The sequence below is a fragment of the Pseudophryne corroboree genome, chromosome 4 (genome assembly GCF_028390025.1).
Source record: "Pseudophryne corroboree isolate aPseCor3 chromosome 4, aPseCor3.hap2, whole genome shotgun sequence".
Lineage (NCBI taxonomy): Eukaryota > Metazoa > Chordata > Amphibia > Anura > Myobatrachidae > Pseudophryne > Pseudophryne corroboree.
In genome coordinates this window covers 572,227,085-572,347,226 of record NC_086447.1, presented here as the reverse complement: position 1 = coordinate 572,347,226, position 120,142 = coordinate 572,227,085, and the positions used below count along the sequence as shown (strand labels likewise).

At 48.3% G+C, this 120,142-nt stretch overlaps 1 protein-coding gene across 1 annotated transcript; it reads left to right on the top strand.

Moving 5' to 3' along the window:
- Positions 1-19,346: 19,346 nt before the first annotated feature.
- DYNLT1 (dynein light chain Tctex-type 1) lies at positions 19,347-89,047 on the top strand. Its single transcript, XM_063919733.1, has 5 exons — positions 19,347-19,509; positions 63,340-63,381; positions 63,519-63,642; positions 81,606-81,683; positions 88,701-89,047. The coding sequence occupies exons 1-5, from the start codon at positions 19,483-19,485 to the stop codon at positions 88,769-88,771; spliced, it is 342 nt and encodes a 113-aa protein (XP_063775803.1). The 5' UTR covers positions 19,347-19,482; the 3' UTR covers positions 88,772-89,047.
- Positions 89,048-120,142: the final 31,095 nt, after the last annotated feature.

The window sequence follows — 120,142 nt, the reverse complement described above, 5'->3', positions numbered from 1 at the left end:
CTCTAGCAGCCACCATACAGAATACTCAGGTGGGCACGGCCCAACCAGTAAGATCAGTAGTAAGGCCCCCTAGCGGAGGGATAAGTGAGGTCGTGTCCACAGGTAAGTACGGTACCATACATTATGCAGAGACAATAGCACCTCAAATTGTGGAGTCAACTCAGAATGACGTAATTTAATTAAATCCTGTCAGGGTGATCGCAGTCCGCAATGGGAAGACTGACGCTCAGGGAGTAACTCCCATCAGGAACATTGCTATGCATTGTCCCTGGTCCCGGACAGAATTGAGGGCAATCATGTCAGAATTTCCCGATCCCAGAAAGGATCTAGTCGCATGCCAGAGGTTCATTAAAGAATTAGGTAACGCCACCGAACCCACAAACAAAGATTGGCAAACAGTGCTACGAGTATGTTTACCTTTCAATATTGACCCCGCAAAATTCATTACTGATTGTAAATTAGACGTAGAAGTACCTCTCACTGATGAATACACTCAGGAGAATGTACGACAGATCAATCTGCAATTAGGAGTATATTTCCCTACTGTTGTCAAATGGAATAAAATCTTTTCCATAAGACAAAAAGAAGGTGAAATGGCATCTGAATATTTCCACCGAGCACTGCAGGAAATGGCTACATACACTGGGATCGAGGACATTAAGGACAATGTACATCACAGGGAGGTAGCTGTGTCAGTATTAATGGACGGGTTAAAAGAGACATTAAGAACAAGGGTACAAACCACTCTACCTAACTGGTGAGGTATCTCGGTGGCTGCATTAAGAAAGTCCGCTATCGAGCATGATCGGAACGTCATTAAGCACAGGGAGTCACAGGGGGATAAGCTGATGACAGTAAGTATAAATGCTCTTACAACAAAACCGCATCAGCCAAAACCCCAGACCCCTGATGGTAAGTCACGTGTAGTAGTATGCTATAACTGTCAGAAGGAAGGACATTTTGCACGGAATTGTAGGTATAAAGACACACATAAGGTATACCGACCCCCTAGACCAGGATATGAACCACACTATAATACACATAATTGGGATCAGGGATCGCATAGGAGAAGTTATGAGCCACATGCAGGGGAAACAAGGAGGTATCCACCTAGGAGGGACTGGCAGACCTCCGAAAATTCTCAGTTACCCCCATCACATATTGTAGCTGCCAGTGCGCTGCGGGAGGGTCACAATATACAATAGGGGTTGGGCCACACCTGTAGTCTGCAGCCAGTGAAGTTGATTGCTCGCCTTGGTAGTGAACCTGAGGTCACAGTTGATGTAGCTGGTAGATCATTACCTTTTCTTGTAGATACAGGGGCGGCCAGGTCAGTGTTAAATTCAACGGTAGGTATGAAAACCACGGGTAAAACAATTTCGGCAATGGGAGTAACAGGAGTAGTGCAACACTACCCTTTGAGTAGACCTGCGGAGATTACGATAGGGCCTTTGCAGACCAAGCATTCCTTTTTGCTAGCTGCATCAGCTCCGACTAATCTACTTGGGAGAGATTTATTGTGTAAAATGAGGTGTGTCATATATTGTACTTCTGAGGGTGTCTTCTTGGATATACCCGAGAATCACGTTCAGGAAGTGCAGGATATGTTAGACACCCCACAAAAGCTAATGTCACACTCTGCTGTTATAGACAGGTGTCCATCAAAGGTAGAGGAAATGATCTCACGAATACCGGGATCCCTCTGGACCAAAGATGGACAAGACACTGGATTGATAGCGAATGTAGCTCCCGTAGTAGTGCAAATAAAAGATGGTAGGATAGCTCCAAAAATCCCTCAGTATCCTCTGAAGCCAGAGGTGGAATTAGGAGTATACCTAGTCATAGAGCGCTTGCTACAACAGGGCATCCTAGTCAGGACGTCCAGTACTGCCAATAGTCCCATCTTCCCTGTGAAAAAGAGTGGGGGGAGGGGTTACAGGCTAGTACAGGATCTAAGGGGGATAAACAAGATAGTTGAGAGCCAATTCCCTGTAGTGCCAAATCCAGCTGTCATCCTCATGCAAATTCCCCCTACTGCAAAATTTTTCACTGTCATTGACCTCTGTTCTGCTTTCTTTTCTGTCCCTCTGCACCCTGACAGCCAATACCTGTTTGCATTCACATACAGGGGAGTACAGTACACCTGGACTCGCCTACCCCAAGGTTTAATTGACAGCCCAAGTATTTTCTCCCAGGCTTTGCATGACTGTTTACAATCCTTTCAACCTGAGAGCGGATCAGTATTAATACAGTATGTAGATGACTTACTGCTGTGTTCTGATTCACTCGAATCGTCCTTGAAAGACACGAAACAGCTTCTGTTTCACCTTTCTAATACGGGACACAAGGTTTCAAAGGATAAGTTGCAGTTGTGCCAGACCAGGGTAAAATATTTGGGACATTGCTTGACGCAAGGACTTAGACACCTCACCGCTGATAGAATACAGGCGATTCGCGACATGACTCTGCCACAAACCCAGCAACAGATCCGCACTTTTCTTGGAATGTGTGGGTACTGCCAAAACTGGATCCCAGGGTTCTCCATACTGGCTTTACCTTTGCAAGAAATGGTCTCTTCGAACAAACCAGATCGGATCTCGCACACAGATGAGTCCGAACTGGCATTTGAGAGACTCAAACAGTGCCTATCACAGGCACCTGCATTAGGCATGCCAGATTATGGGAAACCCTTTGAATTGTACGGTACAGAAAGTGCTGGGTGTGCGGCAGGTGTCGTAACCCAGAGACATGGTGATGCTAGCAGGCCGGTAGCTTACTACAGTGCACAGTTGGACACCGTACCGCGGTCTCTCCCCACATGCTTGCGAAGTGTTGCAGCGATAGCTTTGCTAGTAAGTAAAAGCGAAGACGTAGTGTTAGGACACAACCTGACAATCCATACACCTCATGCAGTGTCAGCCTTACTGAACTCCGCCCAAACCAGACATGTCTCATCGGCACGGTTTACAAAGTGGGAATTAGCTCTAATGGCCCCTATAAACATCACCATAAAGAGATGCAGCGCACTAAATCCTGCAACTTTTCTGCCGGGTGTGCCTGGACAGGCACAAAGGGTGGAGGATGAGAATGATGGTGAAGGAGGATTTAGTGCAGACACTGACACGCATGATTGTATGGAATACCTGAACCAGACTTTCACTGCAAGACCCGACATTAGTGACAACCCACTGGAAGGCGTAGATTTTACTTTTTACACTGACGGTAGTTGCCACAGACAGACGGACTCGGGAGACCTGTGTACTGGATACGCAGTCGTAGATGACAGAGGTATCATAGAAGCCGAACCCCTGGGCCCACCGCACTCAGCACAAGTTGCTGAGCTGGTCGCCCTAACCAGAGCATGTGAATTGGCCAAGGGTAAGTCAGCCAATATATACACAGATTCTAGGTATGCCTTTGGAGTAGTGCATGATTTCGGGGCCCTATGGCGCCTCAGAAATTTCATGACGGCAGCTGGCACACCTGTAGCGCATGCATCCCACATAAAAAGGCTTCTAACAGCGATACAAGAACCAGACAGAGTGGCTGTTATCAAGTGCAAAGCACACACTTACAACCAAGATCCAATCTTACTTGGTAACAGCCGGGCAGACGAAGCTGCTAAATCAGCAGCCAGCACCCCCATACAAACAGATATCACATCACTGATGACATTCAACACACAAAAATTAATTGAAATGCAAAATTTGTGTTCTCCACAGGAAAAGGCGGTCTGGAGGTCAAAGGGGTATGGCCAGGAGTCCTCAGGACTCTGGACAGGTGGACAGGGTAAGCCAGTGGCCCCCAGAGCATATCTTCCAAGCTTAGCTGAGGCGGCACACGGTCTGACTCATCTGGGTAAAGAGGGTATGTGTAAACTGGTGAGAGCCTACTGGTGTGCGCCAGTATTCTCTTCTCATGCGGGTAAGAGAGCAATGACATGTCTTACTTGCTTGAGGAAGAATATTGGAAAGTCAATACCAACAGAACCCTCCCATATCCCTCCGACAGACGGCCCTTTTCAGGTAATACAAAATGATTTCATACAGTTACCACCCTGTAGGAATTTAAAATATGTGTTAGTCTGTATTGATGTATTTTCCAATTGGGTAGAAGCGTTCCCTGCTGCCACAAATACTGCTACGAAAATACTGCAAAGAAAATTGTGCAGGAATTTGTGTGTAGATATGGTATCCCAAGGATAATTGAAAGCGATAGTGGTACCCATTTTACAGGTGAAGTCTTTCAGGTTATGTGCAAACTGATGGGAATTAATAGCAAGCTGCATACTCCGTACCGCCCACAGGCGAGTGCGAAGGTGGAGAGAGTAAACAGCACTATTAAGAACAAGCTGAGCAAAGTGATGGCTGAGACTGGATTGTTGTGGCCAGAAGCTTTGCCACTAGTCTTGTACAGCATCAGAACCACTCCCAGGTCCCCACTTAACCTATCACCCATTGGCTCCCAACAAAAAAAATTAACCCTAGCGTGAATGTGTGTACATGTGATAGTGAGTATAGATTGTAAGCTCTACTGGGGCAGGGACTGATGTGAATGAGCAAATATTCTCTGTAAAGCGCTGCGGAATATGTGTGCGCTATATAAATAACTGGTAATAATAATAATTTGAAATGCAATAACGAAGTGACTGTAAAATATTTGGTTAAGATGAGCCAGCAGCTGTGGAATCAAAACAGAAATCTAAAGCTGGTGATTCCTGACCTGCCAAACAGTAATTGTCATGACATAGAACCTGGGGATTATGTAATGATTCGAAATTTTCTACGCTCAGGTTGCCTCATTGACAGGTGGGAAGGACCGTACCAAGTCTTACTAACCAGCACAACAGCATTAAAGGTTGCCGAAAGAGAGACTTGGGTCCACTCGTCCCACTGTAAGAAGGTCGCTGACCCAGAGAGAACCCGTGATAAAGAGCAGAGTGTAGAGAACATCGTATCACTGGAGTGTCTGTTCCGGGAAGGCTGAGAGGCAGTACTGTTGAGACGGCACCTGAGCGCGGAGAACAACAAGACCAGAGGCGCTTGTCGCACCAGTTTTTCTTTTTTATTATTTTCTCCATCTCCCACTACCCTCCTTCTCTCCTTCCTTTCCTCCCCCTTCTTGTTCCCTTTCTCTCCCCTTAACAAGATGGACTTACCCCAAGAGACTGTGTTCTGGGTTTTCCTGTTAATCCTGTTGTTGACCAGAACAGTCTGTTTCGGTGAGAGTCCCAGAGAGGTCGAGAAGGGATCTGGAATGGGTTCTGATGGCGAGGACGGATTTGCAGAATTCCAAGAGCATCACATCACTCGAGCAAAGGCGAGTATCAGAAAACGATCTGGTAGTCAGGGAGCTCGGAGGCACTGTGAAGGGTTATTGGCTGAGGAAAATTGCATTTGTAGGAATTGTGAGAACATAGTTGAGGATGGGTGCATCCAGAGATGTCAGTCCAGCCTTAATATCAACATGGACCGTCATCCATTGAGTGATTACCACTCACTAGTGGGTAAGGTCTTAAACCAGACAGAATGCAGGGTGTGCTCACAAGTACCTCAAGGTCAGAGCAAGTCAGGATTAGTACCGTACCCTTTAGCAATAGATGAGGTACTCGAATTATGGGGTGGGAGACCGGTGGACAAGAAATTCAATATTTCTAGGCCCCCTAGTTTGAAGCTCCACCAGTATCATGTAGATAGATCCTTATTATGCTTCAATATTTCCAATTTCCGAAAACCAGGAAATTGGGAGGTGACATGGAATAATCAAACCATGGCCTTTTCGCACAGAGCTGATAGGATACCCATAGACTCTGAACTTGTACGCCAAATAGCCAACAGTGGAAGGTATTTCCGGTATAGGTATACTCGAGGAAGCAAGACCATGAGGGTTGGAGAAGTATCACCAGGGTACTGTGCTCATATCATCCAGCCTGATACTTGTACTGAGCAGATGGGAGAACTAGGGATTGGGTTTTTCACTTGGAAAGTTTGTAATATGGTAATGTCATATTCTGTCCCATATGTTCTCCCCCGATGATGCCTATTTCATATGTGGGAGGAAGGCGTATAAGTGGCTTGCCCCGAACTCAGAGGAATTGTGTTATGTTGGTAGAGTGTTGCCAGAGGTCATGACCATAACCCATGATAAGATGAAAGATGTTCACCGCAGTGCTCAGGCTCCTTATACTCATACTCACTATGAACACATTGTCAAGAGACACCTCATAGAGAGGACAGAGCACGTAGCCTCTGATTTGATCCTCGAATCCACCGGGATTCAATTCCTTCTCGCACTAGACATCACCCGTACTGCCAGAGGAATTATAAATTATAGGTATATCCATGCGCTAGCGAACTTGATAGATAATATCACTGAGATGTATGACGACACCTTCAGGTATACGGGTAGGGAGTTGCAAGCTTACAAGACAGAACTGATCCAGCACAGGATGTCCTCAATTATATCACAGCCGTGAAGGGTGGGTACTGTGTCACTTTGACAACTCAATATGGTGTGAAGTGCTGCACGTATATTACAAACAGCACTGACGACCCCACAGAGATTATCGATCAAAAGATGGATGATATATTGCAGTTGAAGTGGGAGTTCCGGAGGAGGCACAATCTTACCCTGACCGCTGTGGGTAATGAGCTGACCGGCTGGGTCTCATGGTTGAACCCACGAAATTGGTTCTCAGGATTAGGAGAGTGGGCTCAAAATGTTATTATGAGTGTGGGAAAGTTTCTCCTTTGTATCCTGGGAGTCGTCATAATTATTGGCTTGATATTTAGGTGTGTTCGAATTCTAACGCGGCGCAAGCACGGCACAAATTTGATGAGTTTAAGGAGCGGGGGCATTGTTACAGCAGCAGATTTAATTTACGACCCATCCATAGAGACAGTGTTATGATAAGGATTGCAAATGAATTCCATGGCCTGTTTCTTTCACCCGTTTTTCCTTTGTCTCCCCCTCTGCCCAGATACACCGATCCGGAAAAGACATCGACTACACCCAAGAATGATTACGAAAATGTTATATGAATGTATTTTAGATATGTGTCTTATCTTCATCTCTACAACCTTCAGTTAATGACACACATAGTCCACAGGTGATATTCACATATACTAGCACTCACATATGTTCCCCCTCCATGTATCATCAACTAAATGTGCACCCCATTTGTTGGAACAAGAAGCCGAAAAGAGCTCGGTAGTGTTTGTTGGCCCACTTACAGACCCTTAATACGGGATAAGAAGGATTTAATGTATACTTTGCAATACCTCGAAGCTTATCTAGAACATATACGGCACGATGATACATGCCCCTCAGACATGGATCCATACATACATGCTTTTTACTATCCCACTAGGTCATACATTTCCCGCCTACAACTCTCCTCCTACCATCCAATCATCTGTAGATATTGTATTGATATTTTTCTGTTTAGTGTTTAGATAGTGGCAGTTATTGTTGACTGCCAAAGGGTGGACTGTCAAAGTCGAAAAATATTACAGAACACACAGCACGTATAAAATACACACACATGCCCACTGCACGTGCACTTGTTCCGCCGTGCGTGCACATATCCGCAATTGTCCTGCGTGTGGTGTGGGTATTTACGGCGGAGTTTGTGAACGCATGGAGGGCTATCAAAACATTACATATTTAATCCAAATAGTGCACATTGTACACACAGTCCCCCTGCACCACATCAGCAAGTATCAACAGTTTAAATGATTCCAGAACAGAGGGATTCACCTTTGCAGGATAGGAGGGGACAGACTAAGGTTATAAGGTGGTGTCTGGTATCCAGCTGTAGGGTATTTTAAGGCTAACATTCCGGTGTTGGTTTGCGGAAGATCGCATGTTCCTGTGGATAGTTATGTGCAGAAGCAGAATATAGATATAAACTGTATTTACTGTATATTATGTATGCGGCGGGAATCCAGAGGAGACCACCCACAAGAGCAGTTGAGAAAGACATCGCCCACCTTTTCAAATCAACCTATGACCTCTCCTGTACTGTAAAGATGCATCCCTGTGTCCAATGGACAAAGGGATTACAGTATCCATTGTGTTGCTTTTGGAAGTATTGTATAAAAAGCCTGTTGCTGCCTGGCCGGTCAGAAGACTCTCAACGCTATCTACCTGATTAGCGGAGGACTGGACCAGGAAGCGCATGCGAATATTCTCACGTATGTACATTGACTGTAGCCATTTACTCTGTTGTATTGTAGTGTATAAATTGTATTGTTAACCCCCTTTCAGATATATTACTCTGTGGTGTCGGAACCCAGTGATTAACTACAAATCGGTGTTGTGTCCTCTTTTCGTTGCTAGGGTTTAAAGTGTATTACATTGCCTAACTGTATAAGGTTTTAAAGTGTATTAATTGAGTGTGTACATGCTGCATGTACTTTGTACCCCCAGCGCGGCGTTTGTACGCAGAGTCCGTACACGGTACGGGACTCATTATGCAAATAGCGTAAAAGGTATATAGAGTGAATATTAAGTTTAGCGGCCGTAGCGGCTCCATGGTAAAAGTGTGTTTAAAGGTATAGCTTTATGGTTTAAGATAATATCGACATTATCAAGGCACTGAGGTGCTTGGAGGCGCTGAAGTGCTTGGAGGCGCTGAAGTGCTTGGAGGCACTGAGGCGCTTGGAGGCGCTGAAGTGCTTGGAGGCACTGAGGTGCTTGGAGGCGCTGAAGTGCTTGGAGGCGCTGAGGCGCTTGGAGGCACTGAGGTGCTGAAGTGCTTGGAGGCACTGAGGTGCTTGGAGGCGCTGAGGTGCTTTGAGGCACTGAGGTGCTTGGAGGCGCTGAAGTGCTTGGAAGCACTGAGGTGCTTGGAGGCGCTTGGAGGCACTGAGGTGGTTGGAGGCGCTGAGGTGCTTGGAGGCACTGAGGTGCTTGGAGGTGCTGAAGTGCTTGGAGGCACTGAGGTGCTTGGAGGCGCTGAAGTGCTTGGAGGCACTGAGGTGCTTGGAGGCGCTGAGGTGCTTGGAGGCGCTGAAGTCCATCTGGGAAGGCTGGAAACCACAGGAATATGGGAGCTCTGGAGATCACAACTTCTGTAGCAGAATAGATGATACTCAGGCGCCGGAGCTCTGCCCGGCGTCTGAATTTGAACTTCCCGCCAGCGTCTGATTAGGGAGCGCTTGATGACGTCACCCGCACCCGCGACGTCCACGCTATGAGCGCTGGACGGAGCGCCGGGAGCCGGAGACTGCCAGCGAGGACAGCCGCCCGGAGATCCAGCGCCCCCGGAGATGCAAGTACGGCGGCCGCGGCGGCTGCATGACAGTACCCCCTCCTCTAGGAGTGGCCTCTGGACACTTTTCTGGTTTCGTAGGATGTCTAGAATGGAAAATCTGGATTAGTCGAGGAGCTGAGACCTCAGAAGCTTTTATCCAACTTCTCTCCTCAGGACCATAACCTTTCCATTCCACCAGATATTGCAGATTCTTGTGATGGTAACGAGAGTCCAGAATAGTTTTGATCTCGAAGTCTGTTCCGGTTTCAGTTTCTACTGAGGTGGGGCTAGAAGACTTTGAATGAAAATGATTAAGGACGAGCGGACGAAGAAGAGAAACATGGAAGGCATTTGGTATACGTAGGTGAGAAGGTAAACCCAACTTACAGACCACAGGATTCAGGACTTGTAGCACAGGATAAGGACCGATGAATCTTGGAGCAAACTTCATAGTGGGCACCTTTAACCGGATATTGCGTGTGGAAAGCCATACCCTATCACCAACCTTGTATTGAGGAGCGGCTCGCCGTTTCTTATCCGCGAAGAACTTGTATCGGACAGAAACCTTTTTAAGGCTAGCATGAATCTTACTCCAAATTTGTCTGAAGTGTAGTAGAGTGGAAGTCACAGCTGGTACCTCTTCTGTCGGAAGAATTGGTAATTCCGAAACTCGTGGGTGGAACCCATAGTTGATGAAGAACGGAGACTCGCCAGTGGAAGAATGAAATGAATGGTTATGGGCAAACTCCGCCCAAGGCAACAACTCCACCCAGTTGTCCTGTGAAGGGGAGAGATAAAGGCGGAGAAAAGTCTCTAGATCTTGGTTGACTCGTTCCGTTTGTCCATTCGTTTGGGGATGATAGGCAGACGAAAATGTAAGTGTAATTTGTAAGGCTGAGCAGAGGGCTCTCCAAAACCTTGCGGTGAACTGACTATTTCTTGAGGTAAACCATGCAACCGAAAGTGTTCCCGGATGAACAATAAAGCCAATTTGGGAGCTGTCGGCAGACCTGTCAATGGAACGAAGTGCACCATCTTTGAAAAGCGGTCAACAATCACCCAGATGGTATTGTAACCCTTGGAACAGGGCAATTCGGTAATGAAGTCCATGGAAATATGAGTCCAGGGTTTCATAGGAATGGACAGAGGGCGAAGCAACCCGGCAGGAGGTAGACAAGGAGATTTATGCTGCGTACACTGTGGACAAGAATTAACGTAATCCTGTACATCCTTCCTCATGGTGTCCCACCAGTAAGATCTTTGCAGAAACTTGAGCATCTTCTGGACGCCGGGATGACCAGAGAACTTGGAGATATGAGCCCACTGCAGTATTTTCGGCCGGAATTTAGTTGGTACAGACATTCTCCCAGGGGGAGTTCCCGGAGTATAGGAAGCAGCGGAAACAGAAATTGGATTTAGAATTAAATTCCGTTCAGAAGAATCCTCTTCATTTGTGGGAGTTTGTGAACGAGAGAGTGCATCAGCTTTAGTATTAAAAGTCCCGGCCCGGTACTTGATAACAAAAGAAAATCGAGTGAAGAAAAGCGCCCATCTAGCTTGACGAGGATTCAAACACTGTGCGGTTTTAATGTACAACAAATTTTTGTGATCGGTGTAAATAGTAATCACATGTTTGGCCCCTTCTAAAAGATACCTCTACTCCTCCAAAGTGGATTTTATTGCTAAGAGCTCTTGATCACCAATAGTATAATTCCGTTCGGCCGGGGAGAACTTTCGAGAGTGGAAGCCACACGGATGCAATTTCTTATCCGAGGAGTACTGGGAGAGAACGGCTCCGACTCCGACCGAGGATGCATCAACTTCCAGGAAAAAAGGTTCTTAGAAATTTGGTTGTTGAAGTACCGGGGCTGACATAAAAGCTGATTTCAAGTAGGTGAAAGCTTCCATGGCTTCGGGAGACCACAAACCCGGGTTGGAGCCCTTTCTGGTCAAGGCGGTAATGGGTGCAACTATAGTAGAGAAACCCCTAATGAATTTCCTGTAATAATTCGCAAAGCCCAGGAATCTTTGTATTGCTTTCAAAGAGAGAGGCTGAGTCCAGTCACGAATGGCAAAAAGTTTCTCCGGGTCCATGCGAAGCTCCGTCCCCGAGATGATATGACCGAGGAACGGAATTGATGTTACTTCGAAGGTACATTTGGAGATCTTAGCATAGAGATGATTCTTTCGTAAACGGTGGAGCACCTCTTTGACCTGTGTCCTGTGTTCAGCAAGATCTTTGGAAAAAATCAGTATGTCGTCTAAATATACCACAACACTTCAATGTAACATGTCTCGGAAGATTTCGTTGACGAATCCCTGGAAGACGGCAGGGGCATTACTAAGGCCAAACGGCATCACCAGATATTCATAATGCCCATCCCTGGTATTGAAGGCGATCTTCCATTCATCTCTCGGATGCGTATAAGATTATAGGCCCCCCTCAAATCGAGCTTAGAGAAAACGCGGACGCCACGAACCCTATCAAATAACTCTGTGATTAGTGGCAAGGGGTATTTATACTTGATGGAGATATCGTTTAAGCCGCGGTAGTCGATACATGGTCTCAACCCCCCCGTCCTTCTTCTTCACGAAAAAGAATCCCACTCCAGCCGGGGAGATAGAGGGGCGAATTAATCCCTTGAGCAGATTGGATTTAATATAGTCCGACATAGCTTGAGTCTCACGAAGTGACAGGATATGTGCGGCCACGGGGCGGCATCTTCCCTGGGATAAGGTCAATGGGGCAGTCCCAAGGCCTATGGGGTGGTAACTGGTCAGCCGCCTGTTCCGAAAACACATCCTTGAACCCTTGATACGCCTCCGGAATATGCTCTTCATCCGACTTAGAAGAGACACGGAGCGGACAGACGGGAGTGAGACAGTTAGCGTGACAAAAAGAACTCCAAGACAGAATTTGAGAAGACTTCCAATCAATGTGGGGATTATGAATTTTGAGCCAAGGCATTCCAAGGACCAGATCATGATGCATTTCCGGAATCACCAAGAATTACAGACATTCTTGATGTAGAGCTCCGACCTGCAGCTTAACTGGCTCCGTGCGCCACGTTATGAGACCCTTGGATATTCTAGTACCATCGATAGCCGTCAACGAAATAGGCCGCTCGATAGGCCGTACCTTTAAATCCATGCTTTGGACACAGGAAGAAGAAACGAAGTTCCCCGCAGCTCCGGAATCCAACAGGGCCTCACAAGACTTGGAGACGGACTTGGTGATTAAAGACACAGGAAGCAAAGAATCCAAAGTCGGAGAAGATTTAGTCGTGACCCCCAACTTGACTCCTCCGGAACAAGCTAGGCCTGCCCGTTTCCCGGACGGGATTTGCAGAATTTGATAAAGTGATCTGCGGCCCCGCAGTACAGACAGTGCTTGCCCTCACGACGACGCTGTTGTTCTTCCGGAGACAATCGGGACCAGTTAATCTGCATGGGTTTGTCCGGACTTGGTACCACTGCTTGCCTAGAGGGAGGAAACCGGAACCTGGAACGCTCCGATCGACTACGTTCACTTCCACGTTCCTGCATCCGGAGATCCACCTTGACGCAGAGAGAAGTCAGTTCCTCTAACGAATCCGGGAGTTCCCTAGTGACCAACTCGTCCTTCAGGCGATCAGAGAGACCGTTCCAGAAAGCAGCTCTCAGGGCATCATTATTCCAGTGAAGTTCAGAAGCAATGGTCTGAAAATGAACCACGTACTGGCCCACGGATCGGGAGCCCTGACGGATGCATAGCAAGTCAGAAGAGGCCGTGGTCATCCTGCCGGGCTCATCGAAAATTCTTCGGAAAGACGTGATGAATTCAGTGTAATTGGAAACCACTGAATCAGATCGTTCCCATAGTGGAGACACCCAATCCAATGCAGATCCCTCAAGCAAAGAAATAATATATGCCACCTTGGACCGGTCTGTGGGAAAATTCTGTGCGAGTAGCTCAAAATGAACTTCGCATTGGTTTAAGAAACCTTGACAATTTTTTTGGATTCCCATTATAACGGGAAGGAGTAGGGAGTTGAAGACGCGGACTGATACCAGCCGATGGTTGAACATTGCTGGGAGCGGCAACTGGTGCGGCTACGGGAACTGGGGCCGGAATTACAGAAGCTAAGGATGCTTGAATCTGATCCAAACGACCGGACAACTCCTGGAGATACTGCATCACTTGGCCCTGTGCTGCTTCCTGACTTTGCACGCGGGAAGCCAAATTCTGGATGGCACTTGAGTCCGTGTTCCGATCCCCCAGGTCCATGTGGCCTGAGTATACTATCACTGACCTGGTTTGGGAGTGTTGTGGACTCAGGGTTTCTTCCGGTGACCGGGAAGAGGAACCGCAACTGGGCCGCAGCAGAGATGGCGAATGTAAGTTTTCCTCATGCAGGATTAGGTCGGCAGACAGGAGGCACGTGTGGACGCTGGAGGTCTCCTGAAAGACAGAACTTGAAAAGGCGCTGATGAATCAGTGAAGAGTACCGGATGCTGGAGGCACAAACTGCGCTAAAGTGCACTGGGTGCTTGGAGGCACTGAGGTGCTTGTAGGCGCTGAAGTGCTTGGAGGCGCTGAAGTGCTTGGAGGCACTGAGGTGCTTGGAGGCGCTGAAGTGCTTGGAGGCACTGAGGTGCTTGGAGGCGCTGAAGTGCTTGGAGGCGCTGAGGTGCTTGGAGGCGCTGAAGTGCTTGGAGCCGCTGAGGTGCTTGGAGGCGCTGAAGTGCTTGGAGGCACTGAGGTGCTTGGAGGCGCTTGGAGGCGCTGAAGTGCTTGGAGGCGCTGAAGAGCTTGGAGGCGCTGAGGCGCTTGGAGGCACTGAGGTGCTTGGAGGCGCTGAGGTGCTTGGAGGCGCTGAGGCGCTTGGAGGCCCTGAGGTGCTTGGAGGCGCTGAAGTGCTTGGAGGCGCTGAGGTGCTTGGAGGCTCTGAGGTGCTTAAAGGCGCTGAAGTGCTTGGAGGCACTGAGGTGCTTGGAGGCGCTGAAGTGCTTGGAGGCACTGAGGTGCTTGGAGGCGCTGAGGTGCTTGGAGGCACTGAAGTCTGTCTGGGAAGGCTGGAAACCACAGGAATACGGGAGCTCTGGAGATCACAACTTCTGTAGCAGAATAGATGATACTCAGACACCTGAGCTCTGCCCGGCGTCTGAATTTGAACTTCCCGCCAGCGTCTGATTGGGGAGCGCTTGATGACGTCACCCGCACCCGCGACGTCCACACTATGAGCGCTGGACGGAGCGCCGGGAGCCGGAGACCGCCAGCGAGGACAGCCGCCCGGAGATCCAGCGCCCCCGGAGAGGCAAGTACGGCGGCCGCGGCGGCTGCATGACAGCCCCAAAGTGAGCTTTATTTTTGTAATGATAACTGCACTATTAGTACAGTTACCCTAATATCTTTGTAAGCTGTTTGTTTGTACCTGGGTGATTTCCTACAATGCTCAGTGGCTGTGATGTAGCTCCTAACTGCTATGTTACAGGCTGTGTTTGAAAAATGGCAGTTATGAACTGATTGGTTGGTACAATTGGGATGTATTCAATAAGAGTCAGATCCATTCCGACATGCATTTGTTGGAATGGATCTGTAGAGATGTGCCCGGTGGGCACATCAGAGGTGCTGTCCCTGGCTGTGGACAGCGCTGGGGCAGCTTGTCTGTCCCCAGCGCTGGGTGTGCGGCGGCGGGTGTCTGGTGCAGGGATCGGATGTTTTCCTGCACCAGGCTGTCGGCGGCGGCGGGTAGCGGCGCGGCGGCGGCGCTTTAAACTTGGCGCCGTTCTGGCCGCCAATCAGAAGCGCCGCCTGCGGCTTTTCGAATCCAGCGCCGTCTGCGAGCCAATCGCGGCTCGCGGGGCGCCGGCCAATCAGAAGTGGAAGCGGCGAGCCAATCGGCGCTCGCCGCGTCACAGGCCCCGCCCCCGGCGTCTGACGTCAGATGCCGGGCGGGAGCCGAAGGAGAAGACCGCGCGCAGGAGCGCGGAGCAAGGAGAAGATCCCGGCGGCGCGAGGAAGGAGAGGACGTCGCGGTGGAAGGTCCTGAGGCCGCGGAAGAGGCGAGGAGACGACCGGCTGCGGGAAGATGTCCAGCGGCGGCTGGACGCGTTGAGGCGACGGCGGCGCCGCTGGTCAGGACGGGCCAGCGGCCGAAGATTGAAGAAGAGAGCGCCGGAGAGGTCACCAGGGGTGGGAAGTAAGAGAGCTGACGAAGCTCCCCCCTGGTGCCTCTCCCAGCGGGTCAGGTAGGCCCTTCTCAGGTGCCCCTGTACCCGCTCCTCCCTAGACCACCGGGTGTTCGGGCATTAGGCCCGTGGGCAGAGTCAGGCCCTCCCGGCCTGTGGGCAATCAGTCGGGCCCTCCCGGCCCGTGGGCACAATCAGGCCCTTCCGGCCTGCGGGCACGTTTAGTCGGGCCCTCCAGGTCCGTGGCCACGCGCAGTCGGGGTTGCCCCCGGCCCATGGCCCTGCTAAAGGTTTGGGGGGTCACCATCAGGTTGGTGGTTTGGGCGTTAGGCCCAAGCCACCCAAATGGCGCGGTAGGCGGGCATTAGGCCCAAGCAGCAATCCAGGCAATAGTACAGAAATGGGTTCTCTGCGCACTGAGGTGTTAATCTGAGGCGGGGTCTGCTGCTGGTAATGAGGGGTGTCCCACCCCCCCTTAAATGGTAAGTATACAGATGTGGATAAATCCACAGGGAACCAGCGCTCAAACCCTATTTGTAGTGGTGAATGATACGGTTATAAAGTGAAACTAAAATCAATAATGAAAAAGCAGGTAATATACTTAAGGTTGTTTATTCTAAGATGCTGAGATACTTTCTTTCCCAACAGGTATAAATTCGGTTTAAAAGTCAATCAGTGATTGGGGCACGCTGCTGGTTTGAGCTTAAATTCTGAAGTGCAAGGTTCAATTGAAAGAACAAATGCTGTAATCTTTGTAAAGTCGAAAAAAAGAAAAAGAAAAATGCCACAAAAAAATATTAATGATAATATGTACTAAAGTCTAAACGGTTTACAAGTCTATACAGACAGCGGCGTCCCGCTAATCTGTGCTCTGAAGTGAAGGATTCTCTTGTGAAGTGATGAACAGTTGACAGCGGTAGTGTATGCTTTGGTTAGAGTGGAGAATAAGGACCCTGGACTGGCGCTATTCCTCCTGCAGCACGTCCCACAGTAGAGCGCCCGAATCAGGCCCGCTCTGTGGGGCCGCTGACCTGGGGTGTGCGCCTGTCACAGAGGCGAAGTGGACCCGGCCGGAGCTCTCCGAGCGGCTGGCCGCGCCTCTCCTCCTCCTACAGGGACTTACCTTCTCCCTTCCCCTCCGCCTTCCACTCTCAGCTGTCTCGGGCTTCTTCCGTCGCCTGGCAACCGGTTGCTTCCGGAACTCCGGATCACGTGACCGGATGGTTTGCGGAAAGGATTAGCAGTGCTGTCCTTCTTTGTAGTGAATATTCGTCATCAGTCCAATGTAGTATAGATGGGTAGCTCCAACGCGTTTCGACCTGTTAGGGTCTTCCTCTGGGAGGAAGCTCCTAACAGGTCGAAACGCGTTGGAGCTACCCATCTATACTACATTGGACTGATGACGAATATTCACTACAAAGAAGGACAGTACTGCTAATCCTTTCCGCAAACCATCCGGTCACGTGATCCGGAGTTCCGGAAGCAACCGGTTGCCAGGCGACGGAAGAAGCCAGAGACAGCGGAGAGTGGAAGGCGGAGGGGAAGGGAGAAGGTAAGTCCCTGTAGGAGGAGGAGAGGCGCGGCCAGCCGCTCGGAGAGCTCCGGCCGGGTCCACTTCGCCTCTGTGACAGGCGCACACCCCAGGTCAGCGGCCCCACAGAGCGGGCCTGATTCGGGCGCTCTACTGTGGGACGTGCTGCAGGAGGAATAGCGCCAGTCCAGGGTCCTTATTCTCCACTCTAACCAAAGCATACACTACCGCTGTCAACTGTTCATCACTTCACAAGAGAATCCTTCACTTCAGAGCACAGATTAGCGGGACGCCGCTGTCTGTATAGATTTGTAAACCGTTTGGACTTTAGTACATATTATCATTAATATTTTTTTGTGGCATTTTTCTTTTTCTTTTTTTCGACTTTACAAAGATTACAGCATTTGTTCTTTCAATTGAACCTTGCACTTCAGAATTTAAGCTCAAACCAGGAGCGTGCCCCAATCACTGATTGACTTTTAAACCGAATTTATACCTGTTGGGAAAGAAAGTATCTCACCATCTTAGAATAAACAACCTTAAGTATATTACCTGCTTTTTCATTATTGATTTTAGTTTCACTTTATAACCGTATCATTCACCACTACAAATAGGGTTTGAGCGCTGGTTCCCTGTGGATTTATCCACATCTGTATACAATCCAGGCAATAGGCCTGTGGGGGCATTAGAGGGCATTAGGCCCTAGTCCAGTTGGCGGCCACTAGGAACATAAGGTGACCCTGGACACTAGGCCCAGGTCACCCAACAGGCAACAAGTTAGGCGGGCGCTAGGCCCGTGGGTGAAGTCAGGCCTCCGGCCTGTGCGCAGTCAGGGGGCGCTAGGCCCAGTGAGTAAGTGCCCCCCCAAGGTGAATAAAGGTGGCACTGGGCACTAGGCCCAGGCCACCCTGAAGTGTTCAGGTGGGCAGGCTGTGTGGCGCCCACCCCCTTCCAGCGGTAGGTAGGGATTTAAAGGGACAGCACCGTGGGATCTTGTAATCCGATATTGTGATGTATGTTGTTACCGTGTAGGGCAAAGTGTCTGTTTGTTTTAAGTTTGTGCATAGTTGTGTTGCTCCACCCACACGAGCTAGTTTGAGGGCTCTGTTTATGTAGCTAGTGTAGCGGACGCACACTAGGGTAGTTTTTGGCCCTGCACGGCTGTTTTCTCTTTACCTCCTTACAGGGACCTGTAAGTGGAGAAGATCGGAGTGCAAGACTTGTAACGGTGAGTAGCATCTGTGTACGTTTGTCCCTTGTCTGTCCCCGAGCGCCGGAATAGGGATTGCTCACGGACGTGAGAATCCCCTTCATCACACTACGCACGAGAGTGCGAGTGTGTGAAACCTGGGTGGCTGAGGCTTTGTGCCAGTGATGACCTTTCACCCAACCGGTGAAGGTCGCCGTCACCCCTGGGGTATCCCCTTTTCCGGTGGAAGAAGGGTTGATACCCCCCTTAAGGTAAACTATTTTCTCCTCAGCTCGGTCGTCGGTCAGCTCCGAGAGGGAATCGCCGTGTCCGGACCCGACTGAAGATTGCCAGGTCCGTTGAAGGTTCCGGTACCTGAAGGTGAGAGAGAGCGGCGCCTGGTGAGTACCGAAGCTACACCTGCACGGCAGCAGGCACCACCACACGCACCGCCGCACCTCTTACAGATCCGACATGCCCTATTCAATGAGAGGCCAAATCCCACTGCTGTCAGCAGCTCCCCATGTGTGATTTCACAGGGAGCCCTGGAAGGAGCCACTGGAGGGAGCCGTGCCCGCCGGTAAACACTCTCTCTGCCTGCCTCGCATTATTCCTCGTCTCCTCACCTCAGTCCGACTTTGTTAAAAGTCGGATTGCGGTTGTCAGAAACGGGGCCAAATCCTGTTGGATTTGGACCCGTTGCCGACAGAAGCATGCGGATCAGCGCGCTGATTCACGTGTTTTCCGACAAGTCAGGAATTCCTGACTTTTCGGAAAAAATCAGCCCCTATTGAATAGGTCGGAACCCCTTCTGACCTAAATCAGTCGGAAAATGCCGTCTTTCCGACAAGACGGCAGCTTCCGACTCTTATCGAATATACCCCATTATCTCACTCTCCAAGGATTAGTACATCTGCCCCTATAAGAGGAGATGATCCATCTATACAAGGCCACCTTTAGATTTAGTGACAGGAGTAAAGCATCATGGGATTGCTAACAGCTCTATTATAATGAGGAGGAAGGCGAATAATGTACATTCTGGAAATAATATCAGCTGTTCGGCTCTTTCCTGGGAACTCGCTCTGCTAAACGCCACACTCACACACAGTCAACAGCCCTCAGCTCGCCGGGGATAGAGAGGCGCTTTGTGCTTCTGGCCGCCACGCCTACTATGCCGCAGCGAAGGCCTGCCACAGGGAGGTCACATGACAGGGGAAGGGAGCTTTGGGCGTGGCCGACTCGCGCGTCTGTGGCAACCGGCGGTAGGCGGGGCGGACAGGACTCGAGTTGCCGGTGGGATACCGGGGAGGAGGCTGTGCGGACGCTGCGGGAGAGATGGATGAGTTTCAGACGGCGGAGGAGGTGAGACGGGTCCAGGGGCGATGCAGCCAATATCGGGGCGCCGACAGCTCCCACATGTCTCTGCTCGTTCCGGCCTATGGTTAGGTCATAGTGCGGGGCCGAGACTCGGGACAGATCCCTCTGCTGCTGGTTCCCGCACTGTAACCGCCCTGGCTGGGGGGGCTCCCATGTGTACATGTGGCAGCAGCGTCTCCTCCCAGCCTTCACTGTTACTGCTCCCGGGGGTGCTGCTGCTGAGCCCAGGCTCTGTGCTGTATACAGTATATGGGCAGGAGAGCATGTCACATACCGTGTGTAAGATCTGGGGTAGTGTGTCTGTGCACAGCCCTCCACACACGTTGTATGTACTCTCTACTCAGGGAAAACACCAGCTCACTAAAATGAATGTTGGAGTTTAGTCCGCGTCACATCTTCTATCCATTGTAGAAATGTGTTTGTTCCCCAACTCAGTGCAGTTTTGGTTATTTCAAAATATTTCAGGCACCATCTAACGTGCAAATGATTCAGTGACCCCTCTAGGGAAATTGTCAGTAGTTCTCATTTACCTTTTGTTAAACTGAACAATTCTGACTGCAAGGCTTCTTTCTCCACAAAGGAAGACCTAGAAAATGATTAAATCTTGCAAAATCTTTGTGGCCTGTGTTCTAAATACATGAAATACTGTTTACTGCACTATACACCTGTCCTGACATGTAGTCAAGGCAACCAAAGTCCACACAACTTTGTCCAGCCTCAGCAGAGAGTGGCACTGCACACGTGGAAACAGACTTTTCTTTGGGACTAGTTCTCTTTAATAAAACTCGTTAAGCTTTGGAATAAAACATTTGTTTACATTCTGCTAAGATTTGTGCAGGAGTTTGGGTAAATATTAAGTTATGCAGATAAAATGTGTCAGACATTTTGTGTCAGACATTTTGTGGCTTATGTAATATTCTGCGAGCTGCAAGCTCTGCGGGAATTTCGGCGAGTGCTGCTCGCAAGCTATTACATAAGCCCTTTTCTCTAACGTCCTAAGTGGATGCTGGGGACTCCGTAAGGACCATGGGGAATAGCGGCTCCGCAGGAGACTGGGCACAAAAGTAAAGCTTTAGAACTACCTGGTGTGCACTGGCTCCTCCCCCTATGACCCTCCTCCAAGCCTCAGTTAGATTTTTGTGCCCGAACGAGAAGGGTGCACACTAGGTGGCTCTCCTGAGCTGCTTAGTGAAAAGTTTAGTTTTAGGTTTTTTTATTTTCAGTGAGACCTGCTGGCAACAGGCTCACTGCATCGAGGGACTAAGGGGAGAAGAAGCGAACTCACCTGCGTGCAGAGTGGATTGGGCTTCTTAGGCTACTGGACATAAGCTCAAGAGGGACGATCACAGGCCCAGCCATGGATGGGTCCCAGAGCCGCGCCGCCGGCCCCCTTACAGAGCCAGAAGACAGAAGAGGTCCGGAAAATCGGCGGCAGAAGACGTCCTGTCTTCAACAAGGTAGCGCACAGCACTGCAGCTGTGCGCCATTGCTCTCAGCACACTTCACACTCCGGTCACTGAGGGTGCAGGGCGCTGGGGGAGGGCGCCCTGAGACGCAATAAAAACACCTTGGATGGCAAAAAATGCATCACATATAGCTCCTGGGCTATATGGATGAATTTAACCCCTGCCAGAATACATAGAAAAACGGGAGATAAGGCCGCCGATAAGGGGGCGGAGCCTATCTCCTCAGCACACTGGCGCCATTTTCCCTCACAGCTCCGTTGGAGGGAAGCTCCCTGGCTCTCCCCTGCAGTCACTACACTACAGAAAGGGTTAAAAAAGAGAAGGGAGGCACTAATTACGCGCAGTATTAAAGATACAGCAGCTATAAGGGGAAAAAACACTTATATAAGGTTATCCCTGTATATATATAGCGCTCTGGTGTGTGCTGGCAAACTCCCTCTGTCTCCCCAAAGGGCTAGTGGGGTCCTGTCCTCTAACAGAGCATTCCCTGTGTGTGTGCTGTATGTCGGTACGTTTGTGTCGACATGTATGAGGAGAAAAATGATGTGGAGACGGAGCAGATTGCCTGTAATAGTGATGTCACCCCCTAGGGGGTCGACACCTGAGTGGATGAACTGTTGGAAGGAATTACGTAACAGTGTCAGCTCTGTATAAAAGACAGTGGTTGACATGAGACAGCCGGCTACTCAGCTTGTGCCTGTCCAGACGTCTCATAGGCCGTCAGGGGCTCTAAAGCGCCCGTTACCTCAGATGGCAGATATAGACGCCGACACGGATACTGACTCCAGTGTCGACGGTGAAGAGACAAATGTGACTTCCAGTAGGGCCACACGTTACATGATTGAGGCAATGAAAAATGTTTTACACATTTCTGATAATACGAGTACCACCAAAAAGGGGTATTATGTTCGGTGAGGAAAAACTACCTGTAGTTTTCCTGAATCTGAGAAATTAAATGAGGTGTGTGATGATGCGTGGGTTTCCCCCGATAACAACTGATAATTTCTAAAATGTTATTGGCATTATATCCTTTCCCGCCAGAGGTTAGGGTGCGTTGGGAAACACCCCCTAGGGTGGATAAAGCGCTCACACGCTTGTAAGAACAAGGGCTCTACCCTCTCCTGAGATGGCCGCCCTTAAGGATCCTGCTGATAGAAAGCAGGAGGGCATCCTAAAAGGTATTTACACACATACTGGTGTTATACTGCGACCAGCAATCGCCTCAGCCTGGATGTGCAGTGCTGGGTTGGCGTGGTCGGATTCCCTGACTGAAAATATTGATACCCTAGATAGGGACAGTATATTATTGCCTATAGAGCATTTAAAAGATGCATTTCTATATATGCGTGATGCACAGCAGAATATTTGCCGACTGGCATCAAGTCTAAGTGCGTTGTCCATTTCTACCAGTAGAGGGTTATGGACACGACAGTGGTGAGGTGATGCGGATTCCAAACGGCATTTGGAAGTATTGCCTTATTAAGGGGATGAGTTATTTGGGGTCGGTCTTTCAGACCTGGTGGCCACGGCAACAGCTGGGAAATCCACGTTTGTACCCCAGGTCGCCTCTCAACAAGAGAAGATGCCGTATTATCAGGCGCAGTCTTTTCGTGGGCAAGCGGGCAAAAGGTTCCTCATTTCTGCCCCGTGACAGAGGGAGAGGAAAAAGGCTGCAGAAATCAGCCAGTTCCCAGGAACAGAAACCCTCTCCCGCCTCTGCCAAGCCCTCAGTATGACGCTGGGGCTTTACAAGCAGAATCAGGCACGGTGGGGGCCCGTCTCTATGAATTTCAGCGCGCAGTGGGCTCACTCGCAAGTAGACCCCTGGATCCTTCAGGTGATATCTCAGGGGTACAAATTGGAATTCGAGACGTCTCCCCCTCGCCGTTTCCTAAAGTCGGCTTTACCGATGTCTCCTTCTGACAGGGAGACAGTTTTGGAAGCCATTCACAAGCTGTATTCCCAGCAGGTGATAATCAAGGTACCCCTCCTGCAACAGGGAAAGGGGTATTATTCCACACTGTTGTGGTACCGAAGCCGGACGGCTCGGTGAGACCGATTCTAAATCTAAAATCTCTGAACACTTACATACAGAGGTTCAAATTCAAGATTGAGTCACTCAGAGCAGTGATTGCGAACCTGGAAGAAGAGGACTACATGATGTCTCGGTACATCAAGGATGCTTACCTTCATGTCCCAATTTACCCTTCTCACCAAGGGTACCTCAGGTTTATGGTACAGAACTGTCACTATCAGTTTCAGACGCTGCCGTATGGATGGTCCACGGCACCCCGGGTCTTTACCAAGGTAATGGCCGAAATGATGATACTCCTTCGAAGGAAGGGAATTTTAGTTATCCCTTACTTGGACGATTCCCTGATAAGGGTAAGATCAAGGGAACAGTTGGAGGTCGGTGCAGCACTATCTCAGGTAGTGTTGCGGCAGCACGATTGGATTCTCAATATTCCAAAATCGCAGCTGATTCCGACGACTCGTCTTCTGTTCTTAGGGATGATCCTGGACACAGTTCAGAAAAGGAGAAAGTCAGGGAGTTATCCGAGCTAGTCGGGAACCTCCTATAACCGAGCCAAGTCTCAGTACATCAATGAGATGGTTCCTATGAAGCAATCCCATGCGGCAGATTCCACGCAAGAACTTTCCAGTGGGACCTGCTGGACAAATGGTCTGGGTCGCATCTTCAGATGCATCAGCGGATAACCCTGTCACCAAAGACAAGGGTGTCTCTCCTGTGGTGGTTGCAGAGTGCTCATCTTCTAGAGGGCCGCACATTCAGGACTGGGTCCTGGTGACCACGGATGCCAGCCTGCGAGGCTGGGGAGCAGTCACACAGGGGAGGAATTTCCAGAGCTTATGGTCAAGCCTGGAGACATCACTTCACATAAATATTTTGGAGCTAAGGGCCATTTACAATGCTCTAAGCTCAGCAAGACCTCTGCTTCAAGGTCACCCGGAGTTGATCCATTCGGACAACATCACGGCAGTCACCCACGTAAACAGACAGGGTGACACAAGAAGCAGAAGGGCAATGGCAGAAGCTGCAAGGATTCTTCGCTGGGCGGAAAATCATGTGATAGCACTGTCAGCAGTATTCATTCCGGGAGTGGACAACTGGGAAGCAGACTTCCTCAGCAGACACGACCTCCACCCGGGAGAGTGGGGACTTCACCCAGAAGTCTTCCACATGTTTATAAAACTCGACAAGTATTGCGCCAGGTCAAGGGACCCTCAGGCAATAGCTGTAGACGCTCTGGTAACACAGTTGGTGTACCAGTCAGTGTATGTGTTCCCTCCTCTGCCTCTCATAACCAAGGTACTGAGAATTATAAGATGGAGAGGAGTAAGCACTATATTCGTGGCTCTGGATTGGCCAAGAAGGACTTGGTAACCGGAACTTCAAGAGATGCTCACGGAGGATCCGTGGCCTCTACCTCTAAGAAGGGACCTGCTCCAGCAAGGACCCTGTCTGTTCCAAGACTTACCGCGACTGCGTTTAACGGCAGGGCGGTTGAACGCCGGATCCTGAAGGAAAAAGGCATTCCGGATGAAGTCATCCCTATCCTGATCAAAGCCAGGAAAGATATAACCGCAAAACATTATCACCGCATTTGGCGAAAATATGTTGCGTGGTGCGAGGCCAGTAAGGCCCCGACGGAGGAATTTTCAACTAGGTCGATTCCTACATTTCCTGCAAACAGAAGTGTCTATGGGCCTGAAATGGGGGTCCATTAAGGTTCAAATTTCGGCCCTGTCAATTTTCTTCCAAAAAGAACTAGCTTCAGTCCCTGAAGTTCAGACGTTTGTGAAAGGGGTACTGTATATACAGCCTCCTTTTGTGCCTCCAGTGGCACCTTGGGATCTAAATGTAGTTTTTGGGTTCCAAAAGTCACATTGGTTTGAACCACTTAAATATGTGGAGATAAAAAATCTCACATGGAAAGTGGTCATGCTGTTGGCCCTGGCCTGGGCCAGGTGCTGGTCAGAATTGGCGGCTTTATCCTGTAAAAGCCCTCATCTGATTTTCCATTCGGACAGGGCGGAATTGAGGACTTGTCCTCAGTTTCTCCCTAAGGTGGTTTTCAGCGTTTCACCTGAATCAACCTATTGTGGTGCCTGCGGCTACTCGGGACTTGGAGGACTCCAAGTTGCTAGACGTTGTCAGAGCCCTGGAAATATTGGTTTCCAGGACGGCTGGAGTCAGAAAATCTGACTCGTTGTTTATTCTGTATGCACCCAACAAGCTGGGTGCTCCTGCTTCTAAGCAGACTATTGCTCGTTGGATTTGTAGTACAATTCAGCTTGCACATTCTGTGGCAGGCCTGCCACAGCCAAAATCTGTAAAAGCCCATTCCACAAGGAAGGTGGGCTCATCTTGGGCGGCTGCCCGAGGGGTCTCGGCTTTACAACTTTGCCGAGCAGCTACTTGGTCAGGAGCAAATACGTTTGTAAAATTCTACAAATTTGATACCCTGGCTGAGGAGGACCGGGAGTTCTCTCATTTGGTGCTGCAGAGTCATCCGCACTCTCCCGCCCGTTTGGGAGCTTTGGTATAATCCCCATGGTCCTTACGGAGTCCCCAGCATCCACTTAGGACGTTAGAGAAAATAAAAATTTACTTACCGATAATTCTATTTCTCGTAGTCCGTAGTGGATGCTGGGCGCCCATCCCAATTGCGGATTGTCTGCAATACTGGTACATAGTTATTGTTACCAAAAAATCGGGTTATTGCTGTAGTGAGCCATCTTTTCTAGAGGCTCCTCTGCTATCATGCTGTTAACTGGGTTTAGATCACAAGTTATATGGTGTGGCTGGTATGAGTCTTACCCGGGATTCAAAATCCTTCCTTATTGTGTACGCTCGTCCGGGCACAGTATCCTAACTGAGGCTTGGAGGAGGGTCATAGGGGGAGGAGCCAGTGCACACCAGGTAGTTCTAAAGCTTTACTTTTGTGCCCAGTCTCCTGCGGAGCCGCTATTCCCCATGGTCCTTACGGAGTCCCCAGCATCCACTACGGACTACGAGAAATAGAATTATCGGTAAGTAAATTCTTATTTTATTTGACAAGCTGAAATCGTCAGATATTGTGGCCATACACGGAGATATTTCACCAGGCCTGGCCAACCTGCGTCTCTCCAGCTGTTATGAAACTACACAACCCAGCACACCCTGCCACAGTTTTAGCATTCCCTAATAGCAAAACTGTGGCAGGGCATGCTGGGACTTGTAGTTTCACAACAGCTGGAGAGCCACAGGTTGGCCAGGCCTATATTTCACAGTGTATGGTCATGATATCTGTGTTACAGAAGAAGAAACCTTTTCCTATTCTTCCCCTGTGAAGAAACAGGAAATATCAGGCGGGCATACACTGTTGATGCAGCCGACATTCTAGAACATCAGTCTTCAACCTGTGGCCCTCCAGTTGCTGTAAAACTACACATCCCAGCATGCTCTGCCACAGTTTTGCTATTAAGGTATGCTAAAACTGAGGCAGGGCATGCTGGGATGTGTATTTCCACAGCAGCTGGAGGGGCCGCAGGTTGAAGACCCATGTCCTAGAATCTTTCAGACATGCAGGATGATTTCGGCATTTCCAACAGACTGATAGTGGTCGGTCGCAGCAATAAACTGTACAGTTATCTGGGCAATTTATAGTGTTAAAACGGATGGCATAACAGAGGTATGGGACTCTATTCAGTTAAAGAAAATATATACAGGAACTTCGTAGTCCAATTTGTTGTGGACTTTATTTACAAAAACAATTAAATTCCTACATACATAAATCAATGCCGGCCAGCATCACATTAAAATATTACACATAAAATTTTATAAAATACACTGCTATATACTATTGATCATAAAATAGGAAGAACGTATATTGTACTAAACAGCCTTCTATTATAAACAAACATAGACCTTCCTAAAAAGACTTAATTAGTTCTTCACAAGCCGTTTGAGATTACCACCAATCAATATGGTTTAATACGTATCACTCTCCTCCGCTTTTTGTATATAGCAGCATGCAGTAGAATGACAAGCGTTGTAATATTTCCAAACAAGTCAGGTCATGCAATCTCTTGTTAGTAATTTTGCATATCAAGCATAGGTTAGTCTCTCAATTGCTCTCATTAGTACTTAAATATAGCATGCATTTAAATGAAGTACTTTTACAACAGGTGAGCTCTCTCCTTGGATTAGTATCAACCACATGCAAAGATAATTGAATGCACTTTCCATAGGCTCCTACTCTTTAGCCCAGCAATTCAAGCATGTTTGAAGCTTTAGATGTAACAGCTCAGTTCACTTAATTTGTGGTATACTGTGCCTGTGAGATGTTTTAAGGCATTCCCTCTCCCAGCTTGCTTGGCCTTATCTGGAGTTTCCGGGTATTCTCAGGAGTGCGTTCTCCTCTCTGCCCCACACACAGGAGCTTTTCCACTTGCGGCTGGCCGTCTGTTTAGTGCTTTAAGCTGAGTCTCAAACGTGGAGATCGTAGCAATGACAAACGCGTTTCTCCGCCTTTAGGAGTAAGCGGCGGCTTCCTCTATTCAATTAGCTGCAGTTAATTACTGCGGGCCCATTGATCTGCCTGGGCTATTCTGTTATAGGCCCTACACACTGGCCGACAATCTTCAAAGATATTAACGATCTCGTTCATTATTGAACGAGATACCGTTCATATCTTTGAGTGTGGAGTCACCAGCGATGAACGATGCGCGGGCCCGTGCTCGTTCATCGCTGGTGCTCCATCAGCTGTGCATGCAGGCCAATATGGACGATCTCGTCCATATTTGCCTGCACTTGTATGGAGCCGGGTGACGGGGGGAGTGAAGAAACTTTACTGCCCCCCCCTGCCGCCGGGTCGCCTGTCTGCCGTATCGGCGGTCGGGCTGCTCGGCGGCGGATCTCCGTGTCTGTAGGGCCCATTAGACTCGAGCTTGCGATCAGCTAGCAGGCTGCATTAAACATGGATTTCTGTTCGAAGCTGAGTGAGCCTAATCTGCATTAAGTGCCCTTTTCTCACATTCAGTGAACACATTAACCCATAGCTCCAGGTACTTATCCCGGATTCTATGGGGTAATTTACTGTGCAAAGGAAAGGGGCTGTAATTGAATAGCCTCTGGTGTAAAAAAAGCCCAAGGCTACCACCCATTTCCCCACATAGTAAATTACCCCTGCTAATTGAATCCGGCCCATAGAATGGCTACATAGAGGCTCATCTTTTCCTGTAGTAAATATAATACCCCTTTTACACTGCCAGCTTTGAACACGGTTATTTCACCAATGTTGCTGTGCGGTCTAAAAGCGCCCAGCTGGAATATTCCTGGTCGAGCGACACAGTATTCCAACTCGGGTAGCAAGCAGGGTTGAACACGTGTTCAACCCGGCTCGCTGTTCTGTGTAAACGGGAGACTGGGTTGATGCGATCCGTTTCCCGTTCACTCTGTGTAGACGGGCGGCGCTTAGAGATCACATGATCTCCAAGTACCACCCCCTCTGCGTCACCGCTGACGTCCGTGGCGGCAAGGGTCCTGAGGTGGTATAAAAGGGGTATAACATGTTACATGTTTAGGCAAGTTAAAAATAGAACAATAATAATACAACAAAAAGAAGAAAAACTAGCGCTTCAAACAAGAGTGCAGCAAGAAATACAGGGGTGGTCACCGACACCCCGAAAGGATTTAAAAAAGTCAGATACTTGCAGTCATGTGCACCCCTGGGATCATGTATATTTCTCTAACGTCCTAAGTGGATGCTGGGGACTCCGTAAGGACCATGGGGAATAGCGGCTCCGCAGGAGACTGGGCACATCTAAAGAAAGCTTTAGGACTATCTGGTGTGCACTGGCTCCTCCCCCTATGACCCTCCTCCAAGCCTCAGTTAGATCTCTGTGCCCGAACGAGAAGGGTGCACACTAGGGGCTCTCCTGAGCTTCTTAGTGAAAGTTTTAGTTTAGGTTTTGTAATTTCAGTGAGACCTGCTGGCAACAGGCTCACTGCATCGAGGGACTAAGGGAAGAAGAAGCGAACTCACCTGCGTGCAGAGTGGATTGGGCTTCTTAGGCTACTGGACATTAGCTCCAGAGGGACGATCACAGGCCCAGCTTGGATGGGTCCCAGAGCCGCGCCGCCGGCCCCCTTACAGAGCCAGAAGGCAGAAGAGGTCCGGAAAATCGGCGGCAGAAGACGTCCTGTCTTCAACAAGGTAGCGCACAGCACTGCAGCTGTGCGCCATTGCTCTCAGCTCACTTCACACTCCGGTCACTGAAGGTGCAGGGCGCTGGGGGGGGGGCGCCCTGAGACGCAATAATAAACACCTTGGATGGCAAAAAATGCATCACATATAGCTCCTGGGCTATATGGATGCATTTAACCCCTGCCAAAATACATAAAAAAACGGGTGATAGGCTCCGCCCCCTTATCGGCGGCCTTATCTCCTCAGCACACTGGCACCATTTTCCCTCAGCTCCGTTGGAGGGAAGCTCCCTGGCTCTCCCCTGCAGTCACTACACTACAGAAAGGGTTAAAAAAGAGAGGGGGGCACAAATTAGGCGCAGTATTAACTATACAGCAGCTATAAGGGGAAAAACACTTATATAAGGTTATCCCTGTATATATATAGCGCTCTGGTGTGTGCTGGCAAACTCTCCCTCTGTCTCCCCAAAGGGCTAGTGGGGTCCTGTCCTCTATCAGAGCATTCCCTGTGTGTGTGCTGTATGTCGGTACTTTTGTGTCGACATGTATGAGGAGAAAAATGATGTGGAGACGGAGCAGATTGCCTGTAATAGTGATGTCACCCCCTGATGAACTGTTGGAAGAATTACGTGACAGTGTCAGCTCTGTATAAAAGACAGTGGTTGACATGAGACAGCCGGCTACTCAGCTTGTACCTGTCCAGACGTCTCATAGGCCGTCAGGGGCTCTAAAGCGCCCGTTACCTCAGATGGCAGATATAGACGCCGACACGGATACTGACTCCAGTGTCGACGGTGAAGAGACAAATGTGACTTCCAGTAGGGCCACACGTTACATGATTGAGGCAATGAAAAATGTTTTACACATTTCTGATAATACGAGTACCACCAAAAAGGGGTATTATGTTCGGTGAGGAAAAACTACCTGTAGTTTTCCTGAATCTGAGAAATTAAATGAGGTGTGTGATGATGCGTGGGTTTCCCCCGATAACAACTGATAATTTCTAAAATGTTATTGGCATTATATCCTTTCCCGCCAGAGGTTAGGGTGCGTTGGGAAACACCCCCTAGGGTGGATAAAGCGCTCACACGCTTGTAAGAACAAGGGCTCTACCCTCTCCTGAGATGGCCGCCCTTAAGGATCCTGCTGATAGAAAGCAGGAGGGTATCCTAAAAGGTATTTACACACATACTGGTGTTATACTGCGACCAGCAATCGCCTCAGCCTGGATGTGCAGTGCTGGGTTGGCGTGGTCGGATTCCCTGACTGAAAATATTGATACCCTAGATAGGGACAGTATATTTTTGCCTATAGAGCATTTGAAAGATGCATTTCTATATATGCGTGATGCACAGCGGAATATTTGCCGACTGGCATCAAGTCTAAGTGCGTTGTCCATTTCTACCAGTAGAGGGTTATGGACACGTCAGTGGTCAGGTGATGCGTATTCCAAACGGCATTTGGAAGTATTGCCTTATTAAGGGGAGGAGTTATTTGGGGTCGGTCTTTCAGACCTGGTGGCCACGGCAACAGCTGAGGAATCCACGTTTGTACCCCAGGTCGCCTCTCAACATGAGAAGACGCCGTATTATCAGGCGCAGTCTTTTCGTGGATAAGCGGGCAAAAGGTTCCTCATTTCTGCCCCGTGACAGAGGGAGAGGAAAAAGGCTGCAGAAATCAGCCTGTTCCCAGGAACAGAAACCCTCTCCCGCCTCTGCCAAGCCCTCAGTATACGCTGGGGCTTTACAAGCAGAATCAGGCACGGTGGGGGGCCCGTCTCAATGAATTTCAACGCGCAGTGGGCTCACTCGCAAGTAGACCCCTGGATCCTTCAGGTGATATCTCAGGGGTACAAATTAGAATTCGAGACGTCTCCCCCTCGCCGTTTCCTAAAGTCGGCTTTACCGATGTCTCCTTCTGACAGGGAGACAGTTTTGGAAGCCATTCACAAGCTGTATTCCCAGCAGGTGATAATCAAGATACCCCTCCTGCAACAGGGAACGGGGTATTATTCCACACTGTTGTGGTACCGAAGCCGGACGGCTCGGTGAGACCGATTCTAAATCTAAAATCTTTGAACACTTACATACAGAGGTTCAAATTCAAGATTGAGTCACTCAGAGCAGTGATTGCGAACCTGGAAGAAGGGGACTACATGATGTCTCGGGACATCAAGGATGCTTACCTTCATGTCAAAATTTACCCTTCTCACCAAGGGTACCTCAGGTTTATGGTACAGAACTGTCACTATCAGTTCAGACGCTGCCGTATGGATGGTCCACGGCACCCCGGGTCTTTACCAAGGTAATGGCCGAAATGATGATATTCCTTCAAAGGAAGGGAATTTTAGTTATCCCTTACTTGGACGATTCCCTGATAAGGGTAAGATCCAGGGAACAGTTGGAGGTCGGTGTAGCACTATCTCAGGTAGTGTTGCTGCAGCACGGTTGGATTCTCAATATTCCAAAATTGCAGCTGGTTCCGACGACTTGTCTTCTGTTCCTAGGGATGATCCTGGACACAGTCCAGAAAAAGGTGTTTCTCCCGGAGGAGAAAGCCAGGGAGTTATCCGAGCTAGTCAGGAACCTCCTAAAACCGAGCCAAGTCTCAGTGCATCAATGCACAAGGGTTCTGGGTAAAATGGTGGCTTCCTACGAAGCAATCCCATTCGGCAGATTCCACGCAAGAACTTTCCAGTGGGACCTGCTGGACAAATGGTCCGGGTCGCATCTTCAGATGCATCAGCGGATAACCCTGTCACCAAGGACAAGGGTGTCCCTCCTGTGGTGGTTGCAGAGTGCTCATCTTCTAGAGGGCCGCAGATTCGGCATTCAGGACTGGGTCCTGGTAACCACGGATGCCAGCCTGCGAGGCTGGGGAGCAGTCACACAGGGAAGGAATATCCAGGACTTATGGTCAAGCCTGGAGACATCACTTCACATAAATATCCTGAAGCTAAGGGACATTTACAATGCTCTAAGCTTAGCAAGACCTCTGCTTCAAGGTCAGCCGGTGTTGATCCAGTCGGACAACATCACGGCAGTCACCCACGTAAACAGACAGGGTGGCACAAGAAGCAGGAGGGCAATGGCAGAAGCTGCAAGGATTCTTCGCTGGGCGGAAAATCATGTGATAGCACTGTCAGCAGTATTCATTCCGGGAGTGGACAACTGGGAAGCAGACTTCCTCAGCACGACCTCCACCCGGGAGAGTGGGGACTTCACCCAGAAGTCTTCCACATGATTATAAACCGTTGGGAAAAACTCGACAGGTATTGCGCCAGGTCCAGGGACCCTCAGGCAATAGCTGTAGACGCTCTGGTAACACCGTGGGTGTACCAGTCAGGGTATGTGTTCCCTCCTCTGCCTCTCATACCCAAGGTACTGAGATTGATAAGATGGAGAGGAGTAAGCACTATATTCGTGGCTCCGGATTGGCCAAGAAGGATTTGGTAACCGGAACTTCAAGAGATGCTCACGGAGGATCCGTGGCCTCTACCTCTAAGAAGGGACCTGCTCCAGCAAGGACCCTGTCTGTTCCAAGACTTACCGCGGCTGCGTTTGACGGCATGGCGGTTGAACGCCGGATCCTGAAGGAAAAAAGGCATTCCGGATGAAGTCATCCCTATCCTGATCAAAGCCAGGAAGGATGTAACCGCAAAAACATTATCACCGCAATTGGCGAAAATATGTTGCGTGGTGCGAGGCCAGTAAGGCCCGACGGTGGAAATTCAACTGGGTCGATTCCTACATTTCCTGCAAACAGGAGTGTCTATGGGCCTGAAATTGGGGTCCATTAAGGTTCAAATTTCGGCCCTGTCAATTTTCTTCCAAAAAGAACTAGCTTCAGTCCCTGAAGTTCAGACGTTTGTAAAAGGGGTACTGCATATACAGCCTCCTTTTGTGCCTCCAGTGGCACTTTGGGATCTCAATGTAGTTTTGGGTTCCAAAAGTCACATTGGTTTGAACCACTTAAATCTGTGGAGTTAAAATATCTCACATGGAAAGTGGTCATGCTGTTTGCCCTGGCCTGGGCCAGGCGCGTGTCAGAATTGGCGGCTTTATCCTGAAAAAGCCCTTATCTGATGTTCCATTCGGACAGGGTGGAATTGAGGACTCGTCCTCAGTTTCTCCCTAAGGTGGTTTCAGCGTTTCACCTGAACCAACCTATTTGTGGTGCCTGCGGCTACTAGGGACTTGGAGGACTCGAAGTTGCTAGACGTTGTCAGGGCCCTGAAAATATATGTTTCCAGGAGGGCTGGAGTCAGGAAATCTGACTCGCTGTTTATCCTGTATGCACCCAACAAGCTGGGTGCTCCTGCTTCTAAGCAGACTATTGCTCGTTGGATTTGTAGTACAATTCAGCTTGCACATTCTGTGGCAGGCCTGCCACAGCCAAAAATCTGTAAATGCCCACTCCACAAGGAAGGTGGGCTCATCTTGGGCGGCTGCCCGAGGGGTCTCGGCTTTACAACTTTGCCGAGCAGCTACTTGGTCAGGAGCAAATGCGTTTGTAAAATTATACAAAATTGATATCCTGGCTGAGGAGGACCTGGAGTTCTCTCATTTGGTGCTGCAGAGTCATCCGCACTCTCCCGCCCGTTTGGGAGCTTTGGTATAATCCCCATGGTCCTTACGGAGTCCCCAGCATCCACTCAGGACGTTAGAGAAAATAAGAATTTACTTACCGATAATTCTATTTCTCATAGTCCGTAGTGGATGCTGGGCGCCCATCCCAAGTGCGGATTGTCTGCAATACTTGTACATAGTTATTGTCACAAAAATCGGGTTATTATTGTTGTGAGCCATCTTTCAGAGGCTCCTCTGTTATCATGCTGTTAACTGGGTTCAGATCACAGGTTATACGGTGTGATTGGTGTGGCTGGTATGAGTCTTACCCGGGATTCAAAATCCTTCCTTATTGTGTACGCTCGTCCGGGCACAGTATCCTAACTGAGGCTTGGAGGAGGGTCATAGGGGGAGGAGCCAGTGCACACCAGATAGTCCTAAAGCTTTCTTTAGATGTGCCCAGTCTCCTGCGGAGCCGCTATTCCCCATGGTCCTTACGGAGTCCCCAGCATCCACTACGGACTATGAGAAATAGAATTATCGGTAAGTAAATTCTTATTTTAATTTCAGTAATAACTTCTCAAAGAGATGGTCTCAAATGCGCAAAAGGATAGTCAATGTCTTCTCCCCAAGGATTTCTTCATTGACAAATGTATCCCTGTGGTGGTGTGACCTTTTCACATGCTTTCTGTTCCACACTCATCCAGTTCATAAAAAAAAGAGAGAAAAAGGGGGTACAGTATCTAGTGAAATACCACTTGGTTCTTTAATAATAAAACTTTTTAAAAATTTACAGAAAATGCACAGTGATTCTTTAAATATAAAATCCACCAATAATAAAACTAGCATGCGTACTCGATAATGTGGGGTGTCAAGAGTGCCCACTCAAAAAAGCGTAGTGATGGTATTCAGTACCCTCCCGGGTTTAGGACGCTGAATCAGCGCTAGGATTGGCACCTCCTTAATCTCCTCAAACAAAGGCTGGTAGGTCTGTCTGGGGCACCAAAGCATTTTAGATCACTTGGAGCCTTTACACCTTGAAAGGCTCTAAGTGAGCTGAAACGCGTTGGTGACCAGACAGCCCTACCAGAACCAAGCGGTATTCCACGATATACCCCCTTTTTCTCTCTCTTTCTTTTTTTTTTTTTTTTTTTTAATGAATTGGATGAGTGTGGACCAGAAAGCATGTGAAAAGGTCACACCACCACAGGGATAAGAACATTTGTCAACAAAGAAATCCTTGGGGAGAAGACATTGACTATCCTTTTGCGCATTTGAGACCATCTCTTTGAGAAGTTATTACTGAAATTAAATATACATGGTCCCAAGAGTGCGCATGACTGCAAGTATCTGACTTTTTTAAATTCATATGAATACTGTTTCACAATAGTGGATGAGGGACGCAGACATCAGTCCATAATTGACCGTCTAAGTAACCTTACAGTGGCGCAGCATGGCCATTGGTACTAAGACACCAAAGCCATTTTCTCTAACGTCCTAGTGGATGCTGGGGACTCCGTAAGGACCATGGGGAATAGACTGGATCCGCAGGAGACATGGGCACTTTAAGAAAGAATTTAGATTCTGGTGTGCTCTGGCTCCTCCCTCTATGTCCCTCCTCCAGACATCAGTTTGAATCTGTGCCCGGACGAGCTGGGTGCTGTTCAGTGAGCTCTCCTGAGCTTGCTGTAAGAAAGTATTTTGTTAGGTTTTTTATTTTCAGGGAGCTCTGCTGGCAACAGACTCCCTGCATCGTGGGACTGAGGGGAGAGAAGCAGCCCTACTCTCTGAAGATAGGTCCTGCTTCTTAGGCTACTGGACACCATTAGCTCCAGAGGGATCGTACACAGGATCTCACCCTCGTCGTCCGATCCCAGAGCCGCGCCGCCGTCCCCCTCGCAGAGCCGGAAGACAGAAGCCGGGTGAGCATAAGAAGCAAGAAGACTTCGAAATCGGCGGCAGAAGACTCCAGTCTTCACTGAGGTAGCGCACAGCACTGCAGCTGTGCGCCATTGCTCCCACACACACCTCACATACTCCGGTCACTGTAAGGGTGCATGGCGCAGGGGGCGCCCTGGGCAGCAATTGGGACCTCTTTGGCAAAAGTTTAGCATATATACAGTTGGGCACTGTATATATGTATGAGCCCCCGCCAAGTAAATGTATATTTAAGCGGGACAGAAGCCCGCTGTCGAGGAGGAGGGGCTTCTTCCTCAGCACTCACCAGCGCCATGTTTTTTCTCCACAGCACCGCTGAGAGGAAGCTCCCCAGCCTCTCCCCTGTAGATACACGGCAGAAGAGGGTAAAAAGAGAGGGGGGGCACATAATTAGGCGCAAAAATCAATATAAACAGCAGCTACTGGGTTAACATTAAGTTGCTGTGTTATTCCTGGGTTAATAGCGCTGGGGTGTGTGCTGGCATACTCTCTCTCTCTGTCTCTCCAAAGGGCCTTATGGGGGAATTGTCTTCAGATGAGCATTCCCTGAGTGTGTGGTGTGTCGGTAAGTGTGTGTCGACATGTCTGAGGTTTAAGGCTCCCCTAAGGAGGAGATGGAGCAAATGTGTGTGTGTGTGTGAGGGGTGTCTCCGTCGACAACGCCGACACCTGTTTGGATATGTGTAATTAAGTGCTAAGGTGAATTTATTGCACAAAAGATTAGAGAACAGACAGGGAATCTACCCATGTCTGTCCCTATGTCGCAGAGACCTTCAGAGTCTCTCAATGCTCACTATCCAAAATAATAGACACTGATATCGACACAGGGTCTGACTCCAGTGTCGACTACGATAATGCAAAGTTACAGCCAAAAGGGCAGGAAAGTATTCAATATATGATTATTGTAATAAAGATGATTTGCATATCACTGATGACTCATCTGTCCCTGACACAAGGGTACACATGTTTAAGGGGAAGAAAGCTGAGGTAAATTTCCCTCCTCTCATGATGAAAAAGAGCGGGAATCTCCAGACAAGAGACTGCAGCTTCCCACAAAGAATTCTCAGGGAGTATCCTTTCCCTACTAGGGCCAGGATACGATGGGAATCTTCCCCTAGGGTGTCACGTTTGCCCAAAAGGTAGCCCTGACTTAACAGCTATCCTCAGGGATCCTGCAGATAGCGTGCACATTCTGGTACACTACTCAGACCGGCGATTGTGTCGGCATGGGTTTATAGCGCTGTAGCAGCGTGGACAGGTACCTTATCATCAGAGATTGAGACCCTAGTATGTATGTGTGTGTGTGTGTGTGTATATATATATATATATATATATATATATATATATATATATATATATATATATATATATATATATATATATATATATATATATATATAATAGAGATATATATATATTAAACATGCCCAAAGAGACATTAGTCTACTGGGTTCTAGAGTCAACGCTATGTCAATTTCTGCTTGACGTGTCCTGTAGAATATGCAATGGACGGGTGATGCCGACTTAAGAGGCATATGGAAGGCTGAGGATTGTGTGGAGAAGGGATCTCGGACCTGGTCTCCACAGCTATAGCTGGTAATTCTGATCTTTTGCCTTATATTCCTGCACAGCCTAGGAAAGCACAACATTATCAAATGCAGCCTTTCGAACACAAAGAAACAAAGTCCGAGGTTCGTCCTTTCTTGCCAGAGGCAGGGGCAGAGGAAAGAAGCTGCACAACACAGCTAGTTCCCAGGAACAGAAGTCCTCCCCGGCCTCTACAAAATCCACTGCATGTCGCTAGGGCTCCACAGGCGGAGCTAGGCCCGGCGGGGGCACGTCTTCGTAATTTCAGCCACAAGTGGGTTCACTCCCTGTTGGATCCCTGGGCAATAGATATTGTGTCTCAGGGATACAAGCTGGACTTTGAGGAGATGCCCCCTCACCGACGGCCCTGCCGGCTTCCCCCCACGAGAGGGAAATAGTGTTAACTGCAATTCACAAATTGTATCTTCAACATGTGGTGGTCAAGGTTCCCCTCCTTCAACAAGGAGGGGGTTATTATTCGACCATGTTGTAGTCCCGAAACCGGACGGTTCGGTCAGACCCATATTGAATTTAAAATCCCTGAACATATACCTGAAAAGGTTCAAGTTCAAGATGGAATCGCTAAGAGCGGTCATCGCAAGCCTGAAAGGGGGAGATTTTATGGTGTCTCTGGACATAAAGGATGCATACCTTCATGTCCCCATTTATCCACCTCATCAGGCGTACCTCAGATTTGCGGTACAGGATTGTCATTACCAATTTCAGATGTTGCCGTTTGGTCTCTCCACGGCCCCGAGAATATTCACCAAGGTAATAGCGGAAATGATGGTGCTCCTGCGGAAGCAAGGTGTCACAATTATCCCGTACTTGGACGATCTCCTCATAAAAGCGAGATCAAGAGAGCAGTTGCTGAACAGCGTATCACTTTCTCTGGAAGTGTTACGGCAACACGGCTGGATTCTAAATATTCCAAAGTCGCAGTTGGTTCCTACGGCTCATCTGCCTTTCTAGGGCATGATCCTAGACACAGACCAGAAAAGGGTTTATCTCCCGATAGAGAGAGCTCAGGAGCTCATGACACTGGTCAGGAATCTATTAAACCCAAAACAGGTGTCAGTGCATCACTGCACTCGAGTCCTGGGAAGGATGGTGGCATCATACGAGGCCATTCCCTTCGGCAGGTTCCATGCGAGGACCTTCCAATGGGACTTACTGGACTAGTGGTCCGGATCACATCTTCAGATGCATCGGTTAATCACCCTGTCCCCCAGGGCCAGGGTGTCTGCAGAGTTCTCACCTTCTAGAGGGACGCAGATTCGGAATTCAGGACTGGGTCCTGGTGACCACGGACGCTAGCCTCCGAGGGTGGGGAGCAGTCACACAGGGAAGAAATTTCCAAGGCCTGTGGTCAAGTCAAGAGACTTGCCTTCACATCAACATCCTGGATCTAAGGGCCGTATACAATGCCCTACGTCAAGCGGAGCACTTGCTTCGCGACCAACCGGTTCTGATTCAGTCAGACAACATCACCGCAGTGGCTCAGGTGAACCGCCAAGGCGGCACAAGGAGCAGAGTGGCAAGGGCAGAAGCCACCAGAATTCTTCGCTGGGCGGAGATTCATGTAAGCTCTGTCAGCAGTGTTCATCCCGGAAGTGGACAACTGGGAAGCAGATTTCCTCAGCAGACACGACCTCCACCCGGGAGAGTGGGGACTTCATCAGGAAGTCTTCACACAGATCACATATCGGTGGGAACTGCCACAGGTGGACATGATGGCATCCCGCCTCAACAAAAACTACAGAGGTATTGCGCCAGGTCAAGAGACTCTCAAGCAATAGCGGTAGACGCCCTGGTGACACCGTGGGTGTTCCAGTCGGTCTATGTATTTCCTCCTCTTCCTCATATTCCCAAGGTGCTGAGGATAATAAGTAAAGGAGGAGTGAGAACAATCCTCATTGTTCCAGATTGGCCACGAAGGACCTGGTATCCAGATCTGCAAGAAATGCTCACAGAGGACCCGTGGCCTCTTCCTCTAAGACAGGACCTGTTGCAACAGGGGCCCTGTCTGTTCCAAGTCTTACCGCGGCTGCGTTTGACGGCATGGCGGTTGAACGCCGGATCCTAGCAGAAAAGGGCATTCCGGACGAGGTCATTCCTACGCTGATAAAGGCTAGGAAGGAAGTGACAGCTAAACTTTATCACCGTATATGGCGAAAATATGTTTCTTGGTGTGAGGCCAGGAATGCTCCTACAGAGGAATTCCAGCTGGGCCGTTTCCTTCACTTCCTACAGTCAGGAGTGAATTTGGGCCTAAAATTGGGCTCCATTAAGGTCCAGATTTCGGCCCTATCCATTTTCTTGCAAAAAGAGTTGGCTTATCTACCAGAAGTTCAGACGTTTGTAAAGGGAGTGCTGCATATTCAGCCTCCTTTTGTGCCTCCAGTGGCACCTTGGGATCTTAACGTGGTGTTAAGTTTCCTGAAATCACACTGGTTTGAACCACTTAAAACGGTGGAGTTAAAATATCTCACGTGGAAGGTGGTCGTGCTATTAGCCTTGGCTTCGGCTAGGCGTGTGTCAGAATTAGCGGCTTTGTCACATAAAAGTCCCTATCTGGTTTTCCATATGGATAGAGCAGAATTGCGGACCCATCCACAATTTCTGCCAAAAGTGGTTTCATCTTTTCATATGAACCAACCTATTGTGGTGCCTGTGGCTACTCGTGACTTGGAGGATTCCGAGTTACTGGATGTGATCAGGGCTTTGAAGGTTTATGTAGCCAGAACGGCTAGAGTCAGGAAAACGGAGTCGCTGTTTATCCTGTATGCATCCAACAAGTTGGGTGCTTTTGCTTCAAAGCAAACTATTGCTCGCTGGATCTGTAACACTATTCAGCAGGCTCATTCTGCGGCTGGATTGCCGCTACCTAAATCGGTTAAAGCCCATTCCACTAGGAAGGTGGGCTCTTTTTGGGCGGCTGCCCGAGGGGTCTCGGCATTACAACTATGCCGAGCTGCTACTTGGTCAGGTTCAAACACTTTTGCAAAGTTCTACAAGTTTGATACCCTGGCTGATGAGGACCTATTGTTTGCTCAATCGGTGCTGCAGAGTCATCCGCACTCTCCCGCCTGTTTGGGAGCTTTGGTATAATCCCCATGGTCCTTACGGAGTCCCCAGCATCCACTAGGACGTTGGAGAAAATAAGATTTTACTTACCGGTAAATCTATTTCTCGTAGTCCGTAGTGGATGCTGGGCGCCCGTCCCAAGTGCGGACTTCTTCTGCAATACTTGTATATAGTTATTGCTGCAATAAGGGCTATGTTATTGTTGCATCAGGGTTGAACTGATGCTCTGTTGTTGTTCATACTGTTGACTGGGTAAGTTTATCACAAGTTATACGGTGTGATTGGTGTGGCTGGTATGAGTCTTGCCATGGATTTCCAAAATCCTTTCCTTGTACGGTCAGCTCTTCCGGGCACAGTTTCTCTAACTGAGGTCTGGAGGAGGGACATAGAGGGAGGAGCCAGAGCACACCAGAATCTAAATTCTTTCTTAAAGTGCCCATGTCTCCTGCGGAGCCCGTCTATTCCCCATGGTCCTTACGGAGTCCCCAGCATCCACTACGGACTACGAGAAATAGATTTACCGGTAAGTAAAATCTTATTTTAATTGGGTACGGGATCACAGTTGCAGTCTGACACACGCTTCAGAAATAATTGTGACACACCTACGTTTAATTCGCCACTCCCCTCCTTGCTTCCCGTGAATGCTCCCTGTCTGTCACTCACTTTGTAAATAAATCCCCTGTTGAATGACCATTCCGGTAAAAAAGAAAAAGGAAAAAAAAGACTCCACGGCTTACAATATCGACATTATGTCAATCTGTGAATCGGGCCCATACAATCTACATACACAATTTGTGAAAATCCCAATTTGATTGGCTGCAGGTTGTCCTCTCCTTTAAAACAGTGTACACATAGTACCCCTATGTAACCAATTATATTTTAGCTATTATCTTAGAAGGTGCTAGAGAAATGTTAAGTAGAATCTGTTTGGTTGGTATAGTCAACATCTCCACTTGCACTTTAGTAAATATACCACTTAGACTAGAGAAAAAGTGATTGTAAATAGGCTTTCTGATCTTACAAATCACTGTTAGGGACATACACATTGAATGATCCGCCACCGAGCTGCCAGATGGCGGAAGGGGGGGGGAGTGAAGTTTCTGCACTCCACCCCCGTCACCCAGGTCCATGGAATTGCAGGGAAATATGGACGAGATCGTCCGTATTGGCCTGCATGCACAGGCAACGGGGCACCAGCGATGAACGAGCGCGGAGCCGCACATCGTTCATCGCTGGTGCCTCCACACTCAAAGATATGAACGTTATCTCATTCATTAATGAATGAGATCATTCATATCTTTGAGTATTATCGCTCAGTGTGTAGGGCCTATTAGTTAAACTGATCACTTGCTTTTGGCTGATTGGCTTGCGAATCACTGTTAAACACTTTAAGGTGCCTTTGTATTAATAATTGTTGCAGTGCAGCGATTTATGGGATACGGTCATTAGGTCGACATGAGTTTTTCACATTTTTCTTCATTTTATTTTATTTTTTTACTTTTTCATACTTTACGATCCACGTGGACTACGATTGGAAATACTAACCTGCCCATGCGAGGGGACACGGTGCACTGATTGAGGTTCCCCGTCACTTTATGAAGAAAACGACACAAAAAAAACAACAACCCATGTCGACCTTTTTCCACGTCGACCTAGTGACCATGTCGTCTAATAGTGGTCAACCTAATGACCCATACCCGCGATGATTAACAATGCAGAAAATTTCCCTGCTATGTACCAAGTAAAACCCACAGGAATAGTGGTAGCAAGAACGCTGTCCCAGTGAGTCACTTCCCTGATATTTTGCAGGAGGTATCCAAGTTTGTGAAGACAATGGGTGTCATTCCGAGTTGTTCGCTCGCTAGCTACTTTTTACAGCGCTGCAATCAGATGGTCGCCGCGTATAGGGGAGTGTATTTTCGCTTTGCAAGTGTGTGAACACCTGTGCAGCCGAGCTCTGCAAAAACATTTTCTCTATCGTCCTAGTGGATGCTGGGGTTCCTGAAAGGACCATGGGGAATAGCGGCTCCGCAGGAGACAGGGCACAAAAAGTAAAGCTTTTTCAGATCAGGTGGTGTGCACTGGCTCCTCCCCCTATGACCCTCCTCCAGACTCCAGTTAGATTTTTGTGCCCGGCCGAGAAGGGTGCAATCTAGGTGGCTCTCCTAAAGAGCTGCTTAGAAAAAGTTTAGCTAGGTTTTTTATTTTACAGTGATTCCTGCTGGCAACAGGATCACTGCAGCGAGGGACTGAGGGGAGAAGGAGTCAACTCACCTGCGTGCAGGATGGATTGGCTTCTTGGCTACTGGACATCAAGCTCCAGAGGGACGATCACAGGTACAGCCTGGATGGTCACCGGAGCCGCGCCGCCGGCCCCCTTGCAGATGCTGAAGTCAGAAGAGGTCCAGAATCGGCGGCTGAAGACTCCTGCAGTCTTCTAAAGGTAGCGCACAGCACTGCAGCTGTGCGCCATTTTCCTCTCAGCACACTTCACACGGCAGTCACTGAGGGTGCAGGGCGCTGGGAGGGGGGCGCCCTGGGAGGCAAATGAATACCTATAAAGGCTAAAAATACCTCACATATAGCCCCTAGAGGCTATATGGAGATATTTAACCCCTGCCTGATTTTTCTAAATAGCGGGAGACGAGCCCGCCAGAAAAGGGGCGGGGCCTATCTCCTCAGCACACGGCGCCATTTCCTCTCACAGCTCCGCTGGTCAGGACGGCTCCCAAGTCTCTCCCCTGCACTGCACTACAGAAACAGGGTAAAACAGAGAGGGGGGGGCAAATTTATGGCGATATTTTGATATAACAAAGCAGCTATAAGGGAGCACTTATTATAAGGCTATCCCTGATATATATATAGCGCTTTTGGTGTGTGCTGGCAAACTCTCCCTCTGTCTCCCCAAAGGGCTAGTGGGTCCTGTCTTCGTTAGGAGCATTCCCTGTGTGTCTGCTGTGTGTCGGTACGTGTGTGTCGACATGTATGAGGACGATATTGGTGTGGAGGCGGAGCAATTGCCAAATATGAGGATGTCACCCCCTAGGGAGTCGACACCAGAATGGATGCCTTTATTTATGGAACTACGGGATAGTGTCAACACGCTAAAGCAGTCGTTTGACGACATGAGGCGGCCGGACAATCAATTAGTGCCTGTCCAGGCGACTCAAACACCGTCAGGGGCTGTGAAACGCCCTTTGCCTCAGTCGGTCGACACAGACCCAGACGCAGGCACTGACTCCAGTGGTGACGGTGACGATTCAACCGTATTTTCCAGTAGGGCCACACGTTATATGATTTTGGCAATGAAGGAGGCGTTACATTTAGCTGATACTACAGGTACCACTAAACAGGGTATTATGTGGGGTATGAAAAAACTACCTATAGTTTTTCCTGAATCAGAAGAATTAAATGACGTGTGTAATGAAGCGTGGGTTGCCCCTGATAAAAAGCTGATAATTTCAAAGAAATTATTGGCATTATACCCTTTCCCGCCAGAGGTTAGGGAGCGCTGGGAAACACCTCCTAGGGTGGACAAGGCGCTAACACGCTTATCTAAACAAGTGGCGTTACCCTCTCCTGAGACGGCCGCACTTAAAGATCCATCAGATAGGAGGATGGAAAATATCCAAAAAAGTATATACACACATGCAGGTGTTATACTACGACCAGCTGTAGCGACTGCCTGGATGGGCAGTGCTGGGGTAGTTTGGTCAGAGTCCCTGATTGAAAATATTGATACCCTGGACAGGGACAATATTTTACTGTCGTTAGAACAAATAAAGGATGCATTTCTTTATATGCGTGATGCACAGAGGGATATCTGCACACTGGCATCACGGGTAAGTGCTATGTCCATTTCGGCCAGAAGAGCTTTATGGACGCGACAGTGGACAGGCGATGCGGATTCAAAACGGCATATGGAAGTTTTACCGTATAAAGGGGAGGAGTTATTTGGAGTCGGTCTATCAGATTTGGTGGCCACGGCTACAGCCGGGAAATCCACCTTTCTACCTCAAGTCACTCCCCAACAAAAAAAGGCACCGACTTTTCAACCGCAGCCCTTTCGTTCCTTTAAAAATAAGAGAGCAAAGGGCTATTCATATCTGCCACGAGGCAGAGGTCGAGGGAAGAGACAGCAACACGCAGCTCCTTCCCAGGAACAGAAGCCCTCCCCGGCTTCTACAAAAGCCTCAGCATGACGCTGGGGCTTCTCAAGCGGACTCGGGGACGGTGGGCGGTCGTCTCAAAAATTACAGCGCGCAGTGGGCTCACTCGCAGGTAGATCCCTGGATCCTGCAGATAATATCTCAAGGGTACAGGTTGGAATTAGAGACAGATCCACCTCGCCGTTTCCTGAAGTCTGCTTTACCAACGTCCCCCTCCGAAAGGGAGACGGTTTTGGAAGCCATTCACAAGCTGTACTCTCAGCAGGTGATAGTCAAGGTACCTCTTCTACAACAAGGGAAGGGGTATTATTCCACTCTTTTTGTGGTACCGAAGCCGGATGGCTCGGTAAGGCCTATTCTAAATCTGAAGTCCTTGAACCTGTACATAAAGAAGTTAAAGTTCAAGATGGAGTCACTCAGAGCAGTGATAGCGAACCTGGAAGAGGGGGACTTTATGGTATCCTTGGACATCAAGGATGCGTATCTCCACGTTCCAATTTACCCCTCACACCAGGGGTACCTCAGGTTCGTTGTACAAAACTGTCACTATCAGTTTCAGACGCTGCCGTTCGGATTGTCCACGGCACCTCGGATCTTTACAAAGGTAATGGCCGAGATGATGATTCTTCTTCGAAGAAAAGGCATATTAATTATCCCATACTTGGACGATCTCCTAATAAGGGCGAGGTCCAGAGAACAGCTAGAGATGGGATTAGCACTGTCTCAAGAAGTGCTAAAACAGCACGGGTGGATTCTGAATATTCCAAAATCCCAGTTAATGCCGACAACTCGTCTGCTGTTCCTAGGGATGATTCTGGACACGGTTCAGAAAAAGGTTTTTCTCCCGGAGGAAAAAGCCAAGGAGCTATCCGAGCTTGTCAGGAACCTCCTAAAACCAGGAAAGGTGTCTGTACATCAATGCACAAGAGTCCTGGGAAAAATGGTGGCTTCTTACGTAGCAATTCCATTCGGCAGATTCCACGCAAGAATTTTCCAAAGAGATCTGTTGGACAAATGGTCAGGGTCGCATCTTCAGATGCACCTACGGATAACCCTGTCTCCAAGGACAAGGGTGTCTCTTCTGTGGTGGTTGCAGAGTCCTCATCTATTGGAGGGCCGCAGATTCGGCATACAGGATTGGATCCTGGTGACCACGGACGCCAGCCTGAGAGGCGGGGGAGCAGTCACACAAGGAAGAAACTTCCAGGGAGTATGGACGAGCCTGGAAACGTCTCTTCACATAAACATTCTGGAACTAAGAGCAATATACAATGCTCTAAGCCAGGCAGAACCTCTGCTTCAGGGAAAACCGGTGTTGATCCAGTCGGACAACATCACGGCAGTCGCCCATGTGAACAGACAGGGCGGCACAAGAAGCAGGAGTGCAATGGCAGAAGCTGCAAGGATTCTTCGCTGGGCAGAGAATCATGTGATAGCACTGTCAGCAGTGTTCATCCCGGGAGTGGACAACTGGGAAGCAGACTTCCTCAGCAGACACGATCTTCACCCGGGAGAGTGGGGACTTCATCCAGAAGTCTTCCACATGCTGGTAACCCGTTGGGAAAGACCAATGGTGGACATGATGGCGTCTCGCCTCAACAAAAAACTGGACAGGTATTGCGCCAGGTCAAGAGATCCGCAGGCAATAGCTGTGGACGCGCTGGTAACGCCTTGGGTGTACCAGTCGGTGTATGTGTTTCCTCCTCTGCCTCTCATACCAAAAGTATTGAGAATTATACGGCAAAGAGGCGTAAGAACGATACTAGTGGTTCCGGATTGGCCAAGAAGGACTTGGTACCCGGAACTTCAAGAGATGATCACGGAAGATCCGTGGCCTCTACCTCTAAGGAGGGACTTGCTTCAGCAGGGTCCCTGTCTGTTTCAAGACTTACCGCGGCTGCGTTTGACGGCATGGCGGTTGAACGCCGGATCCTAAAGGAAAAAGGCATGCCGGAAGAAGTCATTCCTACTTTGATTAAAGCAAGGAAGGAAGTAACCGTGCAACATTATCACCGAATTTGGCGAAAATATGTTGCGTGGTGCGAAGATCGGAGTGGCTCCGACGGAGGAATTTCAACTGGGTCGATTCCTACATTTCCTGCAATCAGGATTGTCTATGGGTCTCAAATTGGGATCTATTAAGGTTCAAATTTCGGCCCTGTCGATTTTCTTTCAAAAAGAATTGGCTTCAGTCCCTGAAGTCCAGACCTTTGTTAAGGGAGTGCTGCATATACAGCCTCCTGTGGTGCCTCCAGTGGCACCGTGGGATCTCAATGTGGTTTTGGACTTTCTAAAATCTCATTGGTTTGAACCACTAAATAAGGTGGATTTGAAATATCTCACTTGGAAAGTGACCATGCTTCTAGCCCTGGCTTCTGCCAGGAGAGTATCAGAATTGGCAGCTTTATCTTACAAAAGCCCATATCTGATTTTCCATTCGGACAGGGCAGAACTGCGGACTCGTCCGCATTTTCTCCCTAAGGTGGTGTCAGCATTTCATCTGAACCAGCCTATTGTAGTGCCTGCGGCTACAAGTGACTTGGAGGACTCCAAGTTACTGGACGTTGTCAGAGCATTAAAAATATATATTGCAAGGACAGCTGGAGTCAGAAAATCTGACTCGTTGTTTATATTGTATGCACCCAACAAGATGGGTGCTCCTGCGTCTAAGCAGACGATTGCTCGTTGGATCTGTAGCACAATCCAACTTGCACATTCTGTGGCAGGCCTGCCACAGCCTAAATCTGTAAAGGCCCACTCCACAAGGAAGGTGGGCTCATCTTGGGCGGCTGCCCGAGGGGTCTCGGCATTACAACTTTGCCGAGCAGCTACGTGGTCAGGGGAGAACACGTTTGTAAAATTTTACAAATTTGATACTCTGGCTAAGGAGGACCTGGAGTTCTCTCATTCGGTGCTGCAGAGTCATCCGCACTCTCCCGCCCGTTTGGGAGCTTTGGTATAATCCCCATGGTCCTTTCAGGAACCCCAGCATCCACTAGGACGATAGAGAAAATAAGATTTTACTTACCGATAAATCTATTTCTCGGAGTCCGTAGTGGATGCTGGGCGCCCATCCCAAGTGCGGATTATCTGCATAAATTATACATAGTTATTGTTAACTAATTCGGGTTATTGTTGAAGGAAGCCATCTTTCAGAGGCTCCGCTGTTATCATACTGTTAACTGGGTTTAGATCACAGGTTGTACGGTGTGATTGGTGTGGCTGGTATGAGTCTTACCCGGGATTCAAAATCCTCCCTTATTGTGTACGCTCGTCCGGGCACAGTACCTAACTGGAGTCTGGAGGAGGGTCATAGGGGGAGGAGCCAGTGCACACCACCTGATCTGAAAAAGCTTTACTTTTTGTGCCCTGTCTCCTGCGGAGCCGCTATTCCCCATGGTCCTTTCAGGAACCCCAGCATCCACTACGGACTCCGAGAAATAGATTTATCGGTAAGTAAAATCTTATTTTGTGCAGTTTCTGAGTAGCTCTGAACTTACTCAGCCCTTGCGATCACTTCAGCCTGACAGGTCCCGGGAATTGACGTCAGACACCCGCCCTGCAAACGCTTGGACACGGCTGCGTTTTTCCAAACACTCCCAGAAAACGGTCAGATGACACCCACAAACGCCTTCTTCTTGTCAATCTCCTTGCGATCGGCTGTGCGAATGGATTCTTCATTAAATCCATTGCTTATCAATGATCCGCTTTGTACCCGTACGACGCGCCTGCACATTGCGGTGCATGCGCAGTAGTGTCCCAATCCCTGCGCTGCGAAAAACAGCGTGCAAACAGGTCGGAATGGCCCCCAATGTTAGTTTCCAGTAAATGAGCACCAGGTGGAGCGTGTGGGAGGGGGATCATGCGACTGTACGCGTAAAGCAGCTTGCAGGTATATTGGGGGGGAGGGGGGTCGTCCACAAAAAAAAAGATAATGCAGATGCACACTCTGTAGTATTAAGCACTGCTAATCAGATTAGTTGTTATAAACTGCAATTAACATAGACCAAAATTTAGGTACTTTGCATACTGTAAGTGCTGACCAGGGGGTCTCGTGTCCTGGACTTAAATCTTATGGTGCCCACAAACTGTGCGATTATCGCATACGATTTGATCTTTTTAGTTTAAATCGCATTGTGTCTAGTTCAAATTGCACAGTGTTTATTTTCCCTTGTGATGCACGCTCCCGCGTAGTCAATATCGCAAGGCAGAATAGTATGTGCATGCAGGTATTTTTGTACTACATCGCAACCAGTCCACTATTTTAATTTATATTGTAGTGTAGTCAAAATCGGGTGTAGTTCAAATCGCACCGCGTGTACACTCCAAATCGCATATCACTTAGTCCAAATAGTGTAGCACACATTGTATAGGCTCAAAACGCAGCTAGCACAAATCTCACCCTGTGTGGGCACCATTAGTCTTAGAGACCCACCAGATGAGGTTACCTGGCTGCAGTTGATGGGCACTTATATTTGTGGCCATAAATTATGCTAAGCGCCTCAATTTTCCTCTGCTAAATTGCAGTTTAGTGTAATTATTCTGATTAGCAGTGCTTAGTACTATAGAGTCTGCATCTGCATTTTCTATGTTTTTTTTCCATCTGAAGATGGTGCAAACTAATGTGGCCATAATGTGGTACATATGGATCAGATATTAGTCCCCATTGATAATAATCAGAACTGCCATCTGCAGTGGTAACTAGCCCGCAGGAGATTTAGCAGAAATCTCCTGCATTATGCCCCCTACACACTTGGCGATCCGCCGCCGAGCTGCCCGACCGCGGATACGACCGACGGGTGACTCGGTGGCGGGGAGGGGGGGGGGGGGGGGGTTGGTGGGGGTAGTGAAGTTTCTTCACTTATCCCCCATTAATGAACGAGAACGTTCATATCGTTCAGTGTTATCGCCTAATGTGTAGGGCCCATAAGGCTAGCAGTACATAGCAGAAATGCATAAAATAATGCAGAAAATTATTATTTTTATATTCCGGTTTATTCATCCTGCTATCACAACCTTTAGAGCATATATAATTACAGTATGTATTACATCCTCTGCTGTTAATTCTGATAAACTGATACTAATACAAACCTGCACACGCAGTGTATAGTCTTTGTTTACAGTTGCTAAGGTGCAGATTTAACTGTTTTGCTAAGTAGTAGAATACTACATTCAATAAAAGAATAAGCACATTAAGGGGGAAATTGAATTGTGGCCATTAATTTTTCGCAAAAAATGGCTTTCCACGATTTTTATCCTAGAGCATCAGTCACTGTATCACACTGTGGCTAATTAAATTCAAGATAACAAATTAGGGTAATAACATACTGATTTAGATTCCTTTGAAATGAATGGTATTATCAATTAACTTTTTTTGATCTCACAGTGATGTTTCTGCTGTCATCTGGATATTCAGTCTGAACAACTAGATTTATGGCTGGTTTTTAACACGTAGTTTTTTCACTAGCAGCCAGTAGATGACACCCAACGAAGCTATTCAATTGTTGCTCCGTTTGACCGAGATCAGCAGTCGGTGCCTGCATTTCAGCTCCACCCCCTGGCGGTGTCAAACTGAATTGAGCAAAAAGTGACCCGTTTAAGCGCTCGGGGTTGGTTATCCCGTAACAATTTAAATTATTTATGGTCCATGTAATAGCCAAGACCAGTGCTTGTGGCTTCCAATGATAATATATGTGGACAAACAAAAGCAAATCCTGTCCCTCACCACATAACTGAACCTAAGGATAACCTATACCACAATTTACTTAATTTTCATATTATTTCTGAATTTTGCAATAAGAAACCCTTGGCCTAGGGGAGCTGTGAAAAAAATTCTGATGCTCTAGGGCAGGGGTGGCCAGACTTTTGGGACCTGAGATCTGCTTTTTGTCCACTTACTTACCGGTGATCTACCGGCGTCAAATAACACCAATAGTAACGCTCACATTTAAAAATAGCATTAATAATGATGCCATCAAATAACAGCACCAATAATAATGCATACATTTAAAAATAGCACTAAGAATGACATCAAATAACCCCCTCTTTACAAATCCCCCCTTTTGCAGATACCCTCCTTCCACTCCCCTGCATAATAGCCCCCTGTACAGTAATCCTCTCTGTATAAATCCTCCACCCTTTGAAGATCCGCCCTTGTGTACAAAAAACCCTTTGTGAAGATACCATGCTCTGTGCAGACCCCCCGCCCCTTTGCAGCTCGTCCCTCCCCTTGTGAAGAACCCCCCCCCCCCCCCTTTGCAGAACTTACCTGACAAGTTGTCACGCTGCCTAGCTTCAGTCCTCCCTCTCCCCGCAGTCACGGCTCCCGCTTTCATGCTGCATGGCCTGCCACTGGCTGCTTCTCCTGTTGTCGCCACCGACAGCTGGATCAAACTGGATCCAACTAATTCCCAGGCTCCTCACATCGTGGGTGACATCATTACGTCACCCGCACACTGCATCCGTGGGAGTGTGAAGAGAAGCAGCAGCGGCAGGCTCCTTACAGTTATTTTCTCTAACGTCCTAGTGGATGCTGGGGACTCCGAAAGGACCCTGGGGAATAGCGGCTCCGCAGGAGACTGGGCACATCTAAAGAAAGCTTTAGGACTAACTGGTGTGCACTGGCTCCTCCCCCTATGACCCTCCTCCAAGCCTCAGTTAGATTTCTGTGCCCGACGAGAAGGGTGCACACTAGGGGCTCTCCTGAGCTTCTTAGTGAAAGTTTTAGTTTAGGTTTGTTATTTTCAGTGAGACCTGCTGGCAACAGGCTCACTGCATCGAGGGACTAAGGGGAGAAGAAGCGAACTCACCTGCGTGCAGAGTGGATTGGGCTTCTTGGCTACTGGACATTAGCTCCAGAGGGACGATCACAGGCCCAGCCATGGATGGGTCCCGGAGCCGCGCCGCCGGCCCCCTTACAGATGCTGAAGCAAGAAGAGGTCCATAAATCGGCGGCAGAAGACTTTCCTGTCTTCATAAGGTAGCGCACAGCACTGCAGCTGTGCGCCATTGCTCTCAGCACACTTCACACTCCGGTCACTGAGGGTGCAGGGCGCTGGGGGGGGCGCCCTGAGACGCAATAAAACATACCTTACATGGCAAAAAATACATCACATATAGCTCCTGGGCTATATGGATGCATTTAACCCCTGCCAGAATATACAAAAAACCGGGAGATAAGGCCGCCGTAAAGGGGGCGGAGCCTATCTCCTCAGCACACTGGCGCCATTTTCCCTCACAGCTCAGTTGGAGGGAAGCTCCCTGCTCTTCCCTGCAGTCACTACACTACAGAAAAAAGAGAGGGGGGCACTAATTAGGCGCAGTATTAAAACATACAGCAGCTATAAGGGGAAAAACACTTATATAAGGTTATCCCTGTATATATATAGCGCTCTGGTGTGTGCTGGCATACTCTCCCTCTGTCTCCCCAAAGGGCTAGTGGGGTCCTGTCCTCTATCAGAGCATTCCCTGTGTGTGTGCTGTGTGTCGGTACGTTTGTGTCGACATGTATGAGGAGAAAAATGATGTGGAGACGGAGCAGAGTGTCTGTAACAGTGATGTCACCCCCTAGGGGGTCGACACCTGAGTGGATGTACTGTTGAAAATTACGTGACAGTGTCAGCTCTATATAAAAAAACAGTGGTTGACATGAGACAGCCGGCTACTCAGCTTGTGCCTGTCCAGACGTCTCATAGGCCGTCAGGGGCTCTAAAGCGGCCGTTACCTCAGATGGCAGATACAGACGCCGACACGGATACTGACTCCTGTGTCGACGGTGAAGAGACAACCGTGATTTCCAGTAGGGCCACACGTTACATAATTGAGACAATGGAAAATGTTTTTATACATTTCCGATAATACGAGTACCACCAAAAAGGGGTATTATGTTCGGTGAGGGAAAAACTACCTGTAGTTTTCCTGAATCTGAGAAATAAAATGAGGTGTGTGATGATGCGTGGGTTTCCCCCCGATAACAAATTTCTTAAAAAGTATTGGCTGCATACCCTTTCCCGCCAGAGGTTAGGGTGCGTTGGGAAACACCCCCTAGGGGGGATAAGGCGCTCACACGCTTGTAAGAACAAGGGCTCTACCCTCTCATGAGATGGCCGCCCTTAAGGATCCTGCTGATAGAAAGCAGGAGGGTATCCAAAAAGGTATTTACACACATACTGGTGTTATACTGCGACCAGCTATCGCCTCAGCCTGGAGGTGCAGTGCTGGGTTGGCATGGTCTGATTCCCTGACTGGAAATATTGATATCCTAGATAAGGATAGTATATTATTGCCTATAGAGCATTTAAAAGATGCATTTCTATATATGCATGATGCACAGCGGAATAATTGCCGACTGGCATCAAGTATAAGTGCGTTGTCCAAGTCTACCAGTAAAATGGTCAGGTGATGCGGTTTCCAAACGGCATTTGGAAGTATTGCCTTTGAAAGGGGACATTTGGGGTCGGTCTTTTAGACCTGGTGGCCACGGCAACAGCTGGGAAATCCACGTTTGTACCCCAGGTCGCCTCTCAAAATAAGACGCCGTATTATCAGGCGCAGTCCTTTTTTGGCAAGCGGACAAAAGGTTCCTCTTTTCTGCTCGTGACAGAGGGAGAGGAAAAAGGCTGTAGAGATCAGCCAGTTCCCAGGCACGGTGGGGGCCCGTTCTCAATGAATTTCAGTGCGCAGTGGGCTCACTCGCAAGTAGACCCCTGGATCCTTCAGGTAATATCTCAGGGGTACATATTGGAATTCGAGACGTCTCCCCCTCGCCGTTTCCAAAAGTCGGCTTTACCGACGTCTCCTTCTGACAGGGAGGCAGTTTTGGAAGCCATTCACAAGCTGTATTCCCAGCAGGTGATAATCGAGGTACCCCTCCTGCAACAGGGAACGGGGTATTATTCCACACTATTGTGGTACAGAAGCCAGACGGCTCGGTGAGACCGATTCTAAATCTAAAATCTTTGAACACTTACATACAGAGGTTCAAATTCAAGATTGAGTCACTCAGAGCAGTGATTGCGAACCTGGAAGAAGGGGACTACATGATGTCTCGGGACATCAAGGATGCTTACCTTCATGTCAAAATTTACCCTTCTCACCAAGGGTACCTCAGGTTATGGTACAGAACTGTCACTATCAGTTCAGACGCTGCCGTAGGGATGGTCCACGGCACCCCGGGTCTTTACCAAGGTAATGGACGAAATGATATCCCTTCGAAGGAAGGGAATTTTAGTTATCCCTTACTTGGACGATTCCCTGATACTGGTAAGATCCAGGGAACAGTTGGAGGTCGGTGTAGCACTATCTCAGGTAGTGTTGCGGCAGCACGATTGGATTCTCAATATTCCAAAATCGCAGCTGGTTCCGACGACTTGTCTTCTGTTTCCTAGGGATGATCCTGGACACAGTCCAGAAAAAAGGTGTTTCTCCCGGAAGAGAAAGCCAGGGAGTTATCCGAGCTAAGGACAAGGGTATCCATCCTGTAGTGGTTGCAGAGTGCTCATCTTCTAGAGGGCCGCAGATTCGGCATTCAGGACTGGGTCCTGGTGACCACGGATGCCAGCCTGCGAGGCTGGGGAGCAGTCACACAGGGAAGGAATATCCAGGGCTTAGGGTCAAGCCTGGATGCATCACTTCACATAAATATCCTGAAGCTAAGGGCCATTTACAATGCTCTAAGCTTAGCGAGACCTCTGCTTCAAGGTCAGCCGGTGTTGATCCAGTCGGACAACATCATGGCAGTCACCCACGTAAACAGACAGGGTGGCACAAGAAGCAGGAGGGCAATGGCAGAAGCTGCAAGGATTCTTCGCTGGGCGGAAAATCATGTGATAGCACTGTCAACAGTATTCATTCCGGGAGTGGACAACTGGGAAGCAGACTTCCTCAGCACGACCTCCACCCGGGAGAGTGGGGACTTCACCCAGAAGTCGTCCACATGATTAAAAAACTCGACAGGTATTGCGCCAGGTCAAGAGACCCTCAGGCAATAGTTGTAGACGCTCTGGTAACACAGTGGGTGTACCAGTCAGTGTATGTGTTCCCTCCTCTGCCTCTCATACCCAAGGTACTGAGATTGATAAGATGGAGAGGAGAAAGCACTATATTCGTGGCTCCGGATTGGCCAAGAAGGACTTGGTAACCGGAACTTCAAGAGAGGCTCACGGAGGATCCGTGGCCTCTACCTCTAAGAAGGGACCTGCTCCAGCAAGGACCCTGTCTGTTCCAAGACTTACCGCGGCTGCGTTTGACGGCATGGCGGTTGAACACCGGATCCTGAAGGAAAAAAGGCCTTCCGGATGAAGTCATCCCTATCCTGATCAAAGCCAGGAAGGATGTAACCGCAAAAACATTATCACCGCAATTGGCGAAAATATGTTGCGTAGTGCGAGGCCAGTAAGGCCCGACGGAGGAAATTCAACTGGGTCGATTCCTACATTTCCTGCAAACAGGAGAGTCTATGGGCCTGAAATTGGGGTCCATTAAGGTTCAGATTTCGGCCCTGTCAATTTTCTTCCAAAAAAGAACTAGCTTCAGTCCCTGAAGTTTAGACGTTTGTAAAAGGGGTACTGCATATACAGCCTCCTTTTGTGCCTCCAGTGGCAATTTGGGATCTCAATGTAGTTTGGGTTCCAAAAGTCACATTGGTTTGAACCACTTAAATCTGTGGAGTTAAAATATCTCACATGGAAAGTGGTCATGCTGTTGGCCCTGGCCTGGGCCAGGCGCGTGTCAGAATTGGCGGCTTTATCCTGTAAAAGCCCTTATCTGATTTTCCATTCGGACAGGGGGAATTGAGTACTCGTCCTCAGTTTCTCCCTAAGGTGGTTCCAGCGTTTTCACCTGAACCAACCTATTGTGGTGCCTGCGGCTACTAGGGACTTGGAGGAATCCAAGTTGCTGGATGTTGTCAGGGCCCTGAAAATATGTTTCCAGGACGGCTGGAGTCAGAAAATCTGACTCGCTGTTTATCCTGTATGCACCCAACAAGCTGGGTGCTCCTGCTTCTAAGCAGACGATTGCTCGTTGGATTTGTAGTACAATTCAGCTTGCACATTCTGTGGCAGGCCTGCCACAGCCAAAATCTGTAAAAGCCCATTCCACACGGAAAGTGGGCTCATCTTGGGCGGCTGCCCGAGGGGTCTCGGCTTTACAACTTTGCCGAGCAGCTACTTGGTCAGGGGCAAACACGTTTGCTAAATTCTACAAATTTGATACCCTGGCTGAGGAGGACCTGGAGTTCTCTCATTCGGTGCTGCAGAGTCATCCGCACTCTCCCGCCCGTTTGGGAGCTTTGGTATAATCCCCATGGTCCTTTCGGAGTCCCCAGCATCCACTAGGACGTTAGAGAAAATAAGAATTTACTTACCGATAATTCTATTTCTCATAGTCCGTAGTGGATGCTGGGCGCCCATCCCAAGTGCGGATTGTCTGCATTACTTGTACATAGTTATTGTTACAAAAATCGGGTTATTGTTGTTGTGAGCCATCTTTTCAGAGGCTCCTTCTGTTATCATGCTGTTAACTGGGTTCAGATCACAAGTTGTACGGTGTGATTGGTGTGGCTGGTATGAGTCTTACCCGGGATTCAAAATCCTTCCTTATTGTGTACGCTCGTCCGAGCACAGTATCCTAACTGAGGCTTGGAGGAGGGTCATAGGGGGAGGAGCCAGTGCACACCAGTTAGTCCTAAAGCTTTCTTTAGATGTGCCCAGTCTCCTGCGGAGCCGCTATTCCCCATGGTCCTTTCGGAGTCCCCAGCATCCACTACGGACTATGAGAAATAGAATTATCGGTAAGTAAATTCTTATTTTCTGTTAAGTCTATCGTGATCTACCCGCGAGCTACCGGTAGGTCGCGATCTACCTTTTGGCCACCTCTGCTCTAGGGCATCGGGATTCAAAAAAGTTTGGGAACCACTGACATAGGGGAAATTCATTTTGGTGGCGTGTGCTGCCAAGCATTGCTGCTATGCTCTGTTGCACACACATATGTACTTACATGGCATTTGCGACATTGTTGGTTTATTTGCACACCTCTGTAATGCGCGAGGAAAAATAGGGATGTTGCTGGCCCCGAGGTACCAAAAGGTTGTGTTATTAAATTGCTCCATATTGTGGCTATTTTACCACACATTAAGTACTGTAATTCACTCATTAGAATGTACAAGACTTTCTGTACTGCCTGCGATTGTATACAGACCTCTTCCGTGTGTATGACCCGCCTGAAATAATTATATTCCCTATTAAATTTGCCATGAAATCAGCATAGTTTTGTTATATACTTTATGCAGCATCTGTGATCAAATAAACTTGGTAACTTACTTGTTTACTGAAAATACTCATAGCACCATTTATGGGCTCAGTGTAAATTACTGCTGGCTACTGCGGGGCGAGCGATAGAAAGCCCCTTGCAGGCTCGCTGCCCTCGCTACGCTGCTGGCGCGGTGGCTCGCTACAGGTTATTTTGTCCCTCTATGGGTGTCGTGGACATTGTACCGATTGGCGAGATTCCGGTGTCTGCATTGTGATCGCCGGGATCCCAAGCAGCAGTATCTTAACTACTTCCCACATTTATGACCTTCAAAAAATGTCAGTTCAACAAAAAAAATGACAATTCCTAGAACAGCAAATAAAAAGTGTTCCTGCATACAGCAAAAGTATATTTCAGTCCTGTTCTGATATGACGTAGGAAGTAATCTTTTTGGCGTCATTGCAAGGATTTACAGGTGTAGTGCAGATAATCCTTAATATGGTTCCAAATTCACTCAATTATCCACCTACCCCTCTCCTGCTGAATTAGCTGATTTGATTGCATTTCATAGACTATTAAATTTCTCTATCGTCCTAGTGGATGCTGGGGTTCCTGAAAGGACCATGGGGAATAGCGGCTCCGCAGGAGACAGGGCACAAAAAGTAAAGCTTTTTCAGATCAGGTGGTGTGCACTGGCTCCTCCCCCTATGACCCTCCTCCAGACTCCAGTTAGATTTTTGTGCCCGGCCGAGAAGGGTGCAATCTAGGTGGCTCTCCTAAAGAGCTGCTTAGAAAAAGTTTAGCTAGGTTTTTTATTTTACAGTGATTCCTGCTGGCAACAGGATCACTGCAGCGAGGGACTGAGGGGAGAAGGAGTCAACTCACCTGCGTGCAGGATGGATTGGCTTCTTGGCTACTGGACATCAAGCTCCAGAGGGACGATCACAGGTACAGCCTGGATGGTCACCGGAGCCGCGCCGCCGGCCCCCTTGCAGATGCTGAAGTCAGAAGAGGTCCAGAATCGGCGGCTGAAGACTCCTGCAGTCTTCTAAAGGTAGCGCACTGCACTGCAGCTGTGCGCCATTTTCCTCTCAGCACACTTCACACGGCAGTCACTGAGGGTGCAGGGCGCTGGGAGGGGGGCGCCCTGGGAGGCAAATGAATACCTATAAAGGCTAAAAATACCTCACATATAGCCCCTAGAGGCTATATGGAGATATTTAACCCCTGCCTGATTTTTCTAAATAGCGGGAGACGAGCCCGCCAGAAAAGGGGCGGGGCCTATCTCCTCAGCACACGGCGCCATTTCCTCTCACAGCTCCGCTGGTCAGGACGGCTCCCAAGTCTCTCCCCTGCACTGCACTACAGAAACAGGGTAAAACAGAGAGGGGGGGGGCAAATTTATGGCGATATTTTGATATAACAAAGCAGCTATAAGGGAGCACTTATTATAAGGCTATCCCTGATATATATATAGCGCTTTTGGTGTGTGCTGGCAAACTCTCCCTCTGTCTCCCCAAAGGGCTAGTGGGTCCTGTCTTCGTTAGGAGCATTCCCTGTGTGTCTGCTGTGTGTCGGTACGTGTGTGTCGACATGTATGAGGACGATATGGGTGTGGAGGCGGAGCAATTGCCAAATATGAGGATGTCACCCCCTAGGGAGTCGACACCAGAATGGATGCCTTTATTTATGGAACTACGGGATAGTGTCAACACGCTAAAGCAGTCGTTTGACGACATGAGGCGGCCGGACAATCAATTAGTGCCTGTCCAGGCGACTCAAACACCGTCAGGGGCTGTGAAACGCCCTTTGCCTCAGTCGGTCGACACAGACCCAGACGCAGGCACTGACTCCAGTGGTGACGGTGACGATTCAACCGTATTTTCCAGTAGGGCCACACGTTATATGATTTTGGCAATGAAGGAGGCGTTACATTTAGCTGATACTACAGGTACCACTAAACAGGGTATTATGTGGGGTATGAAAAAACTACCTATAGTTTTTCCTGAATCAGAAGAATTAAATGACGTGTGTAATGAAGCGTGGGTTGCCCCTGATAAAAAGCTGATAATTTCAAAGAAATTATTGGCATTATACCCTTTCCCGCCAGAGGTTAGGGAGCGCTGGGAAACACCTCCTAGGGTGGACAAGGCGCTAACACGCTTATCTAAACAAGTGGCGTTACCCTCTCCTGAGACGGCCGCACTTAAAGATCCATCAGATAGGAGGATGGAAAATATCCAAAAAAGTATATACACACATGCAGGTGTTATACTACGACCAGCTGTAGCGACTGCCTGGATGGGCAGTGCTGGGGTAGTTTGGTCAGAGTCCCTGATGGAAAATATTGATACCCTGGACAGGGACAATATTTTACTGTCGTTAGAACAAATAAAGGATGCATTTCTTTATATGCGTGATGCACAGAGGGATATCTGCACACTGGCATCACGGGTAAGTGCTATGTCCATTTCGGCCAGAAGAGCTTTATGGACGCGACAGTGGACAGGCGATGCGGATTCAAAACGGCATATGGAAGTTTTGCCGTATAAAGGGGAGGAGTTATTTGGAGTCGGTCTATCAGATTTGGTGGCCACGGCTACAGCCGGGAAATCCACCTTTCTACCTCAAGTCACTCCCCAACAGAAAAAGGCACCGACTTTTCAACCGCAGCCCTTTCGTTCCTTTAAAAATAAGAGAGCAAAGGGCTATTCATATCTGCCACGAGGCAGAGGTCGAGGGAAGAGACAGCAACACGCAGCTCCTTCCCAGGAACAGAAGCCCTCCCCGGCTTCTACAAAAGCCTCAGCATGACGCTGGGGCTTCTCAAGCGGACTCGGGGACGGTGGGCGGTCGTCTCAAAAATTACAGCGCGCAGTGGGCTCACTCGCAGGTAGATCCCTGGATCCTGCAGATAATATCTCAAGGGTACAGGTTGGAATTAGAGACAGATCCACCTCGCCGTTTCCTGAAGTCTGCTTTACCAACGTCCCCCTCCGAAAGGGAGACGGTTTTGGAAGCCATTCACAAGCTGTACTCTCAGCAGGTGATAGTCAAGGTACCTCTTCTACAACAAGGGAAGGGGTATTATTCCACTCTTTTTGTGGTACCGAAGCCGGATGGCTCGGTAAGGCCTATTCTAAATCTGAAGTCCTTGAACCTGTACATAAAGAAGTTCAAGTTCAAGATGGAGTCACTCAGAGCAGTGATAGCGAACCTGGAAGAGGGGGACTTTATGGTATCCTTGGACATCAAGGATGCGTATCTCCACGTTCCAATTTACCCCTCACACCAGGGGTACCTCAGGTTCGTTGTACAAAACTGTCACTATCAGTTTCAGACGCTGCCGTTCGGATTGTCCACGGCACCTCGGATCTTTACAAAGGTAATGGCCGAGATGATGATTCTTCTTCGAAGAAAAGGCATATTAATTATCCCATACTTGGACGATCTCCTAATAAGGGCGAGGTCCAGAGAACAGCTAGAGATGGGATTAGCACTGTCTCAAGAAGTGCTAAAACAGCACGGGTGGATTCTGAATATTCCAAAATCCCAGTTAATGCCGACAACTCGTCTGCTGTTCCTAGGGATGATTCTGGACACGGTTCAGAAAAAGGTTTTTCTCCCGGAGGAAAAAGCCAAGGAGTTATCCGAGCTTGTCAGGAACCTCCTAAAACCAGGAAAGGTGTCTGTACATCAATGCACAAGAGTCCTGGGAAAAATGGTGGCTTCTTACGAAGCAATTCCATTCGGCAGATTCCACGCAAGAATTTTCCAAAGGGATCTGTTGGACAAATGGTCAGGGTCGCATCTTCAGATGCACCTACGGATAACCCTGTCTCCAAGGACAAGGGTGTCTCTTCTGTGGTGGTTGCAGAGTCCTCATCTATTGGAGGGCCGCAGATTCGGCATACAGGATTGGATCCTGGTGACCACGGACGCCAGCCTGAGAGGCTGGGGAGCAGTCACACAAGGAAGAAACTTCCAGGGAGTATGGACGAGCCTGGAAACGTCTCTTCACATAAACATTCTGGAACTAAGAGCAATATACAATGCTCTAAGCCAGGCAGAACCTCTGCTTCAGGGAAAACCGGTGTTGATCCAGTCGGACAACATCACGGCAGTCGCCCATGTGAACAGACAGGGCGGCACAAGAAGCAGGAGTGCAATGGCAGAAGCTGCAAGGATTCTTCGCTGGGCAGAGAATCATGTGATAGCACTGTCAGCAGTGTTCATCCCGGGAGTGGACAACTGGGAAGCAGACTTCCTCAGCAGACACGATCTTCACCCGGGAGAGTGGGGACTTCATCCAGAAGTCTTCCACATGCTGGTAACCCGTTGGGAAAGACCAATGGTGGACATGATGGCGTCTCGCCTCAACAAAAAACTGGACAGGTATTGCGCCAGGTCAAGAGATCCGCAGGCAATAGCTGTGGACGCGCTGGTAACGCCTTGGGTGTACCAGTCGGTGTATGTGTTTCCTCCTCTGCCTCTCATACCAAAAGTATTGAGAATTATACGGCAAAGAGGCGTAAGAACGATACTAGTGGTTCCGGATTGGCCAAGAAGGACTTGGTACCCGGAACTTCAAGAGATGATCACGGAAGATCCGTGGCCTCTACCTCTAAGGAGGGACTTGCTTCAGCAGGGTCCCTGTCTGTTTCAAGACTTACCGCGGCTGCGTTTGACGGCATGGCGGTTGAACGCCGGATCCTAAAGGAAAAAGGCATGCCGGAAGAAGTCATTCCTACTTTGATTAAAGCAAGGAAGGAAGTAACCGTGCAACATTATCACCGAATTTGGCGAAAATATGTTGCGTGGTGCGAAGATCGGAGTGCTCCGACGGAGGAATTTCAACTGGGTCGATTCCTACATTTCCTGCAATCAGGATTGTCTATGGGTCTCAAATTGGGATCTATTAAGGTTCAAATTTCGGCCCTGTCGATTTTCTTTCAAAAAGAATTGGCTTCAGTCCCTGAAGTCCAGACCTTTGTTAAGGGAGTGCTGCATATACAGCCTCCTGTGGTGCCTCCAGTGGCACCGTGGGATCTCAATGTGGTTTTGGACTTTCTAAAATCTCATTGGTTTGAACCACTAAATAAGGTGGATTTGAAATATCTCACTTGGAAAGTGACCATGCTTCTAGCCCTGGCTTCTGCCAGGAGAGTATCAGAATTGGCAGCTTTATCTTACAAAAGCCCATATCTGATTTTCCATTCGGACAGGGCAAAACTGCGGACTCGTCCGCATTTTCTCCCTAAGGTGGTGTCAGCATTTCATCTGAACCAGCCTATTGTAGTGCCTGCGGCTACAAGTGACTTGGAGGACTCCAAGTTACTGGACGTTGTCAGAGCATTAAAAATATATATTGCAAGGACAGCTGGAGTCAGAAAATCTGACTCGTTGTTTATATTGTATGCACCCAACAAGATGGGTGCTCCTGCGTCTAAGCAGACGATTGCTCGTTGGATCTGTAGCACAATCCAACTTGCACATTCTGTGGCAGGCCTGCCACAGCCTAAATCTGTAAAGGCCCACTCCACAAGGAAGGTGGGCTCATCTTGGGCGGCTGCCCGAGGGGTCTCGGCATTACAACTTTGCCGAGCAGCTACGTGGTCAGGGGAGAACACGTTTGTAAAATTTTACAAATTTGATACTCTGGCTAAGGAGGACCTGGAGTTCTCTCATTCGGTGCTGCAGAGTCATCCGCACTCTCCCGCCCGTTTGGGAGCTTTGGTATAATCCCCATGGTCCTTTCAGGAACCCCAGCATCCACTAGGACGATAGAGAAAATAAGATTTTACTTACCGATAAATCTATTTCTCGGAGTCCGTAGTGGATGCTGGGCGCCCATCCCAAGTGCGGATTATCTGCATATATTGTACATAGTTATTGTTAACTAATTCGGGTTATTGTTGAAGGAAGCCATCTTTCAGAGGCTCCGCTGTTATCATACTGTTAACTGGGTTTAGATCACAGGTTGTACGGTGTGATTGGTGTGGCTGGTATGAGTCTTACCCGGGATTCAAAATCCTCCCTTATTGTGTACGCTCGTCCGGGCACAGTACCTAACTGGAGTCTGGAGGAGGGTCATAGGGGGAGGAGCCAGTGCACACCACCTGATCTGAAAAAGCTTTACTTTTTGTGCCCTGTCTCCTGCGGAGCCGCTATTCCCCATGGTCCTTTCAGGAACCCCAGCATCCACTACGGACTCCGAGAAATAGATTTATCGGTAAGTAAAATCTTATTTTTTCTCCTCTTAGTGTAATGTACATCACAGTTTTTACCTTCTCTACTGCTGTCCGCTCAGGCAGTGTGCTCTGTGGCAGCAGTAAATGAGGTATACTGTGGATTTCCAGTAGTGTTGGTTTTGGATTTGATCAAAATTTATTGTGTTTTCAATATGAAACGGCAATTTCAATTAATTTTTTTCCTTTTTATTTCTTGAGCAGTCAGACATGGAGAAGTGAAAGCAGGATGTTCCCCCCCCCCCCCCCCCCATTTTAGTTAGTAATGTTTTTGTTTTTATTCTTTTTCAGTCCTCTTTTGTTGTAGATGAAGTAAGCAACATCATTAAAGAGGTAAGAGTTAACTTCATTTTGTTGACATGAATGTAACAGCATAGTATGTGTTGTACTAGATTTGTAGTACATGTATTAGAAATATTCTGTAACATTTCTTGGGATATTACTTTGAAATGTATTTTTTCTCTCTTTAGTCTATCGAAAGTGCCATTGGTGGCAATGCTTATCAACACAGTAAAGTTAACCAGTGGACTACAAATGTAGTGGAGCAAACACTGAGCCAACTTACAAAGCTTGGCAAGCCATTCAAGTACATTGGTATGCATTTTTTTCACTTATTTCTTAATTGTAAACAGCAGATAAATCACAAAAACACTCAGGACAAACCAAATTAAATCTAAATATTTTATATAGATTGTCTTCAGATGGCGGTAGCTGCGGGGCCAAACTGCAGAATGCTTCACATTCCGGAAGTTAAGTCTGACAGCATCACATTCCCCATAGAAACCTTGGGGGTTGTGGCTGCCAGTGGGAATAGAGGGATTCCGGTCCCTCCGTCATACATTCGGGAGATTCTAAATGTTTGTGTTTTCGGGGAATAAGCCACCAATATTTATTGAGAACTGGACCCCATGGTAACATGTTTCATGGATGGTGATTCTGTTGCTGACTTTAAAAGTAGGCTGATTTAGCAAAGATAAGCAGTGGCTAAAGTAGAAAACATTTCTTAGTGGTACTGTGGGCGCGGGGCATGGCCAATAAAAAAGGGGGCGTGATACACATATTGGGGACAGATAAACCTATGCCCCAATAGTGCAGTGCCAGATACACATATGCCCCCAATAATGCAGTGCTAGATACACCTATGTCCCCTCAGTGCCAAATATGTCCCCCCAGTGCCAGGTACACGCATGCCCCCACAGTACTGCTCACCGCTGCCGCCTGCTGCTGTTGCTGCTGCTGTGTGTGTCTCTGAGGGGAGGAGAGCGCAGCGCGTGCCTCTCCTGCCCTTCAGTCTGGTATCTGGCGGCAGTGGCATGTATCTCAAATCAGGCACTGGTTTGTGAGCCAATAGGAGCTTGCGGTACGGCAGCCAATCAGGAGCCACTGCTGCCAGTCTGCAAACTCCTATTGGCTAATGAACCAGCACCTGATTTGAGATGCACGTCGCCGAAAACTGGACTGAGCACTGAGGGGCAGAAGAGATGCGCACGCTGCGCTCTTCTCCCCTCGCACACAGCAGTGGCTGCAAGCAAGGTGGTCGACAGCCGGTATGCAGTACCGCCAGCCCAATTTCTTACCGGTATGCAGTACTGCCCCGTACCGCCATACTTGCAGCACTGAAGATAAGTTACACAAAATAGCACTTGATAGTATTTTATATGGGATTTATTGTGGGCTGTTGGGCTATGATGACTTGTTCACATTAGAGGTGGCAGTTCTATTATAATATTTATAGAGTTTATCGCTGTAAAAAGGTTATACCGTCACTGGTGAAAGTGCCCTTATATAACATTTCTCTTGCGTCCATAAGGGATACTGGGCTCACTTAGTACGATGGGGTATAGATGGGGTCCAAAGGAGGCATGGCACTTAAATTCTCCAAACAGGGTGTGCTGGCCCCTCCCTTCTATGCCTCTCCCACAGCTCAGTTTAGAAAAATGTGCCATCAGGGCCGGAAGCACTACTCTGGACTCCATAGGATTTTTTTCTTCAATTTTATTTAAACTTTATTTCTTTTTCATCCACTAGGGGTCACTGGAGTACTCTTGGGATATGGACGGCTTCCACAGGAAGTAGGCACTGAATAAATTAATTTTGGAACTATACCTCCCCTCCATATCCCTGAGTACCTCAGTGTTTTTTCTGTGCTCGACACAGTTAGTAGGCTTGTGGCTTTGCTGCCACAGAGGTCCACATTTCATTGGATTTTTTTCTAAGTTTTTTTCTTTTTTCAACGATTTACCACATCCCTTCCCCCCTTCCAATAGGCGTGGGTCCGGGATAAGTGAAGGCTGCTTTAGCAGCTGTGGGTGTCGGACCTCTCTAAAAAGAGCTCCCTCACTACCACCTGCAGGACTAAAACCTGCAGTAAAGGCTGGACGAAACTTACAGAGAAGCCCCGTCATAGCCCTCACCACAGGGTCCAGGTATGTTGAACGGGGCGGTCAGCTCACGCTGCCGCCCCACTGTGTGGGATACTGTGTGTGTGTGGCCCAGGCCCTCGATGCCGCTTCAGGCTCCCTCTCCACCATAGCCCGGCTCCGTGTATAGAGAACGGTATACGGAGCATGGGGGGACACACAAATGAGAGTCAAAAGGCAGGTTTCTTAGCCTAGTGAGTAACTTTGCTGCCACAGTGATGTTCCCTGCACACAGAAATGTCAGGGTCACTGGATAAAATCTCATGATTCAACTCTTATTGATAAGGGAATACAGCAGCGCTGCATATGTATTACAAAAGGCTATGAAGTCTTTGTTAAAACAAGATTAACCATGTTTCCTGTTGTATTTCCAGAATTTCCTGTGTTACATCTCTCCTCCATTGAAGGCGCAGGGGTGTTAAGGGGAATTTGGGAGCAGGCATATGGCTGGCGTGCACTGCACTTGGCCAGATATATATTTATAGAGACACCTTAGTGCTATTTACTGAGTCGTGCAAGTTGTCTGTCTTTGTATTTGGTTTGTTTTTTTTGTATTGTCTGTCTGCATGAGTAAGACACCAGCAATTACTAATAAGCAGTTTCCCTGCCATGTCTAAAACTTGGATATACATAATTATTTATATCATAACTGTTTATAATGATATTATCCTAAAGACTGCAAATCTGAATCATGGTTGTGGCAGCCAAATACTGGCTTTGTTCATTGTTGTAAAGTAAGATATGTTATAACAATTGGTCAGCACATGGTGCTTATAAAACAGTATCTGTGGAGCAGTGTGAGTTCAGGTCTCACCTGCAGCAACTTTGGCTTAATTCACTTGGCCACACCACACTGGATACGCCCAATCTCATCTGATTTTGGAAGCTAAGCAGTGTTGGGCCTGATTAGCCACCTGGGAGTACAAGGTGCTGTAGGTATTTTTAATCTACAGCCACACCACACTGGATACGCCCAAACTCATCTGAGCTTGAAAGCTAAGCAGGGTTGCATACTGTTTTGCCATCTGGGGGAAACTGGTGATCCAACTAGATTGCATACTAATACATGCTAGTTTAAACTGTTAAAAATAGCTCAGTTTGGGCTTACACTATCAATATAAACCTACCATAGGTTTTACAGTCAGGATAGCTCTCCAGAGCGCGCTCCCGGCGCCGGCCACTAAAGGGCCCATTAACTAAGCTGTGGTCAAGCAGCAGTCATCTCAGGTTTTAAGCCTGTGCGAGGTCACATTTAGTTTCAGACTTGTAAAAATGTGTTATACCTGTGTATCAGGATATGTGTATAGGGGTATATATATATATATATATATATATATGTGTGTGTGTATGTATGCATATATATATAGAATATATATATTAAAGTCTGAACATGTGTGAATATACATTGTTGTATGTGTGTATGTGTGTGTGTATGTGTATATATATATATATATATATATATATATATATATATATAATATGCTGACATTAAAAGTCTATTTTGCAGTAAGCAAGAATAATTGGTCAGCACTCAGTGCTTATTAACAGTATCTGTTGAGCACTGCAAACATGGCCACACCGCAGCAGCTTTGCTTATTGTTTTTACAGGTGGCTCTGTAGCCAAGTGGTTAGGCTTTCCGGCCACAGTGAACATTGTGTTTGCATGACACTGGTTCAGATCCTGGTTTAACAGGTGTTTAAAAAAAAAACCATGGTAGGACAACTTTTTCTTTTAATGTTACTTCCTGGTTCTTTCTCGGAAGTTGCTGCCCTACAACACTTAGACTCTGGAGGAGCGGGGTGTTGTTAGGAGTTTAATTTATTAATTGTTTTTGTACAGCATGACTCTACAGGAAGATTCACTATTGCTGGTAACCACATGCACGGTAATGCAGGTTTATACACACGTTACTTCCGTGGTGTACTTACTGGTTGGAGTACATGATCTCTTGCACTTACATGTGCAGCAGAGTACTGCAATGGAAGCATGCTGGGCCCATAACCCAGAGGTAGGCAGATTGAAACTATCCTCTGCTATATGCATTTATGCATAATCAAACAAGCAGCTTCGCTGCAAAGTCGGTCACATAGTGTGTCGGACAAATACGAATCTGGGCCAGTGGCGCAATGTATAACGCATCTGACTATGCATAACAAGATTGTAGGTTCGTCTCCTACCTGGCTCGTTTAAGTTGCCGTGATCGTATAGTGGTTAGTACTCTGCGTAAAGACTGCACAGACAGTTTCAGTTACATTGTTGCGGTCGATTTGCCGCCAGCCCTCATAGCACCAGGCCAGTACGTCAGGTTCTCAGCGAAGGCTGAACAATTTCCAATCAGAGACAATTGCATTTATTGGGTGTTTTACTACATATCGGAGTATACCCTACACAGCAGTAGGGCTGTTGCTTCGCCCTGCTTTGGTAAGGATTTGAGGTAACAAGGCTGTAGTGGCAGGGCATTCCAGTTCAGGTTTGCCCTAAATAAAGACCACCTTACACTTCTTGCTGCCTACAGCTTCTTTGGACGTTGGCAATTGGTTCTTGCGTTTTCAGCTTCGCTAGTAGCGCATAACGTCCACTTTGGCTACGTTCCTAACAGGCGGAGTCGGATTCCAAACGAGATAGATCGCAGACCAAGTGGGGAGGAAAATCTGATTTCCTACCATTGTCTATGCGAATTCCTGAATAATTCCGTCTCAACGACTTCAATTCTTAGGTATGATTCTCAATACGGTAACTCAAAGAATTCACATACCCGAACAGAAAGTACAGGTCATTCGTCATCTGGTACAATTAGTGCTCAAGCCACGTACAGTCTCGGTTCACTTGTGCATTCGCCTATTAGACATTGGTGGCGGCTTTCGAAGCGCTTCAGTTCGGAGGACTTCACTCACGTCCTTTTCAATTGGATGTGTTCGCACAGTGGTCGGGCTCGCATCTGCAGATTTACTGCAGAAGTGAGGTTGTCTCCAAGGGCCAGAGAGTCTCTACTCTGGTGGCTCAAAGTACAGAATCTAACCGCAGGGAAACGGTTCGGTGCCTGGAATTGGATAATTCTCACGGCAGACGCAAGTCTCAGAGGTTGGGGAGCTGTAGTTCAAAATTATCAGCTCCAGGGTCTCTGGGCGGATCACGAAAGATTGCTGTCTATAAATGTCCTGGAACTCCGGGCAATTTACAATGCGCTACGACAAGCAGTGCACAGGCTGCAGGCTCAGGCTGTTCAGGTGCAGTCAGACAATGCGACAGCAGTCGCATACATCAACAAACAAGGAGGAACGAAAAGCCGTATGGCAATGCGGGAGGTACAGATGTGTCCACGTGCATCTTTGCTGTGTCCCGTCATGTATGGCACGGTTTTGCATGCTATATACTCAGAGATTTAGTCATGTCTTGTGTTTTTTTCTTAATTTGCTTCCTTAATATGTTACTTTATACATATTATTTTATGGCAAACAAAATTTTTAAAATTCATCCACTCACTTCTCATGAAAAACAGTTTAGCTGTGTTTTGCATGTTGTGCCAAATTTGTATAAAAAAAAAAAGCAAAGATGTAAGTAGTCACATCTGTAGATTGAATCCTCTATTGGGCCGAGTATCACCAAATGATATTGTCGGCAGTAGTTATTCCGGGAGTGGACAACTGGGAGGCGGATTATCTCAGCCGTCTGAATTTTCATCCAGGAGAATGGGCATTAAATCCAGAAGTATTTCACATGCTGGTCCAGAAGTGGAGTTACCCGCAGGTGGACCTGATGGCATCTCGCCACAATCATCAAACGCCCTAGGTCGTGTCCAGAACGAGAGATCCAAAGGCAGTGGCGGTGGATGCTCTCACAATCGCGTGGCCATACAGTCTCGCGTATCTATTTCCACCGTTTCCGCTGCTCCCTCTGTGGCTAAAACGGATCAAAGGAGAGTCCGTCACAGTTATACTAGTGGCGCCTCTTTGGCCTCGGAGAGCTTGGTTCTCGGATTTCTGCGGTCTACTCGCAGTCGGTCTTTGGCCGCTCCCACTACGTTCTGACCTGTTACAGCAGGGTCTGTTCCTTTTACCCGATTTAGCGCGGCCGCGTTTGACGGGGTGGCTGTTGAGACAGCCCTCTTAAGAAGAGAGGGCATTCCAGAATCGGGTATTCCATCCATGTTACGAGCTAGGAAGCCGGTTACGGCAGCTCATTATTACAGAATTTGGCGTGCCTAGGTTAGATAGAGGTCTGAGTTTATCCACACTAAAAGTGCGGATATCGGCGTTGTCCATTTATTTTCATAGTAGATTGGCCCTATTGCCGTCGGTTCACACCTTTTATGCAGGGTGTCCTCAGAGTTCAGCCTCCATTCACTCTACCTACTGCGCCATAAGACTTGAATCTGGTTTTTAGATTTCTTAGTCTTTTTATTATGAACCCTTACAACAAGTGGATATTAAATTTCTCACTTGGGAAAATAATGTTTCTTTTAGCCTTAGCGTCAGCAAGGCGTGTTTCAGATTGGGTGCTTTGTCGTGCAAACCACCGTATTTAGTGTTTCATGATGACAGAGCGGAATTCCGGGCGAATTCCGCTTTTCTACCAAAGGTAGTGTCATCTTTTCACATCAATCAACCAATAGTAGTTCCTATGTTAACAGGAGACTCTGGTAGGTTGGATGTGGTACGCGCATTACGCATTTATGTATCCCGAACGTCGACCGTTCGTAAGACTGATACGTTGTTTGCTCTCTCTGATGCTGCCAAGATGGGTTGGCCAGCTTCTAGGCAGACCTTATCCAGTTGGATTAAAGTGACCATACGTCAGGCTTACCTTCATGCTAGGTTACAGCCGCCTACATCAATAACAGCTCATTCCACACGTGCTGTGGGAACATCATGGTCAGCGAGTCGTGGAGCTTCTACGACACAGCTTTGCCGGGCGGCTACATGGTCTTCGGTGCACACGTTTGTGCGCCTCTACAAGTTTGATACGTTTGCGGCATCAGCATCTAGCTTTGGCCGCCTAGTGTTACAGGTGCCAAACAGCTCTCCCGCCCACGGGGGGGGAAACTTTGGTACGTCCCAAGAGTACTCCAGTGACCCCTAGTGGATGAAAAAGAAAATAGGATTTTGGTACTTACCAGGTAAATCCTTTTCTTTGAATCCATAGGGGGCACTGGACGCCCACCCAGAGCAGTTTACCTGGTTTGGGGTAGGTTCAATAGATCTTATGGTAACACACTTTCACCGACTGGTTCAGATTAACAAGTTATGGTGTCAACTGGTTAGTTGTCAGTAATGTTGGGGCAACTTTATTGTTGTCCGTTATGTTATATGTAATGCTCCATTGTCAACCTCTCTATCGCTCCTGTTCGGCTCAGTAAAAAACACTGAGGTACTCAGGGATATGGAGGGGAGGTATAGTTCCAAAATTAATTTATTCAGTGCCTACTTCCTGTGGAAGCCGTCCATATCCCAAGAGTACTCCAGTGCCCCCTATGGATTCAAAGAAAAGGATTTACCTGGTAAGTACCAAAATCCTATTTTTTATTTGGGTACTGTTTGGGCAACAGTTACCTGCATTGTGGGTCCATGGGGGGGAGCCGGCCTCCTGTGGGCGCAGAACCAGATCCCCGCTGACAGAACCTGTTCTGGAAGGGTCGGTGTACCGCAGGGCACTGTGCTTTATTAAACACCTCCCGCAGCATGCCGCACACCCCTAAGCCTGAAGAAACGAGGATAGGTGAGTGTTACACCGGGAACCCTGTTAGCGGGCCCCCGCTTCTGAGTGCGGCATAGTGCGGGCGAGCATAGAGTCTCTCTGGGGGGAGATCTCATGCCCCCCGCGCCATGTACACTCACAGCTGAGGTAAAAAGGGAGTAATCCTTCATTTTTACATGGAAAGAGGGTAAGCCAGTATAAAGATTAATGAAGAGCTCTGGCGCCATTACGGGGGGTGGAGCTTCACACAGTGCAGGACCAGCGGCGTCTGGAGCCATTTTTTGAGGAGAACGGCACAGCAGACATACTCTGCTCCTCTTGGGACACCCTTCACACCTAAGTACGGTATGGGGGCTAAAAAGGGGGGAGAGCCGCAGCTGGGACCTTTTAAAAAGGCTCCGACCATAAATACAGCTGGTAAAAGTTCTATGTAATTACTATAAGCCCAGCATATAGACTATATTGGTATTGGGCTGGTGTGCTGGTTCCTCAATCTCTGTGGCACTTTCTCTCTGCCTCACTGAGTAAAACTTGCTTTCTTGTTTTCCTGTGTGTGGTGTGTGTGGACTGTTAGCATGTCTGTGAGGGCTGTGTGCACTACATGTCACACTAAGGGGGTCATTCCGAGTTGATCGCTCGCTAGCTAGTTTTAGCAGCCGTGCAAACGCTATGCCGCCGCCCACTGGGGAGTGTATTTTAGCTTAGCAGGGGTGCAAACGCATGTGCAGCCGAGCTCTGCAAAAACAGTTTGTGCAGTTTCTGAGTAGCTCTGAACCTACTCAGCGCTTGCGATCACTTCAGCCTATTCGTGTCCGGATTTGACGTCATACACCCGCCCAGCCACGCCTGCGTTTTTTCAGACACGCCTGCGTTTTTGCAAACACTCCGTGAAAACGGTCAGTTGACACCCAGAAATGCCTCCTTCCTGGCAATGTTCATGCGCCTGTCAGTGCCAAGGAAAACTTTGCTAGAACCTGAGCACAACCACAAAGAGCTTGGTACCTGTACGTCGCGTGTGCGCATTGCGGGGCATTTGCATGTGCAGAAATGCCGTTTTTTCACCTGATCGCTGCGAAAATCTGCAGCGAGTGATCAACTCTGAATGACCCCCTAAGTTGCCAGCATCCCCTACAGACTCGTTCATAGTAACATAGTAATTGAGGTTGAATAGAGGCAAAATGCCCATCGTGTTCAACCTGTATTCTGAATTAAATTGAGTTAATTATAATGTACCTGCTGAAGTAATGTTTTATGACTAGTCAACAACTATAAATCATGTTACACCCGGATTATCAATGTCAATATTTTAAATGTTATAACCTTGGATATCATTTTCAATCAGAAATTTATCCAATCCTTTTTTAAATGCATTTACAGAGTCCGCCATTACCACCTTCCCTGGCAGGGAATTCCAAATCCTTATTGCCCTAACAGTGAAGAACCCTTTCCTCCGTTGCGTACAGAATTTTCTCTCCTTCAGCCTCAGTGAGTGCCCACGGGTCCTAAACAGAGTTATTTTAATAAATAATTCCTCTGATAACTCTTTGTAATGCCCCTTTATATATTTGAAGATATTAATTATGTGAGCAATGTAGTCCGCACTCTCAGGGAGACATTTACAGGAACCACCTTGTGTGGCGTCCTTTAAGTCCATGATAGCCTCAATGTCTAATGAAATGGAAGCTGCGAAACAATTAAGGCAGCTGCTGCGACAGTCTGTCTCTGATTTAGCTAGAGAACATTCAGAGACCAGACAAAACCCTAACCCCACTAAACAGTTACCACAAAAAATGTGGGTTACAGGATTTACTCTCAGAATCTGACATGGAGATTTTAGAACAGCGGGAGGTCGAGGTAACTAATGCAGCGCAGGGGGTTGAATACCTTATTCACGCTTTCAGAGAAGTTTTAAATATACTTGACACAGAGGCAGAGACCCCAAAATCATTTCTCTGTACACAGAAAAAAGTGAATGCAACTTTCTCTGACGTCCTAGTGGATGCTGGGGACTCCGTCAGGACCATGGGGAATAGCGGCTCCGCAGGAGACAGGGCACAAAAGTAAAAGCTTTAGGATCAGGTGGTGTGCACTGGCTCCTCCCCCTATGACCCTCCTCCAAGCCTCAGTTAGGTTTTTGTGCCCGGCCGAGAAGGGTGCAATCTAGGTGGCTCTCCTAAAGAGCTGCTTAGAGTAAAAGTTTTGTTAGGTTTTTTATTTTCAGTGAGTCCTGCTGGCAACAGGCTCCCTGCATCGAGGGACTTAGGGGAGAGAAGTGAACTCACCTGCGTGCAGGATGGATTGGCTTCTTAGGCTACTGGACACCATTAGCTCCAGAGGGAGTCGGAACACAGGTCTCACCCTGGGGTTCGTCCCGGAGCCGCGCCGCCGACCCCCTTGCAGATGCCGAAAAGTGAAGAGGTCCAGAAACCGGCGGCAGAAGACTTTTCAGTCTTCATAAGGTAGCGCACAGATCTGCAGCTGTGCGCCATTGTTGTCAGCACACTTCATAGCAGCGGTCACTGAGGGTGCAGGGCGCTGGGGGGGGCGCCCTGGGCAGCAATGATAGTACCTTATTCTGGCTAAAAATACATCACATATAGCCCCTGGGGGCTATATGGATGTATTTAACCCCTGCCAGGTCTCAGAAAAACGGGAGAAGAAGCCCGCCGAAAAGGGGGCGGGGCCTATTCTCCTCCGCACACAGCGCCATTTTCCCTCACAGAAATGCTGGTGGGAAGGCTCCCAGGATCTCCCCTGCACTGCACTACAGAAACAGGGTTAAAACAGAGAGGGGGGGCACTTATTTGGCGATATGACTATATATATTAAAATGCTATAAGGGAAAAACACTTATATAAAGGTTGTCCCTGTATAATTATAGCGTTTTTGGTGTGTGCTGGCAAACTCTCCCTCTGTCTCCCCAAAGGGCTAGTGGGGTCCTGTCCTCTATCAGAGCATTCCCTGTGTGTGTGCTGTGTGTCGGTACGTGTGTGTCGACATGTATGAGGACGATGTTGGTGAGGAGGCGGAGCAATTGCCTGTAATGGTGATGTCACTCTCTAGGGAGTCGACACCGGAATGGATGGCTTATTTAAGGAATTACGTGATAATGTCAACACGCTGCAAGGTCGGTTGACGACATGAGACGGCCGGCAAACCAATTAGTACCTGTCCAGGCGTCTCAAACACCGTCAGGGGCGTTAAAACGTCCTTTTACCTCAGTCGGTCGACACAGACACGGACACTGACTCCAGTGTCGACGGTGAAGAAACAAACGTATTTTCCTTTAGGGCCACACGTTACTTGTTAAGGGCAATGAAGGAGGTGTTACATATTTCTGATACTACAAGTACCACAAAAAAGGGTATTATGTGGAGTGTGAAAAAACTACCTGTAGTTTTTCCTGAATCAGATAAATTAAATGAAGTGTGTGATGATGCGTGGGTTTCCCCCGATAGAAAATTATTGGCGGTATACCCTTTCCCGCCAGAAGTTAGGGCGCGTTGGGAAACACCCCTTAGGGTGGATAAGGCGCTCACACGCTTATCAAAACAAGTGGCGGTACCGTCTCCAGATAGGGCCGCCCTCAAGGAGCCAGCTGATAGGAGGCTGGAAAATATCCTAAAAAGTATATACACACATACTGGTGTTATACTGCGACCAGCGATCGCCTCAGCCTGGATGTGCAGCGCTGGGGTGGCTTGGTCGGATTCCCTGACTGAAAATATTGATACCCTTGACAGGGACAGTATTTTATTGACTATAGAGCATTTAAAGGATGCATTTCTATATATGCGAGATGCACAGAGGGATATTTGCACTCTGGCATCAAGAGTAAGTGCGATGTCCATATCTGCCAGAAGTTGTTTATGGACACGACAGTGGTCAGGTGATGCAGATTCCAAACGGCACATGGAAGTATTGCCGTATAAAGGAGAAAAAGACAACGTCTTTTCAGCCTCAGTCCTTTCGTCCCCATAAGGGCAAGCGGGCAAAAGGCCAGTCATATCTGCCATGGGATAGAGGAAAGGGAAGAAGACTGCAGCAGGCAGCCCATTCCCAGAAACAGAAGCCCTCCACCGCTTCTGTCAAGTCCTCAGCATGACGCTGGGGCCGTACAAGCGGACTCGGGTGCGGTGGGTGGGGTCGTCTCAAGAGTTTCAGCACGCAGTGGGCTCACTCGCAAGTGGACCCCTGGATCCTACAAGTAGTATCCCAGGGGTACAGATTGGAAATTCGAGACGTCTCCCCCTCGCAGGTTCCTGAAGTCTGCTTTACCAACGTCTCCCTCCGACAGGGAGGCAGTAGTGGAAACAATTCACAAGCTGTATTCCCAGCAGGTGATAATCAAAGTACCCCTCCTACAACAAGGAAAGGGGTATTATTCCACACTATATTGTGGTACTGAAGCCAGACGGCTCGGTGAGACCTATTCTAAATCTGAAATAGTTGAACACTTACATACAAAGGTTCAAATCAAGATGGAGTCACTCAGAGCAGTGATAGCGAACCAGGAAGAAGGGGACTATATGGTGTCCCGGGACATCAGGGATGCTTACCTCCATGTCCCAATTTGCCCTTCTCACCAAGGGTACCTCAGGTTCGTGGTACAGAACTGTCACTATCAGTTTCAGACGCTGCCGGTTGGATTGTCCACGGCACCCCGGGTCCTTACCAAGGTAATGGCCGAAATGATGATTCTTCTTCAAAGAAAATGGACGATCTCCTGATAGGGGCAAGGTCCAGAGAACAGTTGGAGGTCGGAGTAGCACTATCTCAAGTAGTTCTACGACAGCACGGGTGGATTCTAAATATTCCAAAACCTCAGCTGTTTCCGACGACACGTCTGCTGTTCCTAGGGATGATTCTGGACACAGTCCAGAAAAAGGTGTTTCTCCCGGAGAAGAAAGCCAGGGAGTTATCCGAGCTAGTCAGGAACCTCCTAAAACCAGGAAAAGTGTCAGTGCATCATTGCACAAGGGTCCTGGGAAAAATGGTGGCTTCTTACGAAGCGATTCCATTCGGTAGATTTCACGCAAGAACTTTTCAGTGGGATCTGCTGGAAAAATGGTCCGGATCGCATCTTCAGATGCATCAGACGGATAACCCTGTCTCCAAGGACAAGGGTGTTTCTTCTGCGGTGGCTGCAGAGTGCTCATCTACTAAAGGGCCGCAGATTCGGCATTCAGGACTGGGTCCTGGTGACCACGGATGCCAGCCTGAGAGGCTGGGGAGCAGTCACACAGGGAAAAAAATTTCCAGGGAGTGTGATCAAGTCTAGAGACTTCTCTCCACATAAATATACTGGAGCTAAGGGCAATTTACAATGTTCTAAGCTTAGCAAGACCTCTGCTTCAAGGTCAGCCGGTATTGATCCAGTGGGACAAAATCACGGCAGTCGCCCACGTAAACAGACAGGGCGGCACAAGAAGCAGGAGGGCAATGGCAGAAACTGCAAGGATTCTTCGCTGGGCGAAAAATCATGTGATAGCACTGTCAGCAGTGTTCATTCCGGGAGTGTACAACTGGGAAGCAGACTTCCTCAGCAGGCACGACCTCCACCCGGGAGAGTGGGGACTTCATCGGGAAGTATTCCACATGATTGTGAACCGTTGGGAAAGACCAAAGGTGGACATGATGGCGTCCCGCCTGAACAAAAAACTGGACAGGTATTGCGCCAGGTCAAGAGACCCTCAAGCAATATCTGTGGACGTTCTGGTAACACCGTGGGTGTACCAGTCGGTGTATGTGTTCCCTCCTCTGCTTCTCATAACCAAGGTACTGAGAATTATAAGACGTAGAGGAGTAAGAACTATACTCGTGGCTCCGGATTGGCCAAGAAGGACGTGGCACCCGGAACTTCAAGAAATGCTCACAGAGGACTCATGGCCTCTGCCGCTAAGAAGGGACTTGCTTCAGCAAGTACCAGGTCTGTTCCAAGACTTACCGCGGCTGCGTTTGACGGCATGGCGGTGGAACGCCAGATCCTAAGGGAAAAAGGCATTCCGAAAGAGGTCATTCCTACCCTGGTCAAAGCCAGGAAGGAGGTGACCGCAAAACATTATCACCACATGTGGCGAAAATATGTTGCGTGGTGTGAGGCCAGGAAGGCCCCACGAAGAAATTTCAACTCGGTCGATTCCTGCATTTCCTGCAAACAGGAGTGTCTATGGGCCTCAAATTGGGGTCCATTAAGGTACAAATTTCGGCCCTGTCAATTTTCTTCCAGAAAGAATTGGCTTCAGTTCCTGAAGTCCAGAAGTTTGTCAAGGGAGTATTGCATATACAACCCCCTTTTTGTGCCTCCAGTGGCACTGTGGGATCTCAACGTAGTTCTGGGATTCCTCAAATCACATTTTAAACCGCTCAAATCTGTGGATTTGAAATATCTCACATGAAAAGTGACCATGCTGTTGGCCCTGGCCTGGGCCAGGCGAGTGTCAGAATTGGCGGCTTTGTCTCACAAAAGCCATATCTGATTGTCCATTCGGACAGGGCAGAGCTGCGGACTCGTCCCCAGTTTCTTCCCAAGGTGGTGTCAGCGTTTCACCTGAACCAGCTTATTGTGGTACCTGCGGCTACTAGGGACTTGGAGGACTCCAAGTTGCTAGATGTTGTCAGGGCCCTGAAAATATAGGTTTCCAGGACGGCTGGAGTCAGGAAAACTGACTCGCTGTTATCCTGTATGCACCCAACAAACTGGGTGCTCTTGCTTCTAAGCAGACGATTGCTCGTTGGATTTGTAGCACATTTCAACTTGCACATTCTGTGGCAGGCCTGCCACAGCCTAAATCTGTCAAGGCCCATTCCACAAGGAAGGTGGGCTCATCCTGGGCGGCTGCCCGAGGGGTCTCGGCATTACAACTCTGCCGAGCAGCTACGTGGTCGGGGGAGAACACGTTTGTAAAATTCTACAAATTTGATACCCTGGCGAAAGAGGACCTGGAGTTCTCTCATTCGGTGCTGCAGAGTCATCCGCACTCTCCCGCCCGTTTGGGAGCTTTGGTATAATCCCCATGGTCCTGACGGAGTCCCCAGCATCCACTAGGACGTCAGAGAAAATAAGATTTTACTTACCGATAAATCTATTTCTCGTAGTCCGTAGTGGATGCTGGGCGCCCATCCCAAGTGCGGATTGTCTGCAATACTTGTACATAGTTATTGTTACAAAAATCGGGTTATTATTGTTGTGAGCCATCTTTTCAGAGGCTCCGCTGTTATCATGCTGTTAACTGGGTTCAGATCACAGGTTGTACAGTGTGATTGGTGTGGCTGGTATGAGTCTTACCCGGGATTCAAAATCCTTCCTTATTGTGTACGCTCGTCCGGGCACAGTATCCTAACTGAGGCTTGGAGGAGGGTCATAGGGGGAGGAGCCAGTGCACACCACCTGATCCTAAAGCTTTTACTTTTGTGCCCTGTCTCCTGCGGAGCCGCTATTCCCCATGGTCCTGACGGAGTCCCCAGCATCCACTACGGACTACGAGAAATAGATTTATCGGTAAGTAAAATCTTATTTTTCCTGATTCTGAGGAACTAGACAACCTCTTTTAAAGAACCATGGGCTAATCCTGAAAAGAAGTTTCAGATGTCGAAAAAACTTGTCTGTTTTCCCCTTTGCACAAGAAGGGAGAAAACTCTGGGAAAACTCGCCTGTGGTTGATGCCTCGGTATCACGTCTGTCAAAAAGACTGTGTTACCAGTGCCATGAGCTATGAATCTCAAAGATCCAGCAGACAGGAAAATAGAAACCACCTTAAAGGATATGAATTTGGCTACAAGGGCTGCTCAGAGACCCATTATAGCTGGCTGTTGGATTACTCAGGCTACTCATACCTGGACTGATAACATACAAAAAGGCCTTGCAGGAGACGCCACATTACCTGATATGGTTAAGCTTGCACAACATATTAAGGGGTCTGCCCTTTTCTTATGCGAAACTATCAAAGAAATTTGCAACATAAATGCCAGAACTACAACCATGGCAATTTCTGCTCGCAGAGTTTTGTGGTTGCGTCAGTGGGTTGCTGACGCTGAATCTAAAAAAGGAGTAGAAGCTCTACCCTTCAAAGGGGATGTACTATTTGGAGGTGATTTAGAAAAATGGATATCACAGGCCTTGGCAGGGAAATTCACATTTTTGCCGTCTGCATCCCCTCAGGCTTATCCAGGCCCATCCCTGCAGTCCTTTCGGCTGACAAGGTTTAGAGGTAGAGCCAGAGGTGCCTCAAATGCCAATAGAGGCAACAGAGGAAAAACGCGCAGACAGACTGCATCCAGTTCACAGGAACATACTACTTCCTCTGTTTCCACAAAAAGTTCAGCATGGTGGTGTCCCCCCACTCCTGGGAGATATTAGGGTGGGAGCTTGGCTAAAGTACTTCAGCCACATTTGGAAAAGCTCCTGCCAGGGTGTCTGGGTAACAGATCTAATTTCCCAGGGTTACAAAATAGAGTTATACAATAGACAAAATGCTCCACCTCACAGATTCTTCAAATCAAGCTTGCCAGCTTCCGAGACACTCCGGAAAACTTTGTTGGTAGCTATTCAGAAACTGGTCCAGACTCAGGTCATAATTCCAGTACCAATTCATCAGAGATACAGGGGATATTATTCCAGCCTGTTTGTGGTTACCGAAACCGGACAGTGCGGTCAGACCAATTTTGAATCTCAGATCCTTAAACTCATACCTGAAGGTTTTCAAATTCAAGTTGGAGTCACTGAAAGCAGTGATTTCAGGACTGGAGGAAGAGGAATTCCTAGTATCCCTTGATATAAAGGATGCCTTCTTCTATATTCCCATATGGCAGCCTCATCAGGTGGTCAAGCCACGAAGCCAGTCTTTCGATAAATATTCTGGAACTCAGGGCAATATACAGTGCTCTACTTCAAGCCTCCCACCTGCTTCGAGATCGGGCCATACAGGTCCAGACGGACAATGCCACGGCAGTGGCATATATATACCAACAAGAAGGAACGAAAAGCAGAGCGTGCATGAGAGAAATATCCAAGATTCTTCTCTGGACAGAAGAGAATGCAAGGGCAATCTCGGCCATATTAATTTCAGGAATAGACAATTGGGAAGCGGACTTCCTAAGCAGACACGACCTACACCCAGGGGAGTGGGTCTACAGCCACCGTTGTTTTGGATGATAACAGACCAGTGGGGCTGTCTGCCTCAACAAAAAGCTAAATCGTTATTGCTCCTGAACAAGCGACTTTCGAGCGGCAGCAGTAGATGCGCTGACAACCCCTTGGATATACCAATCGGTGTATCTGTTCCCTCCATTTCCATTGCTTCCAAGAATTCTAAAACGGATAAACAGGGAAAGTTTTCAGGCAATTCTGATTGCCCCAGACTGGCTAAGAAGGGTTTGGCATGCAGACCTTCTGGCCCTAGCAGTAGAAGACCCGTGGCTCCTGCCGCTAAGGGAGGATCTTCTTCAACAAGGTCCGTTCGTTTATCCGGACTTACAATGGCTTTGTTTAATGGCTTGGCGGTTGAAAGGGAGATTCTAGCTAAGATGGGAATTTCTGACTAGGTAATTTGAACCATGATCCAAGCCAGGAAAGGGGTAACGTCTAAACATTACCACCGCATATGTTATGTTATGGCTCTTGGTGTGAGGGTCGACAGTATCCTGTTGCTGATTTCAATCTGGGTCGTTTCCTACGATTTCTTTAGGCAGGAGTGGATATGGGCCTACGCCTAGGCTCCCATCACAGTTTTCCTAGACTGAGCTGTGGGAGGGGCATAGAGGGGAAGAACCAGCACACCCTGTTTGAAGTATTTAAGTGCCATGGCTCCTTTGGACCCCATCTATACCCCATCTTACTAAGTGACCCGAGTATCCCTTCTGGGCTACGAGAAAAGGATTTACCGGTAGGTATATTAAAATCCTATTTTAGTCTGCCAAAGAACACGATAACATGGAGATTTCATATATTTTGATTGAAATATATTAGCGTATACAGTTAATTAAAAATAAATTGTATAGTTGCTTGTACTTATTAAATTTTACATAGCGTATACATATTAAGCAACACTTCACAGAGACTATGCAGTCAGTCACATCAGTCCCTTTCCCAGTGGAGCTTACAATTGATATTCCGTACCATATGGACGCGCACACCGTATACTCTAGGGTTAATTTATGTTTGTCAAAAATTCAGTTAACACTGGAGTACCTGCAGGACACCAAATCAAACATGGGAAAAACATACAAACTCCTCAAAGCTAAGACCTCATGGGAATCGAACCCAAGACCTCTGTACTTTATGCTAATATTACATGACTCATGACTATATAGCCACTTTTAAGCCATAAAAATATTACATGTTAATGCAATGAAAACAGATTGTTGCTCTTTTTCTCGTATAGATGTGCAATATTTGTTTCAATTGAAAAAAAACATGTTAAATGAACACCCTGTCTTCACAGTTACGTGTGTGATCATGCAAAAGAATGGTGCTGGTCTTCATACTGCAAGCTCCTGTTTTTGGGATAATGCAACAGATGGTAAGGATAGTTCTTTGGAAAGTGTAACTTCGGGATAATTCCCTTATTGTATTTGTCTATTGCATAGGTTCTCAAACTCGGTCCTCAGGACCCCACACAGTGCATGTTTTGCAGGTCTCCTCAGAATCACAAGTGACATAATTAACTCCACCTGTGGACCTTTTAAAATGCGTCTGTGAGTAATTAATACACCTGTGCACCTGCTGGGTTACCTGCAAAACATGCACCGTGTGGGGTCCTGAGGACCGAGTTTGAGAACCTGTGGTCTATTGCATAGGTCTGCAAACTCGGTCCTCATTACCCCACACAGTGCATGTTTTGCAGGTAACCCAGCAGGTGCACAGGTGTATTAATTACTCACAGACACATTTTAAAAGGTCCACAGGTGGAGTTAATTATGTCACTTGTGATTCTGTGAGGAGACCTGCTAAACAGGCACTGTGGGGTAATGAGGACCGAGTTTGCAGACCTATAGTCTATTGATTTTTCTCTATCGTCCTAGTGGATGCTGGGGTTCCTGAAAGGACCATGGGGAATAGCGGCTCCGCAGGAGACAGGGCACAAAAAGTAAAGCTTTCCGATCAGGTGGTGTGCACTGGCTCCTCCCCCCATGACCCTCCTCCAAGCCTCAGTTAGATTTTTGTGCCCGGCCGAGAAGGGTGCAATCTAGGTGGCTCTCCTAAAGAGCTGCTTAGAGAAAGTTTAGCTTAGGTTTTTTATTTTACAGTGAGTCCTGCTGGCAACAGGATCACTGCAACGAGGGACTTAGGGGAGAAGAAGTGAACTCACCTGCGTGCAGGATGGATTGGCTTCTTGGCTACTGGACATCAGCTCCAGAGGGACGATCACAGGTACAGCCTGGATGGTCACCGGAGCCTCGCCGCCGGCCCCCTTGCAGATGCTGAAACATGAAGAGGTCCAGAATCGGCGGCAGAAGACTCCTCAGTCTTCTAAAGGTAGCGCACAGCACTGCAGCTGTGCGCCATTTTCCTCTCCGCACACTTCACACGGCAGTCACTGAGGGTGCAGGGCGCTGGGAGGGGAGCGCCCTGGGAGGCAAATGAAAACCTATTTGGCTAAAAAATACCTCACATATAGCCTCCGGGGGCTATATGGAGATATTTAACCCCTGCCAGAATACACTAAAGAGCGGGAGACGAGCCCGCCGGAAAAGGGGCGGGGCCTATCTCCTCAGCACACAGCGCCATTTTCCTTACACAGCTCCGCTGGTCAGGACGGCTCCCAGGTCTCTCCCCTGCACTGCACTACAGAAACAGGGTAAAACAAGAGAGGGGGGGCAAAATAGTGGCAAAAATTATATTATAAAAGCAGCTATACAGGGAGCACTTATTATAAGGCTATCCCTGTCATATATAGCGCTTTTGGTGTGTGCTGGCAAACTCTCCCTCTGTCTCCCCAAAGGGCTAGTGGGGTCCTGTCTTCGTTAAGAGCATTCCCTGTGTGTCTGCTGTGTGTCGGTACGTGTGTGTCGACATGTATGAGGACGATATTGGTGTGGAGGCGGAGCAATTGCCAAATATGGGGATGTCACCTCCTAGGGGGTCGACACCAGAATGGATGCCTTTATTTATGGAATTACGGGATAGTGTCAACACGCTAAAGCAGTCGTTTGACGACATGAGACGGCCGGACAATCAGTTAGTGCCTGTCCAGGCGCCTCAAACACCGTCAGGGGCTGTAAAACGCCCTTTGCCTCAGTCGGTCGACACAGACCCAGACACAGGCACTGATTCCAGTGGCGACGGTGACGAATCAACCGTATTTTCCAGTAGGGCCACACGTTATATGATTTTGGCAATGAAGGAGGCGTTACATTTAGCTGATACTACAGGTACCACTAAACAGGGTATTATGTGGGGTGTGAAAAAACTACCTATAGTTTTTCCTGAATCAGAAGAACTAAATGATGTATGTGATGAAGCGTGGGTTGCCCCCGATAAAAAGATGCTAATTTCAAAGAAGTTATTAGCTTTATACCCTTTCCCGTCAGAGGTTAGGGCGCGCTGGGAAACACCTCCTAGGGTGGATAAGGCACTCACACGCTTATCTAAACAAGTGGCGTTACCCTCTCCTGAGACGGCCGCACTTAAAGATCCAGCAGATAGGAGGATGGAAAATATCCAAAAGAGTATATACACACATACAGGTGTTATACTACGACCAGCTATAGCGACAGCCTGGATGTGCAGTGCTGGAGTAGCTTGGTCAGAGTCCCTGATTGAAAATATTGATACCCTGGATAGGGACAATGTTTTACTGTCTTTAGAGCAAATAAAGGATGCATTTCTTTATATGCGTGATGCACAGAGGGATATCTGCACACTGGCGTCACGGGTAAGTGCTATGTCCATTTCGGCCAGAAGAAGTTTATGGACGCGACAGTGGTCAGGCGATGCGGACTCAAAACGGCATATGGAAGTTTTGCCGTATAAAGGGGAGGAGTTATTTGGAGTCGGTCTATCAGATTTGGTGGCCACGGCTACAGCCGGGAAATCCACCTTTTTACCTCAAGCTACTCCCCAACAGAAAAAGACACCGACTTTTCAACCGCAGCCCTTTCGTTCCTTTAAAAACAAGAGAGCAAAGGGATATTCATATCTGCCACGAGGCAGAGGAAGGGGGAAGAGACACCAACAGGCAGCTCCTTCCCAGGAACAGAAGCCCTCCCCCGCTTCTACAAAAGCCTCAGCATGACGCTGGGGCTTCTCAAGCGGACTCGGGGGCGGTGGGCGGTCGTCTCAAGAATTTCAGCGCGCAGTGGGCTCACTCGCAGGTAGATCCCTGGATCCTGCAGATAATATCTCAGGGGTACAGGTTGGAACTAGAGACAGATCCGCCTCGCCGTTTCCTGAAGTCTGCTTTACCAACGTCCCCCTCCGAAAGGGAGACGGTTTTGGAAGCCATTCACAAGCTGTACTCTCAGCAGGTGATAGTCAAGGTACCTCTTCTACAACAGGGAAAGGGGTATTATTCCACTCTATTTGTGGTACCGAAGCCGGACGGCTCGGTAAGACCTATTCTAAATCTGAAGTCCTTGAACCTGTACATAAAGAAGTTCAAGTTCAAAATGGAGTCACTCAGAGCAGTGATAGCGAACCTGGAAGAAGGGGACTTTATGGTGTCCTTGGACATCAAGGATGCGTACCTCCACGTTCCAATTTACCCCTCACACCAGGGGTACCTCAGGTTCGTTGTACAAAACTGTCACTATCCGTTTCAGACGCTGCCGTTCGGATTGTCCACGGCACCTCGGGTCTTTACAAAGGTAATGGCCGAGATGATGATTCTTCTTCGAAGAAAAGGCGTATTAATTATCCCATACTTGGACGATCTCCTAATAAGGGCAAGGTCCAGAGAACAGCTAGAGAGGGGATTAGCACTGTCTCAAGAAGTGCTAAAACAGCACGGCTGGATTCTGAATATTCCAAAATCCCAGTTAATGCCGACAACTCGTCTGCTGTTCCTAGGGATGATTCTGGACACGGTTCAGAAAAAGGTTTTTCTCCCGGAGGAAAAAGCCAAGGAGTTATCCGAGCTTGTCAGGAACCTCCTAAAACCAGGAAAGGTGTCTGTACATCAATGCACAAGAGTCCTGGGAAAAATGGTGGCTTCTTACGAAGCAATTCCATTCGGCAGATTCCATGCACGAATTTTCCAGAGGGATCTGTTGGACAAATGGTCAGGGTCGCATCTTCAGATGCACCAGCGGATAACCCTGTCTCCAAGGACAAGGGTATCTCTTCTGTGGTGGTTGCAGAGTGCTCATCTATTGGAGGGCCGCAGATTCGGCATACAGGATTGGATCCTGGTGACCACGGACGCCAGCCTGAGAGGCTGGGGAGCAGTCACACAAGGAAGAAACTTCCAGGGAGTGTGGACGAGCCTGGAAACGTCTCTTCACATAAACATTCTGGAACTAAGAGCAATCTACAATGCTCTAAGCCAGGCAGAACCTCTGCTTCAAGGAAAACCGGTGTTGATCCAGTCGGACAACATCACGGCAGTCGCCCATGTAAACAGACAGGGCGGCACAAGAAGCAGGAGTGCAATGGCAGAAGCTGCAAGGATTCTTCGCTGGGCAGAGAATCATCTGATAGCACTGTCAGCAGTGTTCATCCCGGGAGTGGACAACTGGGAAGCAGACTTCCTCAGCAGACACGACCTTCACCCGGGAGAGTGGGGACTTCATCCGGAAGTCTTCCACATGCTGGTAACCCGTTGGGAAAGACCAATGGTGGACATGATGGCGTCTCGCCTCAACAAAAAACTGGACAGGTATTGCGCCAGGTCAAGAGATCTGCAGGCAATAGCTGTGGACGCGCTGGTAACGCCTTGGGTGTACCAGTCGGTGTATGTGTTTCCTCCTCTGCCTCTCATACCAAAAGTATTGAGAATTATACGGCAAAGAGGCGTAAGAACGATACGAGTGGTTCCGGATTGGCCAAGAAGGACTTGGTACCCGGAACTTCAAGAGATGATCACGGAAGATCCGTGGCCTCTACCTCTAAGGAGGGACTTGCTTCAGCAGGGTCCCTGTCTGTTTCAAGACTTACCGCGGCTGCGTTTGACGGCATGGCGGTTGAACGCCGGATCCTAAAGGAAAAAGGCATGCCGGAAGAAGTCATTCCTACTTTGATTAAAGCAAGGAAGGAAGTAACCGTGCAACACTATCACCGCATTTGGCGAAGATATGTTGCGTGGTGCGAGGATCGGAGTGCTCCGACGGAGGAATTTCAACTGGGTCGATTCCTACATTTCCTGCAATCAGGATTGTCTATGGGTCTCAAATTGGGATCTATTAAGGTTCAAATTTCGGCCCTGTCGATTTTCTTTCAAAAAGAATTGGCTTCAGTTCCTGAAGTCCAGACTTTTGTTAAGGGAGTGCTGCATATACAGCCTCCTGTGGTGCCTCCAGTGGCACCGTGGGATCTCAATGTGGTTTTGGAATTTCTAAAATCTCATTGGTTTGAACCACTAAAAAAGGTGGATTTAAAATATCTCACATGGAAAGTGACCATGTTACTAGCCCTGGCTTCGGCCAGGAGAGTGTCAGAACTGGCAGCTTTATCTTACAAAAGCCCATATCTGATTTTCCATTCGGACAGGGCAGAACTGCGGACTCGTCCGCATTTTCTCCCTAAGGTGGTGTCAGCATTTCATCTGAACCAGCCTATTGTAGTGCCTGCGGCTACTAGTGACTTGGAGGACTCCAAGTTACTGGACGTTGTCAGAGCATTAAAAATATATATTGCAAGGACAGCTGGAGTCAGAAAATCTGACTCGTTGTTTATATTGTATGCACCCAACAAGATGGGTGCTCCTGCGTCTAAGCAGACGATTGCTCGTTGGATCTGTAGCACAATCCAACTTGCACATTCTGTGGCAGGCCTGCCACAGCCTAAATCTGTAAAGGCCCACTCCACAAGGAAGGTGGGCTCATCTTGGGCGGCTGCCCGAGGGGTCTCGGCATTACAACTTTGCCGAGCAGCTACGTGGTCAGGGGAGAACACGTTTGTAAAATTTTACAAATTTGATACTCTGGCTAAGGAGGACCTGGAGTTCTCTCATTCGGTGCTGCAGAGTCATCCGCACTCTCCCGCCCGTTTGGGAGCTTTGGTATAATCCCCATGGTCCTTTCAGGAACCCCAGCATCCACTAGGACGATAGAGAAAATAAGAATTTACTTACCGATAATTCTATTTCTCGGAGTCCGTAGTGGATGCTGGGCGCCCATCCCAAGTGCGGATTATCTGCAATAATTGTACATAGTTATTGTTAACTAATTCGGGTTATTGTTTAGGAAGCCATCTTTCAGAGGCTCCTCTGTTATCATACTGTTAACTGGGTTTGATCACAAGTTGTACGGTGTGATTGGTGTGGCTGGTATGAGTCTTACCCGGGATTCAAAATTCCTCCCTTATTGTGTACGCTCGTCCGGGCACAGTACCTAACTGAGGCTTGGAGGAGGGTCATGTTGGGAGGAGCCAGTGCACACCACCTGATCGGAAAGCTTTACTTTTTGTGCCCTGTCTCCTGCGGAGCCGCTATTCCCCATGGTCCTTTCAGGAACCCCAGCATCCACTACGGACTCCGAGAAATAGAATTATCGGTAAGTAAATTCTTATTATTCTTTTCACCTTCATCCATCTGGGGGACACTGCTGACAGAGGGGTATAGTGAGGGCTTAGGTACTAAAACTTAACTGGTTAGCTATTTCTAGCGTACAGCTCCTTCTCTTCAACTTCTTCCTTTAAATGACATGCTGAAGGAAGAGTAGGTCAGCACTTCTATTTATCAATAGTGTGGTTTTTAAACCCATAATTTCAGATCATCTTTCTGCGCGTTATGTTAAAGGACATTGCTTCTACTAGCAAGACGTAGCCCTTTTAAATACCGGGCAGAAACATGATCTTAAATTATGGGTTTTACAACCTGACTCTTGATAAATAAACTCCTAGGTGTCTAGTGTGTATGTGGATATCTTGTGGCAAACCATGCAGTGATTGATTGCCCACACGTGTCATGCTGAGCCAGCTTGCTGTAGGTTATTCAGGATTGTCAGGATGGCACAGACAGCATGAGCATTGGTTCCAGCATCACACCAGCAAAATGTATTTCCGCGACCCTGTCACTGACTAGAGACAATGCTTTCCTCGCTAGCCACTGGCCAACCAACTCGGTGTCAGTCGCCCCGCCCCCAACACAAGACAGTATATTATAAATATATATATATAAATGGGGTCATAGATCACTATAGTGAATTGGTAGAGTATATGCATGAACATTGTAGATGGACACTGGACATTGCATACGCTATGCTTTTTTGCACTTGCTCTAATGTTTATGTGCATAATGGCTGTTCATACCTAAATCAAACAGAAATCTGCTCGTGTTTAAAAAAAAAAAAATTGTGTCTGCAGCCTTAAGTTCATATTGCTGTTTCCAATTATATAGCCGGGAGTTTATATATAATTTATTTTTGTTTGTCTTTTGCAGGGAGCTGCACTGTGAGATGGGAGAACAAGACTATGTACTGTATAGTCAGTGCCTTTGGACTTGCAATATGACCTTTCCCCCTATGTCGTGTCATTTTACCTTATCAGATTTGAACACTTTGAAATTCCTTGAGTTTAACTTTTTTGTGTTTCAGTTTGTCACCGTTTCCACTAATCCCTTTATGTGAATTTATTATTTTTTTTGTCCTTCTCAGTTATTGAACCTACATGTGATTTAAGGTGCTACAATCTGAAAGTGCCACTATAAAACTTGCTTTAATTAATGCATTTAATACACTGTCACATTTCATATTTTAGCTAGTACAAAATAAATTATTGTTTCAAATATTTTTTAGATTTTTCTTTTCAATTAATGTTATGCATTTTGTGTAGAAAAAAAATGAGGGGGTAATTCAGTTAGCCCTGGTATTTTTTTGGGTGCAAAAATGGAACATATGCATTTTTTAGCTTTGGGCAATTCAATTAGATACCGTTTTGTGAGCCCGAAAAATTCTGTTTTCAGGTGAAAAGATGGGTATATTTACTAAAGGTCAATTTTGTTAAATTTTGATCGCTTTCAGATCGATTTTAATTCTATCTCAACCAATATTGGGCTACCACGGTTAAAACACATTTACTAACATATAAAACTTAATATAATTTCTCTAACGTCCTAGTGGATGCTGGGGACTCCGTAAGGACCATGGGGAATAGACGGGCTCCGCAGGAGACATGGGCACTTTAAGAAAGAATTTAGATTCTGGTGTGCTCTGGCTCCCCCCTCTATGTCCCTCCTCCAGACCTCAGTTTGAATCTGTGCCCGGACGAGCTGGGTGCTATTTAGTGAGCTCTCCTGAGCTTGCTATAAGAAAACAGACTCCCTGCATCGTGGGACTGAGGGGAGAGAAGCAGCCCTACTCTCTGCAGATAGGTCCTGCTTCTTAGGCTACTGGACACCATTAGCTCCAGAGGGATCGTACACAGGATCTCACCCTTTGTCGTCCGATCCCGGAGCCGCGCCACCGTCCCCCTCGCAGAGCCGAAGACAGAAGCCGGGTGGAAGAAGCAAGAAGACTTCGAAATCGGCGGCAGAAGACTCCAGTCTTCACTGAGGTAGCGCACAGCACTGCAGCTGTGCGCCATTGCTCCCACACTACACCCACATACTCCGGTCACTGTAGGGTGCAGGGCGCAGGGGGGGGGGGGGGGCGCCCTGGGCAGCAATTAGGACCTCTTGGCAAAAGTTAGGCATATATACAGTTGGGCACTGTATATATGTATGAGCCCCCGCCATAATACTGTACATAAACGCGGGACAGAAACCCGCCGCTGAGGGGGCGGGGCTTCTTCCTCAGCACTCACCAGTGCCATTTTCTCTAACGTCCTAGTGGATGCTGGGGACTCCGTAAGGACCATGGGGAATAGACTGGCTCCGCAGGAGACTGGGCACTCTAAGAAAGATTTAGTACTACTGGTGTGCACTGGCTCCTCCCTCTATGCCCCTCCTCCATAACTCAGTTAGAGTCTGTGTCCGGACAGAGCTGGGTGCATTTTAGTGAGCTCTCCTGAGCTTGCTAATAAGAAAGTATTTTAGTTAGGTTTTTTATTTTCAGAGCGCTTCTGCTGGCAACAGACTCTCTGCTACGTGGGACTGAGGGGAGAGAAGCAAACCTACTAACTGCGGCTAGGTTGCGCTTCTTAGGCTACTGGACACCATTAGCTCCAGAGGGATCGAACACAGGAACCTAACCTTGGTCGTCCGTTCCCGGAGCCGCGCCGCTGTCCCCCTCGCAGAGCCAGAAGACAGAAGCCGGCGGGTTGAAGCAAGAAGACGTCAAAGTCGGCGGCAGAAGACTCCTGTCTTCATATAAGGTAGCGCACAGCACTGCAGCTGTGCGCCATTGCGCCCACACTAACCCACACACTCCGGTCACTGTAGGGCGCAGGGGGGGGCGCTCTGGGCAGCAATTGATTACCTCCTGGCAAAAAAGCAGCATATATACAGCTGGGCACTGTATTATGCATGAGCCCCCGCCATTAATTTTACACAAAATCGCGGGACAGAAGCCCGCCGCTGAGGGGGCGGGGCCTTCTTCCTCAGCACTCACCAGCGCCATTTTCTCTCCACCGCTCCGCTGAGAGGAACCTCCCCAGGCTCTCCCCTGCAGACTCACGGTAGAAAGAGGGTAAAAAGAGAGGGGGCACATAAATTTAGCGCATTAATCATATATACAGCAGCTACTGGGTAAACACTAAGTTACTGTGTGATTCCTGGGTCATATAGCGCTGGGGTGTGTGCTGGCATACTCTCTCTCTGTCTCTCCAAAAGGCCTTGTGGGGGTCCTGTCCTCATATAGAGCATCCCCTGTGTGTGTGGTGTGTCGGTACGAGTGTGTCGACATGTTTGACGAGGAGAGCTATGTGGAGGCAGAGCAGGTGCAGATGAATGACGTGTCTCCGCCGACACCTGATTGGATGGATATGTGGAAGGTGTTAAATGATAATGTAAACTCCTTGCATAAAAGGTTGGATAAAGCTGATGCCTTGGGACAGTCGGGGTCTCAGCCCATGCCTGATCCTACAGCGCAGAGGCTGTCAGGGTCTCAGAAGCACCCACTATCCCAAATTGTTGACACAGATATCGACACGGATTCTGACTCCAGTGTCGATGACGATGATGCAAAATTGCAGCCTAAAATGGTTAAAGCCATCCGCTACATGATTATAGCAATGAAGGATGTATTGCACATATCAGAGGTAAACCCTGTCCCTGACATGAGGGTTTATATGTATGGGGAGAAAAAGCAAGAGGTGACTTTTCCCCCTTCACATGAGTTAAATGAGTTCTGAAAAAGCTTGGGATTCTCCTGATAAGAAAGTGCTGATTTCCAAAAGGTTACTTATGGCGTACCCTTTCCCGCCAACGGACAGGATGCTCTGGGAATCCTCCCCTAGGGTAGGTAAAGCTCTGACACGCTTATCTAAGAAGGTGGCCCTGCCGTCACAGGATACGGCCTCGCTAAAGGATCCTGCGGATAGGAAGCAGGAAGGTATCCTGAAGTCTGTTTATACACATTCAGGTACTCTACTGAGGCCGGCAATTGCGTCGGCCTGGATGTGTAGTGCTGTAGCAGCATGGACAGATACACTGTCTGAGGAACTGGATACCTTAGACAAGGATACTATTTTACTGACCCTGTGGCATATAAAAGACGCTGTCCTATATATGAGGGATGCCCAGAGGGACATTTGCCTACTGGGCTCTAGAATTAATGCAATGTCAATTTCTGCCAGAAGGGTCCTGTGGACTCGGCAATGGACAGGCGATGCCGACTCTAAAAAGCACATGGAGGTTTTACCCCACAAGGGTGAGGAATTGTTTGGGGACGTTCTCTCGGACCTAGTTTCCACAGCTACGGCTGGGAAGTCAAATTTTTTGCCATATATTCCCTCACAGCCTAAGAAAGCATCGTATTACCAAATGCAGTCCTTTCGATCACAAAGAAGCAAGAAAGTCAGAGGTGCATCCTTTCTTGCCAGAGGCAGGGGTAGAGGAAAGAAGCTGCACCATACAGCTAGTTCCCAGGAACAGAAGTCCTCCCCGGCTTCCACTAAATCCACCGCATGACGCTGGGGCTCCACAGGTGGAGCCAGGAGCGGTGGGGGCGCGTCTCCGAAATTTCAGCCACCAGTGGATTTGCTCACAGGTGGATCCCTGGGCTATACAGATTGTGTCTCAGGGATACAAGCTGGAATTCGAAGTGATGCCCCCTCACCGTTACCTCAAATCGGCCCTGCCAGCTTCCCCCATGGAAAGGGAAGTAGTGTTAGCGGCAATTCACAGGTTATATCTCCAGCAGGTGGTGGTAAAGGTTCCCCTCCTTCAACAGGGAAGGGGATACTATTCCACAATGTTTGTGGTACCGAAACCGGACGGTTCGGTCAGACCCATATTGAATTTAAAGTCCCTGAACATTTATCTGAAAAGATACAAGTTCAAAATGGAATCGCTCAGAGCGGTCATTGCAAGCCTGGAAGAGGGGGATTTTATGGTGTCTCTGGACATCAAGGATGCTTACTTGCATGTCCCCATTAATCCACCTCATCAGGAGTACCTCAGATTTGTGGTACATGACTGTCATTACCAATTCCAGACGTTGCAGTTTGGGCTCTCCGCGGCAACGAGAATATTTACCAAGGTAATGGCAGAAATGATGGTGATCCTGAGAAAGCAAGGAGTCACAGTTATCCCATACTTGGACGATCTCCTCATAAAGGCGAGGTCCAGAGAGCAGTTGCTGATCAGCGTAGCACACTCTCAGGAAGTGTTGCAGCAGCATGGCTGGATTCTGAATATCCCAAAGTCGCAGCTGATTCCTACGACGCGTCTGCCCTTTCTGGGCATGATTCTGGACACAGACCAGAAGAAGGTGTTTCTCCCGGCGGAGAAGGCTCAGGAGCTCGTGACTCTAGTCAGAGACCTCTTAAAACCGAAACAGGTGTTGGTGCATCACTGCACGCGAGTCCTGGGAAAGATGGTGGCATCGTACGAAGCCATTCCCTTCGGCAGGTTCCATGCGAGGATCTTTCAGTGGGATCTGTTGGACAAGTGGTCCGGATCGCATCTTCAGATGCATCGGCCAATCACCCTGTGCCCGAGGGCCAGGGTGTCTCTTCTGTGGTGGCTGCAGAGTGCTCACCTTCTCGAGGGCCGCAGGTTCGGCATACAGGATTGGGTCCTGGTGACCACGGATGCGAGCCTCCGAGGATGGGGGGCAGTCACTCAGGGAAGAAACTTCCAAGGGTTGTGGTCAAGTCAGGAGGCTTGTCTGCACATAAATATCCTGGAACTAAGGGCCATATACAACGCCCTGAGTCAAACGGAGCCTCTGCTTCGCAACCAACCGGTGCTGATTCAGTCAGACAACATCACCGCAGTGGCTCATGTAAACCGCCAGGGCGGCACAAGAAGCAGAGTGGCGATGGCGGAAGCCACCAGGATTCTCGTTGGGCGGAGAATCACGTGCAAGCACTGTCAGCAGTGTTCATTCCGGGAGTGGACAACTGGGAAGCAGACTTCCTCAGCAGGCACGACCTCCACCCGGGAGAGTGGGGACTTCATCACGAAGTCTTCACTCAGATTACAAATCGATGGGAACTGCCACAGGTGGACATGATGGCGTCCCGTCTCAACAAAAAGCTGCAGAGATATTGCGCCAGGTCAAGAGACCCTCAGGCGATAGCTGTGGACGCACTAGTAACACCGTGGGTGTTCCAGTCGGTCTATGTGTTTCCTCTTCTTCCTCTCATACCCAAGGTGCTGAGAATCGTAAGAAAAAGAGGAGTGAGAACAATACTCATTGTTCCGGATTGGCCAAGAAGGACTTGGTACCCGGAACTGTAAGAAATGCTCACAGAGGACCCATGGCCTATGCCTCTCAGACAGGACCTGTTGCAACAGGGGCCCTGTCTGTTCCAAGACTTACCGCGGCTGCGTTTGACGGCATGGCGGTTGAACGCAGGATCCTAGCGGAAAAAGGCATTCCGGATGAAGTTATTCCTACGCTGATAAAGGCTAGGAAGGACGTGACAGCAAAACACTATCACCGTATATGGCGAAAATATGTTGCCTGGTGTGAGGCCAGGAAGGCCCCTACAGAGAAATTCCAGCTGGGCCGGTTCCTGCACTTCCTACAGTCTGGAGTGACTATGGGCTTGAAGTTGGGGTCCATAAAGGTCCAGATTTCGGCCCTATCCATTTTCTTTCAAAAGAACTGGCTTCTCTTCCTGAAGTTCAGACGTTTGTTAAGGGAGTGCTGCATATTCAGCCCTCTTTTGTGCCACCAGTGGCACCTTGGGATCTCAACTTGGTGTTGGGTTTCCTGAAATCCCACTGGTTTGAGCCACTTAAGACCGTGGAGCTAAAGTATTTCACGTGGAAGGTGGTCATGCTATTGGCCTTAGCTTCGGCTAGGCGTGTGTCAGAATTGGCGGCTTTGTCATGTAAAAGCCCCTATCTGGTTTTCCATATGGACAGGGCAGAATTACGGACTCGTCCGCAATTTCTGCCGAAGGTGGTGTCATCTTTTCATTTGAACCAACCTATTGTGGTGCCTGCGGCTACTCGTGACTTGGAGGATTCCAAGTTGCTTGATGTAGTCAGGGCTTTGACGATCTATGTAGCCAGGACGGCTGGAGTCAGGAAAACTGACTCGCTGTTTATCCTGTATGCATCCAACAAGCTGGGTGCTCCTGCTTCAAAGCAAACCATTGCTCGCTGGATCTGTAACACGATTCAGCAGGCTAATTCTGCGGCTGGATTGCCGCATCCAAAATCAGTAAAAGCCCATTCCACAAGGAAAGTGGGCTCTTCTTGGGCGGCTGCCCGAGGGGTCTCGGCATTACAGCTTTGCCGAGCAGCTACTTGGTCGGGTTCAAACACATTTGCTAAGTTCTACAAGTTTGATACCCTGGCTGAGGAGGACCTTGTGTTTGCCCATTCGGTGCTGCAGAGTCATCCGCACTCTCCCGCCCGTTTGGGAGCTTTGGTATAATCCCCATGGTCCTTACGGAGTCCCCAGCATCCACTAGGACGTTAGAGAAAATAAGATTTTACTCACCGGTAAATCTATTTCTCGTAGTCCGTAGTGGATGCTGGGCGCCCGTCCCAAGTGCGGACTTTCTGCAATACGTATATATAGTTATTGCTTAATAAAGGGTTATGTTATGTTGGCATCCATTGTTTGATGCTCTGTTGTTGTTCATACTGGTGACTGGGTAAGTTTATCACAAGTTATACGGTGTGATTGGTGTGGCTGGTATGAGTCTTACCCTGGATTCCAAAATCCTTTCCATGTAATGTCAGCTCTTCCGGGCACAGTTTTCTTAACTGAGGTCTGGAGGAGGGGCATAGAGGGAGGAGCCAGTGCACACCAGTAGTACTAAATCTTTCTTAGAGTGCCCAGTCTTCTGCGGAGCCCGTCTATTCCCCATGGTCCTTACGGAGTCCCCAGCATCCACTACGGACTACGAGAAATATTTACCGGTGAGTAAAATCTTTTTTTCTCCACAGCTCCGCTGAGAGGAAGCTCCCCAGGCTCTCCCCTGCAGATTCACGGTAGAAGAGGGTAAAAAGAGAGGGGGGGCACATAAATTAGGCGCAAAAACATAATATACAGCAGCTACTGGGTTAACACTAAGTTACTGTGTGATTCCTGGATAATATAGCGCTGGGGTGTGTGCTAGCATACTCTCTCTCTCTGTCTCTCCAAAGGGCCTTGTAGGGGAACTGTCTTCAAAAAGAGCATCCCCTGTGTGTGTGGTGTGTCGGTACGCTTGTGTCGACATGTTTGACGAGGAAGGCTATGTGGAAGCAGAGCGGGAGCAAATGAATGTGGTGTCTCCGCCGACGGCGCCGACACCTGATTGGATGGATATGTGGAAGGTTTTAAATGATAATGTTAATTCCTTGCATAAAAGGTTGGATAAAGCTGAAACCTTAGGACAGTCGGGGTCTCAGCCCATGCCTGATCCTATGTCGCAGAGGCCGTCAGGGTCTCAGAAGCGCCCACTATCCCAAATTGTTGACACAGATACCGACATGGATTCTGACTCCAGTGTCGATTACGATGATGCAAAGTTACAGCCTAAATTGGCTAAATCCATCCGTTATATGATTATAGCAATTAAGGATGTGTTGCACATCACAGAGGAAACCCCAGTCCCTGACAAGAGGGTTCATATGTATGGGGAAAAAAGGCAGGTGGTGACCTTTCCCCCTTCACATGAGCTAAATGAGTTATGTGAAAAGGCTTGGGAATCTCCAGATAAAAAACTGCAGATTTCCAAACGGATGCTTATGGCATATCCTTTCCCGCCAACGGACAGGTTACGCTGGGAATCCTCCCCTAGGGTGGACAAAGCTTTAACACGCTTATCCAAGAGGGTAGCCCTGCCGTCACAGGATACGGCCACCCTAAAAGATGCTGCGGATAGAAAGCAAGAGGGTACCCTGAAGTCCATTTATACACATTCAGGTACCTTACTAAGGCCGGCAATTGCGTCGGCCTGGGTGTGTAGTGCTGTAGCAGCATGGACGGATACCTTATCTGAGGAACTGGATACCTTAGACAAGGATACTATATTAATGACCCTGGGGCATATAAAAGACGCTGTCCTATATATGAGAGATGCTCAAAGAGACATTAGCCTACTGGGCTCTAGAATAAATGCAATGTCTATTTCTGCCAGAAGGGTCCTGTGGACTCGGCAATGGACAGGTGATGCCGACTCAAAGCGGCACATGGAGGTTTTACCTTACAAGGGTGAGGAATTGTTTGGGGAGGGTCTCACGGACCTGGTCTCCACAGCTACTGCTGGAAAGTCACATTTTTTGCCATATGTTCCCTCACAGCCTAAGAAAGCACCGTATTACCAAATGCAGTCCTTTCGATCACGAAAAGGCAAGAAAGTCCGAGGTGCGTCCTTTCTTGCCAGGGGCAGAGGGAAGAAGCTGCGCAACACAGCTAGTTCCCAGGAACAGAAGTCCTCCCCGGCTTCCACTAAATCCACCGCATGACGCTGGGGCTCCACAGGCGGAGCTAGGCCCGGTGGGGGCGCGTCTCCGAAATTTCAGCCACAAGTGGGTTCACTCCCAGGTGGATCCCTGGGCGATAGAGATTGTGTCTCAGGGATACAAGCTGTAATTCGAAGAGATGCCCCCTCACCGATACCTCAAATCGGCCCTGCCAGCTTCCCCCTTAGAGAGGGAAATAGTGTTAGCTGCAATTCACAAATTGTATCTTAAGCAGGTGGTGGTCAAGGTTCCCCTCCTTCAACAAGGAAAGGGTTATTATTATTATTATTTATTAAGTCGCAGTTGATTCCTACGACTCGTCTGCCTTTCTGGGCATGATTCTGGACACAGACCAGAAGAGGGTTTATCTCCCGATGGAGAAGGCTCAGGAGCTCATGACACTGGTCAGAGACCTATTAAAACCAAAACAGGTGTCTGTGCATCACTGCACGCGAGTCCTGGGAAAGATGGTGGCATCATACAAGGCCATTCCCTTCGGCAGGTTCCATGCGAGGACCTTTCAATGGGAACTGTTGGACAAGTGGTCCGGATCACATCTTCAGATGCATCGGTTGATCACCCTATCCCCCAGGGCCAGGGTGTCTCTCCTGTGGTGGCTGCAGAGTGCTCACCTTCTCGAGGGTCGCAGATTCTGCATTCAGGACTGGCTCCTGGTGACCACGGATGCAAGCCTCCGAGGGTGGGGGGCAGTCACACAGGGAAGAAATTTCCAAGGGCTGTGGTCAAGTCAGGAGACTTGCCTTCACATCAACATCCTGGAACTAAGGGCCATATACAACGCCCTACGTCAAGCGGAGTCCCTGCTTCGCGACCAACCGGTTCTGATTCAGTCAGACAACATCACCGCAGTGGCTCATGTAAATCGCCAAGGCGGCACACAGAGCAGGGTGGCGATGGTAGAAGCCACCAGAATTCTTCGCTAGGCGGAGAATCACGTAAGCGCACTGTCAGCAGTGTTCATTCCGGGAGTGGACAACTGGGAAGCAGACTTCCTCAGCAGGCACGACAAGAAGTCTTCACGCAGAGTGCAAGTCGGTGGGAACTGCCACAGGTGGACATGATGGCATCCCGCCTCAACAAAAAGCTACAGCGATATTGCGCCAGGTCAAGGGACCCTCAGGCGATAGCTCTGGACGCACTGGTGACACCGTGGGTGTTCCAGTCAGTCTATGTATTTCCTCTTCTTCCTCTCATACCCAAGGTGCTGAGAATCATAAGAAAAAGAGGAGTGAGAACAATACTCATTGTTCCGGATTGGCCAAGAAGGACTTGGTATCCAGTTCTGCAAGAAATGCTCACAGAGGATCCGTGGCCTCTGCCTCTAAGACAGGACTTGTTGCAACAGGGGCCCTGTCTGTTCCAAGACTTACCGCGGCTGCGTTTGACGGCATGGCGGTTCAACGCCGGATCCTAGCAGAAAAAGGCATTCTGGATGAAGTTATTCCTACGCTGATAAAGGCTAGGAAGAATGTGACAGCTCAACATTATCACCGTATACGGCGAATATATGTGGCTTGGTGTGAGGCCAGGAATGCCCCTACGGAGGAATTCCAGCTGGGCCGTTTCCTTCACTTCCTACAGGCGGGAGTGACTTTGGGCCTAAAATTGGGTTCCATTAAGGTTCAGATTTTGGCCTTATCCATTTTCTTTCAAAAAGAAGTGGCTTCTCTGCCTGAAGTTCAGACGTTTGTAAAGGGAGTGCTGCATATTCAGCCCCCCTTTTGTGCCTCCAGTGGCACCTTGGGATCTTAATGTGGTGTGAGTTTCCTGAAATCGCACTGGTTTGAACCACTAAAGACGGTGGAATTGAAATATCTCACGTGGAAGGTGGTCATGCTATTAGCCTTGGCTTCGGCTAGGCTTGTGTCAGAATTGGCGGCTTTGTCACATAAAAGCCCTTATCTGGTTTTCCATGCGGATAGAGCAGAATTGCGGACCCGCCCACAATTTCTGCCAAAAGTGGTTTCATCCTTTCATATAAACCAACCTAACGTGGTGCCTGTGGCTACTACTGACTTTGAGGATTCCGAGTCACTGGATGTGGTCAGGGCTTTGAAGGTTTATGTAGCCAGAACGGCTAAGGTCAGGAAAACAGAATCTTTGTTTATCCTGTATGCTTCCAACAAGCTTGGGGCGCCTGCTTCAAAGCAAACTATTGCTCGCTGGATCTGTAACACGATTCAGCAGGCTCATTCTGCGGCTGGGTTGCCGCTGCCTAAATCAGTTAAGGCCCATTCCACAAGGAAGGTGGGCTCTTCTTGGGCGGCTGCCCGAGGGGTCTCGGCATTACAGCTTTGCCGAGCGGCTACTTGGTCAGGGTCAAACACCTTTGCAAAGTTCTACAAGTTTGATACCCTGGCTGAGGAGGACCTTGTGTTTGCTCATTCGGTGCTGCAGAGTCATCCGCACTCTCCCGCCCGTTTGGGAGCTTTGGTATAATCCCCATGGTCCTTACGGAGTCCCCAGCATCCACTAGGACGTTAGAGAAAATAAGATTTTACTTACCGGTAAATCTATTTCTCGTAGTCCGTAGTGGATGCTGGGCGCCTGTCCCAAGTGCGGACTTCTTCTGCAATGCTTATATATAGTTATTGCTTAAATAAGGGTTATGTTATAGTTGCATCAGGGTTTATCTGATGCTCTGTTATTGTTCATACTGTTAACTGGGTAAAGTTATCACAAGTTATACGGTGTGATTGTTGTGGCTGGTATGAGTCTTACCCTGGATTCCCAAAATCCTTTCCTTGTACTGTCAGCTCTTCCGGGCACAGTTTCTCTAACTGAGGTCTGGAGGAGGGACATAGAGGGAGGAGTCAGAGCACACCAGAATCTAAATTCTTTCTTAAAGTGCCCATGTCTCCTGCAGAGCCCGTCTATTTCCCATGGTCCTTACGGAGTCCCCAGCATCCACTACGGACTACGAGAAATAGATTTACCGGTAAGTAAAATCTTTTTTTTTTTTTTATCTGCTAGTAAATGTGTGTTTCTGCAGTGGGGTACACTGTGTTCCACAGAGAAAACATTGGGAGTGTAGAGAGAGATCCAGGCACCAACAGGTTAAAACTTTAGCTGTCCCAAGATGCATTGGGGCCTTCGTACTGTGAGCTCAGTTTTCAGCTGGTGTCTGCAGAAGCAGGTCATTTAATAGGTGGGCTGCACTGGGCAGCCCTGAAAAGGTTTTTCTGACCGAAATAGTCTTCAAAACTGGGCAGTCAGTGCTGTATGCCATGGTGACACTTCAGTACTGCAGCGCCATCACCTCCCAAGCTGTGTCACATACTCCCGCTGGCTCAGTTCCCGGGTACTTGCGGCGGAAACAGTCCGGCTTAGGCACACAGTCGTAGATGCTCTCCTGGTTCACGTGGCAGCTACGGGGAGGAGGTAAGGGAGGGTCCCCCGTGTGGGACCCGTCATTAAATCGCGCTCCGATCGCAGACTAGGGAGACAGACTGCGACGCTGGCGTGGACACTGTGACTGAGCAGGGACCCCCCTATATCCACCAGTGCATAGGAGTACAGGTCAGATATACTAATGTCCACTTTTAATAAGACTCCACAGTACTAGGTGGTGAAGTCCAGCATAGGGGAGCCGGTGCTTGACCTGTAGCCCATCCCTCGGCCCAGGGCGCCATCTATTGCTGGTGAGACGCTGGGCGCCATTTTCTAAAATAGATGCGACTGGTCTCTAGGACTGCAGGGCAAGGTCTACTTTGTAAACCCGCCTGTACATCAGCGCCATGGTTTTACAAACCCTTAAGTATTCTACATGTCGATAAGACAGCGTTAGTTAAGAACAAGTGTAACTGTGCCAGAATATATTGTACGAGTATTCTGATATATACATTCGGTCCCAGATATATATATATATATATATATATATATATATATATATATATATATATATATATGTGGAAAGAGTTTTATAGGTCAGTGCGCTTAGTCTAACGTTCAAATGTTCCTTTGAAGGAAGGGGTCGTCAAAAAGTCCAGATGTTTGGACTTAATCGGTCGTGAATGCTCCGTCAATAGACACCTCCCAAGCTTCTTTGGTGGCTGCTCAGTTCTTCAAAATATGACCTGGGTATATTCAGTCATGCCGTGATTTTGTTGTCGGCACATTGAACTATGTAAAGAACAAAGTATTTATTTATTATTTTCATTCAGTCATATCTAGGATGTGTTATTTTAGTGTTCTCTTTATTTTCTCTATCGTCCTAGTGGATGCTGGGGTTCCTGAAAGGACCATGGGGAATAGCGGCTCCGCAGGAGACAGGGCACAAAAGTAAAGCTTTCCGATCAGGTGGTGTGCACTGGCTCCTCCCCCTATGACCCTCCTCCAAGCCAGTTAGATTTTTGTGCCCGGCCGAGAAGGGTGCAATCTGGGTGGCTCTCCTAAAGAGCTGCTTAGAGAAAGTTTAGCTTAGGTTTTTTATTTTACAGTGAGTCCTGCTGGCAACAGGATCACTGCAACGAGGGACTTAGGGGAGAAGAAGTGAACTCACCTGCGTGCAGGATGGATTGGCTTCTTGGCTACTGGACATCAGCTCCAGAGGGACGATCACAGGTACAGCCTGGATGGTCACCGGAGCCTCGCCGCCGGCCCCCTTGCAGATGCTGAAACATGAAGAGGTCCAGAATCGGCGGCAGAAGACTCCTCAGTCTTCTAAAGGTAGCGCACAGCACTGCAGCTGTGCGCCATTTTCCTCTCAGCACACTTCACACGGCAGTCACTGAGGGTGCAGGGCGCTGGGAGGGGAGCGCCCTGGGAGGCAAATGAAAACCTATTTGGCTAAAAAATACCTCACATATAGCCTCCGGGGCTATATGGAGATATTTAACCCCTGCCAGAATACACTAAAGAGCGGGAGACGAGCCCGCCGGAAAAGGGGCGGGGCCTATCTCCTCAGCACACAGAGCCATTTTCCTTACACAGCTCCGCTGGTCAGGACGGCTCCCAGGTCTCTCCCCTGCACTGCACTACAGAAACAGGGTAAAACAAGAGAGGGGGGGCAAAATAGTGGCAAAAATTATATTATAAAAGCAGCTATACAGGGAGCACTTATTATAAGGCTATCCCTGTCATATATAGCGCTTTTGGTGTGTGCTGGCAAACTCTCCCTCTGTCTCCCCAAAGGGCTAGTGGGGTCCTGTCTTCGTTAAGAGCATTCCCTGTGTGTCTGCTGTGTGTCGGTACGTGTGTGTCGACATGTATGAGGACGATATTGGTGTGGAGGCGGAGCAATTGCCAAATATGGGGATGTCACCTCCTAGGGGGTCGACACCAGAATGGATGCCTTTATTTATGGAATTACGGGATAGTGTCAACACGCTAAAGCAGTCGTTTGACGACATGAGACGGCCGGACAATCAGTTAGTGCCTGTCCAGGCGCCTCAAACACCGTCAGGGGCTGTAAAACGCCCTTTGCCTCAGTCGGTCGACACAGACCCAGACACAGGCACTGATTCCAGTGGCGACGGTGACGAATCAACCGTATTTTCCAGTAGGGCCACACGTTATATGATTTTGGCAATGAAGGAGGCGTTACATTTAGCTGATACTACAGGTACCACTAAACAGGGTATTATGTGGGGTGTGAAAAAACTACCTATAGTTTTTCCTGAATCAGAAGAACTAAATGATGTATGTGATGAAGCGTGGGTTGCCCCCGATAAAAAGATGCTAATTTCAAAGAAGTTATTAGCTTTATACCCTTTCCCGTCAGAGGTTAGGGCGCGCTGGGAAACACCTCCTAGGGTGGATAAGGCACTCACACGCTTATCTAAACAAGTGGCGTTACCCTCTCCTGAGACGGCCGCACTTAAAGATCCAACAGATAGGAGGATGGAACATATCCAAAAAAGTATATACACACATACAGGTGTTATACTACGACCAGCTATAGCGTCAGCCTGGATGTGCAGTGCTGGAGTAGTTTGGTCAGAGTCCCTGATTGAAAATATTGATACCCTGGATAGGGACAATGTTTTACTGTCTTTAGAGCAAATAAAGGATGCATTTCTTTATATGCGTGATGCACAGAGGGATATCTGCACACTGGCATCACGGGTAAGTGCTATGTCCATTTCGGCCAGAAGAAGTTTATGGACGCGACAGTGGTCAGGCGATGCGGACTCAAAACGGCATATGGAAGTTTTGCCGTATAAAGGGGAGGAGTTATTTGGAGTCGGTCTATCAGATTTGGTGGCCACGGCTACAGCCGGGAAATCCACCTTTTTACCTCAAGCTACTCCCCAACAGAAAAAGACACCGACTTTTCAACCGCAGCCCTTTCGTTCCTTTAAAAACAAGAGAGCAAAGGGATATTCATATCTGCCACGAGGCAGAGGAAGGGGGAAGAGACACCAACAGGCAGCTCCTTCCCAGGAACAGAAGCCCTCCCCCGCTTCTACAAAAGCCTCAGCATGACGCTGGGGCTTCTCAAGCGGACTCGGGGGCGGTGGGCGGTCGTCTCAAGAATTTCAGCGCGCAGTGGGCTCACTCGCAGGTAGATCCCTGGATCCTGCAGATAATATCTCAGGGGTACAGGTTGGAACTAGAGACAGATCCGCCTCGCCGTTTCCTGAAGTCTGCTTTACCAACGTCCCCCTCCGAAAGGGAGACGGTTTTGGAAGCCATTCACAAGCTGTACTCTCAGCAGGTGATAGTCAAGGTACCTCTTCTACAACAGGGAAAGGGGTATTATTCCACTCTATTTGTGGTACCGAAGCCGGACGGCTCGGTAAGACCTATTCTAAATCTGAAGTCCTTGAACCTGTACATAAAGAAGTTCAAGTTCAAAATGGAGTCACTCAGAGCAGTGATAGCGAACCTGGAAGAAGGGGACTTTATGGTGTCCTTGGACATCAAGGATGCGTACCTCCACGTTCCAATTTACCCCTCACACCAGGGGTACCTCAGGTTCGTTGTACAAAACTGTCACTATCAGTTTCAGACGCTGCCGTTCGGATTGTCCACGGCACCTCGGGTCTTTACAAAGGTAATGGCCGAGATGATGATTCTTCTTCGAAGAAAAGGCGTATTATTTATCCCATACTTGGACGATCTCCTAATAAGGGCAAGGTCCAGAGAACAGCTAGAGAGGGGATTAGCACTGTCTCAAGAAGTGCTAAAACAGCACGGCTGGATTCTGAATATTCCAAAATCCCAGTTAATGCCGACAACTCGTCTGCTGTTCCTAGGGATGATTCTGGACACGGTTCAGAAAAAGGTTTTTCTCCCGGAGGAAAAAGCCAAGGAGTTGTCCGAGCTTGTCAGGAACCTCCTAAAACCAGGAAAGGTGTCTGTCAATGCACAAGAGTCCTGGGAAAAATGGTGGCTTCTTACGAAGCAATTCCATTCGGCAGATTCCATGCACAAATTTTCCAGAGGGATCTGTTAGACAAATGGTCAGGGTCGCATCTTCAGATGCACCAGCGGATAACCCTGTCTCCAAGGACAAGGGTATCTCTTCTGTGGTGGTTGCAGAGTGCTCATCTATTGGAGGGCCGCAGATTCGGCATACAGGATTGGATCCTGGTGACCACGGACGCCAGCCTGAGAGGCTGGGGAGCAGTCACACAAGGAAGAAACTTCCAGGGAGTGTGGACGAGCCTGGAAAAGTCTCTTCACATAAACATTCTGGAACTAAGAGCAATCTACAATGCTCTAAGCCAGGCAGAACCTCTGCTTCAAGGAAAACCGGTGTTGATCCAGTCGGACAACATCACGGCAGTCGCCCATGTAAACAAACAGGGCGGCACAAGAAGCAGGAGTGCAATGGCAGAAGCTGCAAGGATTCTTCGCTGGGCAGAGAATCATGTGATAGCACTGTCAGCAGTGTTCATCCCGGGAGTGGACAACTGGGAAGCAGACTTCCTCAGCAGACACGACCTTCACCCGGGAGAGTGGGGACTTCATCCGGAAGTCTTCCACATGCTGGTAACCCGTTGGGAAAGACCAATGGTGGACATGATGGCGTCTCGCCTCAACAAAAAACTGGACAGGTATTGCGCCAGGTCAAGAGATCCGCAGGCAATAGCTGTGGACGCGCTGGTAACGCCTTGGGTGTACCAGTCGGTGTATGTGTTTCCTCCTCTGCCTCTCATACCAAAAGTATTGAGAATTATACGGCAAAGAGGCGTAAGAACGATACTAGTGGTTCCGGATTGGCCAAGAAGGACTTGGTACCCGGAACTTCAAGAGATGATCACGGAAGATCCGTGGCCTCTACCTCTAAGGAGGGACTTGCTTCAGCAGGGTCCCTGTCTGTTTCAAGACTTACCGCGGCTGCGTTTGACGGCATGGCGGTTGAACGCCGGATCCTAAAGGAAAAAGGCATGCCGGAAGAAGTCATTCCTACTTTGATTAAAGCAAGGAAGGAAGTAACCGTGCAACACTATCACCGCATTTGGCGAAGATATGATGCGTGGTGCGAGGATCGGAGTGCTCCGACGGAGGAATTTCAACTGGGTCGATTCCTACATTTCCTGCAATCAGGATTGTCTATGGGTCTCAAATTGGGATCTATTAAGGTTCAAATTTCGGCCCTGTCGATTTTCTTTCAAAAAGAATTGGCTTCAGTTCCTGAAGTCCAGACTTTTGTTAAGGGAGTGCTGCATATACAGCCTCCTGTGGTGCCTCCAGTGGCACCGTGGGATCTCAATGTGGTTTTGGAATTTCTAAAATCTCATTGGTTTGAACCACTAAAAAAGGTGGATTTAAAATATCTCACATGGAAAGTGACCATGTTACTAGCCCTGGCTTCGGCCAGGAGAGTGTCAGAACTGGCAGCTTTATCTTACAAAAGCCCATATCTGATTTTCCATTCGGACAGGGCAGAACTGCGGACTCGTCCGCATTTTCTCCCTAAGGTGGTGTCAGCATTTCATCTGAACCAGCCTATTGTAGTGCCTGCGGCTACAAGTGACTTGGAGGACTCCAAGTTACTGGACGTTGTCAGAGCATTAAAAATATATATTGCAAGGACAGCTGGAGTCAGAAAATCTGACTCGTTGTTTATATTGTATGCACCCAACAAGATGGGTGCTCCTGCGTCTAAGCAGACGATTGCTCGTTGGATCTGTAGCACAATCCAACTTGCACATTCTGTGGCAGGCCTGCCACAGCCTAAATCTGTAAAGGCCCACTCCACAAGGAAGGTGGGCTCATCTTGGGCGGCTGCCCGAGGGGTCTCGGCATTACAACTTTGCCGAGCAGCTACGTGGTCAGGGGAGAACACGTTTGTAAAATTTTACAAATTTGATACTCTGGCTAAGGAGGACCTGGAGTTCTCTCATTCGGTGCTGCAGAGTCATCCGCACTCTCCCGCCCGTTTGGGAGCTTTGGTATAATCCCCATGGTCCTTTCAGGAACCCCAGCATCCACTAGGACGATAGAGAAAATAAGAATTTACTTACCGATAATTCTATTTCTCGGAGTCCGTAGTGGATGCTGGGCGCCCATCCCAAGTGCGGATTATCTGCAATAATTGTACATAGTTATTGTTAACTAATTCGGGTTATTGTTTAGGAAGCCATCTTTCAGAGGCTCCTCTGTTATCATACTGTTAACTGGGTTTGATCACAAGTTGTACGGTGTGATTGGTGTGGCTGGTATGAGTCTTACCCGGGATTCAAAATTCCTCCCTTATTGTGTACGCTCGTCCGGGCACAGTACCTAACTGGCTTGGAGGAGGGTCATAGGGGGAGGAGCCAGTGCACACCACCTGATCGGAAAGCTTTACTTTTGTGCCCTGTCTCCTGCGGAGCCGCTATTCCCCATGGTCCTTTCAGGAACCCCAGCATCCACTACGGACTCCGAGAAATAGAATTATCGGTAAGTAAATTCTTATTTTTTTGAGCGGTGTGTGTATGTAATATATATATATATATATATATATATATATATATATATATATATATGGATCCCAAATCGGTCTGGCACTCTCCCAACTGGCTTGAAGTTACCCCGGTGCCCTCTGAAAAAATAATACAGAAGTCCAAAATGACACAGCGGCACTCGAGGATTTTTTCGTGCAGTAAATGAAGTTATATTTCAAAAGAAATTACAAGTAGCCAACGTTTCGGGGCTTACATGCCCCTTTGTCAAGGTGTATAACGTGAGTGTGTGGATGAGCTTACCTTATATCCCCGTGGAGTTAATCGCGGTGCAGGTGTGAGAACGGAGCAATCGTACTTCCGGTCGCGGCTGTGTGACGTCAATCGTATAGTGCCGGTTTCTATGGTGACCGTGACGCCAGTAGCTACAGCTATCCCTGTGCAGTGAGTGAGTGAAGGGCCGCGTTGCTATGACAACCAAGACGCTTGTGCCTCGGTGTTCAGACCAGTGCCTCATTTGCCCACCGTGCTGTTAGAAAGGAAGAAAAATTATAAGTGCGCATAGTGTACTGTCTGTTTACCTGGGGACCACTACTCTACCATGGGGCTCGATGGGTATCAGGTGCAGAGGGATAGATAAATCTGTCAGGACCTGGTGGATGCCGGGATGCTCTATATGTGTCAGCCCGTGCAATTATGATTTAATACAGACTGTAGAGAATGGCAACAAATGTCTCCTGTCTGTTGTACTGACCCAAAATACCAATCACAGAAGGGATGTGGGTTTGGATGCCTTAAATAGAAAAATGCTTCCACCAGGTGCTGTCAGCTACAAATGTGTGGGTGAAATGACCCTAAAACGGAGCTGTCAGTTGATATCCGTAATGTGGGATGAATCCGACCCACTGGGCAGACCTGGGGTCTCGGTCTGAGTTATATGAAAATGTTCCATGAGAATTTTTCATTCAGCCCTCCTGGGCTAATAGTGCCCAGTTCGAAAATCCATTTGGATTCAACGTGCAACAGTCTCCGATCCCTGTCTCCTCCTCTGATGCTTCGGGGTACGTGATCTATGATCAGATGTCTCAAGTCATTCAGGGAGTGGCCCTTTAGGGCGAAGTGCCTTGCGACGGGTTGTTCAGATGGTTTGCCTAATAGGGCCTGCTTGATCGCGGACCTATGGAGGGCCATCCTCTCCCTGAGCGTCCTGATGGATTTGCCCACATACATTAGGTGACACGGGCATGTGAGAATATACACTATATGTGTCGTGGTGCATGTTACCACGTGTCTGATCTGATAGGACTTCTCTTTGTGCGGATGCTTGAACGAAGACCCTGTGATCATATTGTTGCAAGTGGTGCATTTAGGGCACTTATAACACCCTGGGGCCTTTAAGAATAAAGTGGAAGGTCGTTGTAGTTCTCTTTGGAACCCCGTGATGTCTGAATGCACAATGATGTCTCTAATGCTTTTGCCTCTGGTGAAGCATAACATCGGGCGTCTCTCTTTAAACGTGGGGAGTTTCGCATCAGAGGCTACTATGGGCCACAGTGCTCTGGCCGCCCTCTGAATGACTGGGCTGGCAGTGCTGAACTGATTCACGAACGGTATAACAGCCTGATTCTTGCGTTCAGTGGGTTTTAATAATGCTTCCCTCGGTATCGCCATTATCTCGGTCTTCTGTGCCTGGAGCTTTTGATAATTGTAACCCCGTTGGATGAATTTGTCAATCAGGGCATCCAGCTCACGGTCCAAAGTAGAGCGGTCACTAATGATCCTGGAGGCCCTGATCATCTGAGACCTAGGTAACCCCTCCTTCAGTGGTCTTGGATGGTGACTATTGGCCCTTAGTAGAACGTTCTTATCTGTAGGTTTTGTAAACAGGCTGGTGCTTAAAGTACCTTCATCGATTGTTATCCTAACGTCCAGGTAGTTCACCGATTCACTGCTTATATTGTACGTGTATTTGATAGTGGAGGGTCTACTGTTGGTTTCCTCTATCAGTTGTTCGAATCGCGTTCTGTCACCGGTCCAGAGTAGGAACAGGTCGTCAATATATCTGACGAATAACAGGATATTTTTCGCTACGTCCTGGTTATCAAAAAATACATTCTGTTCTTCCTGGAACATGAAGACATTAGCGAATGATGGGGAGACATTGCTCCCCATCGCACAGCCTGTTCGTTGTTGGAAAAAGGTGCCGTTAAACATGAAGTAATTCCTCTTTAGGGTGAAGGTGAGGAGTTGCATAAAGAGCTCTATGTTGAGAGTGTCCATCTTTTCTTTGATCAGAAAATTTTGCATGGCTAACAGGCCTTCCTGGTGGGGAATGCTTGTGTATAAGCTCTTTACGTCTATCACACATAACCATGTCCCTTGGGGGACCCGTCCTATATTATTGATCCGCTCCAGAAAACTGGTGGTGTCCTTAATGTAGTTATGGTGTTTGACGATCAAGGGCTGCAATATTCCATCCAAGAATGTGGAAATGGGTTGAAAGATGGACTCCCTAGCGGCTATTATGGGCCTGCCGGGTGGAGGGGTTACGTAGGTCTCAGATGATCAGGGCCTCCAGGATCATTAGTGACCGCTCTACTTTGGACCGTGAGCTGGATGCCCTGATTGACAAATTCATCCAACGGGGTTACAATTATCAAAAGCTCCAGGCACAGAAGACCGAGATAATGGCGATACCGAGGGAAGCATTATTAAAACCCACTGAACGCAAGAATCAGGCTGTTATACCGTTCGTGAATCAGTTCAGCACTGCCAGCCCAGTCATTCAGAGGGCGGCCAGAGCACTGTGGCCCATAGTAGCCTCTGATGCGAAACTCCCCACGTTTAAAGAGAGACGCCCGATGTTATGCTTCACCAGAGGCAAAAGCATTAGAGACATCATTGTGCATTCAGACATCACGGGGTTCCAAAGAGAACTACAACGACCTTCCACTTTATTCTTAAAGGCCCCAGGGTGTTATAAGTGCCCTAAATGCACCACTTGCAACAATATGATCACAGGGTCTTCGTTCAAGCATCCGCACAAAGAGAAGTCCTATCAGATCAGACACGTGGTAACATGCACCCCGACACATATAGTGTATATTCTCACATGCCCGTGTCACCTAATGTATGTGGGCAAATCCATCAGGACGCTCAGGGAGAGGATGGCCCTCCATAGGTCCGCGATCAAGCAGGCCCTATTAGGCAAACCATCTGAACAACCCGTCGCAAGGCACTTCGCCCTAAAGGGCCACTCCCTGAATGACTTGAGACATCTGATCATAGATCACGTACCCCGAAGCATCAGAGGAGGAGACAGGGATCGGAGACTGTTGCACGTTGAATCCAAATGGATTTTCGAACTGGGCACTATTAGCCCAGGAGGGCTGAATGAAAAATTCTCATGGAACATTTTCATATAACTCAGACCGAGACCCCAGGTCTGCCCAGTGGGTCGGATTCATCCCACATTACGGATATCAACTGACAGCTCCGTTTTAGGGTCATTTCACCCACACATTTGTAGCTGACAGCACCTGGTGGAAGCATTTTTCTATTTAAGGCATCCAAACCCACATCCCTTCTGTGATTGGTATTTTGGGTCAGTACAACAGACAGGAGACATTTGTTGCCATTCTCTACAGTCTGTATTAAATCATAATTGCACGGGCTGACACATATAGAGCATCCCGGCATCCACCAGGTCCTGACAGATTTATCTATCCCTCTGCACCTGATACCCATCGAGCCCCATGGTAGAGTAGTGGTCCCCAGGTAAACAGACAGTACACTATGCGCACTTATAATTTTTCTTCCTTTCTAACAGCACGGTGGGCAAATGAGGCACTGGTCTGAACACCGAGGCACAAGCGTCTTGGTTGTCATAGCAACGCGGCCCTTCACTCACTCACTGCACAGGGATAGCTGTAGCTACTGGCGTCACGGTCACCATAGAAACCGGCACTATACGATTGACGTCACACAGCCGCGACCGGAAGTACGATTGCTCCGTTCTCACACCTGCACCGCGATTAACTCCACGGGGATATAAGTAGAGATGAGCGGGTTCGGTTTCTTTGAATCCGAACCCGCACGAACTTCACTTTTTTTTCCACGGGTCCGAGCGACTCGGATCTTCCCGCCTTGCTCGGTTAACCCGAGCGCGCCCGAACGTCATCATGACGCTGTCGGATTCTCGCGAGACTCGGATTCTATATAAGGAGCCGCGCGTCGCCGCCATTTTCACTCGTGCATTGAGATTGATAGGGAGAGGACGTGTCTGGCGTCCTCTCCATTAGAATAGAGATAGATAGATTAGATAGAGAGAGATTGTGCAGAGTCGCAGACAGAGTTAGTTTACCACAGTCAGTGACCAGTGCAGTTGCTAGTTAACTTTTATTTAATATAATATATCCGTTCACTTCTCTCTGCTATATCCGTTCTCTGCCTGAAAAAAAAAACGATACACAGCACAGTCAGTCACACAGTGTGACTCAGTCTGTGTGCACTCAGCTCAGCCCAGTGTGCTGCACAGTCATCAATGTATAAATTAAAAGCTTATAATTAATTGTGGGGGAGACTGGGGAGCACTGCAGGTTGTTAGCAGGAGCCAGGAGTACAATTATATTAATTAACAGTGCACACTTTTGCTGCAGGAGTGGTGACCAGTGCCTGACCACCAGTATAGTATTGTTGTATACTACTAATATCTCTTTAAATATCAACCAGTCTATATTAGCAGCAGACACAGTACAGTGCGGTAGTTCACGGCTGTGGCTACCTCTGTGTCGGCACACGGCAGGCAGTCCGTCCGACCAGAATTGTATTATTTATTATTATATACCTACCACCTAACCGTGGTTTTTTTTTCATTCTTTATACCGTCATAGTGTCATCCTAATTGTTACGAGTATACTACTATCTCTTTATCAACCAGTGTACAGTGCGGTAGTTCACGGCTGTGGCTACCTCTGTGTCGGCACACGGCAGGCAGTCCGTCCGACCAGAATTGTATTATTTATTATTATATACCTACCACCTAACCGTGGTTTTTTTTTCATTCTTTATACCGTCATAGTGTCATCCTAATTGTTACGAGTATACTACTATCTCTTTATCAACCAGTGTACAGTGCGGTAGTTCACGGCTGTGGCTACCTCTGTGTCGGCACACGGCAGGCAGTCCGTCCGACCAGAATTGTATTATTTATTATTATATACCTACCACCTAACCGTGGTTTTTTTTTCATTCTTTATACCGTCATAGTGTCATCCTAATTGTTACGAGTATACTACTATCTCTTTATCAACCAGTGTACAGTGCGGTAGTTCACGGCTGTGGCTACCTCTGTGTCGGCACACGGCAGGCAGTCCGTCCGACCAGAATTGTATTATTTATTATTATATACCTACCACCTAACCGTGGTTTTTTTTTCATTCTTTATACCGTCATAGTGTCATCCTAATTGTTACGAGTATACTACTATCTCTTTATCAACCAGTGTACAGTGCGGTAGTTCACGGCTGTGGCTACCTCTGTGTCGGCACACGGCAGGCAGTCCGTCCGACCAGAATTGTATTATTTATTATTATATACCTACCACCTAACCGTGTTTTTTTTTTCATTCTTTATACCGTCATAGTGTCATCCTAATTGTTACGAGTATACTACTATCTCTTTATCAACCAGTGTACAGTGCGGTAGTTCACGGCTGTGGCTACCTCTGTGTCGGCACACGGCAGGCAGTCCGTCCGACCAGAATTGTATTATTTATTATTATATACCTACCACCTAACCGTGGTTTTTTTTTCATTCTTTATACCGTCATAGTGTCATCCTAATTGTTACGAGTATACTACTATCTCTTTATCAACCAGTGTACAGTGCGGTAGTTCACGGCTGTGGCTACCTCTGTGTCGGCACACGGCAGGCAGTCCGTCCGACCAGAATTGTATTATTATTATAATATATACCACCTAACTGTGGTTTTTTTTGCATTCTTTATACCGTCGTCATAGTGTCATACTAGTTGTTACGAGTATACTACTATCTCTTTATCAACCAGTGTACAGTGCGGTAGTTCACGGCTGTGGCTACCTCTGTGTCGGCAGTCGGCAGGCAGTCCGTCCATCCATAATTGTATTATTATTATAATATATACCACCTAACCGTGGTTTTTTTTTCATTCTTTATACCGTCGTCATAGTGTCATACTAGTTGTTACGAGTATACTACTATCTCTTTATCAACCAGTGTACAGTGCGGTAGTTCACGGCTGTGGCTACCTCTGTGTCGGCAGTCGGCAGGCAGTCCGTCCATCCATAATTGTATTATTATTATAATATATACCACCTAACCGTGGTTTTTTTATACCACCTAACCGTGGCAGTCCGTCCATAATTGTATACTAGTATCCAATCCATCCATCTCCATTGTTTACCTGAGGTGCCTTTTAGTTCTGCCTATAAAATATGGAGAACAAAAAAGTTGAGGTTCCAAAATTAGGGAAAGATCAAGATCCACTTCCACCTCGTGCTGAAGCTGCTGCCACTAGTCATGGCCGAGACGATGAAATGCCAGCAACGTCGTCTGCCAAGGCCGATGCCCAATGTCATAGTACAGAGCATGTCAAATCCAAAACACCAAATATCAGAAAAAAAAGGACTCCAAAACCTAAAATAAAATTGTCGGAGGAGAAGCGTAAACTTGCCAATATGCCATTTACCACACGGAGTGGCAAGGAACGGCTGAGGCCCTGGCCTATGTTCATGGCTAGTGGTTCAGCTTCACATGAGGATGGAAGCACTCAGCCTCTCGCTAGAAAACTGAAAAGACTCAAGCTGGCAAAAGCACCGCAAAGAACTGTGCGTTCTTTGAAATCCCAAATCCACAAGGAGAGTCCAATTGTGTCGTTTGCGATGCCTGACCTTCCCAACACTGGACGTGAAGAGCATGCGCCTTCCACTATTTGCATGCCCCCTGCAAGTGCTGGAAGGAGCACCCGCAGTCCAGTTCCTGATAGTCAGATTGAAGATGTCAGTGTTGAAGTACACCAGGATGAGGAGGATATGGGTGTTGCTGGCGCTGGGGAGGAAATTGACCAGGAGGATTCTGATGGTGAGGTGGTTTGTTTAAGTCAGGCACCCGGGGAGACACCTGTTGTCCGTGGGAGGAATATGGCCGTTGACATGCCAGGTGAAAATACCAAAAAAATCAGCTCTTCGGTGTGGAGGTATTTCACCAGAAATGCGGACAACAGGTGTCAAGCCGTGTGTTCCCTTTGTCAAGCTGTAATAAGTAGGGGTAAGGACGTTAACCACCTCGGAACATCCTCCCTTATACGTCACCTGCAGCGCATTCATAATAAGTCAGTGACAAGTTCAAAAACTTTGGGTGACAGCGGAAGCAGTCCACTGACCAGTAAATCCCTTCCTCTTGTAACCAAGCTCACGCAAACCACCCCACCAACTCCCTCAGTGTCAATTTCCTCCTTCCCCAGGAATGCCAATAGTCCTGCAGGCCATGTCACTGGCAAGTCTGACGAGTCCTCTCCTGCCTGGGATTCCTCCGATGCATCCTTGCGTGTAACGCCTACTGCTGCTGGCGCTGCTGTTGTTGCCGCTGGGAGTCGATGGTCATCCCAGAGGGGAAGTCTTAAGCCCACTTGTACTACTTCCAGTAAGCAATTGACTGTTCAACAGTCCTTTGCGAGGAAGATGAAATATCACAGCAGTCATCCTACTGCAAAGCGGATAACTGAGTCCTTGACAACTATGTTGGTGTTAGACGTGCGTCCGGTATCCGCCGTTAGTTCACAGGGAACTAGACAATTTATTGAGGCAGTGTGCCCCCGTTACCAAATACCATCTAGGTTCCACTTCTCTAGGCAGGCGATACCGAGAATGTACACGGACGTCAGAAAAAGACTCACCAGTGTCCTAAAAAATGCAGTTGTACCCAATGTCCACTTAACCACGGACATGTGGACAAGTGGAGCAGGGCAGGGTCAGGACTATATGACTGTGACAGCCCACTGGGTAGATGTATGGACTCCCGCCGCAAGAACAGCAGCGGCGGCACCAGTAGCAGCATCTCGCAAACGCCAACTCTTTCCTAGGCAGGCTACGCTTTGTATCACCGCTTTCCAGAATACGCACACAGCTGAAAACCTCTTACGGCAACTGAGGAAGATCATCGCGGAATGGCTTACCCCAATTGGACTCTCCTGTGGATTTGTGGCATCGGACAACGCCAGCAATATTGTGTGTGCATTAAATATGGGCAAATTCCAGCACGTCCCATGTTTTGCACATACCTTGAATTTGGTGGTGCAGAATTTTTTAAAAAACGACAGGGGCGTGCAAGAGATGCTGTCGGTGGCCAGAAAAATTGCGGGACACTTTCGGCGTACAGGCACCACGTACAGAAGACTGGAGCACCACCAAAAACTACTGAACCTGCCCTGCCATCATCTGAAGCAAGAAGTGGTAACGAGGTGGAATTCAACCCTCTATATGCTTCAGAGGTTGGAGGAGCAGCAAAAGGCCATTCAAGCCTATACAATTGAGCACGATATAGGAGATGGAATGCACCTGTCTCAAGTGCAGTGGAGAATGATTTCAACGTTGTGCAAGGTTCTGATGCCCTTTGAACTTGCCACACGTGAAGTCAGTTCAGACACTGCCAGCCTGAGTCAGGTCATTCCCCTCATCAGGCTTTTGCAGAAGAAGCTGGAGGCATTGAAGAAGGAGCTAACACGGAGCGATTCCGCTAGGCATGTGGGACTTGTGGATGCAGCCCTTAATTCGCTTAACAAGGATTCACGGGTGGTCAATCTGTTGAAATCAGAGCACTACATTTTGGCCACCGTGCTCGATCCTAGATTTAAAGCCTACCTTGGATCTCTCTTTCCGGCAGACACAGGTCTGCTGGGGTTGAAAGACCTGCTGGTGACAAAATTGTCAAGTCAAGCGGAACGCGACCTGTCAACATCTCCTCCTTCACATTCTCCCGCAACTGGGGGTGCGAGGAAAAGGCTCAGAATTCCGAGCCCACCCGCTGGCGGTGATGCAGGGCAGTCTGGAGCGACTGCTGATGCTGACATCTGGTCCGGACTGAAGGACCTGACAACGATTACGGACATGTCGTCTACTGTCACTGCATATGATTCTCTCAACATTGATAGAATGGTGGAGGATTATATGAGTGACCGCATCCAAGTAGGCACGTCACACAGTCCGTACTTATACTGGCAGGAAAAAGAGGCAATTTGGAGGCCCTTGCACAAACTGGCTTTATTCTACCTAAGTTGCCCTCCCACAAGTGTGTACTCCGAAAGAGTGTTTAGTGCCGCCGCTCACCTTGTCAGCAATCGGCGTACGAGGTTACATCCAGAAAATGTGGAGAAGATGATGTTCATTAAAATGAATTATAATCAATTCCTCCGCGGAGACATTGACCAGCAGCAATTGCCTCCACAAAGTACACAGGGAGCTGAGATGGTGGATTCCAGTGGGGACGAATTGATAATCTGTGAGGAGGGGGATGTACACGGTGATATATCGGAGGGTGAAGATGAGGTGGACATCTTGCCTCTGTAGAGCCAGTTTGTGCAAGGAGAGATTAATTGCTTCTTTTTTGGGGGGGGTCCAAACCAACCCGTCATATCAGTCACAGTCGTGTGGCAGACCCTGTCACTGAAATGATGGGTTGGTTAAAGTGTGCATGTCCTGTTTTGTTTATACAACATAAGGGTGGGTGGGAGGGCCCAAGGATAATTCCATCTTGCACCTCTTTTTTCTTTTCTTTTTCTTTGCATCATGTGCTGATTGGGGAGGGTTTTTTGGAAGGGACATCCTGCGTGACACTGCAGTGCCACTCCTAGATGGGCCCGGTGTTTGTGTCGGCCACTAGGGTCGCTAATCTTACTCACACAGCTACCTCATTGCGCCTCTTTTTTTCTTTGCGTCATGTGCTGTTTGGGGAGGGTTTTTTGGAAGGGACATCCTGCGTGACACTGCAGTGCCACTCCTAGATGTGCCCGGTGTTTGTGTCGGCCACTAGGGTCGCTAATCTTACTCACACAGTCAGCTACCTCATTGCGCCTCTTTTTTTCTTTGCGTCATGTGCTGTTTGGGGAGGGTTTTTTGGAAGGGCCATCCTGCGTGACACTGCAGTGCCACTCCTAGATGGGCCCGGTGTTTGTGTCGGCCACTAGGGTCGCTTATCTTACTCACACAGCGACCTCGGTGCAAATTTTAGGACTAAAAATAATATTGTGAGGTGTGATGTGTTCAGAATAGGCTGAAAATGAGTGTAAATTATGTTTTTTGAGGTTAATAATACTTTGGGATCAAAATTACCCCCAAATTCTATGATTTAAGCTGTTTTTTAGGGTTTTTTGAAAAAAACACCCGAATCCAAAACACACCCGAATCCGACAAAAAAAATTCGGTGAGGTTTTGCCAAAACGCGGTCGAACCCAAAACACGGCCGCGGAACCGAACCCAAAACCAAAACACAAAACCCGAAAAATTTCCGGCGCTCATCTCTAGATATAAGGTAAGCTCATCCACACACTCACGTTATACACCTTGACAAAGGGGCATGTAAGCCCCGAAACGTTGGCTACTTGTAATTTCTTTTGAAATATAACTTCATTTACTGCACGAAAAAATCCTCGAGTGCCGCTGTGTCATTTTGGACTTCTGTATTATTTTTTCAGAGGGCACCGGGGTAACTTCAAGCCAGTTGGGAGAGTGCCAGACCGATTTGGGATCCATATGCTATTTTGGCGAACACAGGTTACACTGTCCGCCAGCCGGGGCCGAGGCACCTTCCCCCCCCCCCCCCCCCCTAAATAACTTTTTTCACTTTTTTTGTTTTCTATACCGCGGCCTTTTGTCCGGGTGGAGTTCCACTATCACTCACACAGCGGGGGACACCTCAGCACCAGGCACTCACTTGTAAGACCAGCACACATCTGCGATGGAGTCCACATTCCCCTCAAGGCAAGATGAGGACATACCGGGATGCAGAGGGATACCTTCCGTACTGGGAGAATCCTTCAGCTTTACTGACGACGACGCAGAGCGCCTCAGATTTACAGAACAACTAGGCACATCCGAACGAACAGGGGGCATTGAGGATATTTACCATCAACTCCTCAAACTAAAACGCCGTGAATGCGATTATTTATTACATGGCATTTCTTTGTCGGAGTATCACCGAGAGAAACTGATCCCACGAGGATTCAGGGTAAGGAACGTCCCCACCATCGGGCGGTACAACCCCGAGTTCTGCAAAAAATGGGTTGGCATACTCAACAAGTGCAGCCTCGACTTAATCTTGCTGGTAGTGGAGGAATCGGGTCGAGAATTGAGACTAACCAGAGAAAAAATCCTTAAGATTGAGACGGAACACAAACCTGTACTGCAAGCCGACAATAACCAAGAGTGGCTGTCTAAGCTACAAAAACAATGTGAGGATTATAGGAGGGACTTAATCAAATTCAAGCGCAACAAACAACAAATAGTCCGAGAAGACTACGACTTGAATAAAGTATATAGATGGCTGATGGGCGGCGAGGGAGGACACAACACCACCTACAATGCCAGAGGGCGACAGAGTTGGAGGAGACGGCGGGAACAAAAATCATTCACTGCCGGCACTTCGAACAGCGACAGCGAAAGCGTCCTCCCTGATTCCGAAGGGTCCTCCCGGGCACAACCGGTCCCTTTAGGGACATCAGCGGGCACCCCGGCAGAGCAAGGCAGAAGAGGACGCCCACCCGCAGGGGGAAGCAGTGCGCGCGAATCAAAAGCGCGAGCAGCCAAAAAGAATCCCTAATCTTCAACCTATCTAATAGATCCTTCTCGGATATAGAACTGAGAGTTCTGGAGAAGGGTCTCTCCTTCGTGCCCACCAACCCATTCAACAAGTTTCAGTGGCAAATTGATCTACACCGCTTCTCAAGAAAATTGAGATTGCAAGAATACTTTCAACAGTCCAATCCACAAGATCCATCAAGTGTTTCTTTCTGTGACAGATTCTATCAGACCCGTCACAAATCAACCTTCGATCCACCGTCATCCAATCCGTCCATACAAGCATTCACCAGACTCTTGGACGATTCAGTCACCAAATACACCGCGGCGACCCCCGTCATGCATCGTAATCTGTCCAAGGCGGAGCAAATAGCCCTTAAGCAACTGGGGGCATATAGGGATGTGGTCTTCCGACCAGCGGATAAGGGTGGTGGCCTAGTCATCCTCAACCTCTCGGACTACATCAAGGAAATTGAGGGACAACTGGCGGATCCTGAGACTTATGAGGCATTGCCCTTCGACCCTACGGCCGAATACCAACATGAATTGGCACAGCTGTTAGACCGGGCGAAGTCCGACAATCTACTCACAGATAAATTGCATGAAGTTCTCAAACAGGATCACCCTCGTGTTCCCCTCTTCTTTGTGGTACCCAAAATCCACAAGAATGCCAAATCTCCACCCGGCAGGCCCATAATAGCCGCTAGGGAGTCCATCTTTCAACCCATTTCCACATTCTTGGATGGAATATTGCAGCCCTTGATCGTCAAACACCATAACTACATTAAGGACACCACCAGTTTTCTGGAGCGGATCAATAATATAGGACGGGTCCCCCAAGGGACATGGTTATGTGTGATAGACGTAAAGAGCTTATACACAAGCATTCCCCACCAGGAAGGCCTGTTAGCCATGCAAAATTTTCTGATCAAAGAAAAGATGGACACTCTCAACATAGAGCTCTTTATGCAACTCCTCACCTTCACCCTAAAGAGGAATTACTTCATGTTTAACGGCACCTTTTTCCAACAACGAACAGGCTGTGCGATGGGGAGCAATGTCTCCCCATCATTCGCTAATGTCTTCATGTTCCAGGAAGAACAGAATGTATTTTTTGATAACCAGGACGTAGCGAAAAATATCCTGTTATTCGTCAGATATATTGACGACCTGTTCCTACTCT

Excerpts from the sequence above, each read along its gene's own strand:
- DYNLT1 (XM_063919733.1), top strand. The coding sequence starts at position 19,483 with ATGGATGAGTTTCAGACGGCGGAGGAG. Across the intron at positions 19,510-63,339 it reads AGTTTCAGACGGCGGAGGAG|TCCTCTTTTGTTGTAGATGA; the intron begins GTGAGACGGGTC and ends ATTCTTTTTCAG. Across the intron at positions 63,643-81,605 it reads CAAGCCATTCAAGTACATTG|TTACGTGTGTGATCATGCAA; the intron begins GTATGCATTTTT and ends CTGTCTTCACAG.